The sequence below is a fragment of the Homarus americanus genome, unplaced genomic scaffold (assembly GCF_018991925.1).
Source record: "Homarus americanus isolate GMGI-L3 unplaced genomic scaffold, GMGI_Hamer_2.0 scaffold52512, whole genome shotgun sequence".
In the NCBI taxonomy this organism is placed as follows: Eukaryota; Metazoa; Arthropoda; class Malacostraca; order Decapoda; family Nephropidae; genus Homarus; species Homarus americanus.
Window position 1 is genome coordinate 626,597 of NW_024735442.1, and position 127,349 is coordinate 753,945.

Sequence of the window (127,349 nt, forward strand, 5' to 3'; positions counted from 1 at the left end):
AGTACCACGCACTGCAACAACTATTACAGAAGTTATGGATTAACCTTCGTGGCATTGAAGTAAGGGAGTCCATACTGTGTCATGAGGAGTGTCTCAAGTGGCTCACCTCTGATGTTCGTTAGGTGGTTCACCTATGGAATGCCATAGAACAATTGGTCTCTGGTTGATGGGAGTTACAATTTTTGGTGCCATGTTAAGGTGTTGCATAGTGTTGTATTGTGCCATTGGTCAATTCAGGTCGTAGTAATACAGGAGTACTGTATAGTTGTGTTAAGTGGTTCGTATTTTTCCTTGGTCGAGTTGTAGTATTTTTAGGACAAAGTGGATAAGCCAGTTGAACAGGAAAGTACCAGTTAGTGACACATTGGCAGAGGTTTGAGCAGACTATGTCAGTCATCACCAGTCAACAGTTAGAGCTAAGGAATTGCAGAAGCAAATTAGGGACCTGCAACAAGACCGCTGGCATGGAAGTAACCTAGACACGGATCAAGAGTCAGTTGCAGGAAATGACACAACCCCAACAGCCCCATAGGCAGAAAGTTTCCACCCTATACCACAATTAGGGGGCTTCACAGGTAGCCTTAAGGTTGATCCAGGGGTTCATCCCAAACTAACGGATTATATCGAAGGAAGCGATAGGCAATCATCTCTTTTCAGCCTTAATTATGTTAGAATGTTATCATTGGAATATAACGGGGTTGACTTCTGGGATCAACGTTTTTACATTTTGTAGGCAGGTAGAGTGGCTACTTAAGGATGACCATCAGGTAGAGGCGGCTCTTAGCAGAATGGGGAGTCCAGTAGATGAGATGATTCAGGAGGAACGGAATAGCAGTGGGATGTGGAATTGGAACAACCTTAAGCAAACTTTGAAGTTCAGCACGGGCCAGTGTACCCAGAGGAATGCATGGGCAGATTTTTTTTAGAGAGGAATATCATTTAGAGGACGATCCAGGGAGATGTGTAGAACAAATGAAACAAACTGAAAGTCATAGAGACAAGGTTTGAACCAGTGCCAGGGAAAGATCAGATTATGAAAAATAAATTGTATGATTGCTTGCCAGGGCCAATGCAGAGTTGAAAGGCTACCACCAGGTGTAGGAACTGGTATTTGAGGTCGCATGGCAGTGGACAACATCATATTAGACAGGTCCACCATGAACAAGTAAACCCAGGCATACGTTCTGGAAATCACCCGGGGTCTAAGGGTTAAAATAAAAAAAATGACAACTTAAATAATACATTACCTAAACAAATACAGTATTTTAATTTTGAAGGGAAGAAATTTTATAGGGTAAGCAATTCTAACCTTGCTTCTGAGGAATACATGCCACTGCCTGAACTATCTTCCACATAGTATGCACAGTACAGTCTAGGCAATTTGTACCACACCCCACCTAACTGGTTGCACCAAGGATGTACACCAACTACACATCTGAAATTGTGAACTAAATTCTCAAATCTACTTTACTTTATAATTACCCCCCCCCCAAAATGACAAAAATATGTTAATGTTCACACTGCATGTGTATGTCAGACAACAATTTGAATATACAGTAAATCAATTATTAACAGCAGGGCAGACCTACAGCTTCTCCCAAGATGGGAGTCGCTCAAGAGTACCTGAAATGTGGAGTCCGATGGATGTCAAAATGAACAATTGAACCCATGTCTGTTCCTCTACCATTTCCCCAAAACATACATCCAATGTGTCATATTGTCTTGAACAATATTTTTCAGATACTTTTTTGAGACTGTACATATATAATCAGCCTTGGGTGAAGCCCCAGCAAAACAAAAGCCCACTGTGGTGTGTAGAGGGTGGATAATACAGTACTTTAGATTGGATCACCATGCATAGGACTTATGATTGCTCCACACTGAATTAAGGCACACACAACCCCCCCCTTGACAATATTTTGTTGCACAGTGTATCTAATAATCCCAATGTTATGCACAACGTAACATCGCCCAAAGGCATTTCCACCAGTATTTTCAGGTTCCTCCCTTTTGTCTCTTTTTCCCTCATTAAAAAGCAAGTCCCATAGACTTGACTGCTTGTTAGTGTCGACACAACACTAAGGCTTCAATTGGTGGTATGCCTAACCATACTCTCACTTCCCAATCTTCTCAAGTTAAACACAAACAAAAGTTGTTTGGATTGAGAATGCCCCAGAATTAAACCAACAAACATTTGAACAGGATAAATGCACTACCCAACTTTGATGTTGGGTAGCATGGCTAGGCTAACCACCATTTGAAGGATTATACAGTGCTGTCAACACTTTAACAAGCAGTCAAGTCTTTGGGACTTACTTTTCCATGAGGGCAGAGAAAATGGAGGAAACCAAGTTCAATTGGAAATACCTTTATTCCACACACACACACAGACATTGTATCAGGTGCTCCTCTACTTACGAACGAGTTATGTTACTGAGACTTGTTTGTAAGTCCAACTTTACTCTTGTAGATACCAAGCATATTGTAAAAAATTCAATGATGGATATTTAGTACAGCTATACCCTTTAATACAGCCTAAAACCTGGCTCACTCTTCTCCTCTTAGGTAACGATTGCTCTACCCAAAATTTTCTTCAAAATAATCCACTCATCCACAATTAAACACTTGTTCTGGCAGGTAACCCCCCCTCAGTGATGATGTCTCTCTGAAAGTTTGTAAGTTGAACGTTCTTAAGTAAAGGAGCACCCGTATTATATTTTGATCATATTTTCCTACAAAATTTGTGTGAATCCCTGACATCCTTTTTACCATTTCGGTCAAATTGGTATACTTTTCTTAAGGTTTTTCTTCACCCCCTTCCTTATTACAACTTATTTCTGTTTTCTACCAAATTCCTCTCTTTGTTGCCAAACTCTTCACTCAATGATTACCTCCTCATTCAAACACTTATCTACCCAAAAATCACTTGTACGTTAGCTCATTCACCCCTTTATTTGGACTTTTAACCAAAACAATTCTCTTGTTGTAAACACCAGACAGTGTCATTCTCAATACTCTTGCATCACTTCCGTAAAGAACTCTTTTTCGGTCTTTGCAATTAAAAACTTACCTGACCTGAGAATCGAAATATATTCAGGATTCCACCTCACCATGAGATTTTTTTGTTTACAGCTTAAAAAAAATTTGGATAACTCAATCATTTCAGGGGCCCAAAGATTTGAAAAGCATTGGTGCGCCCAAAATACTTATGTAATTTTACTTCCTCTGAGCACATTTCATGGCAACAATTAGGATAGTACAATATTGTTATGTAAACGTCAGAAAACCAAATTTTCAAAAAATAATTTGAGCTTTCAGTTGTACTCCCACTGTACATCTTTCAGTGAAGACCTAACCAATGCAATTTGCTCAATTGTAACCAATAGGAAGCAACAGTAAAAGGTGAAAGCAAGTCCCATAAAATGCATACAGTACATGCACAACCAGACAATTTACAAGGTAATTGTGAAACAATGGTATTTATGAAACTTTATTTAAAAATGTACATAGCAACACCATCAGCAACTCCCATCTATCTGGAACAAGAAATTTAACTCATTAACAATTTCCGAAACATAAAAAATGACAGCCTGTAATTGGCATTTTTTTTTTATTGGGCACCCCCCATACATCCTTGTGTTAAGTACAGAAGCGTTTACAGTGCCCAACAGGTAAGCATGTTAAGTTCATGCTTACCTTTATGTCTCATGAGTTAAGGACATAGAAGCCTGAAGAGTCGATGGTTTATGTCTAAGCAAGTTATTGGAAGCTCCAACAACTTGTCCCTGAATATGAATTCGCAACTTTCGATTTACAGCAGGTACCTACTTTGCTGCTAGGTGAACAGGGACCAAGGGAGGCTGGGAAGTGTGTCCGAACAACTTTCCACCGGCCCGGGAATCAAACCCGTGACATCTTGCTTGCGAGGCAAGAGCGGTACCGTTCTACCCACCGGCGCCCCCTGCAATTGGCATTATCAATGGGTTTACTTCCCACATGGCAGGGTTGAAAGGCAACCTGTCCGTTCAATATCCTTATTTACATAGTGATTTTCGGCTATGCTATTTTCAAATTCCACTTTAAATGAATAATGTACTTATGAGATTTTTATTGAATCATTTCATGTTGGGACAAATTAAGGTAAATAACGTTTAAGTTATTCCATGAGTGGCATTTCCCGACCATCAACACAGAAAAAGATATAAAAGGGGATAGGTGATTGGATTTATTTCTATAACATTAAATAGGGATTTGAGAGTACAGTACAGTATTGAAAATTTAATACACCAAACTTCTACACATTAAATTTCCATTAGTTTAAATTGAGTTTATGACAAGACATTTGACTTCCAAAAATATTTAAACAAACAATATTTCATATTATATGATTAAAAAATAATAAAAATTGTTTAGTACATCTTGCAAATGGGTTGCCACCCAAGTACTGTAATACTCATTTTATTTGCCTCCGCTTGTTTTCTCGAAGGCCTTCATTTGCTTACTGTTTAATGCACCACTTGCTTTCATTTAATCTTTATCGCTATCCCCTTTTAGGGTTTTATTTACTGACCAGTGGCAACCCTGAAAGGTCCTTTGAAAACTTGTAACTGATACCTCTCTTAAAACCAAATGTGAATGAGTTAAGAGCTAGCTCTGGTCAGATATGAGAAAAGCCAGATCGCGGGTAATGGCACCAAAATAAGTCAAATGCCAACAAATTTATTTAATTTTTTTTACCAACCACCTAAAAAACTGGGTTAGGTTTGTTGAAAAAAAAACCTAAATCTTACAAATTTTGCAGGGGTATAATGGAAAAGTCCCAATATTCTAATCGGTTCCACAAAAAATGGAACCATCTCATAAAATTTCAAGTAACACATTACCTTCCATAAAATTTCTATCAGACAAAAGAAATGTAAATACATGCAATACATACCATTCAGGTAACCTCGGCAAATGCCAACAGGTCAGGACGCTGGACCCAGCATTTAGATCGGCATAGGAATGTTCCATCAAACCATTTTTGCTGTGACATCACAGCCTCAACTTCTCCACTATATGAGGATCAAACCTCACTGGTCACCCAATTCCCAGTTGTACCTAGTAAAAAGGATAAGATTAATTTCATGCATGAAATGTAGTAAAGGGGGATGCTAAAATCTGAACTAGCGCAAGAACTTTAACTTTCTGAAGTCGATGCGAAGAATCGCGATAATCTAGGGGTAGCCTAGGCTTCTTAAGGGCAGGGAAACTTACTGAACGTTTAAAACAATATAAGTACAGTATTAAAGGGGAGCAATCGAAAAGCAAGTTTCGTGTCTTTGAAAGTACGATAAAATACTAAAGGAGCGTAAACAAAATCCTAACAGATTGTATTCCACTAAGTTAAACTAATACGTTTAAGTTTTGATAGATACGACTTAAGAGGACAAAATCCAAGCATATAAATATATAAGTGAGTACATGATGAGAGTATCAAAAGGCGTTGAAATTACCACCGCAAACTGTCATTAAGCTAGGCACTGCTTTGCTTAAGTTATTAGACAGGTACACAGTCGGTAAATCTTGCCAGAGAGAAGTCGAGTGATGGCAATGTGGTTCTTAAGACAGTAAAGATAGGTATCTCAAGTGATGCGATGGATTAAGTGTAAAGCTTAAGATGATGTACTCACAGAAGAGCATACTCAAGTCACTGAGACTGTACTTAATCCTAAAAGTATAACCTATTTAAGTGAGGTAGTACATGCAAGAGTCAACAGACGTTGGTTAGGGCACCGCCTCCCTTAGTTGCCCATTAACAGCTAACCTGCCAATCGCACTGACAGACGAATGTGAGTCAGTCGTGTGAGAGAGTCCAAGAGCAAGTCCGGGCACTCTTACGCCTGATTCACATCTCGTTCATGCTCACACGCTCCACCTGCAAGAGATGTCGCCGACCGGCGCTGCCTCGGGCCTCTAGCACGCGGTCACATCGTCGTCACAAGTCTGGTCGCTTACGATGCTTGTGAACAGTGGGGGATGGAAGTAGGTCGAACAGCATCTGGCCCAGGACATGTCTAGGTCCTACAGTGAACTACAGACGGATGAGGCAAGGATACTGAAGCAAATGACAACTAAAAGATCGCCTCATGTGAATATTGGTTCTTACCTGGTTACCTGTCGCTGGACTCCTCCATATTTTTGATTTGGCTTTAATCAGAGTTCTTGGTGATTTGTTCGAGTTGGTGGTGGTTGTACACTTTCAGATCGCAAGGAATTATTGAAAAAACATTGAAATATTTCCTTAAAAATAAGATTTATTGGTACGCAGTACACTTAAAATTAAACAATATCGACTTTATAAAAAACTTAAAGTCTTCAGGTTTGTTCAAATGTTCAATGAAGTTACGCATTCATGAATCAAGACTTCAGTCGTCTAATCCTTGGAAAGAATTACTGTATTCATGATATTAACTCAGAATGCATCTGCCACCAAGATCTGATTATCGGTGCATGCACACGTCGCTGTCAGCCTCTACTTCGCATCTAAAAGCGTCGGGGGGGCATGTCACGGGGAGGACCGGGGTAGCTACAAGAGAACATGAAAATATTCAAATCACTTTCGGGCTCATAACAAGCTGTCATGGATAAAAAGTTATTAAGAAAATCGCAAGCTATAAATTCGATTATATAATCAAGAACACTATTTTAAAGAAAAGCGAAAAACAAGATAAAAAAAATTAATAATCATCGCAACATTTACCTTTATCCTTCGATTACTTATCGACAAATCAAAATAGCTAGCGATTGTTCCTTAATTTAAACACTGCAATACACAAGAAAGAATTAATTTATACCCACATATGAACAGTGTTTCATAATATTGACAAATACTTAATAAACTGGGTTACTTACCGGCGTGGAGGACTACGGCGGGGTGGAGATCGGCCACGAGGGGGGAACATGTCCCTTCCACCACCATAGATGTCACGCCTACAATTAAGAAAAAGCAACTTAACAAACTAAATCACAAAACACCAACAAGCAAATTATCAATATGCTGTATTGTGCTGGAACATTAAAATTCAAGAGTTTCTATAGAGAAACATCTTTGGGGGTTTACATATCTTATAAAGCCCAATGCAATCCTTAAGACACTGAAGTTAATGAGGACTGTAGTTTATATGTCATTAAACAGCAAAAACAAACCACTACAATACTGATGGAAGCTCGTTAGTTGAGATTAACTACTATAGCTACCAATGCAACATTACCGAATATAAGATTTTGGTGAAAACCTTATTTGAAGTATTCAAATGCTTAAAAAGCAGTGCTAACCCTCTCATTAGTTCTAGATGAAATACAAAATTAATGAACTTCTAGTTATAATACTTGTGAACCAAGTTTATTTAATTGCATCTTGAAAGGTAATTAAAATGATGAACCTTGAAATTAAAAGTCACGAGCCACTGTACTAGATGCATTTACTTTCCCTCTAGCAACTATTTAGCAGCAACATGACAATCAAACCAGGGTGTCAGCAACTTGCCATGCTATGACAAAGAGGGACTTCTATTTAAAATTAATGCAATGATAGTTATATATATTTTTTTTAACTTGTATACATAGATGTAACTAACCAATATACAGTACAGTATATGCTGAAGGCAGCCAGTCTCCTTGATAAACTTAAATATGGAAAAGGGACAGCTGATCCAAGAAAAAGGATAGGCACTAGTTACCATCCCATCACAGAAACCTAGAGATGCAGCCTCACAGGTCCCCTGATAGAACATTTGACCAGGCTTTGACCAGGCAATCACCACAATGAGTGGAGCTCTGAAGCCATCAGGCACCATGTCAGCCTAAACTAGCCAATCTCAAATCTCTGAGGCATACAAACAATATTATCAGGCAATGCATATCCCAATATGGGAGTGGTTGAATAAAGGGCTGGACAAAATGCAGCAGCCCTGGCCACCTTGCAAGCCTTCTCATTGCCTAACCAGTGAAAACTGACCTGAAGGCTAACATTGCTCTGCTAAGAAGAACCATTCCAGCATCTTAAGAAATAAAGGGTGGAGTGGGTATAAAGGCACTCCTAATCACTATTAATAGTGATGACAACCCAGCAGTAAAAACTGAAGCAATAGTAGATAAAACACCACTGCTTGTAAAAGTTGGAAAGACTACAAATCAAATGGCAGCATCAGACTTGAAACAATCAGTAACAAGAGCGAGCCAAAATGGGATGCATGCTCTAAAAACACTACACAAAAAACAAGACAAAATAAAAAACCTGGGCTAATTTTTGCAGTTACACCCAAACAACCATGACATTTCAAACACCTACTTTATGCTTTGAAAATGAAGGTTTCAATGGCAAGAACAATGATAATGCTACCTGTTCCAAAAATGACCCATGACATACCTACACATATCTAACATATAATGCACATACAACATAATACTTCCATTTCATGCATTGCCTGGTTACAAAAAACGGGGGGAGGGAGAGGGGTCAATAAAGGTTTGAACTAAAATTTAGGTTCTTGTAATCCAAACTACAGGTGTGGATGTGGCAGGAAAGGCTGGTGGTGGGGCAATAATCTTCCAACAACAAATTCCTTAGTGATCCACCTCTTCCACAATCCCTAAATAATTAACCCAATCCTCTTAGCCCACACATTTTATGCACTCAACTTGGAAGGAAGGGGTCATGCAAACATTAAATTTTCATGATTATAAAGGGGGTTTTGATGGGGGAGGGTGAACATACTCTGGCCTTGGTCCATACATATCTCCATATGGGTCGTCCCTGCGGTCATATCCCATGGGAGGAGGTCGTCGGTCCATTGGTGGCGGCGTGCGGCGGCCCATGGGTGGAGGAGGCATGCGGTCATAAGAATCATAGCGATCATATGGGTCCCTGTATGCTGGCTCTCTTGGCATTGGTGGTGGTGGTCGGCGGTCTAGGGCTCCTGCTGGTGGAAGGGGACGGCGATCACGGCGTTCATAATCATCATAATAACCATTTCTCATGGGAGGTGCTGGGGGTGGGCCTGGGGGTGGTGGTCCATAACGATCACCCATGGGTGGTCTCCGGTCATAAGGACCTGGTCGGCCCATGCCCCGTCCTCTCATGGGACCTCCACGTCCACGGAAACCACCACCCATACCTCCACGACCTCCCATACCACCCATTCCTCCTGCACGCTTTTCTCCAGTTGATTGCTGTTCAAAAATAAATACATAAAAATAAACAAATAAAACTAATTATTGTAAAAAATAAAATAAGAGATTATCAAATGCAAGTGAACCAATAAATATTTGCAAGATTTTTGTTCTTGTGTAAAATAATGATAGGCAGACGGCAATAAAATCAACCATTATGCCCGAGCCATAGGTAGAAAGGAATAAATTATGCTCTAATTCAACCTCATAATATACTTTCATTAATTCCACTTCGCTGATTGTATTATTAACTAATGAACTGCAAAACAAAACTTTACTAGAAGGTTAGCCAGTGATATCTTGGGCAAACAAACTAATTTTTTCTTAAATTAGTTCACCTTACCTCTACACTAATTTTAAAGCCATTCATATCCCAGTTATTAAGATTCCTGATAGCTGTTGCTGCCTGTTCTTCTGTCTTCATGTGAACAAATGCATAATTTCCAAGGATGGAACATTCTGTAACTTCACCGAACCTTTCAAACAACTTGCGTAGCTCAAAGTCCTTGCATGTTGGAGGCAGTTTGCCCACGAAAATCTTTGTCTTGGGAGGCATTATGAATGCTGAAAATAAAAAACAACAAAGCTTTATTCCTTTAACACTGTAATACATCCACAAATATTTCATTACTACCAGAACAGAAAAATTGAATGATAAGCTTCATTATGAGAACCCTCAGTGTACCTTGCCCCCTGAATTAAATAGCCTGATTTGAGGCTGTGGAAATATTTCCCTTTATGCCAAATGAACCTAGTTATAATTTGGCATTTCAAGCCTGGACTGGATGATAAAACTCAGAGGAATGGCAACATTATGAAGCCCTAAAAATATCAAGATTTTCATGAAAAAATTGCTAATATATATTTTTGTTAAGGTGATTCACCAAGTAAAAGTTCTTAAATTAAACAAATTTAACCCTGTCAAATCAATAGCTTTGATCAAGTTCCACGGGTACTATGCTACACGCTTTACAAGCCATACTACTAGTTCGTCAATGAAGTGCATCTTGAAAGTAATTATGGTCTGACTGTACCAGAGGGTGAATATCAAAATGTAAAAGACATTAATATACAGTAATCATTCCTGACAACAGAATTCCTTTTAGCAGAATAATTTTGTGCCAGTACAGTACAGGGTATTTGCTTCATCTAGTAAGGCCTTCCACTGGATGAAGTGAGTCGGCTGTGTTGCCCGTGTGGGCTCTCGAACAGTATCACTTTCGGGGCGATCAGTCAGTTTCCTCCACGCCTTGCCACACATTCTCTCAGGTATAATGGAATACCTGCTCAATGCTAACAAGGTAATTGGGTTCATATCAAGGAGTGTGATAGGACAAGCAAGATTCTCATTAAACTTTATCTTGCACGTACAGCACTATAGAAGAGATTCCCTAGAAAGCAAACAGAAGACGACAAGACAAATCCCAGGCATTAAAAACCTTGAGTAGTGCACATTAAAAATTTCTGAAGTTGCATTCTCATGAGATGCAGTCAGGGGAGATACGGTTTTAAGTGTATAAATGGTTTCAAATTCGACAAATTTAGATTTAGACACAAGATAAGTAAACATTGGTTAGTTTTGTAGTGAAACAAATTACCAAACGCCCATTAATGCAAAACTCACTTATGAAGCTTCAAATATAGGTTGGATAGATATGCGAGTGATAAGGTTTGAAGGTTTGGGTGTAAACACGGTAAATTAATAGTAGAGGACATTTTAATAAAGGGGGTGGGGTGCATTTAATGAGTTTCAGAAATAAGACGAATTTCTTCTGTTACACATTTCTTCCATTTTACCAATAACCAAAATATTTGGTCAAAAATCTGAAAATTACCAGAATTCTACTTGGTAGTAAGAAATGGCATGTTCTTTGGTTTATGTATAATAATGCATTACTGCATTGCAGGCTTGCCTAGCCGATTAAAAAAAGGTGGATGTAGGATTTGGGGGTTGAAAATCCTTTTTTGAAATTAAAAAAAGTGTGGCCATGGCTGCTGTGTTCGTATGATGTGCCACTGGCGAGTGGGAAGCTAGAGCCAAATTTTATGGGAACAATACATGCAAATGGAATTTTTCCGTCAAGAGTAGTGTCCACTTTGTGAAAGAGTGCCATCATCACGAGGACAAGCACTTGGGGTAATGTAGTACAACTGTTGTAGTAGCAAAGAAATGCAGAACCTAGTGGTATACTGTGTCATACAATACAGGTTTATTGTCATTTTGAACAATGGAAAATAGTATTGTTTTGTTAGCCATTGGCTGCAAAAACACTGGAATCCTTGCTCCATTCTCCAAATCTTCAGTTATCAACAAACAACAATGTACATTGGAGATGCTACTGCCACATGGTTATACAGTGTTGACTGGACAATCGATTCTGGACAAATCTAAACTCAGAAAACGTAAATATAACCGAGGTTAATAGTTGAGCAGTCTAGGTCTTCGGTGGTATGCATCCATGCCAAGGAAGAAATTTAGGATGCCGTTACTTGACAAGAGACACTGCAACTCTGATACCCTTATGCGAAAAGTACACCAAGAGGGGTTTCCCTCGTGCACAGTTATGAGCGAGCCGCTTACAAGTTTAATTGAGAATGGAATATCACCATAAAATCACTAATCATTCCAAGAACTTTGTGAACACATTGGCTGGCATCAGAAAAGAACATTTAAAACAGTTCCAAATACAAGGTATCTATTCTTCTTCAGACAAGCTGCAAGTTTATACCCTCCACTGTCTGAACAAATTTCAAGGTAAGAATACTTTTGTTGTGAAAATTTATTGCACTGAATAAGGCCCCGCTCACTGAGCAAGGGTTAGCAACAAATCAGATATATTGCGCTGATTATGCAAGGGTTAGCAACTGGCTCCATAGCCATTAGCCGATGTTCAAGAATAAATAAGCTCAGTAATTTGCAATAAAAACAAAGGATGAAATCATGCGGATCACCACAACAATCATTGGGGGGAAAATCGGGTATAAAATAGTTACGTCCTCTACTATAAATTAACTACAGGTTTATGTAAACAAGGCCAATAAGCCAACTGCCGTTTCCTCCACTGTTACATTCTTAAGTTTTGCTGCTCATACTGGGCTGTAAATTGTTTTAGCCAGTTGTTTTTCAGACATGAGGAAAACCACCACATTTTTAGCAAACCGAGACCACATAATTACCCTTCTAAAATGCCATAATTTTAAATCTACTTTATATATATATATATATATATATATATATATATATATATATATATATATATATATATATATATATATATATATATATATATATATATATATATATATATATATATATATATATATACACATATGTATGTATATGTATATATATATATATATATACACATATGTATGTATGTATGTGTGTGTGTGTGTTGACCTTTGTGGTAGGGGTTCCCCTTTTCAAACATTGTCTGCATGTTTCTTTGTTTTTTATCGCTAAATAGTTAGTACAGTATTCGTTTAAAGGCTGTGGCAAGGTTTTATTTTTTTTTCTAGGTTAGGTTTGGTTAGGCTGAAATTTGGAGAATTTTTGGTATTGGTTTCAGCCACAACACGGTTAGAAAAAATGTGTTTACAATTAGTTATATCTTGTTAATAGAAACAACATTCTCTAATACCACTTGTCATAAATGGATATTAACTGAGAAAGCAAGTTCACGTAAATCTGCAGTCACCGCATGTCGTCTGTTTACAGCCGACTCATTCACTGAGCATATTCTAACATCCACAAAAATAAAATAAAAAATTACACCATGAAGCTTCAACAAAGTTGCTTTCATTGGTACCAGATATAAAAATACCTGTAAGTAGTTTCTGTTTAATAAATAAATAAATAAATAAATAAAGAAATATATATATATATATATATATATATATATATATATATATATATATAAAAATACCTGTAAGTATATATATATATATATATATATATATATATATATATATATATATATATATATATATATAATATAAATATATATATATATATAATAAAGATAATATATATATATATATATATATATATATATATATATATATATATATATATATATATATATATATATATATATATATATATATATATATATATATATATATATATATATTTATATATATATATATATATATATATATGCAAGTAAATCACTGTAGGTGCGCGTGATCCAGGTATATGCTGATAACCACAAGGAAACAAGTACCGTAACACCTAAATAAATAAATAAAAATTAAAAACAACAAAGGAGCTACAGCCATTAAACGAATATTTGCCAAAAAATATGGTCAAGGAATGATATGAAAACATTCATACGGGAACAGGTTTTTATTTCCCTTCAATATGGTTAACACAAGAGTGCCTCGCTTTGTAAAATAGCCAATACAGAAAAAAAAAATACAAAATTTCCATCACTTCCGTAAAACCCACCCATTAAAACATCTTATGGCATTTTTTCGTAGCCCCAGCAGATGCCGAATTGCTGACAGGCATCCAGTGCCTTTGCTTATACTGTATATACACACAGCCCCCCCCCCCCCAAATCGGTGTGGCTAGGTTTTCAAGATGGCCACGAATTTTTACTTGTGTACTAAGAAATTTATACTCCCTTTGTGTGTTTGCCTTTTAGAGACAGTAAGTTCTTTTACTTATATTGTATGTACTGTATGTGTGTGTCTACACATATTTACAATGACTCGGCCGCAAAAAAATTAAGGTAGCCTTAAAACTACCCACAGACATTCTTAGGTACATGGTACTGCATTTCATTTTAGATTGTCTATGTATTATTTTTTGCATTTTCGACTTACGGCCAGGATTCGGGTCCCTAACCCCGTCGTAAGTCGGGGACTGCCTGTTCTTTCGACCAACCACGGCTCGAGTTTAGCAATGTTTTTCCGATGGTAGACAATTTTGAGACACTTCTAGGCAGTGGATATTTTATCGTGAGTGCGCTGATTGGCTGATCATCCATTGCCGACAAAGTATCCACTATGTTTCTTCTATGATGTTTCCCTCACAAACGACTTAAAATATACCGGGGATCCGGGGGATTACTTTGCAATGGAATCATGTCTTAAAATTGTTGGTTAATATTCGTCCACTGGTTGCCTGCAGGTTTCCAATTTTCAACATTACAGATGCAGAGACTATAAAAAACATAACATAACTTCATATCATTTCTTGTGCAAATCAATATTAACCGAGTATCTTAAATTTCTAGAAAATTTTCTATACTCGCCATGTTGCCAGTCACTTTTCTCCTCTCCTCTTTACGACATGACAACCAATGACCTTCAAGTATCGTGTCATGCGACCTGGCTGGCCTAGCATTTGAAGCTGCCTTCCACCGTGCAATTTCGAATTTTGAAGGCTTGCGATGGCATGTGGCAAGTATTCTCTCCTTATCTAGTTGTTATTCAGCGAGCTTATGAGAATAAGTGCAGCAATCCAAATGAGACATGATCACGGTGTCCTACCAACATCAAGACTGGCCTACATGTGGACATTTTTACTTTTAAGAGAAATTCTTTTGTCTGTAACCATAACTGCACCAGATCACTCGGCTATATCCTGCACCACAGTAGCAGGTAAGAAAAAATGGTAAGTGTAAGCTTGTTTTTGCCTTTTTTCTGGTGTTTTATTCAAACCTGACTGCCATTTTGGTGCAAATTTGTGATTTTTACAAATTATTTTTTTTAAGTTAATTTGCACTAGAACTAGAGGTCAGATTTGAGTAAACCTTCATAATATATATATATAAAAACAAATATTTTTGTATCAAAAACCGAGGACAGCCTATGTACAAATATTACCAAATTGTCTAAACCATCATAAAAAATATTGCTCGACTCAAGAGCTGGTGGAGGTGCTGTTCTTAGAAATAACCATTTCTTCGTGTAAAAAAATATGTAGAAATTGTAATGTCACGGGTAATTATTGACGACTGACCCACCGGCGAATTTTAATAAAATAATGATCGTCACAATATAAGAACATAAGAAAATAAGGAGTCTGCAATACGGTAGGCCGGTTGGCCTGTGCATGGCAGCTCCTGTCGAGAGTTACTACCACTCTCTATCATCCATGAATCTATCCAGTCTCCCTTTGAAACTTTCCAGCATTCCAGCACTTACTACAAAGTTGCTAAGCTTGTTCCACTCATCCACCACCCTATTTGTGAACCAGTTTCTTCCTATCTCCCTCCTAAACCTAAACTTATCCAACTTGAATCCGTTGCTCCGAGTCCTATCCTGCTCGGATATTATAAGAACTTTATCTATATCACCTTTATTGATTCTTTTCACCCACTTGAATACTTCTATCATATCTCCCCGCACTCTTCGTCTTTCTAGGGAATGCAAGTTTAGTTTCTTTAACCTATGCTGATATGGAAGGTTTCTAAGTCCCGGAATCATTTTCGTCATTCTTTGCTGCACCGACTCTAGTGAATTGATATCCATTCTATAATAAGGGCACCAGAACTTAAGTGTAAGAATATCTGGGGGGGTAAAATTAACAAAATTTAACTACTGTGCTACCTACTGATGACACTAAAATAAGACGTGTTTTCGAATGGTCTGAAAAATGGCAGATGAAATTCAATGTGGACAAATGTAAAGTACTCGGTATAGGAGATGTAAACAGGGAAACCAGATACCAGATGAACAATGATGCCATAGAGAAATCCGACTGGGAGAGAAATTTAGGAGTAATGATAAGTAGGAACCTTAAGCCAAGTAAACAATGTGTTTTTGCTCGTAACAAGGCTAATAAAGTGCTTGGGTTCATACAAAGGAGTGTTAGTTACAAGACTAGCGAGGTCATCCTAAAACTGTATCTTGCGCTTGTGAGACCACACCTGGATTACGCAGTTCAGTTCTGGTCACCGTATTACAGAATGGATATAGAATCATTGGAAAGAATTCAGAGGAGAATGACAAGACTAAAACCAGGCATTAGGAACCTTGAGTATAGACAGGTTAAAGCATCTTAATTTGCACTCCCTCGAGACGTAGAGCGAGGGGCGACCTGATAGAGGTGTATAAGTGGAAGTCAGGGCTAAACAAAGGGGACATTACAAAGGTACTCAAACTATCCAACCAGGAGCGAACTCATAACAATGGTTTTAAATTAGACAAATTTAGATTTAGGCATGAAAAAGGTAAGCACTGGTTTGGAAAGAGTAGTGGATGAATGGAACAAGTTACCAAATATCATTAACTCGAATACGCTGAAAAGCTTCAAACATAGGTTGGATGTTTATATGAGCAATAGGGGTTGGGTGTAAACGGGACTGCCCAGTATGGGCCAATAGGCCCGCTGCAGTTTCCTCCATTCTTGTGTAGTGCTGTTCTCGGAAATTACTTAACACAAGTTTGGTAAAAAAAATTTAATCCCTATTAAGATAATACCCAAACTTTACTTTAGGACACGACTCCCAAGGGGTTGACCAATGTTTTTCCACTGTATTTTAAACAAACCTGACCATTTTTGGCGAAAATTGCTCGTTACTGGGAAGTCTTTTTTTTTTGTGGGGAGAAAACAAAAACGAGTCATCTACCTTAACCCCAAGCCGGGGGCTCTGCCCCCAGACCCCCGGTAGGCCTAAACAAGCCTAAATGTTTTGGTAGTTAAAAACTTTGGGGTGCGCCATATCCGAAAGTACAATACCTAAGAAGTGGAAGGACCAGGGATATGTTGAAATGGATAAAATGATCACCTTTCTCATAAAAATCGACAATAAACCTCCACTACAGCCATTGAGACTGGTCAAGAAGATTCCTTTGGAAAAATAAAAATAAAATGCAATTGGTAAAAAAAAAAATGCATGATGACATCTAAAAATATAAGGTGTCTGCAATAGGCCGGTTGGCCTGTGCACAGCAGCTCCTGTCGAGTTACAACCACACTATCGTCCTTGAATATCTAGCCTCCCTTTAAAACTTCCCAGCATCCCAGCACTTACAAGGTTGCGAAGCTTGTTCCACTCGTCTGCCACCCTATTGTGAACCAGTTTCTTCCTATCTCCCTCCTAAACTTATCCATCATAGGTCACGAGTGAATGACGCCAGTTAATATTACGCATAAGTGACGCGCCGAAAACATCCCCTCAGTGATGCGAATTGAAAACTACATAAAAATCAATTCAAATCAACTGTGTCGATATTATCCATTTCTGCCATGTATATATGGGGTTCAAAATGCTCAGAATAGCAAAATCTAAATGTTTCAGTCGTTTATAACTTTCGGGCGTGCTATGACCTAAAGCAAAATAATACCCAAATATTAACCGGGCAACCTAACCTACTATTGCCATAGAAGGAAATCGACTCCTACCAGGTAACTAAAAAAGGATCCTAGTGAGTGGTAAAATATCAGAATACCCATTGCTTATAAAAACGAATTTTAGCAGTTTTCTTGGTTATTATTCGTTATCCATCCAACACATTTTTTCCCATGAAAAATATATTTTTTCGCTAGTTTCCTTGCCGTTTTAGACGGTTCGGACATTTATCTTAGGGGCAAATCACTTTTTTTTTAGAGTTAGGTTAGGTTGGTTGGTTCATTTGGTATGAGAATAGGTTATTTTTGGTGTTTTGTGCAAATCAGCAGTTTGTCAAGACGAAAATTTTATTTTTTTTTGCAAAAAATAAATAAATATATATATATATGTAATTAATTTACACAAAAATGAAGGTCAGATTTGAGTACACCAAAAATAACCTATTCTCATACCAGAGGCACCAACTCGACAGGAGCTGCCATGCACAGGCCAACCGGCCTATTGCAGACTCCTTATATTCTTACGTAACCAACCTAACCTATTCTCAACCCAAAGGAACCAACCAACCAAATCGACCTAAGCAAACTAAAAATAAAAATAAACAAATAAAAAGTAATTTGCCCAAAAGATAACTGTCCGAATCATCTAAAACGGCAAGCTAGCGAAAAAATATATTTTTCGTGTGAAAAACGGTGTTGGGTAGTTAAAGGTTAATAAAGGTGTACTTGTTTACTTTATTCAGTTTACCAGTGTTATATTTGAAGTAATAAATAACAGCTCTCCGCGCTTCAAAATACCGACATCCTCGAAGACTTGGCACACGTCCTCCCACCTCTCACTCGACACTAGTCTACTGCCGTCAACAAATCATTAAGATTTTAAAGTTTTCCGAGACAAATGATTCACGGCCTTGAGGGGAGCAAGAGACAGGAATGTGTGCAGTAGTTGAGACAGGGTGGGGTAGGAGGGAGAAGCTTGGCTTGGCTTTACCGTGAAGCCCCCCCCCCCCACCTCATAGGATACGCACCACCTTCAGGGTCACGCGACACTATTAAGACCTCATCAAGCTATGGTGCGACACTATTAAGACCTCATCAAGCTATGGTGCGACATGCAAAACTCATATCATCACTACCAATAGTTAACTAGAACGTTCCTTGAACGGTCACTACTTTTAAGAAATACAATAGTATTCACCGGACCACTACAAATTATCGACGACGATCCATGTTAAGTATGCCGATAAACTGCTGAACAACTAACGTTATTAAGTTATAATTAGAAAAGACACTGGCAGGACAACCCCACACGGCCCCCAGGCCCAACCTCAAGAGGCTACCGGCATCATATCCTCGGCGACCCACCTCACGCTCTCGTCAACACCCACTCTTTATCCATCCGTATTTATTTCATCTCCGCATTAAGCTCAAATAAATACGTGTATATAGGATGTTCCGCCATTCGAGATAATATTAATATCAGTATTTACTGTGTTGCGGTCACTTGCACTTTTTATTAATTATAATTCCACCAAACCTTACAAATAACAATGCCGGAGCGGCATAGTTCCTCTCACCTCCGACAAATACTATACTTCTTGAATAAAACTCTAGCTAATCTTCACGTGATTACAACAGTGGAATTCCGCTTACCTGTAGGTACTGTGTAGACTCACAAAAATACAAAACACAATATATGAGCTCAAGCTAGGACGTACGTGTAAACCGTCCGAGAGCAGTTCAAGAATGGCCGCACAGACGCCGCTTCCCGCTTCGTCACTGACGTCACACGTGCTCTGCCGCCCACCAATCACAAGCCACAGTTCTTGCGTCTCTGCCATATCTTTTAAGTAATATATAAATATATATTATCACTTAGATTTTTAATTGTTTTATAGATTCACAAATAAGATTTAAATCACAAATAGCTATCTAATTTGCTATTTATTAGTCCATAAAGATATTTATTTTAATCTGATTGCGTAAAATTTTACACTTGGCATCTTCAAATGCTCCGGCTATTCAGCCCAAGGGGGAATCATGGCGGGATGGGGCGTGGGGACCCGGCGAGGATCGTTGGCGGGGATACGATATGACTCCTCTTGCTTCAATTTATACATTTACGTATATATTGTTACTTTCTCTGAAAGAAAGGGTGAACTATACAATGCGATGAGGTGCAGCATACGGATTTTAGAGTTAAAGCGATAATCTAGTAAATTCGGTGTAGTAGAGCGTGAAGGCCCATAAATCGATAATATACAACTTGACAGCTTAATATCTAGCCTGAAAATATTGCTGCACATTACTAGAAGGAATTTCAACTGACAAGTATTACAGTAACAATTTTATCATTTGATTAGTACCGTCAGACGGAAAAAAAATCCGAGCATGTTTCAACGGAAAATAAGCTCCAGAAACTCCAACAAGTACTGTAAATATCTTCGAAAAACAGAGAAAATACTCAATTAGCAAAATCAAGCTTTAATTTTTCATTAAAAAATACATCAGCTCGCAGATCGGTGTTTACCCAGGATGTGTGGGGCTGTGGGCCCATTGTCATCGTTCTCACCCGTTTGAGAGTGTTTACACTACGTACCCATATCGATTTCCTGTTTAACACCCTTCCTATCCATATTTTCCGATTTATTTTTCATATAATTAACCAATATATATATTGGTTAGCGTTCCCCGGTCAGTCATGGGCTCGTGGGCTATATTGGTTAGCGTTCCCCGGTCAGTCATGGGCTCGTGGGCCGTGAGTTCGAATCCTGGCGGGTTGAGGTGTTGATTATATATATATATATATATATATATATATATATATATATATATATATATATATATATATATATATATATATATATATATATATATATATATATATATATATATATATATATATATATAATATATATATATATATATAAGATGTGTACATCTTTAGAACAAATTTTAAATAACATATATTATATGTTATGATTTGCCTTCAAGAATACGTCTATCACTATTTTTTTTAAATGTTAAGACGTTAGTTGCCAAGTAAGGTCTTGTCACCACCCCTAATGCTTGAATTAGTCTCTTTTATTTTGGTCTAGTGGTTTTGTGTAAATGAAAATAAAATTAGCTTATTGGCTAATATTGTAGCTCAATGTGCGCTTCAGTTACCGTAGACACACGGCTTATGGCACTCTAAAGTTCTAAGACTAATGTCAGCTAATGTTGTGAAGCAGTGTCAGCATTGTAATCAATTGAATTGAATTGAAACAGTTTATTTAGCCAAACAAACACAGATACAGAGTGGATAATAATAACAATTTTAACATGGCTGAGCCAGTTGAGAACCTGAGCTCTCCTGTAGGCACCTGCTATATACTATACATTTATCTCAAGGAAGTATTACGTAACATTTAGTAACATCTGGAATAGTACAATAGCATGGTGGTAATAAGAACATCTCATAATGCTACCTCGGTTATCACATCAATATCTATTTAGTTTATTTATTTATTTTATTTGTTTAGTTTAGTTTTTATTTAAATTATAAATATGTACATAAATGAAAGTGAAATTGAAAAATATTAAGTATAATTAATGGGGGAGCAGTACAACATGGGCTGTACAGTATTAAGGTTGAGCAAGAGGACAGGGCTGTCAGGATTATGTCTACTGGCAAATATGTTTATTGCAATGGTAATTTCTTACCTATTTACATGATAATTTCCGATAAAACGGTTTTGATGGTACAATAAAAGCAGGTACTGTAAATATAGTAGGTATTACAAGAAATATTAATACATAGACAATAGATATTTTTTAAGAGATGATTTAAAGGAAGGGAGCTTAGTCTTTGCTCGGATGGGTGGGGGTAAGTTGTTCCATACCTTCACACTGTGATATTTTATGGAGGTCTGGGACTGAGAGGAGCGCATTGGGGGTGGTCTTAGTAGCTCTGGGTGCCTTAAGTTGTATCTATGATTATTTCAGAACTGGAAATAATAATTGTCAAGCAAGTGATTGATAGATTTGTAAACAAAGAGGGCACAGCAGTAGGTGTTAATATCTTCGAATTTTAACATTTTCAATTTCACTTCAATAAACAAGGGAAAGCCTAATAAACTAGCCCAAATTTGTTTTATATGTGTTCATTTATTATTAATAAAACATTGACACACAAGAAATGTGTTTTAAGCGTTTAAGTAAATGATGGTCAGACTTATAATAATGACAACTTTTATACAAAATTTTCTACCAAATACTGTAGTATGTTCAGTAACATCCTTGCCCTCAGTGTAACGTATAAAGTCCGCAAATATGTAATTATAAAAACATCCCGACACTTGACAACTTGACGTCACAGTCAGGCTGAGTTTGGTGAGGTGTCCTTGAGAGAAGCGGTTAGGATATCTCTCATTGTTTCCGGTCTCTCTCTGCATACCATTGCATAGCCAAAATAAGGTAAGAGAGAGGGCCCAGTAATGGTTGGTGGTGTGGTGGGGGCGAAGCTGTAGGTGTCTACTTTGGTGAATAATGCAGACTGCTAAAGGGAGTGTGGTGTGGTGGGGAGAGACGTGGCCGGTGGGTGGAGGGAAGGGATCCCAGTATTGCCAAACACCCTCCACCACGTTCACCATTTCTTCCCAACATAAAATATCTTAATACTCTTTCGGGTCTCTTGAAATTTAGGAACCACTACAGTACTTATTTCACCTGAAGATTAAGCACCCAAACATTAAATAAGGGGGTTAGATGAGGTTAGATTTTTCGGTTAGGTTAGTTTAGCATTACGATATTTATTAATCAAGTGAAATAAGCATGAGGTCCTCGTTTTTTACCGTCACCTAACTATTTAACCGTCTCAACAAACAAAAATGATGCCAGTATAACTGCGTACTGTGACCCTACAGCCCCCTCCACGTGACTGCAATTCTTTTAATTTTATATTAATCCTTTTCTAAAGCTTTGTTTTAACGCGAAATATCTCCAACTGCATCCGATCGTTTAATATCTGAAAGAGTCATTATAGTAGAGGAGTATGGCGGGAGACTAGGGATGGGAGGGATTGAGGAAGGGAAAGGGTGGGAATGAAGTCTGGCTAAGATGCTCCTGGGAGTGGCACATAGATGGGGAATTTGACTGACTGTTCCATGGACATCGTGGTACAGAAAGGTGTACCGTGGACCACGTGGTAGAAAGGTGTTCCTTGTGCCACGTGGTACAGAGAGGTGTTACATGGACCATGTGGGACTGAAAGGTGTTCCATGGACCACATGAGTGTATAATTATGTGGTATCAGGGTGAAGGAAACACTGTGAGAATGGAATAGCAGGGTGAGGGAAGCACTGAGAGTGGAGTAGCCGGGCTGGGTGAGGGAAGCAGTGAGAGAGTGGAGTAGCAGAGTGAGGGAAGCACTACAGTTAGATAGATACTGATAACAGACGATAACTGATACGGACTGCTGATAGTGGTAGCGTTACGACTCCGTCACTACCTCTATTGTTCTTCCTTGTCACATCTACTGTCTCTCCTTGCCACTACCTCTATTGTCCCTCCCTGCGACTACCTTTACTGTCCCTCTCTGCCACTACCTTATCACTCCCTATACTCTCTCTATACTGACTCTCCCTGCCACTAATCTACTGCCTCTCCCAGTCCCTGCCATCACCTCTACTGTCCCTCCCTACTACTGTTGGTAGCAACGGATTTAAGTTGGATAAGTTTAGGTTTAGGAGGGAGATAGGAAGGAACTGGTTCACAAATAGGGTGGTGGACGAGTGGAACAAGCTTAGCAACTTTGTCGTAAGTGCTGGAACGCTGGAAAGTTTTAAATGGAGGCTAGATAGATTCATGGATGATAGAGAGTGGTAGTAACTCTCGACAGGAGCTGCCGTGCACAGGCCAACCGGCCTATTGCAGACTCCTTATATTTTTATGTTCTTATGTAACACGACAGAGCAACAACAGCCAAACAACAAACACGGATAGAAAATAAGAGTAGCATTAGAATTAAGTACGGAACATAAATAGCAATAACAAAGGTATATAAAAAAACAACACGAATACATCAACATCGTGATTGCATAAGCACTACTGCAAGTTGCAACAAGACAAAGAACAACACCACCACACTAGGAGAGGGGTGGAGCGAGCCAGGGGTAACACGGTACCAACAGTCACGTGGTCTCTGGTGTTGGCTCATCATATGTGAGCCTCCCTAGTTTTCTCAGTTCAGTACACAACATACGCCTCAGAAACACCAATATGACTGGGTTCATTTATAATGCTTGATGCTATATGTTATGGTAAGCCACAACATTAACAAATGTCTACTCTCAGTCTACGCAAGTCACACACTCAGGTTTTTATTGATACAAATCCCTCCGCGTCATAAAGTGGTTCCCATTTTCTTCGTCAATTTAGTATACAGTACTGCACGGTAAAAAAAAAGTTCATTAATTTCTTACGTATGTTTATAGTCCTTATTCATTAATGGTGAAAAATATATATCTGTTCAGAGACATTATAAATGCCATTTGACCTTCCATTATGACCTTGAGCTTTGTTTGCAAGGAACCATTGTTGAATAACGATTGTTAATATATACACAGTAAACACATATACAGCTACATACACACATGGTTTTAAATTAGACAAATTTAGATTTAGGCGCGAAATAGGTAAACATTGGTTTGGAAATAGAGTAGTGGACGTCTGGAACAAGTTACCAAATATCATCAATAACTCGAACACGCTGGATAGCTTCAAACATAGGTTGGATGGATATATGAGCAATAGGGGCTGGGTGTAAATGGGACAGCCCAGTATGGGCCAATAGGCCCGCTGCAGTTTCCTCCATTCTTATGTTCTTATGATCTTCATCTAGACTAAACTAATCGCTGTGTAATCGAGATATTTGAGCGACTGTTTGCTGAAGACGTTAGTGGGTTATTTGGCATACGTTTACCCTTTATGGGATATATTACATCATTTCTTGAATACCAATGTGTCTCAGGTACATAGTAAAGTAATTTTTATATAAATTAAGCTAAACTTTACCCGTGACGCAACAATGACGTTGGATGTTTTGCCAAGTGTGCCCTTAAGCATTTTGTAGATATTGATGTATTTGAGAATTTGTGATAACCTGAAGATTGTTCGCCTTGTTTTTATTTTTTTACGGGGATTAGCCCACCCGAGCATAGGTCACTGACCCACACCAGGGCCGGGGGGAGGGGAAATAATAATAATAATAATAATAATAATAATAATAATAATAATAATAATAATAATAATAATAATAATAATAATAATAATATTAATAATAATTAATAATAATAAATAATAATAATAATAATAATAATAATAATAATAATTAATAATAATAATAATAATTACTAAAAATAAAAAAAAATATAATAAAATAATAGTAATAATGGATCACCTGAAGAATTGTCACCCCAGAGTTTGACAGGGTGACAATTCTTCAGGTGGGATATCCCGGGGTGATAAATCTTCAGGTGGCAACACCTGGGGGTGACAATTCTTCAGGTGGGGTCAGGACCCTCCATGGTTAGGTTAAGTTAGGTGTATATTATTCTTTTTTTTTCTTTAAACTTTTCACAATAAATATGCATAACACAAAGGAATATATTTATGTTATCCTAATTATACAAATTATATTCACTGTGGGCTGGGGTGACAATTCTTCAGGTGGGATATCCTGGGATGATGATTCTTCAGGTGGACAATCTGGGGTGACGATTCTTCAGGTGATCCGTAATAATAATAAAAATTATAGCCATAAATAATGCAATAAAAAATAAATCAAGAGTGAGAAACTTTTTTCACGCGGATTAGCCCACCCGGGCACAGGTCACTGACCCACATCGGGGACTGGGGGTCGTTTTTTTAAATTTTAGTTTAACACATTTATTGACAAAGCTTGGAGTGCGAACATGTAATAATAATAATAATAATTTATAGTAAATAGAATTTATAATAAAAATACAAGATTTAAAATAAAATAATAATTCACAGTAAATAACATTTATAATTAAAAATAAAATAATGAAATAATAATGACAATAATAATAATATCAACACTGTAATAATAATAATAATAATAATAATAATAATAATAATAATAATAATAATAATAATAATAATAAAGAACCATAACAAATCAATAGTGAGAAACAATATATGTATGTTGTGTTGTCAATAGTAAGAGTAACAATTGAGACCCTGCAATTGTGTGTAAATGAGGCAGAAAGTCAAATCAGCAACCTGGGACTTGGTCACAATTTTTGTGGTGCCATATGGCAGCAGGGTCCACCATTAGACAACAAATTATGCTTGAACACCCTAACGCTACTTTGGCGGGATTAAATCAGGTTAGATTATATTATGTGAGGTGAAATAAGCCGGAAGTTAATTCTTAGGTGATCCTGAATATTGTCACCCCTTGGTAGACAGCAGTGGCGTGGAAGGCTGTTACAGTGGTATGAAGAGTAAGACAAGACAAGATGCAATGTGCGTTGGTAATGAGTGAGTGGACCATAACATAGAGGTAGGTATCAATAGTTCAACACCCCCTTCCTGGTGTGTTCTGATACTGAGATCAAAGTTACAGCGTCGGATGCTACGTTAACACTTCACAGAGTCCAGAGAGATGTACTGTTACAACACTAATCATTTTAAGACAGGAGTTATATTTCCCGTTGACCGAATGTGTGAAAGCGACCCTAACCTTTCTCTTTGCATTTTCCTACAGATATCAGGATTCAATAAAATCATTACAATGGGAATATCCCATAACCTTGACAATAAAAATAATGTTCTCATGACTATAAGCATTGCGGGGGTCATAATTGTACTGCAACCCTACCATAGCTAGATGTGGATGGTAGGTCCGAGTATACGAAAATCAACAAATAAAGCTAGCATATTTGAGGATCCCAGCTCTGGCTTGTGATTGCAACTTTGTCATAATTATTTGAAATATCTATAATTACTGAAATTTGTTGTTTAATATCTTTGGATACTTCGGCTTTTTCACTTGGCTTTGAAAATCAGTCGTTCGTTTTGTGGCGTGAGCTGCTTCTCTCACTGAATCGTGTGAATCCTGACAACTTCCCCAGTGTTTACTTCGGCGCCTCTACATAATCGCTACTTACGGATGTAATAAAGTCACTTAATGAATTGCAGATGTAGTAGGTGTTTATCTTGGATCTCCATGATACTACACATAGAGGCCATCATTACAGTAAACATTGTAATTTTAGACTGTAATTTACATGTGCTATGAGGAAGCTGAAACTAAATATTTTATACATTTTCCCGGAGTGTGGGTGGGCGATGTTTTCAAGTGTTTAGAATTTAATGTGTCTGTGCAGATGCGTGCGCCTGTGTGGCTGTAGTGTGTGTGTGGATGCATGTGCGTGCGCTTGTAACCGGGTATGTGTGGTGGGTGAGCTCATGGCGCCAGCACTTGCAACATCAATAATTAATTAATCAATCGCCAAGTTTTCTCACTCGGACGACGTATCTGGTTGAGCTGATGTGAGTGTGTGTGTGTGTATGTTGTTGAAGCTGGTATGTGTGTGTGTGTGTTGTTGAAGCTGGCTTGTGTGTGTTGTTGAAGCTGGTATGTGTGTGTGTTGATGTGTGTGTGTGTGTGTGTGTGTGTGTTGTTGAAGCTGGCTTGTGTGTGACTCAGGTCACACGTGAGTCATTGTCAGAGCTATCCATAGGGTGAGTTACCTACAGTGGGAAGTGTATTCATTTTATGTTTGTGTCCGAGAGTCAGTGTCTAGTAACGTAAATATAATGTTCTAGTAATTTCGATATAATGTTCTATTAATGTGCCCATGCCATTCAGTTAATTAAAAAATAGTTGTATTGAAAGCGGTGTTTAGAAAGCTTTCCCCTAAGAAAGTATTAACAGTAAATAACTAAACGGCCACGCTACCAAACTTCCTCTCTTTACAATCCCCCGACTATAGTATCTTTCTATGAAAAATCCCCCTCATTACAGCGAGATGCCGGGGTAGTTGTCACAGTCTGACTGGTCGCCCTTGTTCTTATGAATATTTACGATGGAGGCATCTTTAAGAGCTTGGGGGATTTCCTCCTTTTCCCATATATTCTCCAGGAGAGAGTGGAGATGTCTGGTAAGCAGAGGTCCTCCTGCTTTATGCACCTCGGCTGGGATTCCATCAAGCCCTGAAGCTTTGTTATTTTTCATCTGTTGATGGCAGTGGCTACCTCATTCAGGATGGAGGATAGCTGAGGTGGGTCAGCTCTGGATGCTGAGGGACCTACTGGGTAGTCAGGACATCCACATCGGTGTTTCGATTGAGCAGAGAATGGTAGTGCTCTTTCCAGTGCTGAAGGAGGCCTTCTTCGTCTTTAATCAGTTACCTTCGGATGAGCGGAGGGGGGGCTGCGCCATGAACTGCTTTAGTGGAATTGAAAAATTTGCATATCTTGTGTTGATCTGCAAGTTTTTACGTTTCACATGCTTTATTTTTAAACTAGCTGTTCTTTAGATTGCGAAGTTTGCGCTGGGCAGCCACACTCTTCTTGCGGAGGGTATCAGCTTTGGTTCGAGACTGACACCCGTATTATTAAACAACATCTTCCCTTTCTGACTTAGAGTCTTCTTGAAGGGATTGTTCTTTCAAGCGGTATTTTTAATTGCTCGAACCTCTTCCCCTTCGTGTGGGACCAAGTAGGGGAGGTCTGGTAAATTGGTAATACACCTTTTCACATATCCGTTTAGACATTGTTACATAACTTTTTGACAAATTTCATAACCGAATGACAGAACACATATCGAATGGCAATCTAAAATAAATGTTCGTTCATGCTAACGGAAATGATTGACATAAGTTATGAAGTTGACAGACGTGAACAATAAACCGACAGTCTACATATAGTTTGAGAATGTAACAATTGGAGAATGACATACCACCAACAGTTATTTTAGATTGTCATTCGATATGTGTTCTGTCATTCGGTTATGAAATTTGTCAAATAGTTATGTAACAATGTCTCAACGGATATGTGAAAAGGTGTACTGTCCACTTCGCTGATGCATTATGGGTCGTCTTACTCGTGTGTTTGTTTACCTTCGTTGGAGCTAAAATTATGAGTTCTGTGCTCTCCTATATCGCAGAGAAAGCGTGATTTATTAGTCCATTTGATTGGGGAGGAAAAGATTTTACAAAATAAAATTACTTGTGGAAAGCATGTTAGTTACAAACACGGGAAAATATACATTTTCTAAGGTTTCCAATGTAATTTTCAAATATAACTTATGTACAGTAATGCATAAAATAATAGGAAATGGCTTTCAAGTGCTGATATGTCCTTATTATATTGTCATGGGTTAAAATTTTTGGGTGCCAAAAAGAGGCATAGAAAGATGAGAACTTTTAACAGTGGATATTAAAGCTTATTATCGATGTTGTTAAAATCAGGAAAGGACTTAGGATAGCCATGGCCAGATTATTTGCTTAAGACAATCAGCCAGGAACATGCTGGATGCTTTAGGGACAGACCGAGGCCAAATATTTCGCCCTTTGTAGGCAAGGTTCATTAGGTTAGGTGAGGTTAGATTATGATACCTTAGGTCATTATGTTGCTTCTTATTAACTTTCTGACGTTTCTTTCAATATTCTGCCATGTTCGTTATCAAGAGATGAAAGAATCTAAAGTGCCATAATTTACACGATTGCTTAGGTTTATTTATAATATTCTATTAAAGTACCTGGTGCTTGGATGTAATATTCATTTTAAAAAGTAACTGCCACTCATGACAACAAATGTAAGAATGAATTTTTTCTTTCCGCATTTTCTACTGTCGAGCAAATTTTAGGTACAGTCTCACCCAAAAGTTCGTTAACTCTCCCAGCTAGCTATTGCTGCACTGCCTGCTTCAGATGTTTGAAACTGTCTCAATACCAACCAGAACATGACACCGATGCGAATGAATCTAAAGGTTCGAACAGACTCAAGTTCATATATCTGAAGCAGGCAGTGCAGCAATCGCTGGCTGGGAGAGTTAACGAACTTTTGGGTGAGACTGTATATAACTAGTAAATTACTTTTTCTATTGCAAACAAATCATTGTTAAACTCCTGAACCCCTGCATTTGTTCCAACCGAAGGAGGACATGGGGAACTACAGTGTATATTATACAATTTTTTTGTATTTTTTCCATACTCCCTAGTCCCTACATCATACTGATTATTAGAAAATTATTAATTTTCCTCACAGTAATTCTCCAAATATAGAACCAACATTTCAAATACAAGTCCTGTATAAGAAAATGTGCATCCATGAAGAAAATAGTAAGCTGCATATTTGCTGAGATTTTCTTGTACAGTATTTACTAATTTGCATTTCTAATGCTTATAAACCTAACACGAGAAAGCATTTGATTGTATATTATATATTACTAACCACAGTACAACCGTATCTGGTAATAGCTGTTTCAAGTATTGTACAAATATTAAAGTATCTAGAATACAAGTATTGTAGTGTGGCCTTCACAGCCAGTTACCAACATTCGTACTTTAACTATACCTCTAACTATTAGTTGTTGCTTGTACACTCTAGGAAATAATGACTAATGGTAGATAATGGTTAATGAGTGCACCTCCAAGTTAAAAGCAGAAATATGTTGTAATGTTTACCCAGCAGCAAGCATTCTCAAACTAAAGTCCAGACCCTGTCATGACTTCTATACTGACCCATATCTTCACGAATATTATGCTTTAATAGCAACGAGGAGTGTATGAGAGTTAAGTAGGTTTATTAGGAGCATATTTAGATATCTAGAATAGGTGTATTCTGCATGTGTATGCTGAAACGTCGGAGTAGGTCAGCCGAGTGTAAACATTGGGGCTTACAACTTGTATTTGTTAGTTCACTTGAGTTTTATCACTTACGAAATGCCCCTGACTCACATTGTGAAAAACGCACCTTTACGCCTTACCTGAACAGGGCTGATGCGATCTGAAGTAGTCATTCGCTGTAAACTCCTTGATTGCAGCTGTATGCGCGTCGTCTGCTCCCAGCTTCTGGCGTCATCGCCAAAATGGTGCAGTTTACTGTTGCACAAATAGTTTAACTTCTCAGGAATAAATCACGATGGTTTTAACTTTAATTTAAAAACAATATTCATCGTATTTTTCTAACAGTGTGACACTGTGTTAAAATATGTTTCCCCAGAACCGCCAACTCGTCCATTGTCAACCAGCGCAGTGAGCTATGTAGTAAACAAAGTAAGCTCTTCTACCGAAAACAATTTGATATTGATGTTTTAAATAAATAAAACAATGAAATGAAGAAAAAAATAATACATTTAAGAAATGAGAACACTACTTCTTTCTCAAGCATTTTATTTACACTATCAGCGTGATCTTCACATGAATTACAAACATACAAAAAATAGGTGGCCGGTAATAAAGTCACAGGCAAAAAAGTCACAAAAAAGTCACAATTTTGGCTAGGAAAAAAAGTCACAGGAAAAAAAGTCAGAAAAAGTCACAATTTTGGCTAGGAAAAAAAGTCACAATTAATTTATGGTGGCCGGTAATAAAGGCTAGGTTAGGTTAGGTTAGGTTGACATATTAACCTTAAAAAATGTGAGAATTCGATAGTTAACTTTTCTTTTTTTCCTGTGACTTTTTCCTGTGACTTTTTTTCTGTGACTTTTTTACCTGTGACTTTTTTACCTGGATTCAATGAATAAACATGGCGGCATAAAGACGCAAGTCTCTCAATAGGACACTCGCTCTTTACCAAATACACCTGTAATTTCAAAATATTTCTTTGACACACCTGCCTCGTCCTTGCCCCTCAGCTTAGTATTGAACGTTCCTCCGTTAATAATGTAAAATTTTAATGAAAAAAAAAGTGGATCCTTAAGTATATATAATTTTTAAAGGAGGTTTAGGATACTTTTATAGAAATGCAGGAAATATAAATTGGAACCTTTACGACAGTATACTATACTCCAGAACCTCTCATAAAACCCTCGTGTAACGGCGGTCAAGTCTCAACCCACTGGATTACCGACACTCCGCCAATAACATAACAAACATCTAAATCATACCACAAAATAACTTACAGTCCTCAGTACACGCTAACGATTTATTAAATTTAAAGAAAACAATCTGATCAAACGAGTTTCATTTGGAATAGAATTCAACAGGCAAATTTCCTTTGCGTCATGAAACTCCTTACTATGAGAAAATTAGTATTAATAGTTTCTTTTTCATGTTTACTAATGTCTGACTGCACTTGACCGGTAGACTTTTTCTCAAGGTTGAGTATCTTATCCAAAATTCTAAATAGTTTAATTTTACGGTCCATTCTGGCACTGTTCTCGAGTAAGTTACAATATTTGACTACTCGTATATTGTTCCGTCACGTCTGCAGCTGTTTTTGTACAGTTAGTGTTCTTACTCTAATGTCTCGTCGATTATTGATGGCTATATGCATCAGTGCACGAAAATAAGTGTGTAGTTTTTAAATCTACTAGAAAATGCAGAAATTTTGAGTTCTTCATAAGTAATAATTGACCTTCATAAATATAAAACATAAAATTAAGATATGTCGTGAAATATTCAGTCGTTATATAACTACAAGACTTGCCTGTCGGTATAGTGGCCCCCTCAGTTCTCTTTAAACGTTGTTGTTGTGGTTGTCTTAAGGTCGCGTTACACTTGATATTTTTCCGTCGTTATTTCCGTGAATTGTCACATTTTCTAGCCCGTCTCGCTCACACGAAACATATCGTTTCCTCCTGTCTGGCTTGCGCCAATTTCTGTGGTCAAGTGAAGATCTATATTCGACAATGAATATATTTATATAAAATATCGAACCACATAAAATAACTAAATTCGAGTTTAAAAACATTCAGTATCGCATTTTTAATAAATTTCTTAGGGGTATTTTTTTATTGTTGATATTTATAATTACAGCTGATGTTTGTTTGCATTGAGACGTGTTCAACGTCTTCACGGCCTATCTATTCCTGTGTGAACACACCTGTCCGAAGAATATATGATAGACAATATTAAATCTCATCGTTGCCTGTGGAATCCAAGGGACGATAGATACAGTAAAAAAAAAAAATAATAATAAGAGGAAGGCATACAACGCCATCTTCTTTGTTTACAATTGACGAACGCAGAAAGACTGGCGTGCTAGTTCTCTGTGCGTGCTTAACGGGGCGCTCAGAAATTTGAAAATGTTAAGAAAATTTATGCAATAAACTGACAAAAGGTGCTAGTGTAGCGGCGTCTTTAACTGGTGTTCATTTTGGCCCATCATACCACCCGTTTCCCTTTTCTCAGATTTTGTATATATTTTATGCCAGTACATTTATTACCTTTATTATTTTTTTTATTTTACTTTGCACTTGTTTTAAGTATGTCAACACGTCTATCTCTCATACATTCAGGCCAGTTTTTTTATTACATGTATATGTCTACTTCCTCCTTCCTGCCATTATTATATACACGAAGGTCATAAGCTGCCCATCTTGTTCCTGTGCCCTTGGCAGTTGTTGACTTGTCGAGTTCTGGTGGATGATGACCATGGTCCTCGAGGCTTAAAACAACCCCGCCTTCTTCTTGAGGTTGTTTCGCTTCCACTGCGGGATGGAGCTGAAGTCGTCACGATCCACCCCGAACACCATCTTGAAGTCTCCGTCACACAAGAAGTCCTGAGAAGAACATGACCATGTACAGTGGGATAACGTGGCAAACATCTTGAGTGAACTATATCATTAACTAAAAAACGCGAAATAAATGAGTGCATATAATTCTGGTAATACATATAATTAGCTATACTGTAATGCCATAATTTAAGGACATGACTTTTTGCCTTTAGTTCGTGCAAAATAGTAACATATTGATATACAGTATTATGTTCTCAGGAGAGAAAACAAGATTAACATATTCATGACAGAGTTTCTAAACTAGAAAAATAAAAATTCAGACATTTTCATACAAACAATGAAACCATTGATGATTTTGCAACAGATTGAAAGTTAGCTTTATTAAATATAATTTACAGTGACATTTGAAAAAAAAATCCGAAACATTTATAAATACCTTCAGCTTTCCGGCAGGTGTAAACTCGAGAACTACTTTGGATGAATAAGAGGACAGGAATCATTCAACTTTACCATTTGTTTCACAAGTGAATAAGCAGTTCTACAAAGCCAAGGTTCTGTTTACGTTACATGATCCCCTAACATACGATGAACATCATCTTCCAGAAATGGCCAGTTTCTTTCATATACTGTACAGTATACAGGAGTTTATCCTTATTAACCTTGAGAAAGAATTTGATCTACAGTATGCTGAGGAATCTTTTTCTTTAGCCTTTTATTTACATGTTCACTTATATTTTGTCAAACTGAATGGTGTTCGTTCGGCCACTAGCACATTTTCAACTCATACGTTTGTAAGACTTTGAAGGAAGAGCAACACTCCGTCAGTCTCTCATCTTCTTGCGCCAGTCCTTGAAGCGCCAATATAAACATGAAGTTAAGTGATATATACAATACTGTACAGTAGTTGTCATGCAGATGCCATGTTTATAGCTTTAATTACATTATTAAGAACATGCAGGCTACCAACCATCTACATATAGCATAGAACAACAAAAGAATTTCTTAACTTCATCTCCCAATTTATCAAAAAATTTCCAAGACAGTGGGGCCATCGTTTATTGTGTGTACTGCACTGCTGAATATTAAACTTTTTAATATGGCTTAGTGAACCACTGAGTGGCATGATATACTACGTGTATACTCAGTTTTGTATCACTCACTGGTTTGTTCCTGCTAAAATTAAAAAAGTTCAGATTGTTTTTGTTAATGCGCCCCTAACTGCAGAAGCCATGGTCTCCTTTCCTCTCCATTAATAAATTAAATCGTGTTTTCCTTGTTATCCCATCGATGTTTGCTCTCCGTGACTCACCTCCTTGTGAACGGGGTCTACCTCCGATGGGAGCTTCTCTGAGTCCTTCTCCCGGAGTGTAGCCAGTGGGAAGGTTCGTCTACCTGAGGATCCTCCAGAAGACGATGAAGTAACCAGGACGGTGGCTCCTGGGGCCGCCTCCTCCAAACGTTCACAGATGTCCGCGTACGTCATGTTGTCCTGCACACCACATTACATATTGATATTATGAATTAAAGGTTTTGATTAGGATTAAGCTGTGAATTAAATGTTTATAAATTATCTCCCCTAACCCCTTCACAACGGGGACGCTACTTCTTATAATTTATTTAGCTAGCGCCAAACGATTTTATTCAATAGAGAGAGGACCCCCGTACGCAACTGGTTAAAATAAATGAGCTAAGATAGTAAGATATGAATAAGGAGTTATATTATGAATAAAGATTTGAGTTATAGGCGTAAATAATAAATATATGCTTAAGAAGGTAACATTGAAGGGATGTCCAGTATCAGTATGTGGATTACATCATACGTAACCTAATGGCCCATTAATCGTATTAAATATCAGAATATAAGCATAACTACAGTTTTCTACACATATGACTACAATAGCACCACCTCTCACTCTCCTTACTCTCCCCCACCTTGTTTACGCAGCATCTTTTAACATATTTCTAAAACTCCCAGAAACACTCCATCACTCACGTTCCAGAGGTCGTTGTCCCAGATACCAAAGAAGCCGGTGAAATTGGGTGGCTCAAAGCCCTGTTTGATCTTGATGATGGGAGTGCCCTTCTCTCGGCCAGCGGGGTCCGTCCGCAGGTATTCAATCGCCAGAGCGTCCGCCGCTTTCTGTTCGTCCTGTGGCAGTACGAGGGAAGTTGAGATATATTAGTGAGTGACGACATAGTGGGTACTTATCAGGTGGGAGGGCAGGTGGCGGGTAATAGTGGGTAGGAGAATGATAGACAAGTTGAGGATATTCATTATTAGGTGTATGTTAGTGGGTTAACAGGCGTATCGGTTTTCTTTCTTGTCTTTCACAGAGAAGCACCTGGTAAGTATTGTTGTGTACTGACTCAGTGCTCCGTCACTCTGTGGTAAACATAACACCGGTGTAACTTGAACTATGGGTGACAGTTACAGCTCTTAAAATATTCCAATGTTAAAGTACTCTATTCATTATTGATGTCTTCAGGTTTTATCTTTTATCACCTGAAGATTCCTTCCCCAACTTATTTCATTATAAAATCAACTAACCTAACCTTAAGCCGTCCAGGTAGCGTTAAGGTGGTCAATCATCAGGTGAAATATTATGTTGGGAAGTTTAATACTTCAGGTGATCCTTTCTCTTTGATAAACTCAATTAATAATGAGCTAATTTACGGGAGTAATCTGTCGAGGAAAAAAAAGAAGAGACGTAACAAACAAGAAATGAACTAAAACAAGGAATGTGACGCACCTGTGTGGGGAGGTCTCAGGCTGACAAACATTTAGTGGTGGGTCAAGGTCGTGGTGGGTCAAGGTCGTGGTGGGTAATACATGAAGGGATCTTGTCCTCACACCACATGTCACCACCAGTCATCTCAACCCCCGTTTACTCACTACATTACGAACATTTTATGGATCACGTGAAGATTAAGTATCTGAGCTTATTTTATCTGAAGATTAACCACCCTAACAATAACCTAATTCCTCCAGGTAGCATCAGGGCGCTTAATCACCAGGTGAAATAAGTTGGGGTGCCTAATTTTCACGTGATCCAACCTTAGTTTTATTATAGAGGCTGCACATTTAATCAATTATTCTGTGCCGTTTATGTCTGGAGGAGATGACGTGTTGAACAGGTAAGTAGGCAGTAGGCAGCTATCGAACAGGGAGGTACAAGATCACCGAAAAACTCCCAGCCCATGAAATTATGGAACCCGGCACTGTGGAAGATGGCTGGAAAGAGTTGAAGACTGCAGTGAGTGAAGCTACAATGGAAATACTTGGCTTTTCTAAAAAACGACATCAAGACTGGTTTGATGAGAACTCGCCTACCATCCATGATCTTCTCAAAACCAAAAAATTAGCCCACGATGCAGTGCTATCAAATCCTCAATCACAAACACTGAGGGACCGGTTAACCAACATCAGGTCAGAAACACAAAGACTGTTACGCAGCATGGAAAATGACTGGTGGGTAAAAAAAGCACAATAAATTCAAGCCTTTGCTGATGTCAATAACACACACACGACTTCTATGGGGAAGTTAAGTCCATCTATGGCCCACAAAGAAGAGATGTCACACCGGTAAGATCTTTAGATAACAACACACTCTACAAAAGCAATCAAATGATTGCAGTAAGATGGGCTGAGCACTTCAGCACACTTCTAAGTCAAATTAATCCAATAACACCTACAGCACTGGATAACATCCCACCCATGCCGACCCTGCACCTCCTGGATGAAGCCCCACTCCTACAAGAAGTGGAAACTGCAATACGAGGACTCAGCAACAACAAGAGCGCTGGACCTGACTGCATTCCTGCTGAAATCTACAAACATGGGGGTTTCCCAGCTGACTGAGTGACTCTATAGCCTCTTACTCACCATATGGACCACAGAGACCATATCCCAGGATTGGAAAGATGCAAATACCATAACATTCAATAAGAATAAAGGTGACAAAGCAATCTGTGGTAACAACAGGGGCATCTCCCTCCTTGTAGTTGCTGGCAAGATCCTGTCATGTTACGGGTGGTGGTAGTGAAATGTGATTAGAATAACCAAGTCTAGGTGTGAGATCAACGTTCCTCATGGTTTGACTGCACACGTGGGACGTAGGAATTCCTCTTCAAAAGTTTGTGAAAGGCTGTTAGTCCCTTAAAGTACGGGTGCATTCTGAACCTATGGGTGAAGTATGTTACGGGTGTTGGTGGAGAAATACACTCATGACTCCTGAAACCTAGAGAGAGTAATGAAAAGAACAGCGGAGCACCCGCCTGCCTGACGGGTCACAAGTGATTTTCTCGGTTTCTTGTAAATGCCTGGCCCTTGGCAGGTTAGTAGTTACAACCTTCGGGTTCTGGGTAGTTAGGATATATTATTTTGTGGGTCATCCCAGACACGCTATGAGTGATCCATGTTCTTGTGTGGTGTGACTAAAATCGGGATTTCTATAATTTTGTCGGATGCCCTTACAGTAAGGCATGTTCATCGGTGCAAGTAATATTTTTTAATGCTTTATGTGCCACTAAGTGATGTAGGATGTACGAAGGAATTGTTTCAGATGAGTTCCTCGTTCTGGTGTAGGTAGTACTGCTGCATTGGTAGTTCTGTTCAGATGCAATTAATATCTTTTAATAATTTTTTTGATACCATGTATAAGTTTTGTTTCCCATTGTAGTGTTATAAGCCGTGCTAAGAAGTACTCCAGAGCCTGTGTACAATTATTGATTGTGTCTGTAGTGTTGGAAGGAATAGAAGTGTCATCTTTTACCAGTGCGTCTCATTAACCCCAATCACAGGTACTAGCTTTCCACGGTCACGGAAAATACTTTTATTAATTGTGTTTGTGCTGGTTCGGGATTTTCTCTGAGGGGCGCTTCCACTGCATTACCATCCACTATAACTAAAAAAAACAAAACAATAACTAGTAGTGAGATATTCCGACCGGTTACACACACACACACACACACACATATATATATATATATATATATATATATATATATATATATATATATATATATATATATATATATATATATATATATATATATATATATATATATATCTTTTCTCGAACAGTTGAAAATGACTGACCTTGTTGGAGGAATGACCGATCCAGAGGAAGATGGAGTCCCAAGTGTCGAGGACCATCACGTCATCCTCCATGAGGTCACCCTGCGAGAAGTTGATCACCTCCTCGGCTGCGGACAACACAATTATCAAGAAAAGGAATTATTGAACTGATCATTACAATATGAATAAAACCCAAGATGATGAGAAAAAAGAAAGAATGAAATATGTCAACACCCAAGAACCATGTCGGACAACTTCTGTTAACAGGGTCGTGAATTAATGCACTGCCAAACATAAATTATTCAATACACTACTTTAGATCTTCTACTTTATAATTATCTTCATCGAATGTTAAGTTCTAAATGTGGTAAGGTGTGTCATCATAATTATAGTCATTACAACTGATCACAGAGTTTTCGCCAGACACTACATTAAAAGTGACTGAGACAAAAGTTTTAGAGGTATAAGGTCACTCTGCATTATTTGTGTGTGGGAGCCTATCTGTGAAGGTGTAGGAGTGCTGGCAGGGGAATTGGAGATCTATGGACTGGGTCTGCCCTTGATGGTGGCGTCATTACTGAAATGCATTTTCCAACAAGCAGAGTAAAAAATAAAAAGCTTTTTGCTTAATCTTTAAACGTTTATCTGGAGCAAATTGTATCTGCCTTGGTCATGACTGTATGCCGCCCTGGCCTGCCCAATACTGTATTATACACCTCCACAGCCTCGCCCCCAAGCCTTTACCAGCAGTGTATGACTTAATGCCTACACTAAACTGCCCTATATCTTCCCATTAACACCTCCAGTACTTAAAGAGGTCTGCATGATCAAAACAAGCGAATCATAATGTTACGACTAATCCATCTAAATTGTACTCACTCCCTGTGTGCTTCATTACCGCATTTTGTTATCACATTTCTCGGGTGTACAGTGTGGTTTGTGCTTCATCATCTTAACCCCCGTCTTTATCAACACATCGCCCCCACTGGTGCTGATGACGTATTACTCTACCAGGGGGCGCCACACCAGACACATCCATCCAATAAACATTAAGGTGGATAGTTTATTTGAACAGTGTGATCTCCCTAATACATTTAAAGTGGATGGTTTATATTCACAGAGTATTCCAACACAACATTTTCCTCTCTCGTTTAACCTCGGCCTCACGAATCTTTGAAAAATCCATTAGAGAATTGCCATCATTATTTTCTCATTTAGGTTAGGTTAGGTTAGGTTAAGTTAGGTAAGGTAAGGTTGGGATAGGTTAGGTTAGAATATGTTAAGTTAGGTTAGGATAGGTAGGGTTATATTAGGTATTTTGCTCTACTTTACTGTGTTTAATGTTATAGAACTGACCTTTGAAGACACCGGAAGCATTGGAACATTGAAAGAGTCTTGGTGCATTTGAGGACTGTTCTTCCTTCAACCTGGTTGAGCTGGCGTAAACCTCCTTCCCTCCTAACACCTTCCAAAAGTCTTCCTTCTCGTACCCTGCAACAGCCAACACCCCCTCAAACACACTCCACCTTTAACTCCACGGGCTAAGGGTAAACATATGGGAAAATACCTTCACTAGATTCTTAACTAAGGAGCTGGGAATAATGGGAATTTATTTGTTTATTTATGTATTTATTTATTTATAGATTTTCTTTCCTTCAGCCTCTGTATCCACTTTCCCTTATTCTCTCCTCTTTTGTTTAAGTTTTTTTTGTTTGCTATTCTTTCTTTTCGCCCTGTCCATCCCTCCCTCCACCCTGTCCTTCTCTCCCTCCACCCTGTCCTTCCCTCCCTCCACCCTGTCCTTCCCTCCCTCCACCCTGTCCTTCCCTCCCTCCACCTTGTCCTTCCCTCCCTCCACCCTGTCCCTCCCTCCCTCCACACCTGTACTTCCTCCTCTCCACCTTGTCCTTCCCCTCTCCCTCCACCTTGTCTTTCCCTCCCTCCACCCCTGCTGCTCCTTCCCACCTCCACCTAACCATTCCCTCCCTCCACCCTGTCCTTCCCTCCCCTCCACCCTGTCCTTCCTCTCCCTCCACCCTGTCCTCTTCCCTCCCTCCACCCAACCATTCTCTCCTCCACCCTGTTCTTCCCTCTCCCTCCACCTTTTGTCTTTTCCCCTCTCTCTCCTTGTTCTTCCCTCTCCCTCCACCCCTGTTCTTCCCTCCTCCACCCTGTTCTTCCCTCCCTCCACCTAACCATTCCCTCCCTCCACCCTGTCCTTCCCTCCCTCCACCTAACCATTCCCTCCCTCCACCTAACCATTCCCTCCCTCCACCCTGTTCTTCCCTCCCTCCACCTAACCATTCCCTCCCTCCACCCTGTCCTTCCCTCCCTCCACCCTGCCCTTCCCTCCCCCTGCCTCACCTTCAGAGACGATCACACTCTCGCCTCTGCCCGTAGCGAAAGATTTGGCCATCTCCCTCTCGTCGCCGGTCGAGCCCTTGCCGCACCACACATACGTCATCTGGTGCGTGCCTATGATGAAGCAGTCGTTGGAGTTGAGGCAGCCGGCCCGCTTGTCTACCTGCCACGGCATGTACAGTACACTTGTGGTTAACATTGTTCACTGAGTTCAAGTACAGTACTATATCACATTAATTTGGTCATGCTGTACAGGAAGAGAATTTTTGAAATCATTTGGTTGCACACACACACACACACACACACACACACACACACACACACACACACACACACACACAGAAGAGATATTAACCCTTTGTCCTATAAACGAGGATTAAAAGACAACAATGAAATGTTTCAATTTAAAATTATATCTCAAATGATAAAAACCTTTAGTGGTATAAAAAAAAGTTGGGGATATATCCTAATAATAAGACACACGAAAAATAGATATAAAAACCCCGAGCATTATTACCCTATAGCTAACGTTCAGAAAAAAGACGTAACGCTCAAGCAAACTGACTCGGAGTAGGAAATTTCTACAAAGTGTTCAGAACATCCATGTTAAATGACGACAGTATGCTTAGCTTAGGAGAACTATGTATATGATAATATGAAGGGTACACAGCGCTAGCAGCAGCCATGTTGTGTCTAGGTGAGAGTCTCACCAAAGAGGAGAGGTGTAGCTGTCCGAATAGCGACGAGAAGTTGACGAGCGACGAGTGACTATCTGAATGTTGATAGCGTTCATATGGTCTCTCTCTCTCCCCTCTCTCTCTTTTCTCTCCCTCTTTCTCCTTTTCTTTCTCTCTCTTCTCCTCATCATTCTTCTCTCTATATCTCTGTGTATCTTTTCCCTCTCCCCATAAGTTATCGTCCACCTGTCTCTCATTCTAGACAGTGTACAGTTTGCTAACCTCTACAGCCTTGGTGTTGTGGCTGGTAGTTCCTCGGACCTGCAACATGTAGGAAGACTTGTGGCCCTCGTCCCTCGCATCTGCACCTGTACACACAAACAACAACATCACCAAGTTAACACACTTTAGTTATTACATCATCATCGTTATATCCATCAATTAACATTTATTATTAATATTACTGTTAGCTGTCATCATCACTACATCACTATCACCACTCACCATCACCACTACATCACTACCCCTGCTCACCATCACCACTTCATCACTACAACTATCACTATCACCACTCACCATCAAAAGATGAGGCATAGCCTCCCTCAAAGACGACCATCTTGCCACCGAAGATGGCCATGAAGTGTGGCGGCTCCTTCCCCTGCACTACCCTCACCTGGACGGCTCGGCCCTGCAGCCTGTCGTCCAGCTCCACCGTCTTCAGCGCCGCCGTCCCCACCTCGTCCTGGCTGGCGTCGGAACCCTGTCAGTAGTGGACGGTGTTACTGAGGTGTTGAAGAGCATTATGAGTGGACAGGTAAAATAAAATAGTCACCGAAAAAAATACCGTACTATGATTTTTTATATGATCACTTAAAAACTGGGTATTCTTTTTCGATGACGTGGTATATCAAACAACATCTTCTTTCCATGATTCATCTTGTATGAAATTTTTTCACAATTCCTCCCCCTCTTTATCTACCATTACTCCTCAGAAAAATACCTTTAAGCCCACAAGAGCCGAAAATATTTTCCTTTCTATATCTCCTGAAACAAACCTTTGGTCTTTTCTCTCTCTCTACTTCACACAGGAATATTTTATCCTCTCTTTTACCCAAAATAATTCTTAAAATATTTTCGCTTTATCCTTGTTAAAAAAAGACCAACACATTTGACCTTCTCCCCTTCCTACAGGATCCCCCTAAATATTTCCCCTGCCACACTTCCAAGAAAACTCCTACCTTTGTTTCCTCCCTATAAAAGCTCTCCAACTCACAAGCCAGTAGTAGACGATGTAGTGCTCGGAGTTGCCCTCCAGGTAGGCGTAGAGGATGATATAACAGTCGCCCATAAAGAACTCTCCGAACTTGTCCTCTGGCACGGCGATCAGCTCGAAGTTCTTCACCCTGTGGCCACAACCACCACACACACACACACACGGGTTAGAAGGGCAGTAGTACAGTATATTGGTTGTCATGTGGTACAGGAGTTGATTTTAAGGTAGTAATGATGCTGATTGTGATATATTAGTATTGAAACATACAATAACACACACACACACACACACACACACACCACAGCAAAATGTCTCACCTCCACACTTCCTTCTGCCCTGAACCATCGTCAACCATCTGTGTCTTGGCAGCTATCTCAGGCTGGGAGTGGAGGGAGGTGGCGTCAAACTTGGTCTGTACTGTAGTGGCGATCTTGTTTGCTGTGGTAGATTAAACAAAAAAGAATTATTAAATTATTTATTGGATTTCTAGAGTCTCGTAAGTGTAATTTTGTCCTGGATCTGATCACCCGAGAATGCAATTAAATGACTTTATTTAGGTATTGCAAATGGTTAGATTCTCAGTTTATTTCGTTATTTCCCGCAGTGAAATAGCATATACAATCTACTGCAGAAAGATGAAATCAGAGTTTCGTTCGATAAATAATAATATAAGTGTAAGTATTATCTTCTATAGTAACTTTTATGTACTGGGAGAGTGAAAAGTCCCTTTGGGGTATGGTCGGGAGAGATGGGATAGCTTGTTACAAACCAATGGTCCCTCAACCACTCTCGCCCACCCATCATCTAAATTTGGAAAAAGTGGGATGAGGTTGTACTTGTAGGTTGTGAGCCACTTGTGGTCAGGGAGGTGGAGGTTAAATGGTTCTTGCAGGCCGGAGTGATGTGGGGAAAAGGGGCACTTGTGGCCAGGAAAGTGGAGGTAGAGGGAATATTGGCTTTACAGATAAGAATGGTGAAGCTCTTTGATAAAAACCACAACATTTGAGAAGATCCCCTGACTCAACGTGTTCAAGAGGTGAGCAAATTTGTGAGCACTTGAAGATTAGTTCCCCTCCCCCAGCTTATATCATCTGATAATTAACCACCCTAACGTTACCCGGAAGATCTATTTTATATTAGGATAGGTTAGGTTTGATTAGTTTAGGTTAGATCATTTTAGGTTAAGTTAGCGTTTGGGGCGTTAATCGTAATATGAATTAAGTTGGGGGTCCTAATCTTTAGATAATCCCAAATTCGATACATTAAGTCTTCAAAACTGAAAAGTTCGGTAGTGGGTCGTTAGGGAAATGTCTATTTCTGGTTAATAATTCTTATGTCACGTGTAAGGTAGATCTCTCTATCAAGAATCTGAGCTACTAAAAGGTAAGATCCCCAAAAGCGAGGTTTCTGAAGTAAGAATCATTAACCACAAATGTAAGTAAGACTTTCTAGTTCTGTATCAATCAATCAGAGAACCGTTCCTCATATCTGAGGGTTGGCGACCACAGTCCTCCACTCTAAACGTTCTAGACAGACCCAGTTTTTAATTTCATTCATCCATCCCAGTCTCTACCTTCCCCTGGCCCTCCTACCCGCAACTTTGCCCATTAATATTTCTGTTATCATTCCCCTTAAACAGCGAACACCTATAACATTTACACCTAAATTGAAACCTGACGTGACGTGACATGACGTGACGTGAAACGTTCAGATATTTCCCTAACTGCAGTATTCAGTGGTCAGATTCTCAACAGCGGGGTCTTGTGAGATTCAGAATCCCTACTTTAAATACTGTAGGTGAAGTTCTGTTAACATTTAGATGTAAGACCTTTAACTTCAAGTACTCTTCTTAAACCAGCAATCAACTCCTAAAGGTTAGAAATACAAAATGTATGAGGAATTTATCATGGGAAGAAGAAGAGCACGTGGCAGAGGAGTGTGTTGGAACTCACTGGAGGCTTGTCTACCGAACCCCCGACTTTGGTCCTTGTCCTTCCAGTCCTTGAAGAGCGTCTTGAACTCTGGTGGTTCCCCGTTGTCGATCACGCGAGCTACTTGTGTGCTGGGAGAGGGAGCCAACATCTCGTTATTAGCGTCATAAACACTACTGCTTAAAACACATTAGTTGTATTATTACGAGTCTTAACTCTAATGGAATAATATTTTCATTACTTCTTCGTCATCTGCAATATTATATTCGTCTGGGGCGTTTTGTTGTACACCCTCCACAACCCTCCAGGTGTCCGCCAAGCTGAAGGGCGGTACTCTGTGGTTACTCTAATTGGGGGAGGGGCGGTGTACAGTGAGGTAATGTGCCTCTTAATGACGCCCGTATGTAAAGCGAGAAATGTCTATTTTATCCTCTCTCTCACCTGGCTGGATAACCCTTCTTGGTGACGAAGCCCTGGGCGTTCCTGAGTGCCTCTTCCCTCTCCTTTTGTGTGGCCTTCTTGCCCACCCACACCCAGATGCCGTCCTGGCCGTTGTCGATGATGAAGGAGTCCTGTAGGGGGAGACACCGTCACCATCCTTATACACTACTGCTCTAACATAACATACCTGCACTATACTAAGGCACACCGTCACCATCCTTATACACTACTGCTCTAACATAACATACCTGCACTATACTAAGGCACACCGTCACCATCCTTATACACTACTGCTCTAACATAACATACCTGCACTATACTAAGGCACACCGTCACCATCCTTATACACTACTGCTCTAACATAACATACCTGCACTATACTAAGGCACACCGTCACCATCCTTATACACTACTGCTCTAACATAACATACCTGCACTATACTAAGGCACACCGTCACCATCCTTATACACTACTGCTCTAACATAACATACCTGCACTATTTAAAATTCCTTTATTTTAACTGTTCGGTGTTTTTTTGTTAAATGGGTACGACTATAAACCCTAAGATGAGAGTGAGTGTAAATGAATGACTGTCAGCTAACTGTGACTGTCAGCTAACTGTATATGGATCAGACTACATATGTCACTGTGAGATGTGACGGTGAGACGCCGGGCTGACCTGAGAGTTGAGGTCTGACTGAGACAGCGGGCCGTTCTTCACCTCCACCACCTTCAGGGTCCCAGACTCATCACTACACCGGAACAACTTCAATTCCTCGCACACGCGGCGGGCCTGGAGGAGGAGGAGGAAGAGCAGCTGTTAGTATTAAACACACACACATTAAGGTCTCGTTAATGTGAGTCTAGCATATTCAAAACTTACTAATCATAACTTCGTTCTCAAGACTCGTGTCCACAAAATATACTTAATTACCCCCACATCGTTCTTACAGGTTTCATACATGTTCATTATAACACACAAAAAGTTCCCAACAATACCCACTAATATCTTCTGAGTCTTAGCAGTTACACTAACGGTACGTACCACAGACTCGTCTTTGGGCGCTTGAGAGGCCGGGGTGAGCTGTTTGTTGTTGAGTGGGAGAAGCTTCTCGAAGGTCTTCCGCTCCAGGTCTTGAAGCACACTCTCCTGGCCGTCCTCCACCACCACCACTGCCCCGCCCCCGTGCTCCTGACGCAGTGTTGAGGCGAACTGTTCCCACACACAGAGGACCAAGTTTTAGTATAACCTCCTAACTTAACCTAACCTAATCTAACCTTTCAGTGTGGTGTATACTATTCATACACACACTGATACCCGAGACACACACACTGATACCCGAGACACACACACTGACACCCTAAACACACACACACTGATACTCACTGACACACACTGACACCCGAGACACACACACTGACACCCTAAACACATACACACTGATACTCACTGACACACACTGACACCCGAGACACACACACTGACACCCTAAACACATACACACTGATACCCACTGACACACACTGATACCCGAGATACACACAGACACGCTAGAAATAACGAACAGACAGACAGACACACACACACACACTGCTGTCACCCGGGATACAAAACTTGGCACAACACCCACCTTGGCAACCAGGACCTCTCTTGGCACCTAACATTCATCTTGGCACTTATAACACACTCTGGCACCCAACACCCACCTTGGCACCCAACACCCACCTTGGCACCCACACCCACCCACCTTGGCACCCAACACCCACCTTGGCACCCAACACCCACCTTGACACCCCCACCTTGACACCCAATACCCACCTTGGCACCCAACTCCCACCTTGGCACCCAACACCCACCTTGACACCCAATACCCACCTTGACACCCAACACCCACCATGGCACCCAACACCCACCTTGGCACCCACCTTGACACCCAATACCCACCTTTTGCTTTACCCACCTTGACACCCCAATACCCACCTTGGCACCCACCTTGACACCCACCCACCTTGACACCCACCCACCTTGGCACCCAACACCCACCTTGGCACCCAACACCCACCTTGACACCCAATACCCACCTTGACACCCAATACCCACCTTGGCACCCCACCCACCTTGGCACCCAATACCCACCTTGGCACCCAACACCCACCTTGACACCCAATACCCACCTTGGCACCCAACACCCACCTTGACACCCCAATACCACCTTACCTTGGGACACCCAATACCCACCTTGGCACCCAACACCCACCTTGGCACCCAACACCCACCTTGGCACCCAACACCCACCTTGGCACCCAACACCCACCTTGGCACCCTGCAGCTTCTCCATGTTGTTACTGTTGCGTCCCGTCCACACATAGATGATATCCTTAGTGTCCAGAACGTACACGTCACCGTCGTTCATGCCACACCAGGTGATCTGTACAGGCCAACACAACACTTAGACAACACAACATTTGATCTGTATATATGAGAACTGAAATATACAATACACAGGAAAATCTATTAAGATAATGTAAACAATTTTCACTCACATGTGATAATTGTTTACATTTGTTCCGGGTATTTAGCCTGGTTTATCACCCCAATGGCCTACGATTCTTGATCTGGCTGGCTGGTGTTTAGGACCACCTGAAGATTACACATCCCAGTTTATTTCACCTGAAGACTAATAACCATTACACTCTCTGAGGGGGGTAGGTTAGGTTGTGGTAGATTAAGTTAAGTTAGGTCATGGTAGGTTATAGGCGGCTATGTTATGGTAGATTAGGTTAGCTTTTGGTAAGTTAGGTTAAGTTAACATAGATTAGCTTAGGTATGGTTGAATTTAAATTAAATTATTTTAGATAAGGGTAGGTTAAGTTAATGCCAGGGTGGTTAATCTTCATGTGATATACACTAGGGGTGTCTTATCTTCACGTGATCCATTTTTTCCTTTGCACGCGAGGAAAGTTCTTGGTGGCCCTTATGATAAAACATCTCTCGTAATACTGAGACCAACACTATACGGTACTTCATTATCCTTCAGGCTGGACCACCAAACAAACAACAAAATCAACTCTAAAATGATGAATAAAATCTAATACGAAAGCAGAGATGCTGATGACAATAACAACAAAGTAAAAACAGGGATGAAGGAAAGAGGAAGAAATACACAGGAAATTAATAATGTAAATAAAAGAGGAGATGACAAGTAAAGGGCAGGACCTCGGGTAGCTGCTTGACGATGGTGGTTCTCTTGCCCTTGACGTGGTAGAGGGAAGGTTCGAAGTCGTCTGTCACCTTCCTCAGGCCTGATGCTACCCCTCCGCTCATCAACCTGCCAACACAGTCTTCATTCACTTCATGAGACCAAGATAACAGGATATATCACTCTTTAGTACTACTGAGGTCAAGATAACAGAATATATCACGATTTAATATTACTGAGGCCAAGATAATATCCGAGCAGGATAGGACTCGAAGCAACGGATTTAGGTTGGATAAGTTTAGGTTTAGGAGAGAGATAGGAAGTAACTGGTTCACAAAAAGGGTGGTAGAAGAATGGAACAAGCTTAGCAGCTTTGCAGTAAGTGCTGGAACGCTGGAAAGTTTTAAAAAGGAGGCTAGATAGATTCATGGATGATAGAGAGTGGTAGTAACTCTCGACAGGAGCTGCCATGCACAGACCAACCGGCCTATTGAAGACTCCTTATATTCTTATCTCATGTTCCTTCCATACATCTATTATTATTATTCTAGTCTCCGTCCTCACCTCACCTCACCTCACCTCACCTCATGTTTCACCAATCACAATACTCCGTCGCATGTGTGTGTGTGTGTGTGTGTGTGTGTGTAACTTGTGCACCATGAATCACTGCTAACGCTAAAATTATACTAAGATATATCCAAGACTACCTGAATATACTGCATATTAAAAAGCGGTAGCGTGAGTGTATATTCGTGTACCTGTAAGTATATGTGTATGTATGATTATAAGAATATATACGCATAAGTGTACATGTTTATGTATGAATTTATGAAACTATATTCATGTGTGTGTACTGTATATGTGTACGTATGAGTCTAAGAGTATGTATTCATGTATGCACTTATATAACTATGTGTGTGCACGTATGAATTTTCCCCCAAAATATGAAGATAAAAAAAATTTACGAATCATTAAGCTAGTGTTATGAGGGTGGTTAAGGGTGATAATTTTTCAGGGTGGTTGAAGCATATTTGGCCTTCCCGGACTTACCTCAGAATTATACGGTCTGTGGGAATGATTCATTATTTAACTTCGCTACGTGTGAACAGATTGGAGTTTTGATTGACCTTAAGTTTTGTATACGATAGAAACTTTCCGAAATTCAGTGTATAACAATGATATAAACTAAGAAACTGTACAGTACTCACAAATAGATAAAATTGAAACAACGTAACGCATAATATTAGAGCAATTGGTGTTCCTCAGGCTGCCAGGGTAAGGAAGAACGTATTATGGAATTGTTCAAGTTCTTTAACAGTCCACAGTAATATAGTATACTCCTCAGCTCTTATACATTACTGATATTGTGTTATACTGTGTTATACTTTTAATTCGCTGACATAAAGGAATAACTTTGTAGTACATTGTGATAATATTTACATTACTTTATTTTTCACTCGTATATTTATTAATCAAATTTATTTTCTCTTTTTTTTTATTAGTAATTATTTAGATTTTCTTTAGTAGTCTATTTCACAAAATGTATACCATAAGAAAAATGGATTGTACAAAATTAGTTGTGAATAAGAATGGATTACAACTATATTCGTGCACACACAGATAAAAACATCGTATATATTAAAAGCCATCATACGAGATATTACATGTTTGTGAGAGTCCGCGTTCTCTCACTGTTCATAACACCCTGGTCTCTCACCCACAACAAACACACAAATCTACAATGATGTTGAAAATTCTCAAAAAATACTGTAAATAAATATAAATCTGAAAAATACGTATACAGTATCTTGACTTGGTGAAAATGACAACCAAGTGTAAAAAATAGCTATAATCTATAATGTTTAGCTACCACGCCACCAATATTGGGTGGCGTGCGGACACGAGGGAGTTGTGATGGATGATTAACTCTCGTGCTGGGATGGAAACTTCCACTCACCACGCTACAGCCACAGCTACAGGAATAGATAAATGTAATCTGGGCTGTCACCAGGGCCAACAGGACTCGTCTACAGAGCAGAAAATTGTAACGAAGAGGAGGAGTTTCTATCCCAGCTGGTAGAGGAGATGGTGTGTGTGTGTGTGTGTGGGGGGAGCTGTGTGTGTGTTAGAACAGCTAGATGGTGAATATACAGGGGGGTGGGGGGGGGCTGCTATTGTCACACCATCGTCAGGCGCGTCACGTACCCTCACATGACGCAGTGTATGAGCCTTCTGTGCACCAGTGTACAGGGAAGAGGATTATGGCAAAGCATTGGAATATGAAAGGAATTGGATCAGAATGGATAAAGGTCAGGTATTATGAAACCTGTAGCAACGGAAGGGGGATTATGTTATGCAATTATCCATGTATGGGTTAGGTTATAACACAGTAAGGTGAAGTGAAATATATAAAATAGGCGCTTGGATAATATGATAACGCAACAAAACTAACGTAAAAACAAGGAATGTGTCAACCAACATCCTTGCATCCTGTCTGAAATTCAAGAAGTGAGAGAACACTGTGTCAAGTTACTGGTACATAGTGTGTGTGTGTGTGTGTGTGTGTGTGTGTGTGTGTGTGTGTGTGTGTGTGTGTTTTTGATTGACCTGATGCCGTTCTTGAAGTAAGAGAGCATCCTCTTGCTCTCGGCGCCCTCCGTCTCCCGGTGTTGGATGGGTCCTCCCCCAAGCATGTTGTCCAGCTCCACTGTTTTGATGGCCGCGACCCCAGCCTCGTCCGTGCTCGTCTCAGATCCCAGCCAGAAGTGGATGTGGATGTCGAGGGGGCCGCGTGGCGGGTGAGGCTGTAATACCACACAATATTAAAGTTTACTGACACACGGTGAGACACACTGTACACGGCAAACATTCATTATACTTTCATCTGCTCACCACACCAACATGTTATTTCAGAACTAAATACAGTATATATCTTTTGCGATTCCTTGGTGATGCCGCGGGCCTTCTTAGGCCTTTGCTCCAGTACTTATATACAAATATTTAAATTTGGAACATGTAATTCTTATATGTGGGAATATGTAAAAGGGAAACGAGAGCAAAATTTAGATACTGAACGACGCATTTTAAAGGGAAAATTTTCATTTCTGATACATCAGTGGTTATGAATGTAATCGATACGTGTGAGTCGACAACACCCGTGACACAGTGAAGAAATCAGGAAATATCAGAGAGACAAGAGGAAATGGAAGAAGTCTCGAGGATCAGAGAGAGAGAGAGAGAGAGAGAGAGAGAGAGAGAGAGAGAACAGTGTGGGGCCGGCGCCTGTAACGTGACCTGTCGAGTCTCGCACTCACCAGAGGTCTCGACAGGGTTAGGGTGGAGTTATGAACGGCGTGTCTTACTAACTACCATCACTACCGGTAACAAATGCGCTGGAATACTTTATTAAGCCAAACAATACTCGTTTACCTATGTATTAGTGATGCCCTACAGAGAACACCTCGGCGTGTACACTTTCCTTAGCATATCGCAGATATTAATAATAATAAAAAATAAAATACAAATAAATTAAAAGGTTAATTAAAACAAAACGAACCTATTGTGTTGGGAGCAGAGGATCAGTGCCGTTTGTATGGTCAACATTGTAATGTAATTTAATAATGGTGAGTGATATATGACGTCCGTATGATTCATCTTGTGGCCTTAGTATACACATTGTACTGTACTCGTGTGTTGAGTTACGTGACTCATCCTGGGCTCCAACAACATGCACAGTGACGCTCGCTTACTGTATACAGCAGAAGCTCTACTCCCAGTCTTCAAGCAACTTTAACAATTAAGATCGTTTCCACGTTTTGTCGAAGAAGGAGAAATTTAACCTTAACCCGAGCTTGTCTTTATGAAGCCTGAAGGCGTGAAGCCTCCTGGGGGTTCAAGGGCGAGTGCCCACAGAATTGTCAGAAACAGAGATGTTTTATGGTGCATTTTGTTAAAAATAAATTTGCGTTGTGAATTAAATTTTTCGGGAAGGAAGTAGTAAAGGGGAGATTTGTGTGAACCTCCCCGTTGTTAACTGAATAATGATCGGTATGTATTGTACACAAATAAAAATGATTAAACCAGGACACACTTCACTCTGTACTTGAGCCTTCATCATGGTAAAGTTACTCGTGGTACAGTAAAGTGGAGAGAATGTGTCTTCCACCTCCAACACTTTAATCTATCATCTCACCTCTTTATCATCAGCTGTTTGATCTATTATTTATTACTTTATCATCACGTGTTGGTACAGGAGGAAACCGAAGTGCCCATAGGACACCTGTGATGTTTGGATGAGTCACACTGGTTAACACCCTTCCCACCTGTCTCAGGCCAAACTCGAACCACGACACAGTTGTAAGAGATATACAGATGTGTGCGTCACCACTGCACCACCAACACCCCCAGCAGTTGCAAGGCTGAACAAGGCATGGTAATAAATTTTGAATGGCGTAAACTGCTTACTAAAAGCGTTTTAAAACATGTCTACTTATACTTAAAAGCTATGGTTTCTATATACGAAAATAAATGCCCTTGAATTTATTTAATACATGAGCCAAGTAGCACCACTCACCTCAAGCTGCCGCCCTCACTCATCACTAGACACTAAATACTATAGAAATCCAGGATAATAATTTACGTTAATAATTAATCATAATTCTGTTCCATGGGTAATAAATCGTTAAAGAGTTTTACTAAGAAGAAGTGGCCATTACTAACACATGTAAAGCACTGTGTAATGATCACTGTGTGGGTAAAGAGGGTATTAATTATTTAAAGGTATAACAATAACGCAAGTAAAAAGAAATATAAAAGAAGAGAAGGAAAGAACACGAGAAAAAACAGATAGTAAACCAAATGAAGACATAGTTACCTAATGGAAGTGGGCGATGGAGGTCATATCACTTACACAAACACAAAAACACATCACTTACACAAACACAAAAACACATTACTTACACAAACACAAAAACACATTACTTACACAAACACAAAAAAATTCATCACTCAAAAGTAGACCAGAACTTGCAGGATGTGAGGTGATATTAGTGTTAAAATTACAGTGACAGCTGCCAGCACACACACACACACACTGGTTATGTTGTCACTTTGTTTACTCTACCTACAACAGGTGCCTAGAGTCCTAATAACTTGGTAATGGCCTCGGTAATATTTTATGATTACCCGAAGATCAACCGTGTGACAAATTTTTGGAGGAAATTTGCTTAACCAGATTTTATGGGAAAAGTTAAATAAACACTTTAAACATTCAAAGTTATTGTGTGTATCAACTCACAGATCACCTCTGTCCGCCTAAGATGGTGCCAGTGGCGGTAGCCCTTGTCCTGTGATGTCAAAACAACACTTACCTCACACTACAGGCTGTGTAGGGTGGCGGAGGCGGCATCTGTGATCGCTTATCCTAACTAACACTCCTCCTCCTCCCTATAATCTGGTGTAATGGCGATAACACTTGTTTTGTCACAACACCTGTCGCCTCACGTTTACAGTTTCTCAGCTTGGTGGTTAGAGGCCTTTGAAATGTCGACAACTTGACATCGACAGACTAAGAGATAAATCACCTGCACCTGACATTGGTCACTAATCCAGGTACACTGATGAAACGCCTCCCAGGTTAAACATGTACGGAGAGGTGGGTCAGGCAGCACCTGACAATTTCCCGTGTAAGTGTTTTCCTCTCAAAATATTAACTTATACGCCGGGCAAATGGACATGAAAAAGCACTTGCCCCGCCCTTAATCCGGGCACGACTGGGCTGCTGGGCTCTGTTAATCTGCACAGCCTAAACTAAATAACCATTCGTAAAATAGGTGCAAACAACTAAAGGGAAAATATTTAATTAACCACAGGTAAAGATGAGAGTGTTGACAAATAACAGTAAAGGTAACCATACACCGTCCATTAACACAGGACTCATTCCTATACCTGTATCTTATAGTAACATTGTATACCTTCACTGTCTAGTAACATTGTATACCTTCACTGTCTAGTAACAGTGTATACCTTCACTGTCTAGTAACATTGTATACCTTCACTGTCTAGTAACATTGTATACCTTCACTGTCTAGTAACATTGTATACCTTCACTGTCTATCTCTAAGCTCAACCAATGATTAGCTTGTATGGCAATTTTACTGAATATCTATCAATTTATCTATCTATTATTTTATCTAACCCATCTATATATCCATCTATCCATCCATCCTTTATCTATATATCCATCCATCCATCCATCCATCCATCTATCCAAGGTGACACTCACGACGTCCGCCATCCCTGCTGGCTTGCCATACTCTGAGGCGGAGAGGATGACGTAGGAGTCACCTTTGTGGAGCTTGCCATAGTCGTCACGCTTCAGAGGCACCAGCTCCAGGTTCTGTAGGAGAGAGGTGTACCTGTGTTAGTGTCAGGAGTACCTAGGGGTGGGGGGGGGGCACGTGGAGGGGGAAGGGGGAGAGGTAATAAGAGGGATGGGGGCAGAAGAGGTCGTGTGAGGGGGAGGTGGTGAGTGTTTAGCAGGGGCGGATCCAGGGATATCAAAAAGGGGGGTCTAAGAAGTTGTGGGTGAGGAAACATGGCGAGCATAGCGAGCCAACCCAACTGGGGGGTTTAGGGGGGGGGGGTGGCGCTGTAAGCCATGGAGAATGTTTTTTTTTAACCGGACCAATATCATGGGCATTTCGAGGCCATTTTAAAGCCATTTGCACTTGATATTGGGAGATATTTTGAGGTCAATAGTAATTTTTACTATACAAAAATACCTGAGTACAATACTGCATTAAAGAAAAAGTATTGAAATTTTCTGATGAAAAGAGGGTGTAGACCCCCAGGACCCCCCCTGGATCCGCCACTGTCTAGGGTCCAGTATATTGAAAATGTTTTGGTGAAATTAACGTGACTCTTATGGAGTTAAACTTAGGTCAGGTAGAATTAACATACCTTAGTTTATAGGGTCAAATAAATGTCTAGTGCCATTAACATATCATAATTTTTGGTGTAAAATAAATGTGTATTAAAATTAACATTCCTAATGGAACAGAATAACTATAACATAGATATATCTCAGTTTAATGTTGGAATAAATATTGTTTATCATAGTTCATTTTTCACAATAACTGTGTGGTGCTGTGTGGTGCCAACAGGTGTACCACAAACATGTGTAAGAGACATTAGGCTACTGAGCATGGCGAGTGTAGTATAATAAACCATTGTGGAGGAAGATAAAGGTGGTAGACTATACTGTAGGTGTACTGCATACTAGTGTGGTAAAGTACACATATTCATTGGAGTATTTACTTTTAAGTTACAACACCGTTCTAAATGTGGGGATGGCTAGTTATAACGGGGCTGTGTGTGTAGTGACCAGGAGAGTGTGTCAGTGTACAGGTGTGTGTGTGTAGTGACCAGGAGAGTGTGTCAGTGTACAGGTGTGTGTGTGTAGTGACCAGGAGAGTGTGTCAGTGTACAGGTGTGTGTGTGTAGTGACCAGGAGAGTGTGTCAGTGTACAGGTGTGTGTGTGTAGTGACCAGGAGAGTGTGTCAGTGTACAGGTGTGTGTGTGTGTAGTGACCAGGAGAGTGTGTCAGTGTACAAGTGTGTGTGTGTAGTGACCAGGAGAGTGTGTCAGTGTACAGGTGTGTGTGTGTAGTGACCAGGAGAGTGTCTCAGTGTACAGGTGTGTGTGTGTGTGTGTGTAGTGACCAGGAGAGTGTCTCAGTGTACAGGTGTGTGTGTGTGTGTGTAGTGACCAGGAGAGTGTCTCAGTGTACAGGTAAGTGTGAAGGACTCAAACAATAAGTCAGTATATCCTGCAGGTAATACAGTCATACCTTCTGTTACTCAGCTTCATCACAAATAAAAGTTGTATGGCAATTCTTGGATAACCTAACAAATAATTAAGACAAACTATGGCGTCAATTAATGTCAGCCTTAATTACTGTAAGTAAATTAATATAATAAACAATCTCGAGTGCTGAGGGAAAATTATTGTTCCAAGAGAATATTTTTATACTAATTTGGATATATTTTTTGTTTTTCATACTAAAAGGAGAATGTTCGTTAGTATTTATCATCTACATTACTGCGACATTATCATAATAATATGATAATGAGAATGTAAAATGATTTTGAAATTAATTTATTATGTTAGTTTATCCCATGAACAAAATAAAAGTGACTGAAGCAGCAGTGAAATTAAATATCACCCCAGAAATATGACAAATGTTTGAAAAAAAAAAGGAATTCTGTCAATATGTTCAGGTGATGATAAACTGAGCTACACCTCATGTGGAATGTGTCTAGCTTCGACGCCATGGGATTTATGACACAAAACATTTCTTTCAACACACATGGGTGAGCGAGGCCTGAACACCGCCCACCCACACGTGAGGTGTTGTGTGGTGACACTGTACCACCATAACACCACAACCTGCCTGTGAGGTGTTGTGTGGTGACACTGGACCACCATAACACCACAACCTGGCTGTGAAGTGTTGTGTGGTGACACTGTACCACCGTAACACCACAACCTGCCTGTGAGGTGTTGTGTGGTGACACTGTACCACCATAACACCACAACCTGCCTGTGAGGTGTTGTGTGGTGACACTGGACCACCGTAACACCACAACCTGCCTGTGAGGTGTTGTGTGGTGACATTGTACCACCGTAACACCACAACCTGCCTGTGAGGTGTTGTGTGGTGACACTGGACCACCGTAACACCACAACCTGCCTGTGAGGTGTTGTGTGGTGACATTGTACCACCGTAACACCACAACCTGCCTGTGAGGTGTTGTGTGGTGACACTGGACCACCGTAACACCACAACCTGCCTGTGAGGTGTTGTGTGGTGACATTGTACCACCGTAACACCACAACCTGCCTGTGAGGTGTTGTGGGGTGACACTGGACCACCATAACACCACAACCTGGCTGTGAGGTGTTGTGTGGTGACACTGGACCACCGTAACACCACAACCTGCCTGTGAGGTGTTGTGTGGTGACACTGGACCACCATAACACCACAACCTGGCTGTGAGGTGTTGTGTGGTGACACTGGACCACCATAACACCACAACCTGCCTGTGAGGTGTTGTGTGGTGACACTGGACCACCGTAACACCACAACCTGGCTGTGAGGTGTTGTGTGGTGACACTGGACCACCGTAACACCACAACCTGCCTGTGAGGTGTTGTGGGGGAGGTGACACTGTACCACCACAACCTACAAGTGTTCTCACCTGTTCATAACGCACCTCAGTCATGAATCTAAGGGTGAACCCCCAACACTTGCCTCAATATGTTTTATGCTGTATGTCTCTTAATTTTTCTCTTCACTGGATATTTATTGTACTATACTAAAGATATTAAAGAAAGACAACAACCACCTCAGTAACTGCAAGAAGTTATTAATGTACTTATGTAGTTATTAATTCTATAACTAAGGAAACAACAAAATTCTATACAGGTTGTTCAACGTTGTGTGGTGAGTGTTAGGCTGGTGTAAACACGGTGGGCAAGGAGTACATGGTGGCTGTAACCTCTCGTAGACTGTTGAGTGACTGAACAATGGGGTGTAGACAAGACAGTCAGGGCAGGGCAGGGCAGGGCAGGGCAGGGCAAAACCGGAAAGGACAAGGCAAGGCAAGGGATGACAGGGAGGGGAGGGCAAAAAAGAACAGGGCAGGGCAGGGGGGGGCAGGGTAGGGCAGGGCAGGGGGGGGGCAGGGTAGGACTCACCTCGACCCTCCAGATGATGAAGCAAGTGGAGTTCTTGGGGATGATGTTGAAGGCGGGGTCCTGCACGGGGTCACCCATCCTGCCGAACACAACACAAGTCATTACTACACGACATCTGAGAGGGATGAGTGGGAGTCGTGGGTAAGATACTACTACCAATAGCAGGGGATAATGTGTTAGAGTAAGACAAAATCGACAAGTAAATATTTACAAACTTAGAGTAAACAAAATGTATACATGTCAATAATAACAAACATTAACTTCATATGAGTAGGAATTGAATTAGAGTTAATCCACCAAACCAAATTTAACCCAACTTACCCTAACTACACGAAACAAGGTAATATCAACAGTCTCTATAATGTTACAAACTTTAAAAATTACCACCTAAACATAACCTAACCAAACTTAAACCTAACTTAATCTAACCTAATTTACGCAAACTTAGCCCAACCTAACCTAACCAAGCCTAATCTACGCTAACCTAACCTAACCTAACCTAACCTAACCAAGCCTAATCTACGCTAACCTAACCTAAACCCCCCCAGGTAGTGATAGGGTGTTTATTCATCAGGTGAAATAAGCTGGAGGGTTAATCTTCAGGTGATAATAAAGGTCTAATTCTAAGCTGATAAAAAGTCAGTCAACATCAGCAGCTGTAATTTTCAATCCCCACCTCAATAGTAATGCTCACCTGGAATGTAATTAATATCACAGGTGTAAGCAAAATGAGTAATAGTGTGGTACATGAACGACTGCACTACACCATGACCACACTACGCCACGACCGCACTACGCCATGACCACACTATGCCACGACCACACTACACCATTACACTATGCCATGACCACACTACACCATGACCACACTACATCATGACCACACTACACCATACCGCACTATGCCATGACCACACTACACATGACCACACTACATGACACATGCCACTACACCATGATGACATGACTACACTATGCCATGACCACACTACACCATGACCACACTACATCATGACCACACTACATCATGACCACACTACATTATGACCACACTACACCATGATCACACTACGCCATGACCACACAACACCATGACCACACTACATCATGACCACACTACATCATGACCACACTACATCATGACCACACTACACCATGACCACACTACACGACCAAACTACACCATGACCACACTACATCATGACCACACTACATCATGACCACACTACATTATGACCACACTACACCATGATCACACTACGCCATGACCACACTACATCATGACCACACTGCATCATGACCACACTACATCATGACCACATAAAACTGCCTTACGGGAAAAGTGAGTGTTCCTGTTTGACGAGGGTGCGGGTGTGGGGGGGGGTCCTGATTGGTTGGGTAGCGGGGGTAGGGAGTTCTGATTGGTGGGAGTGGTGGGTATGGGGTCCTGATTGGTGGGAGAAGATAGGTGAGTTCTGATTAGTGGGGAGGGAGATGTTGTACTTGGCCGGTGGTTGGCTGTAGATGGTACAGAGATTATCGCGATATTTGAGTCGTTTATCATTATCATCTCAAGCAACTGGGAGACTTTTTTACAATAACTATCTTTTGGAATTTACGAGTCATTAGAGGCTACACACTTCATAATGACACGCGAGGCTACACACTTCATAATGACACGCGAGGCTACACACTTCATAATGACACGCGAGGCTACACACTTCATAATGACACGCGAGGCTACACACTTCATAATGACACGCGAGGCTACAACACTTCATAATGACACGCGAGGCTACAACACTTCATAATGACACGCGATATAATATAAAATAAGGATCGAAGTATAATATAGAGAGAGAGAGAGAGAGAGAGAGAGAGAGAGAGAGAGAGAGAGAGATAAAACAATAACACAATAACCAGCTCGAGTAAAGTCTCCCTGCAATCAATTATTCAGCAACGAGGAAGAGCTCTTGAGTAAGTAGGACAACCAAGGCATCAGCAGCAGCAGCACTGATGAGAATGTCAAGAAAGATATGGCATGACCCACACACCAGATCACGGGGTCCTCCTGCCCACGGTACAGTATACAAGGTCGTGGGTTCCAGTACCATCATTTCTTTGGTGACTTGTCAAATGTCTTTCAGTTCTATTAAGTTACAGACCTAATGGGGGTCAAATCTTTATCGATCCAAGTACTAATGGGTTCAATAATAATGGTCCATAATCCTAATAGATGAGTGACTAGTTTAGATTGGGACTTGCTAGAAATGAAATATGCTGGGATGTGTAATCTTCAAGTGACGTCAATTCAATTCATGTTTTGTTGGGACATATTGTGGTATTGTTGCAGTATATCCAGGCTTCACTACATCCATGCGTCACTATATCCTGATTTCAGTATATTTAGGTTTCACTATCCAGGCTTCACTACATCCATGCTTCACTACACTCATGCTTCACTACAACCAGGCTTCACTATCCAAGCTTCACGACATCCAGGCTTCACAACATGCAAGTGTCACTACATCCAGGCCTCACTACATTCAAGCTTCACAACATTGAGGCTTCACTATCTAAGCATCATTACATCCAGGCTTCACTATATCCAGATCAGCAGCAATTGAGCCAACAAGGTAAGTTAAGACAAGGTCGGGTGGCTAATCGCATCATCCAGGGACCTCTGTGGGGGATTGGGTCGATTACGTGTGGGTGGGATGGCCGGAGCCCTAGCTAGACCCTGGTGATTTTTGTCCAAACCTACGTCTTATTAATCCGCTCAGAGGGCAGTTAATCCTACAGTAATCCTTCTATAGACCTTGGCATGTTAGTATAGTAGATATTAATCCTTATCACCTTTTCACTGTTTATTACCCTGTGATTAATCCGCTCTAGCTGTAATTAATCCCCCTCACTCAATCTGCTAGTATTCGTTAATAATCCCCTTCATCCTGCTACTACATGTCATTAATCTCCCTCACGCTCAACATTTACCTGTAATCCTAAAAATGCCACATGCAATCCTGGCAGATTATTGTCAAGTCCACCTGTGCCACGCTAATCCTACCCAGCGACTTCAGCTGATCCACCAATACCATTCCGTGACCTCAAATGACCCACCAATACCACTCCTTGACCTCAAATGACCCACCAATACCATCCCGTGACCTTAAATACTCCCCTGTGACCTCAAATGACCTACCAATACCACCCTGTGACCTCAAATAGTACCCTGTGACCTCAAATGACCCACCAATACCACCCTGTGACCTCAAATGACCCACCAATACCACCCAGTGACCTTATATGACCCACTAATACCACCCCTGACCTTAAATGACCCACCAGTACCACCCAGTGACCTCAAATGACCCACCAATACCACCCTGTGATCTCAAATGACCCACCAATACCACCCAGTGACCTCAAATGACCCACCAATACCACCCCATGACCTCTGACCTCAGCACACCCACCAATACCACTCCGTGACCCTTGACCTCAGACCTCTGCCCACTGTGCCACTCCGTGACCCTTGACCTCATTCTTCTTCATTTCCACTAATTCCCTCTGTGACCTCCATCCTCCGGGCTTCCTGGACAGGTTAGGTGGGAGAGAGAGAGAGAGAGAGAGAGAGAGAGAGAGAGTCTCGCCACAACCTATATAACAAAAATCAATGTTCCTGATAACGCCTCCACAACCTCCCCCCCCTTTAGTTGTTCTATCTCTGTTATTACTCCTCTCTCTCTCTATCTCTCTTCTCTACCTTCTATCTTTCCTTCTACTCTCTCTCTCTCCTTCTCTTCTCTACCTTCTATCTTTCCTTCTACTCTCTCTCTCCTTCTCTTCTCTACCTTCCATCTTTCTTTCTACTCTCTCTCTCTCTCTCTCCTTTTCTTCTCTACCTTCTATCTTCCCCTCTACTCTCTCTCTCTCTCACCTCTCTTCTCTCTTCTACTCTCTCTCTCCTTCTCTTCTCTATCTTCCCCTCTACTCTCTCTCTCTCTCACCGTCTCTTCTCTACCTTCCCTTGTACTCTCTCTCTCCTTCTCTTCTCTATCTTCCCTTCTACTCTCTCTCTCTCACCGTCTCTTCTCTACCTTCCCTTGTACTCTCTCTCTCCTCTTCTCTATCTTCCCTTCTACTCTCTCTCCTCTTCTCTATCTTTTATCTTCCCTTCTACTATCTGCTTATTTTCGTTTTCTCTCTTACTTCTTTATTTTTTATTATTGTAGCGATAGTTTGTCTCTGTTCTTAATATTATTATTGTTGTTGTTTTTCTCTCCATCATCCCTCGTTATTATCATCATCTCGTCATTGATCATCGCTTTTATCATTATGACTTTTTTCTCTTTGTTACTTCATAACAATGTTTTTTTTTTCTAATAATTATCTCTTTTTTTTTCGTCAATATTTCTCATGTTTAATACAGTGTCGTTTTTTTTTCTCATTATAAAATTTCACAGTTCTTATGCCTTTTATTTCAATTAATATTTCCTAGTTCTAATATGTCTCTTTAATATTTCCCATTCTGATGCCTTATTTCTTTTAAATAATTCCCAGTTTTAACGTATTTTATTTTCTATTAATATTTCCCATTTCTAATATACAGTATATATCAGTTTTAATTAATATTCCTCAGTTTCAACACCGCGTCTCCTTTCTCATCGCCCTTCCCCCATGTCCAATATCGTTCCGTGTCTCGATTCCGCTTTCCCCTCCCTCCCCCCTCACCTGATAGCCTCCGTCCTTGACAACACTCCTAGCTTCGTTATACTACTAAACAGGAGAGGGACGGACGGACGGACGGAAGGGAGGGAAGGAGGTAGAGAAGGGAGGAACGGAGGCAAAGAGGGGGGGGGAGTGAGGAATGGAGGGAGTCACTCTTAAAGCTGAAGGCTCGGCCCGGTCTTTGAGGCACCGCATGTTCTAATTTACGTGTCCTGGTGTTAATTTTTTTGTCCCAACTCCCTCCTGTGTTTCTCAACTAGTGGGGGGATTGGAAAGGTGGGGAGAGAGAGAGAGAGAGAGAGAGAGAGAGAGACTATGTCCACCACGCCAGCCAGGTCTGAGTTAAAACATTAAAAACGTCAGCTTGTTGCAGGAGGAGGAACAGGCCAGCAGTCCAGGTAACGTTGTGTATTAATTACGAGTTGAATATACCTTTATGGAAGGATAATACACGACCTGGTACCGTGACCTGGACCTGTGTGACCTGAACCAACACCTGGCTTCTGTCTGAAGTGTGTGTGTGTGTGTGTGGTCTGATTACTTGTATATCCTGTACTAACCTGAAGTATGACGTCTGTATCTAATCTGGTGACCTGTCGACCTGTACACCCGTGATCTGATATGATATTTATGACCTTACGACTTGAGCTGTGACCTTCACCTGGATAACCTTTCGTGAGACGCCTTCCTCCTCACCTACACTCACTGTCACAATAACTCGACAAATGAGCCCCAATAGGCTAAGTTAGGTTGGTTAGGTTAGGATGGATTAATTTAGGTTGGATTAGGTTAGATTAGATCAGGGCAGAGTGGATTAAGTTAAGTCAGATCAGGTTAGGTAGCTAAGATTAAGTTTGGGGAGGTTAGGTTAAGTTCTAAAACACATGGGGGTTAAGCTTAGGTTAGGAAATTTATACAATCGAGAGTTAAATGACCAGCAACCACTAAAAGGTACAGAATGTGTCATTCACGGGGCATCTTTATGGCAGGTGAAGTGGCCGACGCTTACCTGGATTCACACCAAGATAGAGTCGTAATCAGAGAGTCCTGTCAATAAAACAATTTAGGAGAACATAAAGCACTCCGGGTCTGTCTTGCTCCCCTAAACACAAACTGTACAATAATGGAAGCTGTTATTTAGTTTGTTTTTATACACTTAAAAGTGAATAAACCTGGCCTTCCTCTACACGATGAAAGGGTGACATTATTCACCATATTAATAACACCCTGTAGACTGTAGTGATGCACTGGTGTGATGGCATCAAAAGTAAGATCATAAGAATATAAGGAGTCTGCAATAGGCCGGTTGGTCTGTGCACGGCAGCTCCTGTCGAGAGTTACTACCACTCTCTATCATCCATGAATCTATCTAGCCTCCTTTTAAAACTTTCCAGCGTTCCAGCACTTACTACAAAGTTGCTAAGCTTGTTCCATTCTTCTACCACCCTATTTGTGAACCAGTTTCTTCCTATCTTCCTCCTCAGCCTAAACTTATCCAACTTAAATCCGTTGCTTCGAGTCCTATCCTGCTCGGATATTATAAGAAATTTATCTATATCTCCTTTATTGATGCCTTTCACCAACTTAAATACTGCTATCATATCTTCCCGCACTCTTCGTCTTTCTAGGGAATGAAAGTTTAGTTTCTTTAATCTATCTTCATATGGAAGGTTTCTAAGTCCCGGAATCATTTTCGTCATTCTTCGCTGCACTGACTCTAGTGAATTGATATCCATTCTATAAGGGCACCAGAACTGAACAGCATAATCGAGGTGCGGCCTGACTAGCGCAGGATATAGTTGCAATATGACCTCCGCACTCTTACTACCTACACTTCTAGATATAAAACCTAATACTCTGTTTGCCTTATTTCGAACATTAACGCACTGTTTTCTAGGCCGTAGGTCCGGGCTTACATGTGCCCCTAAGTCTCTTTCACAAGTCGACTTCTCTAGGTTGATGTTGTAAAGGCTGTATACGTTGACAGTATTTGTTCTTCCAATATTAAGTACGCTGCACATGCTGGTGTTGAATTTCATTTGCCATCTTTCTGACCACTCCTGCAGTTTATTTAAATCCTCCTGTAGTGCATTTTCATCCTGCCCTGAATTAATCTGCCGCCCTATTTTGCTGATCCCAGTATCTAGATAGTTTATGTAGATTATGAACAAGAGTGGGCCCAGTACTGACCCCTGGGGAACCCACTGGTTATACAGCCCCACTCAGATTTAGCACCATCTACGCTGACCCTCTGTGTTCTATCGGTGAGCCTGATCATTAGACACCCTAAAGCTACCTTGGCGAGGGGGCGGGGGCGAGGTTAAGTTAAATTAAATTATATTAGGTTAGGTTAGATTAGATTTGGTTGGGTTCAGTTAGAATTGAGGTGATTAATCTTAGAGTGAAATAAGTTAGGGGTGCCAATCTTCAGGTCATCACAAACTGAATTACGTTGAAGACCCTGAAAATGTACTCTTGATCTTCTTAGGCCCCTTGTTGACATAGGACAGACTCTTACGTCGACGGTATAGTGTCATTACTGCGCTTCAACAACTAAAGTCAGGTTAGGTTAGGTTAGGTTAGGTTTGGTTAAACATTACATTAGTCCATCAACAAATAGAAATTAAGAAATGTAAACACTAAATAGTTCAAATGACCCAAGAAAATTAACCCCGTGAGTATGATGCCTTAACCCCTTCAGTACATAAGAGCATAAGAATGGCGTAAACTTCAACGGTCCTATTGGGCCATACTGGGCAGTCCCGTTTACACCCAACCCCTATCACTCATATATCCAACCAACCTATGTTTGAAGCTATCCAGCGTATTTGAGTTAATGATGATGTTTGGTAACTTGTTCCACTCGTCCACTACTCTGTTTCCAAACCAATGTTTACCTATATCGCGCCTAAATTTAAATTTGTTTAATTTAAAACCAATGCTACGAGTTCGCTCCTGGTTGGATAGCTTGAGTACCTTTGTTTAGCCCTGACTTCCATTTATACACCTCTATCATATCGCCCCTCACTCTACGTCTCTCGAGGGAGTGCAAATTAAGATGCTTTAACTTGTCTCTGTACTCAAGGTTCCTAATGCCCGGGATTAGTCTTGTCATTCTCCTCTGAATTCTTCCTAGGGATTCTATATCCATTCTGTAATACGGTGACCAGAATCGAACCGCGTAATCCAAGTGAGGTCTCACAAGCGCAAGATATATATTTTAGGATAACCTCGCTAGTCTTGTAACTAACAGTCCTTTGTATGAACCCAAGTACTTTATTAGCCTTGTTTCGAGCAAAATACACATTGTTGACGATGCCTTAACCCCTACAGTATGTTGAATTAACACCTTGAATACAATGACTTATCCCTTTTAAAACAAATTCATCACACTGAAGGGGTTAGAGTCTCAGTGAGCCAGTACAATCAACCCTTGGTGGCATCATATATCAGTGTTCGTTATCAGTTATCAGTGTCACTCACAGCGTCTCCCTCAATAAAGTTTAATGGCTTAGTGAGGCAACACCTACTGGACGTGGCAATAACCATCCGACACACGCTGAATGTTTGGCCTAGCTGCAACCTGTCTTAACCAACAACGATAATGTGTGTGCTGACGTCATTAACCGGCCACAACAATGTGTGGTGACGTCATTAACCGGCCGCAACAATGTGTGGTGACGTCATTAACCAGCCACAACAATGTGTGGGGGGACAGTCACGTCAAAAATGTAGACACTATTGAAAATCTATCCAGGAAACTTTTTTCCTTCGCCAAATAAAGTTTAATTTCCTTCATTGGGAATCAATATTAAAGAGACAACAAATTTATACCTGATAGTTAACTGTGTCTGCCGTGGCGTACAACACCGAAGAAAGTGATCAACAAAAACACGACCCTAGTCTTCGAGGCAGTGTGTTGTGTTTATATAAGACGTTAACAGTTGTCTAGGGAACAAAACTTACGAGTAATGTCAACTGTCAACACTTATCATTATTCTTGGTAAAAATTTTTACCTGGATGGGAAAAAATACAACCTTAAGAGTTTTACAGAGGACAGGAAACTAGTGATTGTTGCTGCCTTGAACAAGAGTTCACACAAAGGCCCCAAACATAGTGTCGTGCCAACTCTGAACCCCAGAGGTGACCCTTACATGATGTTTCTGATAAGGTTGTCTGAGGGTGTGAAAGGTACTGATGACCTTGTTCAGAAGTTTGATATCATTGAGGAATTCCTGTAACAGAGGCTGGCAGAGTATGTCCACATGAACAGCTGATATTAAATGTAACAAAATTAAAGTGACGAAAATAAACAGAGAAGGGAGACAAGGGACACGTGATTGTTACTCTAAATGAAGATGGAACAGAGGAAGCGAAGCGTTCCAGGTATCTGAATATGTCATTAATGGACCCAACAATGGTGAATAGAATCTCAGAGCAGATGAGAAGAAAATAATAAACGCTTTAAAAATGTACGAAGAGAGAGAGAGAGAGAGAGAGAGAGGGGGGGGGGGTTCGTGCTGTCGAGCCAGAGGGAGGAGCCAAGAGGATAGGGACAACATTGAGAGGGTAAATATAATGCAGAGAATAAGAGATACAGACATAAAAACATGTGGAAGTGCAAGAAGTGTTAGTTATAGATCGATAGCGAATCAAGGTTAGCTCGGGTGGTATAGACGGACATACGGAGAGAGGATGAGAAATGAAAGATTGATAAAAGAGTAAATGCATCAAAGGAGGAGGGGAAAGGGAAGGCCAAGAAGGAGATGGAAGAATAGGGAGAAGGACGCACTAGAAATGAGAGGGATGGATACTTGGGAAACAACAGTGTGTGTGTGTGGAGGAGATGACGTCGAGTGTTTCTTGCAGATGAACCAGAGGGACGTGCTACTACTGACAGGTGATACTAGAGTAAACCACATTCGAGTCCTTGTTATAGTCGACGAAGACAATCAGAACACATCTATTACCGCGGTAAAAATAAATGAATATCGATAAACATGTATATAAATAATGTACAAAAGATCAACCTGCTGACAGTTTTATATATATACCGAGTTAAGATTTCAAAGATCAGATCAAATCAGAATTACGACAAAAAACTTAATTCTCGAGAGTTACACCATCATGGCAGGTGAACACACGAGTCATATATTGAACCTTAAGATCAGTTGGGTATTATTAGGTTTACATTATAACGTTAATATTTTTCTGTAAGGTGTTCGGTGTTCGAAAGTCGGAGTCAGTTAGGGTTTCGGGGTTCGGAGAGAGAGAGAGAGAGAGAGAGAGAGAGAGAGAGAGAGAGAGAGAGAGAGAGAGAGAGAGAGAGAGAGAGAGAGAGAGAGCATAAATGAAGGGAAAAAAACGGAAGGCGGAGGAAATCGATAGAGGGAATGATGCAGAGGTGAAGAAGAGGGAGAGAAGCGGGAAAAACAAAGAGTGTGAGGATGAAGCAGGGAAGAAAGAGAGGGAGAGGAAAGAGATAATAAAACTGGGAAGGAAAATAAAGGTGAAGAGACAGACAAGGCGGAGAGGAGATTGAAGGTCTGATTGGCACAGCAACAGAGGAGAAGGAAAGAGGAACACGAGAACAAAGAAGATAAAGATAAACAAGGAAATGAAGGAGGGAGAGAGACAATGAAGGGAAGTGGGTAGTAGGGAGAGGGTGAAGAGAAGACAGATAAGCGAAGGGAAGGGGAGAGAAGGGGAAGGGTTAAAGAAAGGAGAGAAAGAGAAGGGGAGGAAAAGGAAAGAAAAGAAGAGGGAAGAGAAAGGAGGAGAGAAAAGGGGAGGGAATGGGGAGAGAAGGGGAAGGAAAGGAGGACAGAAAGGGGAAGGGAAGGAGTAGGGAAGGAAAAGCGAAGGGAAGGAGGAGAAAAGGAGGAGAAGGATGCAGGATGATGAAACATGATGAAGGGCAATCAGTAATGTGTGTAGTGATGAGGGAGGGAGCGGTGGAGTTGATGAACCCCGTGTGTGTTAGGTTAGGTTAGGTTACGTTAGGGTAGGGTAGGGTGGGTTAGGGTAGGTTAGGGTAGGGTTAGGGTAGATTAGGGTAGGGTAGGGTGGGTGAGGGTAGGTTAGGGTAGGGTTAGGGTAGATTAGGGTAGGGTAGGGTAGGGTAGGGTAGGGTAGGGTAGGTTTGGTTAGGTTAGGTTAAGTGGCTTTTTTCTTTGACTTTTTTGTATAGCTTCTGTTTGTGTGTCTCTGTATCAGCGACTATCTCCCACGTTATCTCTCCTGATAGACACGACCACAGAGTCACCTGAGTTCTCTACCTTCTCCTCGCTTTATTTGGTGATGGTGCAGCACAGGCTAGACGACATGTGGAAAGGCATTATATGTGGCTGATGGGTATTTCGATGCACAAGGGCAAGTACAGTAGTTTTACGCGTATAGTTGTCTTGTTACACACACACAGGCATGGACTACGGAGAACAAGGTCACCATCAACCACACCAAAACCGTAGTCATGCACATCAATACCGCCACCACTCCAGTGCAAGCTCGAACAGTCACAGTGGGTGCCCATCCTCTCCAGTTAGTGCAGTCTGCCAAACTCCTGGGAGTTACCATAGACCACAAACTGGACTGGAAGGCCCATGTAAATAACACAATCAAGGCAGCTTCGTACCGACTCTACTGTACATGCTACGACGACTTTGGTCACTTGGGACACCCACGCCAGAGCTGAGGACTATCTACAACGCCTTTATTCTCCCCAAACTAACATGTGCGTCACCAGCCTGGTCGTCTTCTCTCAACTCCACCCAACAACGTCGGCTAGAGAAGGTACAGAAAAGGGCCTGCAGAATCATGCTCGGCGCAGACTACTCCGGCTACATCAACGCTCTCTCCACCCCGGAAATGCCATCCCTCAGTGACCTCCACCACCAAGCACTAGCAAGGTTTGGCAGTGGACTACTGCACCACCCTCGTCATCGCCACCTCCTGCCACCGGCAGCCCCCCACCCACCTCGCGCAGTCCGCCACTACAACAAAATTCAGCCCATAAGAGCCCGCACTGATAGATATAAGAATAGCACCATCCCATCTATTGTTAAAATAATAAACATCTCCTGATTTATGTACTGTACAGCCCTGTAAATGTATTCAACGCATATCATTATGTCTAAATCAAATGTAAATTTGTATATTTTCAGCCACCGGCTGCAACTCTATTAATAAACCGTTTATTATTATTTATTATTTTTAATATTTACACACACACACACACACACACACACGCACGCACGCACGCACACACGCACACGCACACACACACACACACACATACACACACACACACACCTCAGAGTTAGGTACCCATGTGCCAAGTTAGTATTATGTGGGGATTTAAATGAAATTGACACCACTGATATCCAGGACCAGCTATCACTATCACAAGTTGTGACCTTCCCCACACACGGTCAAAACACCCTTGACCTTATCTTAACTGACTTAGCGGACCAGTACCAACCTCCTCAACCACTGCCTCCTGTCGGGTGTAGCACACACTTATCAGTGCTCTGGTCCCCTGCTGCCACTCCCACTCAAGTACAGAGACCCTACATCAAGACCTACAGGCCGATTACTGACTCTGCAGTACGCCTCTTTGGACAGTGGATAGTTCACTATCCCTGGACTGAAGTACTCAGCGTGGATGACGTGGAAACCAAATGGATAAATTATACCAACACCACCACCGAAGCTCACCACCACTTCTTCCCCGAGAAGTCCGTCAGATCTCACCCAGCTGACTTGCCCTGGATCACACCTCGGATCAAAAGACTTATGCAACAGAGAGACAGAGCATTTCATCTCAATGACCACATCCGCTACAGGTCACTTCGCAACAGAGTCATCCGCGAAATACGCACTGCAAAGAAGTCCCACTACCCAACCAAATTACAACACCTGAAGCAGACCAACATCAGTCAATGGTATGGTAAGCTTAAAGAACTCTGTGGACTAAACAATATGACACACCCCCTCCCCTTCCTTAGCCATCTCACTAATGTTGACGCAGCTGAGCAAACAAATAACCATTTCGCTACTATATGCCAGACGCTCCCACGGCTTGACACAACCACTCTCCCTGCTTACCTACCAGCCCCCCTTCCCACTGACTTAGTAGAGGAATTTGACGTAGCAAAACGCCTGGACAAACTAAAATTAAAACGCTCTACCACCCCCATTGACTTACCAATGAAACTATTCAAGGAGTTCTCCCCGGAGCTTGCTAAACCCCTCTGCTCCATCATCAATGCTTCTCTCAGTCAAGCCAGATGCCCAGCTGACTGGAAGACCTCTTATGTATCACCAGTGCCCAAGTCAACCAGCCCACAATCCTTAAATCAGCTACGACCTATTGCAATCACCCCAATACCCAGCCTAATCTGTGAAAGTTTTGTGTTTGACTGGGCTTATGCTGATATTGCAGGAGTCGTAGACCCTCAGCAATTTGGCAACATGAAAACTTCCTCCACCACTCACTGTCTTGTCAGCTTTCTCGATTACATATACCGCCATCTCGAGAAACGAAAAACGTCTGTAGCTGTCGCCTTCATTGATTTCACTAAAGCGTTCGACCTAGTCGACCACAATATAATCATAAACAAAGCTATTGACCTCGGGCTTCGGAGAAGTCTCATACCATGGCTTACAGACTTCCTCAGTGACCGACGCCAAGCTGTACGCTTCCGAGGGGCTGTCTCCACCTTTCAGTCACTCACCTGTGGCGTCCCCCAAGGCACCAAGATGGGACCACTCTGCTTCCTTATGCTCATCAATGATGCCCTAAGAGAAGCCCCTGCTCGCTGGAAATATGTCGACGACTCCACCATTGGGATCAGCGTCAACAATTCCGCTCCCAACTATACCGCCCTTCAGGATTTATTGAACAGTCTCCAAAACTGGGCCACCAACAACCATGTCACCATCAACCATACCAAGACAATGGTTATGCACATCAACCTCTCCTCCGACATTGTCCCACCTCCTTCCATTACCCTAGGTCCGAACACACTCCAGGTTGTAGATTCCACGAAGCTCCTCGGCGTCACCATAGACAACAAACTAAATTGGAAACCACACGTCAGTGAAGTTGTCAAATCCTCCAGTTTCCGTCTCCACCTCCTCCGCCGACTCAAGTCCCTCGGAGTTCCTGCACCGAGCTCCTCAGTGTTTACACAACATTCATACTTCCCAAGCTCACCTATGCCTCCCCCACCTGGTCTTCCTCCCTAAATGCCACACAACGTAAACACCTAGAAAAAGTGCAAAAGAGGGCATGCAAGATTATTCTCTCCCCTTCCTACTCCACATATCAAGAAGCGCTCAACACACTGACCCTTTCGACTCTCACTGACCATCACCACGGCCTCATCTGCAAATTTGGTAAGAAGCTTCTACACCATCCCCGACACCGGCCCCTACTACCACCTGAGATCCCCTGTCCGAGAATTGCTGTTCGACACCACAACCGCATCCAGCCCATACGTGCACGAACTGATCGCTATAAGAACAGCCCAGTCCCAACCATTGTAAAAATTATCAATAACATGTAATAAATCAGTGTATTCACTCCCAGTAAACACTGCTCCCTACACTGTCACTATGTTGAAATGAACTGTATTTTGAGCTGATCCCCATCTAAGTTACTATATGTCTTATTTGTGTCACTTATGTCACTTGTATATTATTTGTAATTCGTAACCCATTCCCCAAATATGTAACTGTATATTTTCAGCCTTCTGGCTGCCAAGCTCTTTCAATAAACCGTTAATTATTATTATTATTATTATTACACACACACACACACACACACACACTACTACTACTACTACTACTCTGCTGTCACTAGGAATCGAGTATGACGATCATCAAGCTATGATACAATGATATGAGTTATTAAGTTTGTCACCTAGGTTGGTGAGTTTTGAGGTGACTAAAGATGCCGATACGTGACCCGCAGCGTCGTTCACATTTGTTGCACATGTGGACGGCTCCATCTACTGCGGGAAGGGCTGTGGCAGCGTCTTTACGGCGTTGGCACTTGTCTGCCTCGGTTTGTAGCCGGGCTAACTCGAAAGTATTGACACCTTCTCGTGTGGTGCTCCTTAAAGCGTTACGAAGTGGATTTATCGACTCCCAGGTGAGGGGGTCGATTTGGCACTTTTTCAGATTTGTCTTAAGACTATCCTTATACCATTTCAGTTGCCCGCCGGCGTTACGTTTTCTATTCATTAGGTGACTGTAAAGTAGCTGCTTTGGCAGTCTACTGTCGTCCATGCAGGTAACAGGGCCAGTCCAACGTAGTTGTTCATGGATAATGGTAGCCTTGATGCTCCTACAGTTGGTGTCAGCATGAATACTGGCATTTGTTCTCTTGTCTTCCCAACGAACTCGGAGGATGGAACGTAGGCTTCGTTGGTGAAAGTTTTCAAGTGCCTTAGAAATGCTTCCTGTCTGTGACCCATGTCTCACTGCCATATAGCAGGGTGGGGAGGACCACTGCTCGATAAACATGCAGCTTTGTAGATAATTTCAGCTCCCTACAGCTGAAGACACGGTTTCGGAGTCTACCAAAGGCTTGAGCTGCACATCTGATCCGATGCTGAATCTCTTCATCGATGTCTGCGGTGGTGGACAGGTGGGAGCCGAGATACCGAAAGTGGGCAACATTAGAGAGGGTAGCACCGTTAAGATGGATGGATGGTGGAAGTGTGTCTGAACCAGGGGCAGGTTGAAAGAGAATCTGAGTCTTACGTACATTCACCTCAAGGCCAAAGTGTGCATACGCATCTGCGTAGGTGTTCCGGATCTCCTGTAAGTCGTGTTCAGTGTGAGCAACAAGGGTGAGGTCGTCTGCATACTGAAGTTCAGTAATGGAAGCTGCCGACACTTTTGTTCTTGCCTGGAGTCGTCTTATGTTGAAAAGACCCTTCACCCGGTACTCGATGTTCACCCCGCTGGGTGTAAACGGGACTGCCTAGTATGGGCCAATAGGCCTGTTGCAGTTTCTTCCATTCTTATTATCTTATAAGAAACATATACAATATACATATAAACACACACGGTTATAATAATATTACAAGTACATCGACAAACATACACAAAGGCGCCCACACAGGAAGTGACGAGTGTGGAGGGAGGGTGGTCAAATAATCAGGAGTGAGGGTCGAGGGCACCGCTGCCTCCTCTTCCTGTCCATTATTCAGTGAACTTTCAGCAGGCAGGAGCAACACTCACCCATACGTTTATTCTCAAGTGTTAATATAATACAACTGTCAAGGGTTATAGTACTGTGTGTTAGAGTGTTCGCTTAAACACACACACACACACACACACACACACACACACACACACACACACACACACACACACACACACACACACACACACACACACACACACACACACACACACACACACACACACACACACACACACACACACACACACACACACACACACACACATGATGCACTGAAGATCTCAACCCTCAGATGGGAAACTCATTTCGTCTGACGAGACGTTGGAAGATACTAGTGTTATGTAGAGGAGGACGTATACTAGTGTTAGGATACTAGTGTTAAGGAGGAGGTAAGGAGGAGATACAGTACTAGTGTTAGTGAGGGAGGAGATAGTGTTGCGTAGGAGGTACTAGTGTTAGTAGGGGAGGAGGTACTAGTGTTAGGGGAGGAGATACTAGTGTTAGTGAGGAGGAGTACTAGTACTAGTGTTACGTAGAGGAGGAGATACTAGTGTTAAGGAGGAGGACTAGTGTATGTAGAGGAGGAGATACTAGTATACTAGTGTTACGTAGAGGAGGTGTTAGGTACTAGTGTTACGTAGAGGAGGAGATACTAGTGTTACGTAGGGGAGGAGGTACTAGTGTTACGTAGAGGAGGAGATACTAGTGTACGTAGGGAGGAGGTACTAGTGTTACGTAGAGGAGGATACTAGTGTTACGTAGAGGAGGAGGTACTAGTGTTACTAGTGGTAGAGGAGGAGGTACTAGTGTTACGTGGGAGGAGGAGGTACTAGTGTTACTAGGAGAGGTACTAGTATGTGAGGAGGTACTAGTGTTAAGGAGGAGGAGAGGTACTAGTGTTACGTGGAGGAGGAGGTACGTAGGAGGTACAAGGAGGAGGTACTAGTGTTACGTGGAGGAGGAGGTACGCACTGTCCTCATGGGGACATAAACCTCCACCCTTCTAAAGCCTCTGAGCTGGCGGCACTTAGTCTGCACCCCCCCCGCACCTCCTCTCTATATCTTGTACCCTGTTTCACTTTGTTGTCCATATAAACCACTTGCTCCATGCGCTCCATAGACGCTGTACGTAATGGCCGCTCATTAAGGTGATGCAGTAGAAAACTCCGTGAATGTGACCTCGAGTGATCTACCTGGTGTTAGTCTCTGTAAGGCACTAAACGCGCCCCAGCCTTGTGAGCCTCAAGTACCTAATTCTTAAGATATAATGACCTGTTGATTAAGTCATCAGATACCGGAGGAATGCTTCCTCTCAATGTTACTCTCTAGCAGTAAGTGAAGGGCCGATATGCTATCATCTGGATGTCAGTAGGGAGCTAGCTGGTGTTGTGCCCTGCTTCTCTTCCTTAATGATATCTTCACCTTGAGTTTGTCATACTCTTTAGTTAACACAAGGGTATACGATCTGACTGGTTGAAGGTGACAACATGTGGAGGCAGCGGGTGACTCATGCTGGCGTGACACTGTTGTCCCCGCCATAATGACCTGTCTCGCCCTTCACTGTGTAGCTGACGGCCGCGTGCTCTTCCTTGTGTGTGTCCGGGATGTCAGGGGGATGATTGGCGGGTTATGATGTTAACTCTATCTCACACTCTGAACATCAATACATCTGAGGCGTGGTCACTGAATGATAAACTAAGGTCGATAACTTAATAATAACTGCTATCACATCATATCAATTCAGTGAGAGACATATCCTTCGTGCAGTGAGTAAGTCTGTCTGTCAAACACACACCAGAATTAACAAAACATTAAGGAGAAGAAGACGAGTGTGGCCAATTGGTCTGTAGGAGCAACACGTGCAGGCTCCATGTGTTATGTAGAGAAAAATCCCTAATTCACGCGGCAGGATCCTTACTGCCCTGAGACACGTAACAACAATACATACAGTATATTATGAGTTAAGGGGTGATGACTCAACTAATTTCTACGACATTATGATCTTTAGTCCTTTTTTATACTTCCTCTGCAGAAAAGAACATTTATTGGGCCTGTCATTCCAACACAAAGCAACTGGATTGTTCATTTTGGGAACATTTGATAAATTGTTAAATATTATATCGAGAACGTTCCAAGTCAGAACCGTGTTACAGATAACTGATATACTGTACAACACATTAAGTCACAGGACGAGGATCAGTTTTACCAACATATCGTAAGAGTAAATTAACTCCAGCTCCCGTCCCTGACCCACCCAAGGTTGATACATACAGTATAACAGGAGGTCCACCCGTTTTATTGGTAGTGGTCACAGTAACTGCTACAACAATATTCTTTGTTCAACATAGTAGTGCGAATAACCAAGGATCCATGCATAATAAACACGTGTGTGTGTGTGTGTGTGTGTGTGTGTAGAAACACTACACAAGGGTAATTAGATTAAACAAATTGGACGTGATAAACGTTTAGAATAACTGTAGTTGGTGGTGGTAAGTGGGTGACGTCGGCGGGGGAGAGAAGAATGGAAATTGTGTTACGGACAAAACAATAATTGTCATGACAACAGTACAACGCGGACGAGAAAGAATGCAGTACCTGTAAATATGTGAAAAATTGTCGGTAAAAGCTTTACCAATTCATTGTTAATTAAATTGTTTTTAATGGAATAATTAAAAATAACTAAATGGTATTAAAAAATCGTTGAAAATTCATGCCAGTCTGACGCTCAAGTACTAGTACACATTATTGACATGTTACACACTGTATCTATTTCCCGTCTATGATCAGTGCTTCAGTGTGTTTATAGGTCATGGGAGCGCGGGTGTTTGATCAGTGGGTGAGTCAATGTGTTCATGTACCAAAGCTTGTTACAAAACCGTTAATACACACACTGAAGGTTGTGGGCCCCGGCACACACACCCAGATCACACCCAGCTGACTTGCCCTGGATCACACCTCGGATCAAAACACTTATGCAACAGAGAGACAGTACCTTTTATCTTAATGACCACAACCGCTACAGGTCCCTTCGCAACCAAGTCATCTGCGAAATACGCACTGCAAAGAAGTCCTACTACCCAAACAAGTTGCAACACCTGAAGCAGACCAACATCAGTCAGTGGTATGGTAAGCTTAAAGAACTCTGTGGACGTTAAGACACACCCTCTCCCCTTCCTTCGCCATCAATTCAATTTCAATTTCAATTGTTTATTCCTTGATAGAGGAAGCGGGATCCTAGTGCTGTCACTAGGTACCCCTGTACAATGACACCAGAAGCATCTGGCAAGTGTGGCAAGTATATACAGTATAAATATTATAAAGGGGCTTACTAAAGCCTAAGGAAGGAAAGAAGGATATTCCTTTTACACATAATCAATATTATTTACAAAATATCTGGCCAGTATGGGGAGGATCATCGTGTCTCCGTCAGGGGGTCGTGGAGTGGTGGTCCAGCAGGCGTCACGGAAGCGTTGTGTGTGGGCCTTCGCCATCTAGATAATGTTGACGCAGCTGAGCAATCAAACAACCATTTCGCAACTATATGCCAGACGCTCCCCCGGCTTGACACAACCAGGCTCCCTGCTTACTTACCAGCCCCCCTTTCCCACTGACTTAGTAGAAGAATTTGAAGTAGCAAAAAGTCTGGACAAACTGAAGTTAAAACGCTCCACCACCCCACTGACTCTACAAGAAGTTCTCTCCGGAAATAGCGAAACCCCTCTGCTTCATCATCAATGCTCCATCAGCCAAGATCTCATATGTGACACCAGTGCCCAAATCAACCAGCCCACAATCCTTAAATGAGCTACGAACCATTGCCATCACCCCAATACCCAGCTTAATCTGCGAAAATTTCGTGTTTGACTGAGCTTATGCTGCTATTGCAGGCGCCATAGATCCTTAGCAATTTGGTAATATGAAAACTTCCTCCACCACTCACTTTCTTGTCAGCTTTCTCGACTACATATACTGCCATCTGGAAAAACGAAAGACGTCTGTGGCTGTCGCCTTGATTGACTTCACCAAAGCATTTGACCTAGTTGACCACAGCTTAATCATCAACAAAGCTACCGACCTCAGGTTTTGAAGAAGTCTTACACCATGGCTTACAGACTTCCTTAGTGACCGACGCCAAGCCGTACGCTTCCAAAGGACTGTCTCCACTTTTCAGTCTCTCACCTGAGGCGTCCTGCAGGGTACCAAGATGGGACCGCTCTACTTCCTTATGCTTATCAAGTTATCAATGATGCCCTAAGAGAAACCTCTACTTGCTGGAAATATGTCGACGACTCCACCATTGGGATCAGTGTCAACAACTCGGCTCCCGACTACACCGCCCTCCAGGATTTATTGAAGTCTCCGAAATTGGGCCACCAACAACCACGTCACCATCAATTATACCAAGACCATGGTTATGCACATCAACCTCTCCTTTGACCTTGTCCCACCTCCCTCCATTATTTTGGGCCCCAACACACTTCAGGTTGTGGACTCCACTATGTTCCTCGGTGTCACCATAGATAACAAACTAAATTGAAAAACACGTCAGTAAAGTTGTCAAATCCTCCAGTTTTCGTCTCCACCTTCTCCGCCGACTTAAGTCCCTCGGAGTTTCTGCACCCGAGCTCCTCAGTGTTTAGTCAACATTCATACTTCCCAAGCTCACCTATGCCTTCCCTGCCTGGTCTTCCTCCCTAAATGCCACACAACGGAAAACACCTAGAAAAAGTGCAAAAGAGGGCATGCAATATTATTCTCTCCCCTTCCTACTCCACATAACAAGAAGTGCGCAACACACTGACCATCACCAAGACCTGATCTGCAAATTTGGTGAGAAGCTCCTGCACCACCCTCAACACCGGCTCCTACTTCCACCCGAGATCCCTCGTCCGCGAATTGCTGTTCGACACCACAACCACATGCAGCCCACACGAGCACGTACTGATCGCAATAAGAACAGCCCCGTCCCAACCACTGTAAAAATTATCTACAACTCGTAATCAACCAGTGTATTCACTCCCAGCCAATCTTACCTCTTTGCACAGTCACAATGTTGATCTGCTTAATACTTGTACAGTCGCCTCTCACAAATCACCACGTTTGGAGACTTGACTACCCGTTCACATAAGCTGTTCCAAACTACATACAGTGCACATATGGAACGTACGGCCCCAGCTTAGGCTCCTATACTTGTCTTGAAGAGCTTCACAACTGTCACCTCTTGTACTGCCATGGTGTTGTACAGCCTTAACAACATCAACCGAGAGGAGTCGACTTGTGAAAAAGAGACTTAGGGGCACTTGTAAGCCCGGACCTACGGCCTAGAAAACAGTGCGTTAATGTTCGAAATAAGGCAAACAGAGTATTAGGTTATATATCTAGAAGTGTAAGTAATAAGAGTGCAGAGGTCTTATTGCAACTATATCTTGCGCTAGTCAGGCCGCACCTCGATTATGCTGTTCAGTTCTGGTGCCCTTATTATAGAGTGGATATCAATTCACTAGAGTCGGTGCAGCGAAGAATGACGAAAATGATTCCGGGACTTAGAAACCTTCCAAATAAGGATAGGTTAAAGAAACTAAACTTGCATTCCCTAGAAAGACGAAGAGTGCGGGGAGATATGATAGAAGTAGTCAAGTGGGTGAAAGGAATCAATAAATGAGATATAGATAAAGTTCTTATAATATCCGAGCAGGATAGGACTCGAAGCAACGGATTTAAGTTGGATAAGTTTAGGTTTAGGAGGGAGATAGGAAGAAACTGGTTTACAAATAGGGTGGTAGACGAGTGGAACAAGCTTAGCAACTTTGTAGTAAGTGCTGGAACTCTGGAAAGTTTTAAAAGGAGGCTGGATAGATTCATGGATGATAGAGAGTGGTAGTAACTCTCGACAGGAGCTGCCATGCACAGGCCAACCGACCTATTCCAGACTCCTTATTTTCTTATGTTCCTATGTATTGTACACTGCTTCATGATATATTCCTCGCATCGCCTTGATCGTCTCAGACACTCCCCTTCTCTCGAATACCTGTACATCGTCCATGGAACCTTTCCCTTTCATTATTAGGTATATAATTCTTAAGTAATTGTCTTAGATACTCAGGAGTGTTAACCTTGTATAGAATATCAGTATTAACTAATAAATACTGAGAGTACTGAGGGTGGTCGGTCAATGCAAGACGTGGGAAATCAAGTTCATATTAATTCTCTATCAGAGTGTCGTTCAGTACAAATGAATGGCGACCATCTGTTGTAATTAAAAAATCTATTTTCTTTTATCCCTTTTCAAGTCAGCTCTCATCAGGGAACTACAAACACACACTGATTTTTCATTATCGCCTTTTTTCGATTTGCAAACACAATGAGAGTTGATAAATATTGAAAGATTTAGATTAAGAGTAGAACAACGCGAACAGGTGAAAAGACGTTTTGAATAAGTACAAAAGTGAACCCCGAACTATGGTAGTTTCCTGCAGCGTTTAACTTATATGAAAAGTGATTTACAGAGAGAGAGAGAGAGAGAGTTTGTGTTGACGAGCCAGGGGATGTTGTAGTATCTTATCAGCAAGTCTAACGATCATCACTTGTAGTCGAGCTTATCACCTTACCTTACGACATCCTCTTGATTACGAACCTTTATATCTTAAAACTCTGCCATCACCACCACATACACCACACACTGTCATCACCACCACATACACCACACACTGTCATCACCACCACATACACCACACACTGTCATCACCACCACATACACCACACACTGTCTTCACCACCACATACACCACACACTGTCATCACCACCACATACACCACACACTGTCTTCACCGCCACATACACTTCACACTGTCATCACCACGATATAAGAACATAAGAAAGCAAGGAGTCTGCAATAGGCCGGTTGGCCTGTGCATGGCAGCTCCTGTCGAGAGTTACTACCACTCTCTATCATCCATGAATCTATCCAGCCTCCTTTTAAAGCTTTCCAGCGTTCCAGCACTTACTACAAAGTTGCTAAGCTTGTTCCATTCTTCTACCACCCTATTTGTGAACCAGTTCCTTCCTATCTTCCTCCTCAACCTAAACTTATCCAACTTAAGTCCGTTGCTTCGAGTCCTATCCTGCTCGGATATTATAAGAACTTTATCTATATCCCCTTTATTGATTCCTTTCACCCACTGAAATATTTCTATCACATCTCCCCGCACTCTTCGTCTTTCTAGGAATGCAAGTTTAGTTTCTTTAATCTATCTTGATATAGAAGGTTTCTAAGTCCCGGAATCATTTTCGTCATTCTTCGCTGCACCGACTCCAGTGAATTGACATCTATCTTATAATAAGGGCACCATAACTGAACAGCATAATCGAGGTGCGGCCTGACTAACGCAAGATATAGTTGCAATAAGACCTCTGCACTCTTATTACTTACACTTCTAGATATAAAACCTAATACTCTGTTTGCCTTATTTCGAACATTAACGCACTGTTTTCTAGGCCGTAGGTCCGGGCTTACAAGTGCCCCTAAGTCTCTTTCACAAGTCGACTTCTCTAGGTTGATGTTGTTAAGGCTGTATACATTGACAGTATTTGTTTTTCCAATATTTAGTACGCTGCACTTGCTGGTGTTGAATTTCATTTGCCATTTCTCTGACCACTCTTGCAGTTTATTTAAATCCTCTTGTAGTGCATTTGCATCCTTCCCTGAATTAATCTGCCGTCTTATTTTGGTGTCATCCGCAAACTTGCTTATGTCACTGCTGATCCCAGTATCTAGATCGTTTATGTAGATTATGAACAGGGGTGGGCCCAGTATTGACCCCTGTGGAACCCCACTGGTTACACAGCCGCACTCAGATTTAACACCATTTACGCTGACCCTCTGTGTTCTATCGGTGAGCCATGATTTTATCCAATTTAAAACTTTCCCCTCGATACCATGAGCCTTAACTTTTCTCAGAAGCCTCTGATGCGGTACTCTGTCAAACGATTTGCTAAAGTCATTCTCTACTACCTCGTAGTGGCAAAGTTAAAATAATAATTAATTAACACACACACACACACACACACACACGCGCGCGCGCGCGCGCGCAGTCAGGTTACCAAGATGAGGTACCAGGTGTGTTACGTCATGATACCCAGAGGAAGATTACTAAGATGGTGTAATGGCAGTGTGTTGCGTCATGTGTGGAGGGAGTACCGCCGGGTGGTTGGTATATTAGACGTGTACCTTACTGTTGTTTGTACTACTCAGCGGTGATTGGATCAGCTGATAACAACACACACGATAACACCTTAAGAGGATTGATCCACTGACCTCCCACAGGAATTATTGACTAACAAGGAATAAGATTAAAAATTATGAGGAGAGATTAAGAGGAACAAGTTTAATAACGTCTCACTTGCTCACCTGCCTCAGAAATGTCTCGTACTGATAAAAAAGTTAGGTAATGTTAGAGGTTAATGGCGAGGGACTGTGTCGCAATGTTCTCCAGTATAGCGTGTGATTACCTTAAGATTAACCTCACCCAGCTTATTTCACTTCAAGATTAACCTCCTCCAGCTTATTTCACTTCAAGATTAACTTTCCCAGCTTATTTTACCTTAACATTAACCCCTAGCTTATTTCACCTTACGACAAGTCTTCTCCAGTTTATAACACCTTAAGATAACCTTGCAACAATGTCATGAGTTTCCCGCCACCCGGGAGTTCCCACCAATTCCGAGCCAATAGTGTGAAGGCCTTAGGCCTGTTTTCAACCAATGAGGAAGCCTATGAGGCGTAACGTCATTGAAGTTGTGGCGTCTCTTGTAGACTGACGCGGTTTGAACAGGAGTCTGTGTTGGAATTTTGTGTAGGGAGGTGTGTGACGTCTGTGGTGACAACATGGCAGGTATTTGGGTGTATTCTATTTGGTAAATCCTCAGTTCCCATTTGTTGTGAGATACGTGGTCCCCGTTTAACTAGCTAGGAACATAGGTTTATTATTTTGGAGTGTAACTTTTAAACCCTAATATAAAGTATTCAATAAATACAGTAACCGTTAATAAGAGTCCTAATTCCTAATTAAAGTAGGGACACATATATAATAATCATCATTTGTTACAACCTGCCCTCAGTTTATACCATCTTAAGATTAGCCCACAGCTTATTTAATCTATAACCTAACCTAACCTAAGCTACCCATCCCCACCACAGCAGTTAGCAATAGGGTGCTTAGTCATCAGGTGAAATAAGCTCGGGTCCTAATCTCCAGGTACTCCCAGTGTTATATAATTACACATGAGCTAGAGGCATGAGTCATGTACTTCTACCATAAAGTATTAGTGATCACGCGCCACCATCGTCCAGTGAGCGCTGCTGTGTACACCATCACAAACAAGTACAGTTAGATTATTTTTCTCGATAAAAACAACCACTGAGATAGTTGTGAGCGCCGTGATACGTGGTGAAGTACTGTACCCAGATATATAATATAAGAGAGCATGTTATCAATGAGTGGCGGTGAGGCGGCCAACAGCAGCATCACAACTTATTATAGGTTACAGTAACATATCCGCGGTCCATGTTTTCTGTGTTTGAGTGTGATATAAATAAATAAATAAATAAAATAATATAATGCTACTACTACTAATAATAATAAATAAATAAAGTGTGCACTGTATCCAGCATAAGAAGCTTCGTATGGTTCCCCCCCAAAACTTATCACACACCCGGTAAAACACATCTAGGTCACAGCCTGGTCACCAAATAATGATATAACCATTACATCTACAGCCATGCACGCCCTTTACTTCCAGGTATCCTGTCATTGTGGGAACGGGTAAGTGGTGCCCAGAGTGAGGACGGCGATGGGTGTATGTGTCAGAAGTGTCAGATGGGTGTCATGGCCTCGAAGTGTCATGCTTGTTACCTATATCAACAGTCACGCCTCATGACACGTTCCATCAGCTTATTCCTGGATATTAAGTCTTTCAGGCAACGCATTACAAATATTACATTATTTATAAAAGGATTCTGTCATATTGGTCACCGTCTAATATATGTAATTATTGTTTCTGTGTTATCATTTCTTGTTTGGATGCCTCAGCGAGTCAGTCAGTCATGAAGGCGCACAACTCTGAAGGTAACAAGATGAATCTCGGTGATAATTTCTTTCCTATTTGGTTCCATCTTGTCCACGACCGTCATTTTGTATAACACAGACTATACCCTCCACCCACACACATACACTCCGCATTTGACAAAGTACCGCATCAGAGGCTTCTGAGAAAAATTAAGGCTCATGGTATCGAGGGGAAAGTTTTAAATTGGATAAAATCATGGCTCACCGATAGAACGCAGAGGGTCAGCGTAGATGGTGTTAAATCTGAGTCGGGTCGTGTAACCAGTGGGGTTCCCCAGGGGTCAGTACTAGGCCCACTCTTGTTCATAATCTACATAAACGATCTAGATACTGGGATCAGCAGTGACATAAGCAAGTTTGCGGATGACACCAAAATAGGGCGGCAGATTAATTCAGGGCAGGATGCAAATGTATTACAGGAGGATCTAAATAAACTGCAGGGGTGGTCTGAAAAATGGCAAATGAAATTCAACACCAGCAAGTGCAGTGTACTTAATATTGGAAGAACACATGCTATCAATGTATACAGCCTTAACAACATCAACCTAGAGAAGTCGACTTGTGAAAGAGACCTAGGGGTACTTGTATGCCCGGACCTACGGCCTAGAAAACAGTGCGTTAATGTTCGAAATGAGGCAAACAGAGTATTGGGTTTTATATCTAGAAGTGTAAGTAATAAGAGTGCAGAGGTCTTATTGCAACTATATCCTGCGCTAGTCAGGCCGCACCTCGATTATGCGGTTCAGTTCTGGTGCTCTTATTATAGAATGGATATCAATTCACTAGAGTCGGTGCAGCGAAGAATGACGAAAATGATTCCGGGACTTAGAAACCTTCCAAATCAGGATAGGTTAAAGAAACTAAACTTGCATTCCCTAGAAAGACGAAGAGTGCGGGGAGACATGATAGAAGTATTTAAGTGGGTGAAAGGAATCAATAAAGGGGATATAGATAAAGTTCTTGGAATATCCGAGCAGGATAGGACTCGGAACAACGGATTCAAGTTGGATAAGTTTAGGAGGGAGATAGGAAGGAACTGGTTTACAAAGAGGGTGGTGGACGAGTGGAACAAGCTTAGCAACTTTGTAGTAAGTGCTGGAACGCTGGAAAGTTTCAAAGGGAGGCTGGATAGATTCATGGATGATAGAGAGTGGTAGTAACTCTCGACAGGAGCTGCCATGCACAGGCCAACCGGCCTATTGCAGACTCCTTTTTTTCTTATGTTCTTATGTTCTTACACCCTCCACCCACACCTACACCCTCCACCAACTCACACCCACACAGACCAAGCCAGACACATACACTCCGCCCACACCTACACCCCCACACCCCCACGGTCACACTTTCACCCACACATATATATATATATATATATATATATATATATATATATATATATATATATATATATATATATATATATATATATATATATATATATATATATATATATATATATATATATATTGTCTCAGTACTTCGCGAGCTTCATTGATGTATGTGTGTGTGTGTGTGTGTGTGTGTGTGTGTTCTGTCTTTTATAATTTGTAACGATTGATGAATTAGTGTGATTAATTACTTTGTTTCGCGCTTAAAGACCTGTTGAGTTGTTGAAGCGCAGTAATAACATCATAACGTCAGCGACACATAACCCTTATGATTGTGGTGTGGCGTTAACCTTTGTGTCGTGTTGTGTAGTAGCCGGAAAGTGTTGTGAGGTGTTCCTGTTAGGGTGGCTGCCAGCATTAATGAGATACTTCACCTCCAGCGACAACAACATCGTATATAAGAGCCTGTCTGTCTGCCGCCTCCTCTCCCCTCCTCCTCCATCTCCAGTTTTCCTTAATTTTTGTTCTTTACTGCTGCTAAATGTGTCGCAGTTACATATATGAGTCAGTTGGCTCTTAATGGAAATTCTGGACGTTAGGCTGCGTTTCTCCTGTTTATTTTGGAGACTTACAGACTTTCTGGACATCAACAGTATGTTCAGTCTGAGGTCAAGATTAATTTTAGGTCTACAGATGCGATTGAATTATCTTCTCTTTCGTCGTATAGTTACTGGCGTGTAGAGGACATCAGAATATTAATCCATTGTAAAGATCAAACATTTCCAGTGTAATTCAAATTCAAGACAACTGATCTGTGGTGGTCAAACATTTGTTCAGGTCTTCGATTTGTATATAAACAAAATATTTGGTCGGCGTATTTAAGGTTTTATTTGTAGTTACGTCTGAATAAGATTATTTGGTCTTTCGGTTTTATTACTCATGAACCGGATGATAGACGGAAGGTAAAGATTTATAATAAGGTTAAATTTGGGGTTTGGTGCGAAGATAAAAGATTATACGTGATGTTGAAGATACTGCTTGGGAGTGTAAGTGGTGGAGGCTTACCTGTGTTGTGTTGTGTGATGTGGTGGGAGGTAAGAAGAGACAGGCAGCGTGCGGAAGCCAGGGGGTCCGCAGGGCCACTGCCTCACCTCTGTCAAACAGGGCAGGTGGAGGGGGGGGACAAGGCACCCCCTTACCCCATATCTGGCACTTCTACCCCTTCCACAGTTTCTGGTATATTATAGTTGAAAACACAAGTGACAACAAGTATCTTGCTGAACTCCTCAACATTACCAGACACTTTACTCAAGTACGTAACACAATAGTCATCTTACTAAACAAAATCAAAGTATATTGGGCTTATTCGTGGGGGGTAGGGGAGGGGGTAGGGGGTACCTTCGGGGCTAACAGGGTGGTCCACATGACTGATGATAACGATAAGGTGTTATCAGTTGTGCCGGAGCAGAAGAACGAACACATAGCCGGCTTGTGGAGTATGCAACTGCTTCTGTACCCTCACTGCCTGCACTTTAATGCTGGCCATCACCCACCTCACCTCAGGTATGATCTGATCTCTGACTCTGCCGACATAACAACATGAATAAGATGAACACCCCAACAAGCCTTCAAGTTTCACCGAATCATTATCACTCATGTACAGTATCTATCCAGCCTATATTAGTAACCATGACGGATCTGTCGCAGGAATAATATTATTAGATAACTTGTTTCACTCGTCTGCAACTCTATTTCCGTACCAATGTTTATCTGTTTCCTTCATAATTATAAATGCTTGAAATTTCTATCAACTGTTTAAGAATTCTTTTGAGTCTAACAGTCCAAGTAAGTCATTTATATCACCTCTATTTAACGCCAATGATTCACCTGTGCACCTGGTTCATATCCCACAGTCACCGTCTCTTAGGGAAACCCAGACTGTACAGTACTAAGCTCTCGTCATCAATATTCATTTGGAAGGTTCCAATTGCTCGCCCCAACCCACAACTGACCTGAGATGGTCATGTCAGCCATACATGTCAGCCATGAAATGATAATGCAAACAAATACAAAATTGAAAAACACAGCCAAAAAAAAACGAGAATTTGTCTAGAAATAAAGCCACTTCTCAAACTACAATCAACTGCCTGATCCCTGGGCAGCCGACCACTCTCATCCTTACGTTTTTGCAGATAATTTGTACCGGAAATTTTCCCCCCATACACTCATTATTCTGTCACTTTATGTAACTTGCTGACAAAACCCATGACCCTTTAGGCTTTTACGCCCTTAATGCATGAGTCATGCAGGCAAGCATGAACTACGCATGCTTCCCAGATGGGCGCTGTAAACGCTTCTGCACTTCACCTTGCACAGGATGACAAGGGGGTGCCCAATTAACTAGCCCCCTCGCGGGCAAAGAAAAAAATATATCCTATACTTTTTCCTGTCTAACGTTCGGTTTGACCCTTGTTTTGACCCCATGACCCGGGGTCAGCCACAATAATCTTCCTCAAGATTTACACCAAGTAGGTTAAACAATTCCTGGTACCATAAAAGGTTATATTAAAGGTGAGTTGTGGTGTGTGTGTGTGTGTGTGTGTGTGTGTGTGTGTGTGTGTGTGTGTGTGTGTGTGTGTGTGTGTGTGTGTGTGTGTACGTGTGTGTGTGTGTGTGTGTGTGTGTACGTGTGTGTGTGTGTGTTGTGGTAACGGTAAGTTGACTGTGTGGGTGCGGCTATCACTAGTGGCATTATCATGGGAGGAGTGAACTCAACATTCTTGCAATATGTTGTTTATTATTTTATCTGGTCTGTTGTCACACCTTTACTCTCAGCTGCATTACCACCCTGGACGCCTAGTGCTCCACACATCCATAAATTCATCTCACAGTCCCGTATCATTATTGTCTCTATTAACATACTTGAGTTCTGGCAACACATAATAATCTACGTCATTTAGTGAAGCTTCCCTGTCCTGGGTGTTATTACCACCATATCTAAATAATAATGACAGTATGGTTCACCAAGTGTAATATAAATAGGGGTGTGACACTGTGGGGGTTAGTAGATGGACTGCACTGTACAACACGATAAGTGGGTGTGTATTTGTATGATACCAGGTAGAGTTTCCTCCAAGGGGGAGGGAGGGAAGAGGGAGGCCCCCCTCAAGTGACCTTCAAGGGCGAAAACTATTTCCTCCCTTATCAAACTTACCAATTAAGGTTTAAAAAATAAATGCATCTTGTCAAATTAAGCGGTGGCATATACTGTATATATATATATATATATATATATATATATATATATATATATATATATATATATATATATATATATATATATATATATATATATATATATATATATATATATATGTTTTAAATAATGCAGAACCTTTATATATATTGGTCTATAAAGAGGACATCTGTAGCTACCAGTTATGGCAAACTGGTCTCCCAGAGGTGCTGTAACGATCATCACTCCTGGGGCCAGTGTTAGTACAGGAAAAAACCGGAGTACCCAGAGAAGACCTGCCTTGTTGGGTGGCAATGATGGTGTAGGACCGGGTCACCCAAGCGGGTATGGAATTTGAATAATAGTGGTGAGAAGCAGAGACGATACTCACACCCACGTAACTAATGTATAATTACTATAACACTCAGAATACGTTAATTGATAAGAGCACATTTGTTAGCTACGTCATGCATTTTAACGTCGCCAGGGATGTAATTACCACAATCAATCAATCATGCACTTCAAAATTCGAGTTAAACATTAAAAATCACCAACAGTCATGGTGCTTATAATGAAAGGCATCAGTATACTGTACCTCACAAGACCTGTTGACGTCACGGTCGTAAAATATTGCTCACTCGGGACTAACGATTTAACTTAATGAATCTTGTGAAGTGATGGTGTTACCCTAATGCACTTATCTGTCATTCTATCAACAACTACAATATAATTTATTATAGTTCAGTGATTTGACTCTGTACACGTATGATACATCACTGTAACTGTTGGAAGCATGTCTGGACAAATAAGGTCATGCTGGCGGGTCCTCCTCCACACATACCACACTCTCTTATCAACATAAAAATATAATCTTAGAGCCTGACAAAATAACGTGTGTGTGTGTGTGAGAGAGAGGGGACGGGAACCGGCTGATAACTCTGCGTAAGTCTTAATACTTAAAGAATGCGCCCAGTCACTACAAATCTCACTTAACGACTTAACACATTATATCTCTACAACACAGATGACTTACTTACCCCCCAACCCTTCCCAACTACTTTATAAACGATCAACATTATCATAATTACAGACAACTACGATTGTCTTTGTCGGGTGAAAAGTGAAACGTCTATTTATATGTTACAAGTATTGCCGTAATCATTTGAGGAGTGAAGGCGCAGTTTCCCCAAGCATACAAGGACTGTGGTTCATGTCTCAGCGTGTAACTCATCCTCTGTTCACTATAGACGAAGAATATACAATAAATATGAAGAAGAAAACAATAATAAAAGACGGGAATGCTAGATGATTCCTGTACATTACTCGTACTGGAAGAAACATCAAACAAGAAGAACAACAACAGTCATGACAACAACAGGAAAACAAACGTCACTGAGGGGCGATATGATCGAGCTGTTTAAATGGAAGTCAGGGCTAAACAAAGGAGTCATTACAAAGGAACTCAAACTATCCAATCAGGAGCGAACTCGTAACAATGATTTTCATTAGACAAATTTAGATTTAGGCGCGAAATAGGTAAACATTGGTTTGGAAATAGAGTAGTGGACGAGTGGCACAAGTTACCAAACATCACCATTAACTCGAACACGCTGGATAGCTTCAAACATAGGTTGGATGGATATATGAGCAATAGGGGCTGGGTGTAAACGGGACAGCTCAGTATGGACCAATAGGCTCGCTGCAGTTTCCTCCATTCTTATGTTCTTATGATCCCCCGACAAACCTCAGACAGTAAACACACAACGCCAACAACATAAGCTGTTATTACACCACCAACGCACTCATGACAACACAACACACTAATTTTAAAGAAGAAGAAGAAGGCGTACAGTACAAACTTCCCTCCAAGGTTACATGTTACGTTAACTTGAATCACTTGGGGATTAGACACACAATCTTATTTCACCTGAGATTAACCACCCTAACACTACCTGCTGGGGTTAGGTTAGGTTAAGTTAGTATGGTTTTTTCAGATGAAATAAGCTGGGGTGTCTAACATTTAGGTGATCCGTTAATCTAAGTGTAACATGAGCCAAATAACTTAAAAACAGGATGACTCAACTGTTATAGCGACATGTTCTATGTATAACAAACACCCCCATGGATTAATTTGTTCTTATTATACTTATTATATTATTCCCCACACAAACATGCAGTAAACAATGTTGGTTCACAGACAGATTAAAGAAGAAGGGAAGAAACAACATTAATATCAACTAATACTCAACACTATCAGCTAAAAGTCAACTCTACCAGATAAGAACATAATTTTTCAACGAATACTCAACACTATCAGATATAAATATAACTTATCAACATAATTAGATCAAATGAATTAAGTAAAGAGTCGGGCTGGTGATACCGAGATATACTGTATGTACGAAAGCCTTCCTACTACTGTGTGTGTGTAACGTGACGACGGGGGAATGATCTGTACAGTCGCGGCAGGTCAAACGAGTACCAATCATTATAGGTTCCAATCTCACTCCTACGACTAAAGCTCATGAGGATTAGGACATTAGGTTTAGATTGGGTTATATTATAGGACTGGGGGGGTATTTGGTTTGCCACTTTCATAATGGTTGGTCTAGGTGTCTTCTTATCCCTTCCATCTCATATCAATCGAATCTTTCCCAGCCAATCTCGTCAACTTAGCAAAAAGTTTAAGGGCTCTTTTATCTTAGCCTCTATTAACACCGGGTGTAGGGGTCAGTGCCCTTACTTCACAAATAAAAAGAACTCAAGAAACACTCCCTTGTCAACCTGTGCAAGGTGAAGCGCAAAAGCGTTTACAGCTCCCATCTGGGAAGCATGCGTAGTTCATGCTTGCCTTTATGACTCATGCATTAAGAGCGTAAAAGCCTGAAGGGTCATGGGTTTTGTTAGCAAGTTACATAAAGTGACAGAATGATGAGTGTGTGGGGGGAAATTCCCGGTACGCTTTATCTGTTTATGGCAAAGCGTGGCAGGTCCCTAATAATGCCAAGTGCCAGGCCTGTCTTTAGGAGGAGGGATATCTGGTCAGGGAGGGAAGAGGTGTTGGTAACAGGGTCATCAGTGGTTTGTAGGTAAGAAAGTCAGGAGCTACCCCGGGTGTTTGGGTAGGGGCCCCTGGGAGCAGAGACTGGGGTGTCGGGCATTGAGGTCCCCCACAAGGAGGGTGGAGGTTGAGGTGATATGGTGTGGTGGGACAGGTACAGTAGGGGTGGAGGGAGGCACATAGGCATTGACAATATTGAGGGACATACCTTTTAGTGTGATTGTGATGGCGTGTGCGTCGGTAGTGTCGGCTTCAAGGGGGACGTCGAGAGGTTGGTAGGGGACATCCTTCTTGGCATAGATACGCAGTCCACTAGCATGTCCTCATGGTGGTCCTAAAGCGTATTCTGGATTAAACAGGTCAAAGGTCAAAAAAGCTCAAGGATAACTCAATACCCCAGGCACTTAACTTTTTATAAAACTTGAGAGGGAGGTGGGATGTTAGCCGATCAAAGAACAGTTTATGTCTGTGGTGAACACATACTAGTTACCACAGTACAAGTACAACCATTAGTGACAGCTGGGATCACCTCAACATTCCCCCAGTTTATTAATTCACGAAAAGATTAAATACCCTAAAGTTAATCTAATCTTATATAATCTAACTTCCCCAAGTAGCGTTAAGGTATTTAATCAAGTGTGTTATTATGTGGGGGAGGGTGTACAATTCAGCACCAACACAAGTTACGTCAGCACCAGGAGCGACATGTTGGATCACCAGCACGAACAGGTTACTGACTCAGTTCAACTGGTGGTGATGACGATAAGATAAATTCTGCCACTCTTACAACCACTATACTAAACACACACACACAGCAGCACCTCACCTTCCCAAGCACCTTACTCTATCATAACTTTTCCCCACAGACAAACAAGGACATGCTTATATAAAATTAGTCGGCTAATCTGAAAACAATCTTATGGAATACACCAAGCCGCCCAACCTAACCGACCATTCTAAAACTTTTATTAGATTACATACCAAATTAATCAATAAATCCAGATGTTACCGAGATATACAGTCCTGTGCTCTAAGGGGCCCTGTCTTGAATACAGCCTCTTTCATCCTAGACAAAACAACTTCTCTTCCGCCCAACCTGTGTTAATGTTATTTTTTTTACCTGGCTGAAGTCTCTCACTCGGCCTCCTGCAGCCATATGTAGCCCGGCAGTATCTAGCTACTTATGTTTATCACTGAGACCATTTATCTGTTTGTCTTCAAGCTTCAAGATGACAACAATGATTTGGGAAAATTATCTCACCTTACCACGAATTCTAATATTGGCAAAGCTTAACCACAGCCTTCATTTATTTCTACAATCTATTTATAATGATTTATCTTTTGTTAACAATCTTTAAGTCTTCACAGTTTTGTACGATGCCTTTAATCCTCGTTTGTGTTTTTTACAGACTATCTATTTGTTGAATTTATTTATTGTTTACTTTTATTAAATTATTTACTAACTCATTTAAAAGTTTACCTTATTAATTCCCGTACAATATCCTGTACTGTGTTGACCTCCACCGCCACTACCTACGCCACCACCATCATCGCCAACATCCTACATCATTGTATTATCTCCCAACCCAGATTCTACCGCCATTATATCTGCATTAACCACCTCATTCTCAACCACCCTTACTTCTACTACTATCCTTAACAACCATGAAAACTCTATTACTCTGTGAGAATATCTTAACCTATAACCTACAACCATATCTATCTCTGCCAGCCAACTTAACGTCATCACATCACAACTGTATCAAGAAGCAATACTCATGTAACTGGGATGTGAGTGAGAGGTTCATGCGGGTCACACCAACTGATAAACAAACACATCTACAAGCTGTTGATCCTGAGGTCATTGCAATTCGACCTCGGATATTTTAACCTACAACGCTTCTCATTTTTTTTTAACGGACGCGATTTGGTGGGGACGTGAGAATGCCAGAGGTAGTCCTAAAAGGTCTCCTATATTCTATGCCGGGGACATAAATAAACTTAACCTCCACACGGACAACTTTCATAATTTTGTATGGTGCATTTTACCACTAACTTCTTAATAATTTTCCAACAGGATTTTCTACAAATATGACAATGATAAACCGGTTCATTATACGAGAGACAAGGGCGTATTTTATTGCTGCTAAATACATGTACTCAATAGACAGATAATGTCCAAGTTTGTTATAATATTCCATCACGCTGTAACACTGTCTACCTCCTGATCCCTGTCTCGCGCCTAAGGTTTTATTTCAATGTATCACCGCTACCACTGCTCCAACCATCATAGGAACATAAGAATGGAGGAAACTGCAGCGGGCCTATTGGCCCATACTGGGCAGTCCCGTTTACACCCAACCCCTATTGCTCATATAAGCATCCAACCTATGTTTGAAGCTATTCAGCGTATTCGAGTTAATGATGATATTTGGTAACTTGTTCCATTCATCCACTACTCTGTTTCCAATCCTTAACTAAAAGTCTTCTCCACCCCAACATTATCCAAATTACCATCCCACCTCCCCTACAACGAGCAACATCAGCGCCTATAACCTCTGCAACCCACCTGCCTCCTCCTAGGCCCTACCCAACAGGCTGTAACCCTAACCTATGTCAATGTGGAAGTTGGAGAACTCCCTCCCCCCCCCCAACCACCCACCTCCTGACCATCCCACCACTCGCTCCCAGGAGGTGTAAGGTATCCTGACTACTGAAAGTTATACTGGCGACGCACCGTGAAGCCCACACCCCCTTCTTCAGGTATGATGACGTTAACCACACCTTAGTAAAGGTAACAGGTCGAGTCATTGTTTGTTGTCAACTTGTGGGTTACCTCGCTATAGTTGAAAGGTTGAGTGAGGTTTCGTACTTTATTGGGGGGAAAACGTTGTATTTAGAGAGTTACGTCACGGTATTGTATATCAAGGAGGGAATCATCGTACTCCAGTGATTAAATTATCATAAATCATTTAAACTGTGCATCGTATTTAAGACATGGAAGGTCTCCTCAGTCAAATCCAGGAAAAAAGTCACAAGGAAAAAAAGTCACAGAAAAATAGGCATGGAAAAAACCTAACCTAACCTCTCCTAACCTAACCAAACCTAACAAATCTGCTGACGTTTATTAGGAAAGTCTATGAAGTAGTAAATAATGACGAAAATTACGATGTTATTTACTTAGACTTTACCAAAGCGTTTGAAAGAGTACCGCAGCAGAGGCTTCTGAGAAAAGTTAAGGCTCATGGTATCGAGGGGAAGTTTTAAATTGGATAAAATCATGGCTCACCGATAGAACACAGAGGGTCAGCGTAGATGGTGTTAAATCTGAGTGGGGCCGTGTAACCAGTTGGGTTCCCCAGGGGTCAGTACTGGGCCCACTCTTGTTCATAATCTACATAAACGATCTAGATACTGGGATCAGCAGTGACATAAGCAAGTTTGCGGATGACACCAAAATATGGCGGCAGATTAATTCAGGGAAGGATGCAAATGCACTACAGGAGGATTTAAATAAACTGCAAGAGTGGTCGGAAAAATGACAAATGATATTCAACACCAGCAAGTGCAGCGTACTTAATATTGGAAGAACAAATACTGTCAATGTATACAGCCTTAACAACATCAACCTAGAGAAGTTGACTTGTGAAAGAGACTTAAGGGTACTTGTAAGCCCGGACCTACGGCCTAGAAAACAGTGCTTTAATGTTCGAAATAAGGCAAACAGAGTATTAGGGTTTATAACTAGAAGTGTAGGTAGTAAGAGTGCGGAGGTCATATTGCAACTATAGCTTGCGCTAGTCAGGCCGCACCTAGATTATGCTGTTCAGTTATGGTGCCCTTATAGAATGGATATCAATTCACTAGAGTCGATGCAACGAAGAATGACGAAAATGATTCCGGGACTTAGAAACCTTCCATATCAAGACAGATTAAAGAAACTAAACTTGCATTCCCTAGAAAGATGAAGAGTGCGGGGAGATATGATAGAAGTATTTCAGTGGGTGAAAGGAATCAATAAAGGAGATATAGATAAAATTCTTATAATATCCGAGCAGGATAGGACTCGTAGCAACGGATTTAAGTTGGATAAGTTTAGGTTTAGGAGGGAGATAGGAAGAACTGGTTCACAAATAGGGTGGTGGACGAGTGGAACAAGCTTAGCAACTTTGTAGGAAGTGCTGGAACGCTGGAAAGTTTTAAAAGGAGGCTGGATAGATTCATGGACGATAGAGAGTGGAAGTAACTCTCGACAGGAGCTGCCATGCACAGACCAACCGGCCTATTGCAGACTTTATTTCCTTATGTTCTTATGTTTTTAACACTCTTAACAACCCCTCCCCAACAACCCCCCCAACAACACTCCCAACAACACTCAATTGAATTACAAGTAGGAACATTATAGAATCCAGTCTCATTAATCATACAGAATCCGTCAACATGAATATGAGTAATGGTATGTACAAACTGGATAATTTCGTAGTTAAGAAGAATTGTAACCGGGTGAGAAGGTTGGGTCATCTTACCCCCTGACCTGACTACCGACTGCTGCGGTGCTTTTGTGAAGATTAGTCGGGTCATTACCTAATAACCTGACTATTGTGGACTTTATCTCACCTTCCTCTACTGTATATATATATATTTGCCTTGTTATGTACTTCTCCTTAGTCTGTACTCACCCCTGAAGACGTGAATTACACCAAAGCGCTTGGGAACTACGTGTTTTCTTTTCCCTTGTGGTTATCAGCATATATATATATATATATATATTTGTTTAAATAAATTTGTTGTTGGGGGTGTTAGGAGTGTTGTTAGAGGTGTTGTTGGGGGTGTTAGGTATGATTAAGGAAAGGTGGGGTTATGTAGGTAAGGTTAAGTTAGGGGCTTTAGTCCTACACTCCAGTGGTAGTAGAGAGGTGGTACAGTGGTGGGTGTGATGTGGAGTCACGGAAGTACTTAACTACCATCATTACCTGTCGTTGAATCAACCAGGCCGGGGAGAGCGGTGCCACCCTGTCCACTGAAGGTAGCCACCCATCCCCACTCACATTCACTGAGTTTAGCCACCCATCCCCACTCACATTCACTGCTTGTAGCCACCCATCCCCATTCACATTCACTGAGTTTAGCCACCTATCTCAACGCCACCCGCCACCCAGTCCACCTCACCTCACTCTTACAATATAGAGAGGGCTGTCCTGCCACCCATTCTACCACACCTCACTGCTACAATACAAAGCTGCCCCGCCACCCAAATCCTACTGTGTCACGGAGATTAACTCACATGATGCCACCCGCTGTGTTACGCGAATAGCTTCTTTTTTTTTTAACCACAAATTCTTTCGGGGAAAAAATTGCTGTACGGTAACCAACCCTAACTAAACTCTAACTAAACCTGACGTAGTTAACTTAAACTAACTTTCCATTAAGGCTACCTATCCAAATATAGCTGATTGTTTTTTGTGTTTTTTTTCACCACACAAGCCACCCACTCCTCTACCATACAAGCCACCCACTCCTCTACCATACAAGCCACCCACTCCTCTGCCATACAAGCCACCCACTCCTCTACCATACAAGCCACCCACTCCTCTGCCATACAAGCCACCCACTCCTCTACCATACAAGCCACCCACTCCTCTACCATACAAGCCACCCACAGTGTTTACCAACCTCTCCTATGTCACCCACGCCTCTACCAATCATTCCTCTGTCACCTACGCCACTCATTCCTCTGCCACCCAGCCACCCACCCATCTACCACCTAACCCACCCACTCCTCTACCACCCAGGCCACCCACTCCCCTATCACCCAGGCCACCCACTCCCCTATCACCCAGGCCACCCACTCCCCTATCACCCAGGCCACCCACTCCCCTATCACCCAGGCCACCCACTCCCCTATCACCCGGGTCACCCACTCCCCTATCACCCAGGCCACCCACTCCTCTATCACCCAGGCTACCCACCCATCTACCAACCATTTCGTGGTCCAAAATGAAGCCCTAAGATTCGTCACAGGAGAAAGATACCCCTTCACCAGAACCACAGTCGAGATACATAGAGACCTGAGAATAAAACCCATCAACCAGCAGCTGCACACCCTGGCCAGCAGTCTGGCAAAAGATAGAACGATCAGAGCAAGAACTCCTTCAAGGACTCCCACCAGATAACGACAACAACCATACATGGTCCCCAAAAAGTTTCCAAATCTCAAAAGGTCCATTACCACCCCTGATCTATACAGCCAGGCAATCGACAACCTCCCTAGACCAGCATCCGCCAGTAGGGTCGGCGGAATATGAAATAAGGCCCTCAAAACACCCATATGGGATAGGGTAGGATGTCTAGTGCCTGTGTCGACAGACAATAACTAACCCATGACACAACCCAAACACACCCACTCCTCTACTAACCATTCCTCTGCCAACCAGGACACCCACCCCACCGCCTTTATCCGCCATCCCTACGTTCATTGTCAGTGTCACGCCCTGGAGGTTACCCGAGTTTAACCTATTTCCAGCTTTGTTTAATTGAGTTATGTTTTTTTCTCGCCGCCACGACGCACAAACACTATTATACCCTGGCCGGCTAGACTGTTGTGTTGTGCTGGTGGTTGAAAAAATGGAGAGGACAGAGCGGAAGGATATGTGTGTAAAGACGGACTAGGAAGAGCATATGAACAAAGAAAAGAAAAAGTGAACAGAGAGAACAAATGAACATAAGAGAGAGAGAGAGAGAGAGAGAACGATGACGATAAAGGACAAGGAAGCGACAACACAGGATGAAGTTCTTGATAACATCTCTCATTATCATGAAGTAAATTACCACACACAAAAAATGACTGATAACATTTAAACATCTTACACAGAAAAACCTAAACTAATATAATGTGTAGAATCGTCCTGATTCTGTATTATTCTCTTACGCACCGATAAATATGTCCTTAAGTTTTAAATGTGTAACTATTAATCTAGAATACGTGTAAATAACACATTATAACACATTATAGCATCAATACGTCCTTTATCACGACTCATATTTCTAACAGAACAACAAGATCAGTCTGTTGATGCGATGCTGGAGGAGTGAAGAGTTGTCACAATAACATGACTAAACCTTAGGAGAGGTGTAAAGTAGACCTCATCTGTGTCTTGTATTCTTGCATTCGGTGGTCAAAAACTTTTGAAATGGTGCTCAGAGGCTTCGAGAATGTGGTCAAAGGCTTCGAGAATGTGGTCAAAGGCTTCGAGACGGTGATCAAAGGCTTCGAGACGGTGGTCATAGGCTTCGAGACGGTGATCAGAGGGTTCGAGACAGTGTCAGGAGGGTTCGAGACGGTGCTCGAAGGCATCCAGGTGGTCCTCAGAGGCTTGGGAACGATGCTCACATGCACTGAGAGAGGCTCGGAGCAGTATGAAAATAAAATTTATCAACAGTATATTCGAGACCAGCTTATATTACCCCTACCAGCTTATATTACCCCTACCAGCTTATATTACCCCTACCTACTTATATTACCCCTACCTGCTTATATTACCCCTACCAGCTTATATTACCCCTACCAGCTTATATTACCCCTACCAGCTTATATTACCCCTACCTGCTTATATTACCCCTACCTGCTTATATTACCCCTACCAGCTTATATTACCCCTACCAGCTAACAGGTTATTATATCTACCAAATTGTTTAAGTAAATTACATCTTATTGAAAGAACAAGTTAGTGTATATATATATATATATATATATATATATATATATATATATATATATATATATATATATATATATATATATATATATATATATATCAACGACCTCACCAGCCAGGACTCGAACCCTTGATCTAATGCATGGGACCAGGGAACGCTACCGACCATACCTCAAGAGCACTAAAAGCAGTTCTAGACTATGTGATATTTTACACAAAGCCTGTTCATCGAGCTGATGGCGCCGTGAACCTCTCATTGGGAACTGCCCGTGCTGCCCATGTGGATGTCAGTAGCATTTTACCGAATCCAGCTGGTATGAAACACGAGGCACAATGTATACTTCATTTTCAGTCCATATAATACACGGGTTCGAGTCCTGGCTGGTGAGGTCGTTGATTATATGTTCAAAGTCCGCGTGTTATATGGACTAAATATATATATATATATATATATATATATATATATATATATATATATATATATATATATATATATATATATATATATATATATATATATATATATATATATATATATATATATATATATATGAAGAGGAACATTTGGCGAATATGTTAAAAGGCGTTTCAATAAACTTTCGCCTTTATATTTTACAAAGGAAAAACTTGTTCCCCCAAATCATGTCTTTATTGATATTTTACCGGCTTACAAAGGCCAGGAATTGTTAGTGAATTTGTTTTTGTCTTTGTCTTACAGTGTCTTACAGTGTGTCTCGCGTTCTCGCCCTTATCTATGGAAGCGCTGTACAGCCGCGGCAACACTGGTATTGTTCCCAAGATTAATCACACAACTCCTTGAAACACTGCAACGCTACGTGATGCTGCTGCGCCATACTCCACACTGTTCATCACTCTCATACTCCACACTGTTCATCACTCTCATACTCCACACTGTTCATCACCCTCATACTCCACACTGTTCACCACCCTCATACTCCACACTGTTCATCACCCTTATACCGTAACATTCTAGTGTTTCTCTAGCAAGACGGGTAACACCGTTATGTTGAGGCTGTCAGGAGAGTGTGGACGGTGCTGCCTAACACTAATGATACATTGTTTACTTAAAACATATGACACGTGCGGAATGAATCTGCCAAAACTTAATTACGCGATACATTAGAACATATTAAAAAACAATGTATTACTACGTGAGGAAAATAATTAACAAAGGGTTAGACCTCGCAAGTGGCATAGCATGAGGCAACGTCTGGGTGTGAGATTAAAACACAATCAGACTCAGATATTGTGTAATACTGTTTAGGTTGAGGATGATGTGGGAAAACATGCTGACACAAACACGGCGTCTCCTCCTTCACAGCAACAGACATACGACTTGTGGAACAGTGTCGGGGGTTGAGATGAGTGCAACAAAGAGGGCGTCTCCCTACTTACATCAACAAAGCTACAGACACATCTACACCTAGTTCTCATTCCCCAACACCTGCAACACACCTGTCGCCGGAAGCGCCTGCGTTGTTACCGTACAGCAGGACGTATCAATAAACACTAACAGATTCACGCTGGCAATCGAAACCCAAATAACATTTTCTCTACCTCTCTCTCTCTCCTCGTTGCAGTTCATGTAATTACTTTTCACCTGAAGATTAAACACCCAAACTCTTCCTGGGGGTTTAGGTTTGGTTACATTAGGTTAGGATAATATAGGTTAGGTTAAGTTAGAATAGGTTGAGTTAAGTTAGGGTGGGATTAGAGTAGTTAACATTTAGGTGAAATAAGCTGGAGTGTCTATTTTTTCACAGGGTTCCTTTTTTTTCTTCAATAAATGTGTCGAGAACGTCCTCATGTAATCTGCTGTACAACATTCATGGCGTCGTCAGCTGTCTCGGGTGGTCTTCACAACTCAAAATCTTAAAGCTTGAGTACCAGTTTCGTTGACCCCAAGTGCGTGGGTTCATCATCAGAGGGCGGGGCTAACGCAAGCGGGTGGGGTTAACGCAAGCGGGTGGGGTTAACACAAGCGGATGGAGTTAACACAAGCGGATGGAGTTAACACAAGCGGGTGGAGTTAACACAAGCGGATGGAGTTAACACAAGCGGATGGAGTTAACACAAGCGGATGGAGTTAACACAAGCGGGTGGAGTTAACACAAGCGGATGGAGTTAACACAAGCGGATGGAGTTAACACAAGCGGATGGAGTTAACACAAGCGGGTGGAGTTAACACAAGCGGATGGAGTTAACACAAGCGGATGGAGTTAACACAAGCGGATGGGTTCATCATCAGTGGTTGGGGTTAACACAAATGGTCAAATGGAGGAATCAAACCAAAGGGGAACGGGGTCAAGCCACAGGTGGGAGGGGTCAATTTACGAGCGTGACTTCCGCCTGGCGACCTGATTTTTTCCTCTGCCTCTCGTACTGTGTAAGATATGTTCGTTTACTTTATATTCCAATATACTCGTATCGTCAGTCACGCATCTCTGCTTCTTACACCCAGCTATTACTTCTCTCACACCTTTGACTTCCCCGTTCAGAATGTTTGACAGAATTATTATTTGGTCAATAGGAAGAAGATTGTAATAAATTAGCAGACGGATATCTGTTTCTTTTCCCGAGTGTAATGGCAGCTGGTACCTTAAAATTTTGCACTTTTAATAAGTCACTAACAAATAACCATTCACATAAGAACAAGCTCATGATATGTAGCTCATGAACTATAAATTCAACGAAATGGATCACCGGAAGATTCGCCCTCGTTTACTTCACTTGCTTATTAAACAGCCCACACGAGGGATTAGGTTATGCTAGTGTTAAGGTGTTTAATCACCTGGTGAAATAAGCTAGGAGCCAATCTTCAGGAGATAAAAAAAAAACCTATCCTGGGAGACATCTTTAAAAGTCTACAAACACAATTTGAAATAATTTGAAATATAGAAAAACAATGGCGACTTCCCCTGCTATGAAAGAGTTCATTCAGTTGCAGGAATTAAGAGTAAACAGATGTGGAGAGAAAGAGACACATACCCAACGTCATAATACTGGAGGAAGGGGTAGGTGATCTTCCTCTCTGGGTACACACACAACATCCTGCTGTGCTCTGCCCGCTCCTGCTGCAAGCCCTCCACGGTCATCCTGCATCACCTCCACACGTGTGTCCGGTCCACCACTTTCCGCACTACACCAACAATGTCAGACGATCATTCTCGTCTAAAGATTCCACATCCTAAATTATTTTAATCTCAGGTAATGGAATACTTTCACCTTTGTCGGTCTGTAGTGCGATTATTTCACAGTCGACACTAACTGCTGTATGAAAGTTCTCAAACCATGTGTCCGTATCACTGCCAGGACTGGCGGGTGTAATGGTATGATTTTGCAGTCAGTAACATGGCGAGAATAACAGCTAATTCATTTCTTGAAGCCACTCACAACTTCAGTCTCCAAACAATCAAAACGTGGTCAGGTTACAGTATGCACACAACACCTTACGTTCTTATCTCTGTACAATTTAAAATATAAAGTTTTTATAGAACCCTATTTTTAAACCCCTCGATATTTCTATACGTTTTTAATCTTATATTATTATTTTTTCAATAACACTTCTGTTTGTCAATACGTAACCATAACCGATCTCAAGTAACATGTGTAGGTGATGAGTGAATGATTACTGAAACATCCACGAGCCATACAAAGCCAAACCTCCTTTATAAACGAGCTGCCGGGAATAATAATACTGCCGCTCGTCTCGTAAAAGTTCACCTGTGTAAACGCTTTTCACAACCAAGTATTAAGTTGTCATCACACTAGTGTTTTGTGGTCAAACACAACCCAACCTACAAATTTTCTTTCATTTTGTGTCAGACGATGTTTCTATTGTTTAGTGGAGTATTTCATTCACACGTAAAAATGTGTTTCGATGTCACTGCTTCCTCTTGTTACTTTTTTCTTACTCATTAGTATGTCTTTCTATTTTTTTTTCACTCGTTCTAATGAGAGAGATGATTGGTAAATTATTAGGTACAACGACTCTATCATTGTAGGCATATAATAGTTGCCTCTTAAAAAGCCATGTGTATATTGTATACAACGGTTCACAAGTAGCCCGAAGTATTCCTAGCGATGCGATCAATTCTAGATTTTAGAGTCAGACTTTAGAGTTGACACTAATATGTATACACACGTAAGTCATGTCCTGGCAAAGTCCAATTTCTTGAAAATCAACTCTTTTTCCAGATTGTGTGACAAGTCAGTACACGTGCAGACAAACTTTTGTGATATTCTGAATGGTACCAGATATCAGGTATATCACCTTGTAGTAAGCCAAGCAGGTACAGTTCATAAAAAATGAGGGGCAGACACACGACGCACGTCAGAGGCCACAGTTACACCGACTGGCACACCGGTTCTTGTCGGTCCAGATGTGTTTGAAATAAAATGAGGGTTTGAACTACCACCCTGCCACGGTAACTCCACCCACGGGAAGCGAGGCGGAAGAGCCACGCCCACGTTTTGTTGTTACGTTGGTCGGCGCCTGTTTGTATCGTTGACGGAGTTCCGGTCTTACGACAAAGTGTGGTATGTTTTATTCTTGAACTATGCATGAAGTAGTGATGTTGCTGTTCTTAATTGGATTTCAGTTCTCATCAACACTTTTTAAACTGTTATGTTATATTGTCTTTCTTTTGCGTTAAAAAATCAGCTTCCGACGCCAGCAATTAAGGTGACAAAGTTTTATCCTTAATAATCGAAAACTAAACTGTTGTTTTAATATGTAGAGAAAATTCAGGTTTTACTACCAAGAAACACAGAAGCGGAATATCCAACCCACGAGGAACACCTCTCTTGAAAACTGTACCCGAGCAATAAATCCAGCATAGGGGTAACACTGCTGTACTGCCTTATTCACGAGGTTTACCTTAAGTGGTGTTGACCGCGACATGTATGAAACGCCATGTAACATGTCCACACAAACGAATGTATAATGATGTTGCTCATACTACCGGAACCACCCAACCACAACCATCAAAATAACGTTAACACTGTATCCCAAGAGCTCACATTGGTAAAAAAAAAAGCAATAAGCTCGACCTCGTGTAACCACAAAGAGCCTGCTAACAACAACAGTCAGTTACTCCCTTCATCTGAATATCCTCTGAGGCCAAGTTATTGTCTCTGCTCGACAAAATATAATATCCAATACAATTATTGTAACCACTTCCATGCCTCCACAGCATATGGAAGCGGTGGGGATACAGTATACGGTTTTCTAACGTTATCTACCAGTTACAGCCCCAGTTCGACTTTTGAAATGTGGCCGGGAGCCTATGCGTCTGCGACAGACCAGACTCCAGATGATCGAAGAGGCCTGCAATGGTGAAGATGACACCGACAAACCCTTTAACCAGCAAGAACTCCAGATGCCGATAAAACGAAGCAAGGACACAGCACCAGGGGCCGACAGGATAACCTACTCCATGCTTTCCCATGCCGGAGAAGCAGGGCACGAGGCTTTGCTACAAGTCATCAATGCTGTGTGGATAGCGCAGAGACTTCCATCGGAATGGAAGAAGGCAGATATACAGCCCATTCAAAAGCCCAGAGAACCAGACAAACCAAGACCCATCTCCCTCCTCAGCTACATAGCAAAGACGGGAGAAAGAATGGCTCTCAACAGACTCAAGTGGAAAGTCGGTAGCCCACACCCTCACATTTTTGCTTACACCAAGAACACCGGCACAAGCAACAACATTGCCGAGATACTCAGCACAGTGAACAATAAACCAGCTTTGGTGGTCTTCCTCGACTTGGAGAAGGCCTTCGAGCTAGCAAATCCACTGGCCATTATAACGACGCTCGCCGAAAAAGGCGTCAAAGGAAGGTTGCTGGGGTGGATCCAGAACTACCTTACACAGAGAGAAGCAAGAGTACGCTTTCGGGGGGCAACGTCAAGCTACAGGGTCCACGAAAACGGAACCCCACAAGGAGGAATCCTCAGTCCAACGCTGTCCAATGTGCTGATGGAAAATCTGGTCAGACTTCCTTTCAGACAAACAGCCAAGCTCCTCTGCTATGCAGACGACTTACAGCTCATAGTAAGAGGAGCAAACAGACTAGTAAACACGCACTCCAAGGTCTTATAAGAAGGTCGTTCAGCTATCTAGACAGTCCATCCTTCGTTATGATCTTCAAAAGTGAGGTGCTTCCCCGCCTGGAGTACTGTCACCCTGTCTGGTCCCCGAGATATGCTAGGGACTGTCAGCTGATTGAAAATGTCCAGAGGGCCACCAGACTGGTGCCTGCACTACGGCACCTCAGCTACCCTGAGAGATTAGAGCGCCTGAAATTGCCTAGCTTATACTACAGACTAGCAAGGGCCGACCTAATTGAGGTGTACAGTTTAAACAGCTCAAAGGGCACTACTCAGTCGAGTAGGCAGCTATCAAACAGGTAGGTACTACCGCCTGGGAAGATATTGGAAGCATAATGCGTTGTCTAATGGTAGACCCTGCTGCCATATGGCATCAAAAAAATTGTGACCAAGTCCCAGGTTGCTGATCTGACTTTCTGCCTCATTTACACACAATTGCAGGGTCTCAATTGTTTCTCTAACTTTGACAATACAACATACATAATGTATATCGTTTCTCATTCTTGATTTATTTTTTTCGTTTTTGTATTTATTTATGGTTATTATTAGTTTTAGTACCGGGTATACTATTTTCATTTTTAGTATTTTATTATTTTTTTTTAATTATTATAATGATAATAATAGCTGTTATTATTATTTTTCGCCCCCCCGGCCCTGATGTGGGTCAGTGACCTGCACTCGGTGGGCTAACCCCTAAAAAAAAAAAACCTCAGTCGTGTCCTTACCTGGAACTGGCAGACGCTCGCCCCACCGATCAATGGTGAAGAGGATAAAAGTAAAAAAAAGTAAGGTCCCCCTCAGCATTGCCTCCAAGCACCAATATAAGGTGGTTCTTGGCAACCTTAAAACCTGGTGCATTCTTCTCCTTGGCCAGGAAAGTCCTCGATGGCATCCTCTTCCAAAACAGGCCCGTCTCTTCAAAGTTCAGGACCTTCATGGCGTTGAATCCTCCTTCCTCCACCTTAGACTTCAGGGGTGCCAGGAAGGCGTCAGCACTGATGACATCAGCACTAGCTGCCTCACCAGTCAGACAAAAGTTGTGGAAATTGGTGCAGTTTTTGAACCACTGAAACCACCCAGGACTTGCCTTGAAAAAAGAAGAGACCTCACTGCCACTGCTGTCACCACTTTTTGCCTTCAGCTTCGTCCAAATAATGGTGGACTTGGCCATGATGATTCCTGTAGGCTTTTTGGGGCCCGAGGCAAGACATGATTTGTGCCCCCCACCCCTCCCATTTCACGGAAAAAACGTCCCCATCCTTCCCCTCAAAAGGAAAGCAAATCAGTACTAACAATTTGTTGTTGCTGCAATTTATTATTACTTTAGTAATTTACATATCATTAATATTTCTAAAATCTAGGATCTAGAATTTTTGCTTCTTGGACAGTACAGTATCATTATTACTCTTTTTTGTGAACCTGACCGACATCTGGGTTGGAGTGTCTGAGCACACAGTAGAAGAGGAAGGGGGGGGGGGTAGTTTATTTCCTTCGTTGGTTTATTGTAAATACAGTACAGTACTGTACTTTCTTAAAAAAAAATATATTATCAAATTGGATATGCTGTATACATGATAACTTGCAATAATTTTAAATTTATTTTATTAATTCTTTGAGATTAGAATTACACACCACTCACTGCCTGCTATGTTTTTATTTTGAAAATCTTATGAAGAATAATGTATATTAATTTTCACATCTATAATATATATATATATATATATATATATATATATATATATATATATATATATATATATATATATATATATATATATATATATATATATATATATATATATATATATATATATATATATATATCTTGATAAAATCACACATGTGATTTTATCAAGATTTATCTTATCCACGTTTTCATGATCTATATGTATATATATATATATATATATATATATATATATATATATATATATATATATATATATATATATATATATCACAACCTGAATAACAGACAGTGCACTCAATGAATCCCCAGTTATGACAAAAAAATTCTGCTAATAATTAACAATAAATACTAACTTAAGACAAAATACATTGTAATCACTTTAATCCTTCATTCAACTAAGGACATTTGTTAGTCAATAAGTATGATAATTCCATTTCTAAACCTGTATGTTCAAAATTCTCCAACAGACAAATTATTTATGGGTAATAAAAATTAACTTTAAACGAATACTGTATCTTATTCCCCCTGCAAAAAAAATATAATAATAATAGTAATAATACAGTATATACTGTAACATACATATCAACACATGTAATATAGAAAATGGTCACTACTATAGTACTTGAAAATAAATGACCAGATACAATTTTACTTACCTTAATAACAGCCCAACAAAGAGGGCAGATGTTCAATGATGTAGTTAAGATAAACACTATGATACAGATCTTAATAAACTACTTCTTCTATTTCATTCAAAGTGTTTAATGTGTGAAACGCCACCAAGATGTCGCACCTTCATGAAGATGCACATATTATATGATAATCAGGAGATATTATACTGTAGTTGCAATGTCTATGCATAATAGAACAACTCTGCTACGTATTTGGATGGAATAATACTGTATAGATTCTCTAAGGACCAGGTTAAAGATACATGTGTACTGAAATATAATTCAAGAGTAGACGGGGTTAATTCTAATACAGTTCTGTATATCAATTCCAATTTAATTAAAATATTTAATTTTCATATTAAAAAACAAGGTTTCATAACCAATTTATTTCCATACAAGTTGACAACATACACTACTGTCTACTACACACTAACAAATCATGTTAAAAGCCACACAATTGTTCATATCATTTACATCTTTATCATTATTCACTACTAAACAGTCCAGACCATGGTCGGATCCAAACCTCAAATTTGACCAATACAATCTTTCATGTTTTGTAGGTGCAGCTAGCCCGATTAAAAAAGTCCAGGGAACTTTACACCCCATATCTTTAATAAATAATTAATTAATATTTACCTCAATAAATGTACATTCAGCCAAATATTTCAACCTATATGTATTCATAAAATATAATGAAATAAGGCTGTACAGTATATAGTTATAGTTTTATTGATTGGCACAATACATATTAGAGCATTAATACAGTGATTACATGTCACTAAAATGATTCTCAGATGGACGATTTCTTCCCACTTGGACGATTCCCATAAAGACGATTATAGCTAAAAACCGCCCATAGATCACAAATTCTATATGAAATACTGTGTATAATATAGGAATACAGTATATTATGAATTACTGCATATTAGTCTGAATGAATCATAGGAATGAGTTATATTACGAATAACAAAATACATCATAATCTATATCAGGAAAGTTTTGTTATAAAGATTACTGACTATTTCCTTCCAAACTCATGACCTCACTATTTCCAACTGTTTTAGCCTTGATGCTATTATGAGGTCACCTTAAGTCAAGTGCCCTGACCACAAGTCACGTGAATATTAAAGTCGTCAACCTGACTTAGTGACAGGACCTACAAATTCAGTACAAAATCATATCAATCTGTGAAATTTATGCAAGGACTCCCTAAAATAAACAAAGGCAGCTTTGATATATAATAATGTTAAAAAATGATTATTGAACTGAACCTAGATATTCAATATATAAAGTTCAGAACAAAAGGTAATTTTTATATGCAAAACCTCTCATATTACTGAAAGGAAATAAAATAATACAGAAAGACATACTGGTAACACAATACTGTAGGTTTCCAATATTGTATGGTAGTCACCAAAAATATAAGCACTGTACATTTCTCATCTATATCTGCTTTGATCTCTAATTCCCTCTTCCCCCTAATGGGATAATCTTGCACAAAAAAATTCTCAAATATTTAAACAAACTGGAAGTGATGAATCTTATAGGAGTACTGAGACACACCTGTTGAAATATGATGGTTTGACTACAACACGAGTGATTCCACTGAGAAGTAAGCTCGTGTGGAAGGCGGTTTTCTCATAAAAAAAAATAAAATAAAAGTAGGTAAGAAGCCCTTTTACATGAGAAAATAAACAGAAAATGGGTAAATAGCTGTCCCTTTACACAACTCAACCCTATAGCATTTGACAAGTGGTGGAAGGCCTTAAAATGGCCCTGTAGTGTTACTTACTAAGACTAAAATAAAGGAATAGCAAAACAGTTTATCGTATCAAAGATACCAATTCCCCTCCTTTTGTGACATGGGGGAAAATCTGAAAACAATTCTCTGAACGCATACTCGTCTAAAAACAGCCTATCTCTCAACATTATACTACATTCCTTTCTTATCCTTAACGGAAATCTTTTCCAGGTGCCAAAATTTTTATAAAGCAAATATATAACCTAACTAAAATCCTTATAACCTCACACTATTTCTAGTAGCTTTGGTTATTATCATTCAAGTTCTGTTGAACACTAAACATGTACTTTATTATATACAGTATTCTTATAAAACTACTTACAATCTCTTTTACTTGACATTCATTGAATACATACAGGTACTATATCACAGATATATAATTATTAACACAGGCAATTTAAGCCCTCGAGGTATTCCCCATTGCAACTGTACAGTATGTGTAAAAAACTCAAGACTACTTTATTTCTTTGAGTCAGTCAGTAAAATAAGTATCGACTACACCAAGGTCGATGGAATAGAAAAAGTGCAATAACAACCAACTGACGCTGGTAACCAATCACACGTTTACAGTTTTTGCACAATGTTTCATATTGTTACACATGACAAGGGGGTTGATACTTTTTTAATAACTGAACAGTACTAGTAACTTTTATGTCCTTACCTCTTATTACAATGTTTCCTTTAGATTCAGAATGGGAAGACGAAAGAGTAAAATGACAAGAAATCAAGATATCAGATAAACCAATGGAAAGGACATACATAAACTTTACTAGAGCAAAATGAGTGAGAAGCGAATTGGAAAGAAAAGGAATGAAAGAGCAAATGAATTCTAGTTGGAATATAGTACGTATACAGTATATAGAAATTAAAATAATAAGATTTTAACTTTTATCACGATGGCACTCTTGAATATCTCATAATGCTGTCTACATTATCTACCAATGAATTACTGAAGACACACTGTATATTTGAAGCAGACATCTGAACTGAGAATATACATATTTTCATTTGTCAAAACATATGGTCACATCTACGAATGTAAAACATTAATACTTACAGAAACACCTGTAATAATTATTAATAAGCAAATTATAGTGATGTGCTTAATTCTTAATTTATTTTTCAATGCAAACAGTTGTCCTGATAATGCAGTAAAGCTGTAACAACAATACAGTTATCTATATGGAAAAAATGAGAGAGGAGAGGAGAGAGGGATAAGGAGTCTAGGTCTTACAATTATCATTACTATCCAACTGCTAGCAAAGTTCCATCATAAATCCTCAGCCTCTTCATCCATACTTAGAGGGATATAAGATGGTAATCTCTGTGGAAGTGGTGCCCTCTGTAATCTATACATGTCACTCTCTGTGGTGTCAGTTGCATTATCTACACATTCCAACAGACTTTTTTCTTTATTTTGTATTTTTGTATTACCCTGCATTTTGTGAATTTCCTCCCTATTACCAACAGTACTTGGCTGATCTGTTTTATCAAATGAAAGATACGTTTCTTTCTTAACATTATATCTTTCATAATTTTGTGGGTCAGTTTGTACATCTACAATGTTTTTATGAGCACTGTATAAGTATTTAATTTTGTCAACTTTCTGTAATATTCGTTGCCTAATTTCCTCCAAGTCTAATGTGTTTGAGGATTTATTATAAAACAAACTTCCTTGTGTCTTGCCATACTCTTCTCTGCTCTCATGTATGTGTGGCATTTGCTTTTCTTGGAGGGTAATGGCACAAGCAACAAATGACTGACTGCTGGTGACTGGTGTACTGTTATCTTTTTGTTTATTCAATAATTTTGTCTCTCTATTTTCTTCCTCTGTTTTTACACCATAACTTTGGGTACATTCTGAGACTGTTTTTTGTTTCTCTTCATCATCATCTTCTCCGTGTGTGGGAATATGAAAGTACCTCTGTTTGACAACTTTGACTGCATTTTCTTTAAATTTCTTTTCTGTCCTCCTCTTTACTTTTAATTCTCCAAGTACATCTGTACTTTCACTTCTCTTTCTCTTTCTGTACAGAAAACTAAAATGTTTTTTATTTTCTCCATCAGCAGGTTCTAAAGTAACAGATTTTCTGAACTTGCCTCTTCCTCTGTGATGAGAAAGTGGACAGGACAAACCTCTTGGACACTTACCTGTTCTACTAAACTCCTCACATACCAAAACATGTTGTTTCTTGCACTGAAAAAAACAAAGAAGATATAACTGAATACCATTAGGCAATAAGTATACTGTACAATAATTGCAATGACATAAGGCAGGCCTAATGAGAGTAACTACAGTAAAGCCTCGAATAACGACGGTAATGTGTCCTCCAATATTGCAGTGTAAGGTGAATTATTGTATCGCCAATCATTAATTACCATTAAAATTAAGCAATAATAATGAGATGCGTTCCCAAGTGTGACCTTTTCATAACTTTTGTGTGGCTTTTTACCCTCTTTTCCCCCCAAAACAATACAATTATAGAGATCCCCTTGTACTGTACTATAGGACCATTTACCTGACATTCTGGCATCAGGAAAGCTCTTAAAACGGGCTTTGTTCTTGGACAAATTATTTAAAATGAGTGCCAAGTAATCCCAGGGCGAGGATATTTCCAACCATGCCCCAACTGTAAGCTGTGTGGTGAAAAATGTACTGATGCTTAAATTTCATATACGCCTCCCTGTACTATATACAGTATTACATTTAGAAGGAAATGAATCAAACCTTCAGTGTCAGGTAAATGGCAAGATTTTACCATAGTCAATCAAGAAACAAGTTCCTGTAAAGAACCGATGCCTTGATGATGCCACTAATGTTTATAGTCACTACACCTGTGCTGAAGCAGCTAGTCATGTGAACTGACCTTGTTTCAAACAGTAAAGGCTATATATATCATCATGCCTTTTGCACTGACATTACATTAAATAATAAGTATTGTTTTTATTAACATTAGATTATGAATTTAGGCTGCATTGTTTACTAGTACTGATGGTCAGTGGGACGGTTGGTGAGGACTACTGATTAGTGGTCGTCTTATGCAGCGAGTATAGGCAAAACTTAAATTTTAAATTTGGGGTCGTCTCGTACACCAAATCACTTTGTATGCCAGTACATATGGTACTGGAGGGAATTCAGTTTCAGAGATGGCAACACTGTTGATAGCGTCAGCTGTTATGGTGGTGGTGGTCACGGCCAAGACTCAATGGTGTAGTCTTGCTACAAATTACTGTATGTCTAGGATTAAAGCAAATAATTTTTCAAAAGCTAGGATCAATTAATAAAATGGAATAGGTTCCAATCCTTCATTATTCTGTTTTGTTGTGATACAGGCAGGGTTGGTAAGACCATGTGGTCATAGTTGCATTGCTCCACAACAATAGCAATGACTTGCAAGATACCAAGATTTTTTTTTTTAAATAAATTTGTCCAAGATTCACGTCGATATTCAGACGCGTATTTACTCAGCTGTCTGGTACTTGGGGAGTTTACTGTATGTTGACATGAAAGTCTGTTATATCAAGGGTCTGTTAGATGTGAAACCCCCATTAAGCAGATTACATGGAGAGAAGAGTCTATACAGTATCATATTTTAAAATTTGCACCTAATGTTTCTCTGGGCATGCTACACTGTCCTAAGGGCAAAGCTGTACTGTACATAAACTCAAAATAATGTACTAAATGATTACTAAAATTTTTGTCTAGTGCAAATTATAGCATGTTTAAATTCAAATTAATCACTATCTTATAAGAATACCAGCAATGTAAATTATATTCTCCCTCATCACTTCTGTGGCATTTTATAGACAAAAAACAAAAACTCAATCTAAAGGACACAAATAAACAAATAAATACTTCACTAGACCTTCCGAGCCAACTGTCAAACATGTCACCTCCCCCCCCCCATTTTCCCAGCAAGGGTTTGGTGGTTTTAGGCAGTTTTTATCTTATATAATATCACAGACTAAAGTTAGGAGAATATAGTTTGCATTGCTAGAATCCTTGCAAGACAGCGAATAATTTGAATATAACGTCATTTATTTTGCACAAGAGATAAAATTTTTAGCCCTTTGTAATAAAATTAATTAGAACATTTTACAAGAGAAAAACTTAAAGTCAATCTTAAGGACAGATAAACAAATAAGCACAAGACCTTGGCATCAACTGTCAAACATATCACCTCACCTCCCCCCCAACTTCCCAGCGAGTAAACAGACCATTTCACGTCCCATAATTTTAGCTGTGTTGATTTATGAGTGTTTGTTTTAACATAATACTACAAAAAACAATGTTTTGTTTATTCTAGGAGATGGGCTGAGGTGCATCTGGTTAGACTCTCAGTCTTTTTAGTATTTTGTGTTTCTATCAAGTACCAAGCTAAATCATTCCACTGAAACAACACTTCGATTTAGTGCGAATTTGGTATAAAGCGACCTCTCTTGGAATGTATCTCTAGTTACATCGACGTTCAACTGTATATATGTATGTTTCACTGTATAAAGCATTTTCAACTCTTTATTTCAGTATTTTTTTTTGACTCAGTGGCATGCACACATAATCAGCATATAATCCTACATATAGAAAGTGAAAAAAAATCACTTTTTTACTTTTATCCGCTTCGCCACTGATCGGCTCGTTAGCCGCTTGGGTAGTCGGTAATGTCTCCGATATGTACAATTGGCAAATACGTACTGGCAATGCACTGGCTCCTGAATTTACAGGAACCTGTTCCAGTGTTGGTCGAGTCTGGCCTTGAATGAGCTCACACTCGGTGCTGTCACAACACACACTGGCAGATTGTTCAAAGAGTTAACAATTCTCACTCCAAAAAAGTTTGCCCTCACAGTTTTTTGGGCTTGTGGCTTCTTCAACCTTGAGCTGTGTCCCCTTGTGGGGTGGATGTCCGCCAGCTCCAGGTAAGGGCACTCAACTAAGTAAATTAGTGTGAAAAGATAATATCATACGTGCCAGTGTGAGCGCTCAGACCCATGAAAGACATCTCGCTTCTAAAGGTCCGTGTAATGACACAAATAGTGTCATCAGCGGGCAAAAGGTGTTAAAGCTGCTTTTATGGATGAATCTTGTGATCTGAACAGTCTTCACAGCCAGTTACAGAGGGTATGCTATACATTTTAGGCCTGGTGCTCCATATTCCGGAAAACCTCCTATACAGCAACTTCCAGGTGCCAAGCATGTCGGATAAATGGTTCCATACGTGTAGATATCATACTGTATTGGATGATGAGTGTAATTAACAAATTATAAAGGGGACAAGGTCTAAATAATCAAACTTACCTCTTCTCCTGCAAGACAATGTCCTCTGAGAAAGTCCAAGCAAATTGGTGCAAAGGGATTGACTCTTACATGGCGATAAGGGCAACCATCACGAGTACATGTGGCTCGAACAAAGTGTGAGCAAACAGGCATCTTGTCTGGGTCCACTGTGTGGGAGAATGGGCAGTTGTTCACAGGACAACGACCTCTCAAGAACCTGTAATGAAAGAGTTTATTAATTTTTATCAATAAAAAATCTTGGCATATCAACATAGTATATCTATTATTTGTCATCAAAATGGAAAAATGATCAGTGCATTTCCTTCACGACACTACTGAAGTAATCATATCTGAGCTACAAAAAATATTTGATTGAGTGTGGTAATTACATCGTTGCTGATGCAACAGCTTAGGTCATGTGTTGCTGAATTAAAGTAAAAGCTTAGAAGGCTAAAACTCTAAGCTTATGCAGAAGGCCGGCTTTACAAAGGAGAGGACATCCCCTCCCATGCTACCCAATCCCTTCCCACAGCACCAAAGAGAGATAGCAAGTCCGAAGTCATCCACTCTTTGGGGTGACTTTGGAGACCTATAAATCTTCTCTTCATAGAAAGTGTATGCTGTTTCCTGAATTTCTGCTGACACATATGGGTTACTCATTAGTTAAAGCACCAATAGCATTACTTTATATATGCTTTTAGCTTTCAAACTTAAACTGCAGCTTAAAAATACCTCAAAGACTGTCTGGCACAGTAATGTACAGAGTGCTCTCACCTCTTATAAATTAGTAAGATGATACATATACAGTATTTCACTTACCTTGTACAAATAGCAACTCTCTGTGGATCATGAATATATGGGCACTGTCCTTTGTCTTTTTTTGTGCATCGTCCAAATCGGTTAAAGAAGATGCAGTGCTCATTACGCTTCTGCAGGATGCCTTTCTTCTTCCTCTGTGAGAGTGTCATCATGCTGCGCTGCTTTGCCGAGCTGTTAATGAAGGTAGGAATTTACTGAAGAGGCACAATATTTGAAATGCACTATTATTACCTAGTAACAACTTCTGTATTACATCAAATTACACTTGTTGATAGAGCAGTGATATCTCTGTTAGTCGGAACAATTGGTTCAGAGCACTTCTGGGAAAGAGAGACTTCCAGGTAACGTGACAACTCAAAGCCCCCTCCCCCCATGGTGTCCCCATGATGCTACATAGTGAATGAGTTGCTACAGCATCATGTGAGGCCCCTCATAACACCATCTGTGAGGGAATTACTGCACCACATCAGGCTGTGAGGGAATTACTACACCAGGTGAGGTCCCTCATAACACCATCTGTGAGAGTTACTACAAGACACCTCAGTGCACATGAACTAGGTGACCACTGTAAACATTAATTTGTATGTTCCTTTTCCTTTCTCTAATGAAGGCTTTTTGTTACCCCCCCTCCCCCCATGTCTTCGGGCTGCAAAACTTTTTCAATAAACTGTTAATTATTATTATTATTACACACGCATGCACGCACACACAAAATAATGGGAAAATTCTCTCAAATAATCAGAAACAAAAAGACAACAAAATGTACAAGGAATGTGAGTCTACCCTCAAGTCAACTCCATGCTTTGTTATTACTCAACTTTAATAAAAAAGCACAGAGTTGACTTGAGGGTAGACTTATTTTTCCTACATTTTGATACATTTTGTTGTCTTGTTTCTTATTATTTGTGAGAGGAATTTCCCATTATTATTTAATTGGATGTGTTGTGTGTGTAATAATAATAATAATAATAATAATAATAATAATAATAATAATAATAATAATAATAATAATAATAATCATAATCATCAACGGTTTATTGAAAAAGTTCTGCAGCCCGAAGGCTGAAAATATACGTTGGACATAAATGAATTATTACATACATTGGTGGTTTAACAAAAGCCTTCATTAGAGAAAGATAGAGAAACATACAGTGAACATACAGATTAATGTTTACAGTGGAGGTCACGTAGATCTTGTTCGCTGAGGTGTTGAACAGCAGACACGTAGTGTAGTAATTCCCTCACAGATGGTGTTATGAGGGGCTTGACGTGGTGTAGTAATTCCCTCACAGATGGTAAAATGAGGGGGTTTGATGTGGTGTAGTAATTCCCTCACAGATGGTGTTATGAGGGAGGTAGGTAGGTGTGTGTTTGCCTAGACACACACACACATACATACATACAATACAGGTCAAAGAAATAATTGTCCTAAGGGCAAGCAAACATAAAAGGAATACAATTTCTTTGCACATGAGTAAAAATGTAACCACCCCCCACCTCCTGGTCAGCAAATGATATTCATGGATTTGGCTATTCGTGGCCATTTTGAGACCCAAACCCCAGTGAATTTTAAGGGCATGCTGTACTGTTTTAATCCATAAGAGATACAATGATGTTCGGGGAAAATAGATATACAGTACAGTACTGTATGTGTTTTTTGCGCACTGTACAGCAGTTATCGGGTTAAAACTGTTGCACAACACAAAACAGATGCCTCTAAAAGATAAACACTTAAGCTTACAGATGTTGAGGAAGAGAAATTCATATTGAAATAAAAATCCTAAACAAAGTTCCCTGGTTAAACGAGGATGGATTTTCATGGAAGAGTACAGAAGGAAGCCTTTCTCTTCTAGTGGGACTTATCCAAGGCCACACTCAAATTCTTAAACACCATTGTCCTATCAGTCAATGCCATCTTTCCCTGATATCAAAAACCTTGGATACCCATTCTGGTCTAAGAAATTACTGAAACATCTGATGCCATTTTCACAAGTGCAAAAAATAATTACAACTAAATTAAAGAATACAGTACATACCTCACGACTGCCCTGGCTTGGTGGGTCTGTGTCAGTTCATACTGTCCAGCCTTGGTGCGTGAATATGTGAGACCTCCGATGTGAACCCTCGGAAGACTGTGTTTAGAGAATGAAGAGGCTGACCCATCTTTAACACGTTTCAAGGTTCGTCCTCCAGCACTTAGTTGGAACTGGTCACCACGAAGCCACACAATGCATTCATTTTCTATGAGAAATCAAGGTTACTAATAAATATCATACTCTGAAATACACTTAAAAAAAAATAGATACTGTGAGTGAAAAGGAACAAGAACATAATTAAAGTATTTACCTAAACATGATTATGCCACACTACATTCAAAACAATGTGATTCATGTAGAGTGGGTGGGCTGAGCTTTCTGTAGGGAAGTGGACAAACTTGATATGTTGACCAGTTTAGGTTAGTGTTTCTCTTCTTTTGAGGGAAATATCATACATTAATTTCTTTGTACAGTACAGTAGAACGTCGATTTAAAGCGATTCAATTTAAGAATATTGATTTAAAGCGACACCCACAATTAAGTTATGTAACAATGTCTCAACGGACATGTGAAATGGTGTATTTTGGATTATAATAGTAATGAAATGGAATTTCTAATTTAACTAGAACTGCAATTATGGACTCTGGGGGTTTAGAATCAAGGAAAAATCCTCAGCACCCAGGAACATTCCAGAGAAGTGGACCAATGTCCGTCTGTGCAAGATGTCTAGTTTACACACTCGGAAACTTTTCCCAGTAACCGGAAAAGATTTTGGGGATAAGGAATTTTTCCGGTTTTGAGAGAGTCGTCTGATTAGCGAGAAATCTCTGATCCCCGGAAGTGCTCTGCACCAATTGTTCTGGCTAACAGGGATATCACTAGTATTATATTTTCCACAACTTTTATAGTTTCATGACATGTAACAAAGTCCACCTGCCATCTCACAGGCCACCTTATCCCAATTTTCCCCCCTTCCTAGTAAGTCAAGCTATCACTAAACCAAATTTTGACCTAACATTAAGTGAAAAAGACTGTCAAAATGCTATTATCGCTAAACCGAATTAACATTAAGTGAATTACTGCTAAACGAGGGATATCTGTACAAGGAAAATCATAATCCTGTATGTGTTAAATATAATAAAAGAAAAGACAAAGAATAAACATAAGAAAGGTTTGAAATGTCAGCCAATAACTTCATAACACTTTTGTATTTGACAAATCATAAAGAACTGGGTATTGGCTGAGTACTTGCCCATGTGGGTGAATGTTGAATGACTGTGTTAATAAAAAATAAAAAAATTCTCAGAGGACCCTATTTTCAATTTAAAACTTTACATTTTCAGACTGGGTTCCTCCAATTAGTCTAGAACTGTGAGAACTTCAGTGAGTCTGGAGTCCAAATCATTCAAAAATATTATAGCACTGTCATCCAAGGACCTAAGAGTCTTTAACCCCATTGGGATGAATAAATACTAATGGACAAGATCCATACACTTAAAATTCTACCCAAATTTGTTGAAGTTACAAAGCAGTTTACCTGAAGCATTTGCAGCACTCTCCTGTGTTGTCTTTGATAACTGTTTTCTTAGTGATGTTTTTGTTGATTTGTAAAGAATCCCTCCAATATTGATGATTCTATCTGAATGTTTAATTACAGCTCTGTAAAGTGAAAGAATTTCTTTAGAGAGTTGCAGGTTTCACAGTGAAAGGTGGTTACTGTACAGTAGGTTATGTATATAAGCTACTGTGCCGAGTAGCAACCCTGTATATAAGCTACTGTGCCGAGTAGCATTTATATATATCATCACGTGGCAACACTGCACGTTATGTGGCAACATTGCCCCGAGGCTGCCTTGCCATATGGCAGCCTTGGGGCAATGTTGCCACATAACGTGCAGTGTTGCCACGTGATAATATATATAAATGCTACTCGGCACAGTAGCTTATATACAGGGTTGCTACTCGGCACAGTAGCTTATATACATAACCTACAGTTACAGGTTAGAAGATGAAAAGGAAGAAAAATTTGATCTTGAAAATCCAATGAACTGTATAGCAGCCAGTGAGGGAAATGAAATCGCTCATTTACCTGTGACAAGATTACCATGATAGGAGAGAGTAGGACATATCATACCACCACACAGCCCATATTTTCTATTACGAAGATCACACCTAATCTGAAAATTTTAAAATTAGGTTGATGGTAACAAACCCCTCACTCCAGCCAATCTCTGAAGAAATTCCAGGGAGGCTGGTTCCATTATAAAATGAATTTGGGGACTGAAAACATCATTTATAATGTGGTGTTAATTCAGAGGGCATGTGCAGTACATATTGTATGCCTTTTTATTTTAGGATGGTGGTAAAAATGAGAGAAGGGTTGGTTGGTTGGTTTAACCATTTGTATTAATGATTAACCCAATCGAATTTGAGGGATCCTATCTGAAGACTAATGGTCGCTCTAATAAGTTGCTCTGTATTATCAGAGCTACCTGGCAGAGGATGTTAAGGCAGAATTAAAAAACTTTATATGCAAAGGACATAAGGAATACCTATATGGAATACTTAATGAACAAAATGTTCTAGGAGTGAATAACTATTCTTCGTATGCAGGATTTCAACGGTCTTCATAAATTTTTCAAATACTGTAGCTACTTTACATTGAAATCTATTTCATGTCACAAAGAGCAAACCTTTATCCATTCACGGTATAAGCAACATCTTTATTACATGAAACCTTTAATTGAAAAGAAAATAGTACAGGTACTTACCCCTTTCTTGTTGTATGTGAAAACTTGTATTTCTTCTCTGGCTTTGACAGGTGACTACAATTCCTTAAATCATTCTTCCTTAAAATTTCTGAGGACTCTAACTTCAGGCGATTTATCTTATACTTAGAAATGATGCCTCTGGCAGCCTTTTGCCTGGAGGACAGTTTGACACAATTGTTGACAATCTTGTACACTGTATTTATATTCCTTCCACCCGATGCACTTAATATCTTTGGTGACCAACACCCTGATTTGGCACGTGCATTTCGCACCAGTTTATGTCGTTTTATAATTGTTTGCACACCTCGAATACCTGGGCCAGATACAATTGTATTTTTTAGAAGCTTAGAAGTTTTGTTCATACCCGATTCTGACTTTCTTCTGACTAACTTGGTTTTGGATAGTATGGAAAATTTCTTATTTTTTTCAAAAACTGATTTAATGACATTAGTCTTCGTTTCTTCATCATTTGTGAGGGATTTTGAATTACTGGTACTACTTTGAGAACATCTTCTAACAAGTTTAGTATCAGTCTTTATGAAATACCTTGGCTTCCCAGATATTCCATCTCCATTTGAACTGCTGGTGTTAGAAAAGCTTCTAATAAGCTTAGTAGGTGACATGACAGAGTATCTTCTCTTGACATTTGCCCGAGTACCTGTTGAAAATCTTCGAGTTCTTGTTGGAAACTTGAGAGGTCTAGGAACACTTTTAACCTTTGGAGTGTAATATGGCAATATTAAAGAACTGGTTTCAGATGATTTTGTCTTTGCAGCTACTTCTATTGCATGTCTGGATGAGCTGTCTGAGCTTTGACGTACAAGCTTCGTTTTAGAGATAACTCTATACCCAATATTTCTCTTAAGAGCCTCTGAATTTCCTTTCAAGTCTCTAATTTTGGGCTGAATAGAGAGCGAAGAAGTTTGGCTAGATGAGCTACCAGATAGTCGTCTTACAAGCTTTGTTTTCGAGACAACTTTATATTTACCATTCTTCTTAAAAGCTTCCGGAGTGGTCTTTGTAACATTGTATCTAGGGTGGACACCACATACTGCAGTTTGGCTTGAAGAGCTAGTAGACCGTCTCCTTACAAGCTTTGTTTTTGATAGGACTTTAAACTTACCATTTCTTTTAGAAGCCTCTGAAATTACCATTGTATTATTATTTTTCAAAGTAGATAAAGATGCAATTCCATCTGCATTTGCTATTATGCTGGAATGTGACAGATTGTACTGCGGTTTAGCCGATACTTTGGATATTTTATCTTGGGAACCATTACTAGACAAATATCTTAAAAGTTTTGGGTTTATGAGTATATTTGAATTTCTGGAATTTTGGGTCACAGTTTTTGAGGTCTCTACAAACTTACCCATATTATTTCTCCCCTCTCCCTCCGAATGGACTTTGCTTTTACTGAGAACAGCTTCTGAACTTTTGACAGCATTAAACTCACTATTTTTCATTTTGCTTATATCAGATGTTCCCGTCACACAGAAATCATTGATTCTTACTGTTTCTTCAGTCTTTGGAAAAGCATATTTCTTATTGTCATGATAAAGATTATTTTTCTTATGTTTCAATACAGGTAACTTATTGTTATCACTGTTGATTTTCATCTTTTCTTCTGTACGGGACACTTTAGATAATGGCTCAATGGGAGGTTTGTCCAATGCCTTTCTATTTGGAAAATTTTGGTTGTAAAACTTATGGGAAGAAGAGTTATCAGAAAAGACTGCAGTCTGTATTTTCTGATTTATAGGCTGACTCACATTATGCAAGTCAGTTGTAAATTTAGTACCTCCTGCCTTCCAGGAATAAACACAAGACTTCCTTCCTTTCTTTGTTTGTGTTGATGTTGAATACTGGGTTGTTCTCATTCCTCCAGTTTGGGAATGAATATTTATATTATGATATTTTTGATAGTTAGAACTATTCACTGTAGGAACATATGACTTTGTAGTACCTAATGCATGTTCATGACTTGGAGGTTCTTTCAGAAGAGGTGAATGCATATCATTTTCCTTTACTTTAGGTCTTTGAGAACTAGTGCAGGTATTATTTTCCGGTCCCAAAATGCACTGACCTAATGTTCCAACACCATTTACATGCAAAAAACTTTCTACTTGTTTTTGAACATGATGACTACTGTTAATGTGTGCCAATTGTGTACTGATAGTCTTTAAAAACTGCTCTCCTAATTCAGCAGCTTGGGATTTTTGAAAGAAAGCTGGATTGACATGAACCTTTGGCTTCGCTTGTACTCTTGATGAAAGGAAATCTGTGTTGAAGTGAATACTTTTCTGTTCTTTTTCATTTGCCATCCTTAATTATTCTGAAAAAAAAAAAAAATCAATTACAGTTCAACAAGACATGAGAAAATAGTGTCACACTCACATTAAAACACAATACCCTGTACAGTACAGCACAGTAATATCTCACCATTCCTGGAATGGGAACAAGTTTCCAAAGATGGAATCGTTTGCATTTCCAGAAAATTCAAAGAAAATTTTCCAGGAGTTCCAAGAGATTGTATCATGCTCTGATGGCTCCCTGCATGTCGGGCACGTGAGTGGGCTAGCTGCTTAGGTAACTTAGGGTGTAGGCTCATGTGCTGCAATTGGTTAATTTTGTACTGTCATGTGGCTGTATGGGATGACTGCGATTAGCTGATACATCTCCAAGCTTATCCCCCCAAACCCTAACATCATGACAAGCTTAGTTCATAGTCTATTGCCATGTACAAGGTTGTTCCCTCACTTGCTGATGTTTTTACATACAATTTGTTTTGTGCAGTACACTTGGACTATACATTACTGTACCAGAACAAAATCAGCCCAAAACTTAGTGTTAAAGCAGTGTTAAGATATAAACAGAGATTACAGTGTATTTTAGTGTAACTTTCATTCTGTAAGTGTGGACAGCATTTGTGTACTGTAGCCTAGTGTGTAGTGTTTGTATGTACAGGCAACCCCTGCATTATGGAAACCCTTCCATAACCTGGGGGATGCCTGTACAGTAAGTCCCCGTTTAACGTTGTTTCGTTATAACGTTGCTACTCTTTAGATACCAATAATTCAGTTATCGTCCCGACGACTCAATATAACATCGTCTTTGCGTCTTCACGGACCACTTTGTATGGCGCACCAATCTCTCTCATCTTGCTGCGTTACACTCTATCAGCTTGGAGCATTACCTCTCATTCGTGGAACGTCACACAGCGTACCCAAGCAACGCCAGTCTTTGTTAGGCTTCCACAGCATTCTTACATGTTCAAGTGTTTGTGCTCGTAATCCTGTACTCTAACAATAAATGGCTTCCAAGCGTCCATCAAGTGCTACATAAGACCATTAGCCTTGCTACGAAAATGGAGGTTTTAACCAGTTTTGAAAAAAGGGAACGTGGGGTGGACATTGATGGTGCACTTGGACTAACTCCCCACAACAGTGCGTACTCTCCGGACCAACACGGACAAGATTAAGGCTAGTGCTGGAAGTGGTAGTTCTCTGAGTGTAACAAAGACAAGTCGTACTCAAAGTTTTGTGAAAGAAAAGATGGAAAAGATGCTGGCTGTGTGGATGGAGGACCAGAATCAATGCAATGCCCCTGTGAGCCTTATGGGTATCCAGCATAAAACAAAATCCTTGTTTGACGACTTAAAGGCAGAAGAGGGCGAAGGATCAAAGGAAGAGAACTTTACGGCCAGCCGAGGATAATTTCAAAGTTTTAAGAACAGTTATAACTTCCATAACATTAAGATGACTGGGGAAGCTACTCAGCGAAGCAAGTCTTTAATGTGGATGAAGACTGGTCTCTTTTGGAAGAGGATGCCAGATAAAACCTATATCTCAAAGGAAGAGAAATGAGTGCCAGGTTTTAAAGCGGGAAAAGACCGTTTGACGCTGCTGCTTGGTGCGAACGCTGCTGGCAATTTCATGCTGAAGCCTATGCTAATTTCTCGCACTGTCAACCCACTGGCCCTGAAAGGTTACTCCAAGGATCACCTTCCTGTCATTTACATTCAGTCTTGCATTTAGGACACTTTACTGAGGTTGGAAGAACACCATGCGATCGAAAAAATGCTATAGTTTCTTCGTTTTTTCCCAAAAACTCGCAATCAGCTCCATATAATTGAAGTGACACCCATAACAGACTTCCATGGTCGGAAATGAATTTAAATTTCGAAATATGAGACCCAAAATAAAAATCGATTTTGATTGGGCCAAAAATACCACGAATTAAACCACAAATCATTTTAATTGGTTGCAAAAAAAGAAAAAAGCTTTTGACTGGTTGCGTGACATGTACGGGAACGCATGTGAGCGATTTATGAAGGAGACACGCAGGAGACACGCAGTGTGGGGAGGTGAGCTAGGCGATAATGGCAGAAGATTAATGGAAGAAAATATATAAAAAAATTTGATACGCTACCTCCGTTATTATACATTTGCGACGGTAATGTAATAGATGAAAATTATCTTATAATTAGACGTCTTATTAGAATATGATAATAGATTAGTGGTAGGAATGTGGAATGTGAAAACGCAAAAATACCTGAATGACCCTAACCCGAGCCCCAGACTAAGGGTTAGGTTAGGTTTTGTTAGGTTAGAGGACTCATTTTCGTTTTCTTTCCCACCCCAAGAAAAACAATTACCCAGGCTCTCCCCCCATTATTGTTTGGGGAGGGGTGGGAGGGGACGAACAATTTCCGCCATAAAGGAAGGTCAGATTCGTTTAAAACACACCAAAATACACTGAAAAAACGGGGGGAAAACATAGGGACCGGTCCGACTAATTACCCAAATGTACCCATATGTAGCAAAATATAGCCGCAATGAAGTCAAATGATGGTCGTGCAAGCGTAATTCGGGCTGTGAATCACTTCTCGATTATTATTTGGTGTCATAAAGTAAAAAAAATTGGTAAACTTAATTTAATCTGAGTTGTGTTGTGTTAGGTTAGATTAGATTAGATTAGGTTAGGTTAGATTAGGTTAGGTTATGTACATGCACTTGATCTATTAACTCAGATTAAATTAAGTTTACCAATTTTTTGTGACTTTCTAACACCAAATACTAGTCGAGAAGTGATTGGCAGTCCGATTTATTCATGTAGGACCATTATTGGACTTCATTCCGGGTACATTTGGGTAATTAGTCAGACCCCATAGGAACTCTTGTCCTAAAGTAAATATTTACCATATATACAAGTCTTCAACATACTCACGTAACAGCAGAATATACTCCAGTATATTTAATGTCCGATCAACCACCTGTTTTGGGTCACATAAATAATAAACATGTGAGTATTGCCATCAGCGTACAGACAACACCTGGCCTTGATGCCTCCATATGTTACCACACATAGGCGAATTCGTCCTTTCTAAAGTCTCAACAAAGGCAGCAGGGCATTAAAAATAAACATTATAAGAAACTTGTAGTGTTAAGGGAGTAATTCAATCCCTATAAGGTGGATGCTCAGACTGGTGATAGTACTGGACCGCCTGTGTGGTAGGTGGCGTGGGAGAAACAAAGGAAATGAGATGTAAGGTTTCATTCAATGACGGGTGGTTTAATTTGTCCTAAAACTAAGGAAAATGTAAGTTCATAGTTCATGTGATTGATTCATAAACAGTAATGGTTAAATTACTATTTACTTAATCATTTCACCACTTAGCTTACTGGCCATTCGGGGAAACATTCTTCCTACCAGTCTACCACTGTTACGTGTATAAATACTTCCATTAGGTCTATTAGGGTAGGACTACTATTTCATATAAATGTAAGAAAGCCGAGCTCTTACCTTTTTTTCTAATGCTTTCCCACATATTTAATTTCACATTTGAAAAAAAGGAGGCCTTAAAACTACACCAAACTACATGAAAAGGGGGTGATACTGAATAATGAAATTCATAATACTGATATTGAAACAGTTTATTTAGCCAGTAAAATACAGATATTGTGGATAATAACAATATTAACATTGCTGAGCCAGTTGAGAGCCTGGGCTCTCTTGGAGGGCCACCAGACTGGTGCCTGCACTTCGGCACCTCAGCTACCCTGAGAGATTGGAGCGCCTGAACTTTTTTACTTTTACTTTTATCCTCTTCGCCACTGATCGGCTTGTTAGCCGCTTGGGCGATCGGTCACGTCTCTGTCACGCACTGTTGGAAAATACTGGGCATGCACCGGCTCCTGAATGTACCTGAACCCGCTCCAGTGTTGGTCAAGTCTGGTCTTGAAAGAGCTCACACTCGGTGCCGTCACAACACTCTCTGGTAGGTTGTTCCAAGAGTTTACAACCCTCACTCCGAAAAAGTTTGCCCTCACAGTTTTGTGTAATGTCCACGGTCATACACGTCAGTTAACGTAAAATCAGACGATTCATATTACGCCCAATAGCCCACAAAACATGTAGCTAGGCCTTCCTTAAGTCCCCCGTCTGAGGAGTCCATTTTCTCATTACTTCAGGACGCCTGAGTCCTCCGTTTTCTCTCAATCTTAGAGTGCACCCGAGACTTCATTATTCCTGAGTAATGACAAAATTTGAAACTGCAACTGTGGTTGCAATTGTTGAGGCAACTTAGATATGTCTGATTACAGTTGGAACATTCAAGATCCATTGTGTATGGTGTTGAAAGCTTCAACTGTTCTTATTGTTTGTAAAACTTGTCAAGTAAGTGAGTGTCGAGTTTGTCAGTATGAATGGCATATCTTTATATCGTCCGTGGGGATAGCCATGAGTTCCAAGGTTTACTGAAGTTAGATTATTGTGATGCCCAAACATCAGAGAATCGGATG

The 127,349-nt window shown here is 40.6% G+C and overlaps 3 protein-coding genes across 9 annotated transcripts; all 3 read right to left on the reverse strand.

Annotated features, from left to right (window-relative positions):
• Positions 1–3,477: 3,477 nt before the first annotated feature.
• LOC121870957 (RNA-binding protein lark-like) lies at positions 3,478–19,347 on the reverse strand. 6 transcript variants are annotated; one of them, XR_006089803.1, is made up of 6 exons: positions 19,172–19,313; positions 9,557–9,777; positions 8,777–9,213; positions 6,895–6,972; positions 4,937–5,100; positions 3,478–3,536 (listed from the first exon to the last, which is right to left on the reverse strand). XR_006089803.1 is itself a non-coding variant. In XM_042372938.1 (5 exons), the coding sequence occupies exons 2-5, from the start codon at positions 9,767–9,769 to the stop codon at positions 6,526–6,528; spliced, it is 789 nt and encodes a 262-aa protein (XP_042228872.1). In that variant the 5' UTR covers positions 9,770–9,777; positions 19,237–19,347; the 3' UTR covers positions 6,271–6,525. The 6 variants fall into 6 exon arrangements, 3 of the variants coding, with proteins under 3 accessions (XP_042228872.1, XP_042228874.1, XP_042228871.1); XR_006089802.1 differs by having other exon boundaries at positions 3,478–3,532; positions 8,759–9,213; XR_006089801.1 differs by having other exon boundaries at positions 8,759–9,213.
• Positions 19,348–31,213: 11,866 nt separating this feature from the next.
• Positions 31,214–86,506, reverse strand: LOC121870958 (villin-1-like). Its single transcript, XM_042372941.1, has 20 exons — positions 86,405–86,506; positions 57,937–58,015; positions 54,460–54,573; positions 50,784–50,980; positions 48,194–48,305; positions 47,292–47,405; positions 46,022–46,189; positions 45,656–45,769; positions 44,976–45,106; positions 44,556–44,665; positions 42,921–43,041; positions 42,604–42,733; positions 41,907–42,090; positions 41,613–41,698; positions 40,657–40,816; positions 39,649–39,783; positions 38,314–38,420; positions 35,209–35,364; positions 34,525–34,704; positions 31,214–33,260 (listed from the first exon to the last, which is right to left on the reverse strand). Exons 2-20 carry the CDS (start codon positions 58,012–58,014, stop codon positions 33,147–33,149), a joined length of 2,511 nt encoding a protein of 836 aa, XP_042228875.1. The 5' UTR covers position 58,015; positions 86,405–86,506; the 3' UTR covers positions 31,214–33,146.
• A 21,709-nt stretch (positions 86,507–108,215) lies between these two features.
• On the reverse strand, positions 108,216–126,084 carry LOC121870959. Of its 2 annotated transcripts, none has more exons than XM_042372942.1 (7): positions 125,776–126,084; positions 120,550–122,881; positions 119,316–119,437; positions 117,779–117,983; positions 115,743–115,913; positions 114,945–115,140; positions 108,216–111,845 (listed from the first exon to the last, which is right to left on the reverse strand). In XM_042372942.1, exons 2-7 carry the CDS (start codon positions 122,868–122,870, stop codon positions 110,919–110,921), a joined length of 3,942 nt encoding a protein of 1,313 aa, XP_042228876.1. In that variant the 5' UTR covers positions 122,871–122,881; positions 125,776–126,084; the 3' UTR covers positions 108,216–110,918. The 2 variants fall into 2 exon arrangements, with proteins under 2 accessions (XP_042228876.1, XP_042228877.1); XM_042372943.1 differs by having other exon boundaries at positions 125,772–126,084.
• Positions 126,085–127,349: the final 1,265 nt, after the last annotated feature.

Excerpts from the sequence above, each read along its gene's own strand:
- LOC121870957 (XM_042372938.1), bottom strand. The coding sequence starts at position 9,769 with ATGCCTCCCAAGACAAAGATTTTCGTGGGCAAACTGCCTCCAACATGC. Across the intron at positions 6,973-8,758 it reads ATGTATGGACCAAGGCCAGA|GCGTGACATCTATGGTGGTG; the intron begins GTATGTTCACCC and ends TCTTAATTGTAG. Across the intron at positions 6,569-6,894 it reads CGCCGTAGTCCTCCACGCCG|CTACCCCGGTCCTCCCCGTG; the intron begins GTAAGTAACCCA and ends GTTCTCTTGTAG.
- LOC121870958 (XM_042372941.1), bottom strand. The coding sequence starts at position 58,014 with ATGGGTGACCCCGTGCAGGACCCCGCCTTCAACATCATCCCCAAGAAC. Across the intron at positions 46,190-47,291 it reads AGAAGCTGCAGGGTGCCAAG|TTCGCCTCAACACTGCGTCA; the intron begins GTGGGTGTTGGG and ends GTGTGGGAACAG. Across the intron at positions 44,666-44,975 it reads AAGAAGGGTTATCCAGCCAG|CACACAAGTAGCTCGCGTGA; the intron begins GTGAGAGAGAGG and ends TCCCTCTCCCAG.
- LOC121870959 (XM_042372942.1), bottom strand. The coding sequence starts at position 122,870 with ATGGCAAATGAAAAAGAACAGAAAAGTATTCACTTCAACACAGATTTC. Across the intron at positions 117,984-119,315 it reads GAGTGCTGCAAATGCTTCAG|AAAATGAATGCATTGTGTGG; the intron begins GTAAACTGCTTT and ends GATTTCTCATAG. Across the intron at positions 115,914-117,778 it reads CAAGCCAGGGCAGTCGTGAG|CTCGGCAAAGCAGCGCAGCA; the intron begins GTATGTACTGTA and ends CTTCATTAACAG.